General features: G+C 53.1%; 5 protein-coding genes and 1 pseudogene across 7 annotated transcripts; 2 read left to right on the forward strand and 4 right to left on the reverse strand.

The window, feature by feature from the left end:
* The first annotated feature begins 455 nt into the window (after window positions 1-455).
* On the forward strand, window positions 456-60,462 carry PBX4 (PBX homeobox 4). 3 transcript variants are annotated; one of them, XM_021669207.2, is made up of 8 exons: window positions 456-583; window positions 26,218-26,291; window positions 51,109-51,362; window positions 51,649-51,839; window positions 52,383-52,518; window positions 56,977-57,133; window positions 58,508-58,614; window positions 60,104-60,462. In XM_021669207.2, the coding sequence occupies exons 1-8, from the start codon at window positions 456-458 to the stop codon at window positions 60,194-60,196; spliced, it is 1,140 nt and encodes a 379-aa protein (XP_021524882.2). In that variant the 3' UTR covers window positions 60,197-60,462. The 3 variants fall into 3 exon arrangements, with proteins under 3 accessions (XP_021524882.2, XP_021524883.1, XP_064237660.1); XM_021669208.2 differs by lacking the exons at window positions 456-583; window positions 26,218-26,291; window positions 60,104-60,462 and having other exon boundaries at window positions 51,180-51,261; window positions 51,531-51,839; window positions 58,508-59,088; XM_064381590.1 differs by lacking the exons at window positions 456-583; window positions 26,218-26,291; window positions 60,104-60,462 and having other exon boundaries at window positions 51,183-51,261; window positions 58,508-59,088.
* Window positions 37,990-39,004, reverse strand: LOC135276772 (Y-box-binding protein 1-like; annotated as a pseudogene).
* A 10,887-nt stretch (window positions 60,463-71,349) lies between the features above and the next one.
* CILP2 (cartilage intermediate layer protein 2) lies at window positions 71,350-79,953 on the reverse strand. Its single transcript, XM_012443502.2, has 8 exons — window positions 79,805-79,953; window positions 78,434-78,532; window positions 77,740-78,012; window positions 76,964-77,119; window positions 75,579-75,854; window positions 75,091-75,199; window positions 74,623-74,780; window positions 71,350-74,347 (listed from the first exon to the last, which is right to left on the reverse strand). The coding sequence occupies exons 1-8, from the start codon at window positions 79,866-79,868 to the stop codon at window positions 72,012-72,014; spliced, it is 3,471 nt and encodes a 1,156-aa protein (XP_012298925.2). The 5' UTR covers window positions 79,869-79,953; the 3' UTR covers window positions 71,350-72,011.
* A 678-nt stretch (window positions 79,954-80,631) lies between these two features.
* YJEFN3 (YjeF N-terminal domain containing 3) lies at window positions 80,632-89,850 on the reverse strand. Its single transcript, XM_064382131.1, has 7 exons — window positions 89,766-89,850; window positions 89,454-89,649; window positions 85,817-86,234; window positions 83,748-83,858; window positions 83,407-83,520; window positions 83,178-83,328; window positions 80,632-80,894 (listed from the first exon to the last, which is right to left on the reverse strand). The coding sequence occupies exons 1-7, from the start codon at window positions 89,848-89,850 to the stop codon at window positions 80,689-80,691; spliced, it is 1,281 nt and encodes a 426-aa protein (XP_064238201.1). The 3' UTR covers window positions 80,632-80,688.
* Window positions 89,851-90,247: 397 nt separating this feature from the next.
* Window positions 90,248-102,634, reverse strand: NDUFA13 (NADH:ubiquinone oxidoreductase subunit A13). Its single transcript, XM_012443474.2, has 5 exons — window positions 102,520-102,634; window positions 92,104-92,182; window positions 91,037-91,108; window positions 90,686-90,755; window positions 90,248-90,439 (listed from the first exon to the last, which is right to left on the reverse strand). Exons 1-5 carry the CDS (start codon window positions 102,611-102,613, stop codon window positions 90,320-90,322), a joined length of 435 nt encoding a protein of 144 aa, XP_012298897.2. The 5' UTR covers window positions 102,614-102,634; the 3' UTR covers window positions 90,248-90,319.
* An 802-nt stretch (window positions 102,635-103,436) lies between these two features.
* On the forward strand, window positions 103,437-104,624 carry TSSK6 (testis specific serine kinase 6). The gene is given in 3 exon segments (XM_012443533.3): window positions 103,437-104,169; window positions 104,172-104,476; window positions 104,478-104,624. Coding segments are annotated over 3 exon segments (1,185 nt in total).
* The last annotated feature ends 2,730 nt before the right edge of the window (window positions 104,625-107,354 follow it).

Consider the following 107,354-nt stretch of genomic DNA (forward strand, 5'->3'; position numbering starts at 1 on the left):
CGAGGGCTTTGAGGAGGAACAGGGGGTCTCTGAGGAGGAGCAAGAACTCTGAGGAGATGCGAGTGGCGCTGAATGAGGCGTGCACCGCGGGAGATGTGAGGGATGGGGGCCTCTGGCTGGAGCTGAGCCAGCGCTGCTTTCTCTCTGGCAGGAGGAGGGCGCGGGTGAGAAGTGCCGTTGCCTTGGCAACCCCTACCCGAGTCCATGCCCGTGGAGGGGAGAAGTTCGGGGCGTGTCCCGGGGCGGGTACATGGCCCCAGTTGGCTGACGGCGATAGAGGGGCGTGTCTTTAGGCTGTTCGGGACACAGATTGGCTGGCGGTAGCGGCGGTGGGCGTGACCTAGGTGCGAGAGTGAGTAAGCGCGCGCGGCGCTCAGATGGCAGCAGTTGGTTGCGGCACGCGCGCGCTACGTCCCCGACAGCTTCTCTTCAGCGCCCGCCTGGCCCCGCCGCTCATGGCCGCCCCGCCGCGCCCCGCGCCATCGCCCCCCGCCCCGCGCCGCCCGCCGCGCCCAGACACGAGCGACGTCCTGCAGCAGATCATGGCCATCACCGACCAGAGCCTGGACGAGGCGCAGGCCAGGTGCTGCCCGCGGGCTTGGCCGGGGGCCACGCGGGGTCGCGGCAGTGAGCGGGGCGGGCGCAGGGGACGGGGCGGGGAGGCCAGGCTGACGAGGGGCGCTTGAGGAGGGCTGGAGGGGGTCCCGAGGACTAAGGGATGTATGGGGTTTACACGGAGCGCGTTGGACGGCATTATGCGGCCGACCAGTGGCGTGAAGGGTTTTCAGCAGCTCATCTTGGGGCGAGAAGGTTGGGTTTAGGGGTTTAGGGAGTAGGGCCGAGAAATGGGCACGCGCGGGACTTCGGACGGGTGAAAGACTAAATGGGTAAGTTCATGGGACTTCTGCGGGTGGGAAGTTTTTTTTTTTTTTTTTTTTGAGACGGAGTTTTGCTCTTGTTACCCAGGCTGGAGTGCAATGGCACTATCTCGGCTCACCGCAACCTCCGCCTCCTGGGTTCAGGCAATTCTCCTGCCTCAACCTCCTGAGTAGCTGGGATTACAGGCGCGCACCACTATGCCCAGCTAATTTTTTGTAGTTTTAGTAGAGACGGGGTTTCACCGTGTTGACCAGGATGGTCTCGATCTCTTGACCTCGTGATCCACCCGCCTCAGCCTCCCAAAGTGTTGGGATTACAGGCGTGAGCCACCGCGCCCGGCAGGGGTGGGAAGTTTTTTTGTCGTTGTTTGACACAGGGTCTCTTTCTGTGGCCCAGGCCAGAGTGCAGTGGTGTGATCGTGGCTCACTGCAGCCGCTACCTCCTGGGCCCAATTGATCCTCCTGCCTCAGCCTCCCGAGTAGCTGGGACCACAGGGCCACGCCACCATACCCAGCTAATATTTTTGTATATTTTGTAGAGTCGGGGTCTCGCTATGTTGCCCAGGCTGGTCTCGAACTCCTGGACTCAAGCAATCATTCTGTCTCCACCACTCAAAGTGCTGGCTTACAGGCGCCAGTCACCGCACCCGGCCTGTGGGTGGGAAGTTTTGAGGGCAGATGATGGAGGGTGAGTGGTGGGGAATGGGACTCGGGAATGTCTTTGCAGGAGATTGAAGAACTGGGGTAACTTGGTGTGGGAACCATTGGGAACTTTTTGGGAAAGGGTTAGTAGAGGAGTGGGTGGAGATGGAAGATCTATTTTCTTTTTAATGAATTCAACAACTTTTTTGTTGTCGTTGAATCCTTACAATAACTGGATAGGGAACCTGGTGCCGACACAGTCCCTGCTTTCAAGTTCATGATTTAGGGGAGGGAAAGTAAGTAGCAAAAAATAAGGACTGTGTGGAATGGCTCCTGTCTGTAATCGCAGCACTTCAGAAGGCTGAGGCAAGAGGATTGCTTGAGCTCAGGAGTTTGAGACCGACCTGGGCAATGTAGTGAGACCTCGTCTCTACTAAAAATAAAAATTAAAAAGTTAGGTGTGGTGGCGCAAGCCTATAGTCCCAGCGACTTAGGAGGCTGAGGCTGCAGTGAGCCCAATCAAGCCACTGCATTCCAGCCTGTGTGACAGAGATACACCCTATCTCAAATAAAAGCAAAAAAAGTATAAGCCAGGCATGGTAGCATGAGTAGGTAATCCCAGCTGCCTACCAGCGGGAGGATCACTTGAGTCCAGGTTTGAGACCAGCCTGGGCAACATAGTGAGACCTCCCTGTACCAATCTGAGAAAAGAAAAAAAAAAAGCATAAATGGCAGAAAAAGCTGTAGGGATAGGGGTTGCATGCTGTAGGAAGGTAGGTGGAGAAGAGCATCTGTGGAGAGGACAGCACCTTCAGAGGCCCTGAGCTGGGAAAGAGGATGTAAAAAGCAGAACCTGGCTGGGAAAAGGAAGTTCCTAGCCAGAGACGGAAAGAGTTGAGTTTAAAGGGAGGCTGGGGCCAGGCATGGTCGCTCACACCTGTAATCCTAGCACTTTGGGAGGCCGAAGCGGGTGGATCACAAGGTCAGGAGTTCAAGACCAGCCTGGCCAACATGGTGAAACCACGTGTCTACTAAAAATACAAAAATTAGGTGGGCATGGTAGTGCGCACCTGTAATCTCAGCTACTTGGGAGGCTGAGGCAAGAGAATCACTGGAACCTGGGAGGCAGAGGCTGCAGTAAACTGAGATCACGTCACTGCACTCCAGCCTGGGCAACAGAGCAAGACTCTGAACAAAAAATAATAATAATAAAGGGAGGCTAGATCCCAATTACATGGAGCCTACAAGTCTCAGTAAAGAGTTTTGTTTTGGCCAGGTGCAGTGGCACATGCCTGTAATTCCAGCATTTTGGAAGACCGAGGCAGGTGGATCACCCAAAGTCAGGAGTTCATGACCAGCCTGACTAACATGGTGAAACCCTGTCTCTACTAAATACAGAAAAGTTAGCCAGGCATGGTGGCTCATGCCTGTAATCCAAGCTACTTGGGAGGCTAAGAAAGGAGAATCACTTGTACCTGGGAGTCGGAGGTTGTGGTAAGCTGAGATTGTGCCATTGCACTCCAGCCTGGGCAACAAGAACAAAACTCTGTCTCAAAAAAAAAAAAAAAAAAAAAAAAGGCATAGTGGCTCACACCTGTAATCCCAGCACTTTGGGAAGCCGAGGCAGGCGTATCACCTGAGGTCAGGAGTTCAAGACCAGCCTGGCCAACATGGTGAAACCCCGTGTCTACTAAAAATACAAAAATTAGGTGGGCGTGGTAGCACACACCTGTAATCCCAGCTCCTTGGGAGCCTCAGGCAGGTGAATCACTGGAACCTGGAAGGTGGAGGCTGCAGTGAGCTGAGATCACGTCACTGCACTCCAACCTGGGGGACAGAACAAGACTCCATCTGAACAACAAATAATAATAAAGGAAGACTGGAACCCAATTACATGGGGCCTATGAGTCTCAGTAAAGAGTTTTGTTTTTTCGACGAGGCACAGTGGCTGACACCTGTAATCCCAGCACTTTGGGAGGCCAAGGCAGGCGGATCACCTGAGGTCAAGAGTTCGAGACCAACCTGGCCAACATGGTGAAATCTCTACTAAAAATACGAAAATTAGCTGGGCGGGGTGGTGCATGTCTGTTGTCCCAGCTACTTGGGAGGCTGAAGCAGAAGAATCACTTCAACCCAGGAGGTGCCTGGGTTCAAGCATCACTGCACTCTAGCCTGGGCGACAGAGCAAGATTCTGTCTCCAAAAAAAAAGAGATTTGTTTTTGTCATCTGGGTAGCAATCAGCAAGGAGTTTTGACTCTATTACAGCTGTAATGGGGAAAAATAAAGGAGTTTTAAGACCCCTGTCCCGTTTACCTCCACTTATCACTTGTCAGCCAGCCAGGATCCACAGACGCTGTTTCACAAGGCAGCCCACTGTGTTTGGGGCCTGCTGCGATTATTAGAGAAAAGGAAAGGACTAAAGTCCTTTTGGGGGATGAGGCCTTGTTGAATGGGGACTGCTGTAAGGTGAAGGATGGTCTCTGGGTGTGGGACTAGGGTCTGGTGGTGTGGACTGTGTAGCTGCTAGAGTGCTGTAGTGAGGAGGGTTACAAAGCCAGGCAAACAGCAGTCCTAGAAGGAAGAGGCAGAGAAAAAGGTGGAAGAGGCAGAGAAAAAGGTGGATAATGCATGCATTTGTTCTTCAGTGAGCGTGTGTGTGTGTGTGAGACAGACTGTCACTCTGTTGCCCAGGCTGGAGTGCAGTGGCATGATCTCGGCTCACTGCAACTTCAGCCTTCTGGGTTCAAGCGATTCTTCTACCTCAGCTTCCTGAGTAGCTGGGATTACAGACGCGCACCCCCATGCCTGGCTAGTTTTGTATTTATAGCAGAGACAGGGTTTCACCATGTTGGCCAGGCTGGTCACGAACTCCTGACCTCAGGTGATCCACCTGCCTCAGCCTCCCAAAGTGCTGGGATTACAGGCGTGAACCACTGTGCCTGGCCTGTTCTTCAGTGAGTTTTTAACAAATTTAGCCAATATTTATCGGACCTTTATAATACCTGGGCACTCAACTGGGTGCTGACATACCTCTCAAGTTCTCCTTGTTTTCAAGTTCATGGTTTGGGGAGAGAAAGTACATTTGTTCTTCAAACTTTCGACCCTTTGCTTCTCAGGGAATGTTGACTCTTTGTAGTTTTGGATGCTCTATTTGAGAAGTTAGAGTCCTTGCCACCATCCAACTATTTCTTTGGGTTTTTTGTTTGTTTGTTTGTTTTTTCTGATACAAGGTCACGCTCTGTCATCCAGGCTAGAGTGCAGTGGTGTGATCATGGCTCACTGCAGCCTCAACCTCCTGGGCCCAAGCAATCTTCATACCTCAGCCTCTTTGAGTAGCTGGGACCACAGGCCTGTGCCACCATGCCTGACTATTCTATTTTATTTATTTTTTGAGACAGGGTCTCACTCTGTCACCCAGACTGGAGTGCAGTGGCACACTCTCAGTTCACTGCAACCTCCACCTCCCAGGCTCAAGTGATTCTCCTACCTCAGCCTCCGGAGTAGCTGGGATTACAGGCGTGCGCCAGTACCACCTGGCTAATTTGTTTGGTATTTTTAGTAGAGATGGGGTTTCACCATGTTGTCCAGGCTGGTCTTGAACTTCTGACTCAAGTGATCCACCCACCTCTGCCTCCCAAAGTGCTGGGATGACAGACGTGATCCAGTATTTTTATTCTTTTTTAGAGCATTGTACCAGGTGCTGGAGAAACCAAGATGGCTGAGATGTTCTCTGCCTTCTTGGAGCTCATTGAGAAGTAGGATGTGTGAGAGACCAATTTGTAAGTAATTGTCATAACGGGAATGTGCTGTGAAGAGGTAATTCCTAGCACAGAAGAGCTGTGCCAGGAGAGGGTGCCCTTCTGTGATGCCCTGTGTGTTAGGCTAGTCGGAGAGCAGAGGCTTTATCATCCTTTGTGTTCCCAGGGCCGGGATCAGTGCTTAGCACCTTGCATTTAGTACAGTTGCATGGCATTGAGGAGATTCCAGAGGGATTAGTAGGAGTTGGGAAAGGGGAAAAAGGGGTTTCACCCCTGTGTGGTGACACACCCAGGAATGTCACCACAGTGGCAGAGCTTTAGGTGTGTCCTGGGAGCTACCTTTGTACTTTCCAGACAAGGATAATGCTGCTTAAGGGGTGAGCTCTGCTCAGATGTGGCCCTCCTCAGCCATCTGCGGCCCAGCACAGCCCCAAGGCTGCTGCGTTTTCCTGCAGCAATCCCCTAAGATTCCGGTTTCCCTAGATAGGCTTTAGATTTAGAATGGAATGCAGCCAGTTACTTCTTTACCATTTTCAAAGACAGCTCCTTTTGTTTTAAGACTAAGTAATTAGGCTGGCACAGTGGCTCACACCTGTAATCCTAGTACTTTGGGAGGCCGAGGCAGGTGGATCACCTGAGCTCAGGAGTTCGAGACCAGCCTGGGCAACATGGAGAAACCCCCGTCTCTACAAAAAATACAAAAATTAGCTGGGCGTGTATATGCCAGCTACTCGGGAGACTGAGGCAGGAGAGTGGTTTGAACCCAGGAAGTGGAGGTTGCAGTGAGCCGAGATCACACCACGGCACTTCAGCCTGAGCAACAGAGAAAAAAAAAAAGAAAGAAATTAAATGGTGTGGCAGGGGCCATTATTCATGTTTGATAACACAGTTGTTAGGTAGCTGGTTGCTGGTTTCTGGCCTCTTTCTGAGTTGGGATGACCCGTGGGGCTTTTATTTTGAGACTTCTGAAGCTTCAAATCTCCCTCACTTCTTTGGACTTAGGCTTTACATGAACTCAAAGCCTTAAAGTTCACTCAAGTCCAGACAAGTTCACTAAAGTCTTCCATCCAAAAATGGGCCGCTTCTACCACTCTGGAGGAAATACAGCTCCTCACAGTAAACCCTGCAGCCGGGTAGGTTACCAGCCTGGGCTGCGAAGTAGGTTGTCTCTTCTGATCAACTGATCCAGTGAGGCTTTGCAAATCTTTCTGACCCTGCCCTGTCTCAATGTGCCAGCCATCCCTTTCATCACCCCTGCAGTCAGTTGAACTCAACTGTTTACAAGAAGGAATTTTTCATCTCAGACGTGAGGCCCTCTCAACCTGTTTTGTTGCCATAAATGTGTTTAAAGAAGGAAAATAGGCCAGGCACAGTGGCTCATGCCTGTAATCTCAGCACTTTGGGAGGCCGAGGCGGGCTGATCACCTGAGGTCAGGAGTTCGAGACCAGCCTGGCCAACATGGTGAAACCCCATCTCTACTAAAAATATACAAAAATTAGCCGGACGTGGTGGCAGGTGTCTGTAATTTCAGCTACTTGGGAGTCTGAGGCAGGAGAATCACTTATACCCGGGAGGCAGAGGTTACAGTGAGCCGAGATCGCGCCACTGCACTAGGCGACAGAGCAAGACTCCAACTTAAAAAAAAAAAAAAAAGGAGGAAAATATAGCTCTCTCTTCAAACCTCAGTTTGTTTGTTTTTTTCTTGAGACAGAGTCTCACACTGTTGCCCAGGCTGGAGTGCAGTGTTGCAATCTGGGCTCACTGCAACCTTCGCCTCCTGGGTTCAAGCTATTCTCCTGCCTCAGCCTCCTGAGTAGCTGGGATTACAGGCATGTACAGGTATGCACCACCATGCCTAGCTAATTTTTGTATTTTTAGTAGAGACAGGGTTTCACCATGTTGGCCAGGCTGGTATAGAACTCCTGGCCTCAGGTGATCTGCCTGCCTCGGCCTCCCAAAGTGCTGGGATTACAGGCATAAGCCACTGTGCCTGGCCTTAACAATTTTTGTAGATACAGAGTCTCACTATGTTGCCCAGGCTGGTCTTGAACTCCTGGGCTCAAGCTATCCTCCTGCCTCAGCCTCCCAAAATGCTGGGACTACGGCCATGAGCCATCACACCCATTCTGAATGCTCACTGTTACACGTTTTAGGAGCAAGAAATGTGGCATATGAGATGGTATACCTAAAACGAAATATGTATTTAGAAGTTGGTTTTTGGGAAACCCAACAGACCCTGTATAGCTTTTCTTAGGAAGAAAATATTTCTGTGAATTTTCCTCTTTTTTTATTTTTTCAGACAGAATATCACCCTGTCACCCAGGTTGGAGTGCAATGGCGCAATCTCAGCTCACTGCAACCTCCACCTCCCAGGTTCAAGTGATTCTCCTGCCTCAGCCTCCTGAGTAGCTGGGATTACAGGCGCCTACCACCACGCTGGGCTGATTTTTTGTATCTTTAGTAGAGACAGGGTTTCACCATGTTGGCCAGGCTAGTCTTGAACTCCTGACCTTGTGATCTACCCGCCTCAGCCTTCCAAAGTGCTGGGATTACAGGCGTGAGCCACCGTTCCTGGCCTTCTCCTTTTAATTTGATTTTTACTAATGTGACTTCAACTAGTAGAGATTTACACAACTTTCTTAGGCTTTCCAGTATTTCTGCAGATTGACTTTGCCTAAATATGGATTAAATTCCTATTATGTAGGGGAGATCGTGAAGCCATTTTGACTATCCTTTAAACTTACTGAAGAGGCAAGGCATGGACTAACACCTGAAATGTGTTCCCCTAGGCTTGGAACCTTTGGAATAGTGACTATAAGGTCAGAACACACATACTGATAAAATATGTATACTTATGTATGTTCTGATCTTATTATATTCATACATACTTATGAAGCATGTCAGTAGCATTCAGCCTTCAGCTTTCCTGAAGCACATCCATTCAAAGAATTGAAGGGCTCTAGGGGGAATTTATGATGTGGAATTTCCCAGAGCCAGATAGCGTTAGCATGAGAGGATCTATCAGCCCAAACTTGGGAAGTTGGATTTCATATTTGAAATTTTCTTTTTCATTATCCCTAAGGAGATTAATTAGATGCCAGTTGACTTTGTGCTTTGTAGTCTTTCTTGTTTTATTTTTGAGACAGAGTCTCGCTCTGTCTCCCAAGATGGAGTACAGTGGTACGATCTCAGCTCACTGCAAAACCTCCGCCTCCTGGGTTCAGGCAATTCTCCTGCCTCAGCCTCCTGAGTAGCTGGGATTACAGGCGTGCACCACCATGCCCAGCTAATTTTTGTATTTTCAGTAGAGACAGGGTTTCACCATGTTGGTCAGGCTGGTTTCAAACTCCTGATCTCGTGATCCGCCCACCTCAGCCTCCAAAGTGCTGGGATTACAGGTGTGAGCCACCCCGCCCGGCCTGTAGTCTTTCTCCTTAGCTTGCTTGCAGGCTTTAGTTATGCTCTTAGATTAACATACTTAGCTTGACTTGGTCTAGCGCCAGAGGAGTCTTGCTGTTTTTGGTGTACTTTTCCTAAGTGTTGAATTGTGTTGGGTTTGGTTGTTTTTGGCATGGAGTCTCGCTCTATCACCCAGGCTGGAGTGCAGCGGTGCAATCTTGGCTCACTGCAACCTCCGCCTCCCAAGTTCAAGCGATTCTTGTGCCTCAGCCTCCTGATTAGCTGGGATTACAAGTGTGTGCCACCACACCCAGGTAGTTTTTGTATTTTTAGTTAAGATGGGGTTTCACCATCTCGTGCAGGCTGGTCTTGAACTCCTGACCTCAAATGATCCTCCTGCCTCAGATCCCCAGAGTGCTGAGATGACAGGTGTGAACCACTGTGCCTGGCCTGAATTGTGTTGGTTTAAAAGCAATTTCCTGAAGCTATCTAAAAGGCTCTCAGCAAAATCCTCTTTGAAGTAGCTTTATTAATGAAAAGTAAAGCCACATGTAGAATGTAACAAGTGAGCAAGTACCATTCATTCATTTAAGTGACAGTTACCAAGTGCCTTTATCAGAACACAGTGTTTGATGATGATGACAATAAGAATTTCCCTCATATACACCTCCCCAGAACCCAAGGAAGTGCGTGGTTTTTCACTGTGTTTCCTTTTGTTTTCTTGAGACGGAGTTCCGCTCCTGTTGCTCTTGTTGCCCAGGCTGGAGTGAGCCACTGCGCTGGCCCTTCGCTTGTTTCTAGATAAGGAACCACGTGGCCGGGCGCGGTGGCACGTGCCTGTAGTCCCAGCTACTCGGGAGGCTGAGGCTGGAGGATCGCTTGAGCCCAGGAGTTCTGGGCTGCAGTGCGCTATGGTGATCGGGTATCCGCACTAAGTTCGGCATCAATATGGTGACCACCCGGGAGCAGGGGACCACCAGGTTGCCTAAGAAGGGGTGAACCGGCCCAGGTCGGAATCGGAGCAGGTCAAAAACTCCCGTGCTGATCAGTAGTGGGATCGTGCCTGTGAATAGCCACTGCACTCCAGCTTGGGCAACATAGCGAGACCCTGTCTCTAAAAAAAAAAAGGAACCAAGTGGCTAGATAACTGGAGTGTAGTTGGATGGAGATTTGGGCATGCTCTGTGGAACTCTGAGGCTGTACTGCCTCCTGTCTCTGCTTTTCCCAGAGATCCTACAAAACTCACTGAAATCTGACATCGCTTCCTGCTCCGAGGAGCCCAGCTGATTGGGTGCCGTGGGAGATCAGCCAGGCAGGCTCGGGCTTTACAGGACACTTTTATTTTATTATTATTATTTATTTTATTTTATTTTATTTATTTATTTATTTATTTATTTTGAGACGGAGTTTCGCTCTTGTTACCCAGGCTGGAGTGCAATGGCGCGATCTCGGCTCACCGCAACCTCTGCCTCCTGGGTTCAGGCAATTCTCCTGCCTCAGCCTCCTGAGTAGCTGGGATCATAGGCAGTGCCACCATGCCCAGCTAATTGTTTTTTGTATTTTTAGTAGAGACGGGATTTCACCATGTTGACCAGGATGGTCTCGATCTCTTGACCTCGTGATCCACCCGCCTCGGCCTCCCAAAGTGCTGGGATTACAGGCGTGAGCCACCGCGCCTGGCCCTATTATTATTATTTTTTAAAGATGGGGTTTCACCATGATGGCCAGGCTGGTCTTGAACTCCTGACCTCAGGTGATCCACCCACCTCAGCCTCCCAAAGTGCTAGGATTACGGGCGTGAGCCACCGCGCCCGGCTCCACAGGACACTTTTAAATGTACATTCTCGCAAATTAAATCTCATCTATTCAGTAAACATGTATTTTGTGCCAGGTCTGGTGCTAGGTGTGGGGATGCAGCGGTGAGTCCTGAAAGGAGATTCGTTTTTTGGAGAGGCAGACATCGGAGAGTGCAGTGACAGGAAGAGTTAGTCCTTCAGCAAGACTAGAGCTTGTGGAGTGTAGGGGGTCGGAGTGCATGACTCTGGAGTCTAGCTGAAGTCAGGCAGGGGACAAGAAGGAGCCTTGAGGAGACGGCCACGATCTGGACTTGAGGCTTTGCCTAGGCAGAGAAAGTAGGTGCGCTATCCTAGGCTTGGTGCAAGTGTGCATGGAAGGCAGGCGTGAGGCATGAAGACATGCAGCGAGGTTCCACTGGGCATGAGTGGTGGGTGTGACCTTGGAAGGGAGACTCGGGGGCAATTGCCTGATTCAGCTGCTGTCCGACTAAGCGTGACCTTGAACTCCATGTGGTTTGTTTCAGACTTGTACAGTATAAGCACTTCTCGAGGGATTCTGACCTTTCTTTTTATTTTTTTATTTTTTTTCTACCGCTCCCTCCGTATTCTGACCTTTCTTAGGTATTTGTCCTGATTTGTTTTGTTTTGTTTTGTTTTTGAGATAGAGTCTCGCTCTGTTGCCCGGGCTGGAGTTCAGTTTTCTTTCTTTCTTTTTTTTAAGACAGGGTCTTATATGCCCAGACTGGAATACAGTGGCACGATCTCAGCTCACCACAACCTCTGCCTCCCAGGCTCCAGGGATTCTCCTGCCTCAGCCTCCTGAGTAGCTGGGATTACAGGTGTGTGCCACCACAGCCCAGCTAATTTTTATATTTTTAGTAGAGACAGGGTTTCACCATATTGGTCAAACTGGTCTCAATCTCCTGACCTCAAGTGATCTGACTGCCTCAGCCTCCCAAAGTGCTGGGATTACAGGTGTGAGCCACCACTCCCAGCCACAGTTTTATTTCTTAAGAGCAGGGAAAAGGTCTTCTGAATTTTTGTTTGTACCTAGATCTGTCTCCAGGAGATACATAACATTGCTGAGCACTTTTGTCACCTAAAATAACCCTTCTAGAACTAAGTATAACCAAGGATAATCTAGTTTATCTTTGGTTAAGGTGTTAGAATCATTGTTGCTTTCAGGAAGACTTTTTCAAGTAGTATTCTATTCCATAGGGACTGAAATCTCTGAATTTATCCTTAAATCAAATTCCCAAGTAATTGAAAATGATACCTTGCTGAGGAAAGTAGATTGTTCTGTAATTTGGGAAAGTAAATTATAGCTAAATTTAGCAGCTGAAACATACTGTTGGTAGATACCAGAACGTGGGCTATGTTTTATTCATTTTCATGTTCCTTACCCCTAATACAAGGACCAGCATAAATAATAACTGTTTGTCTCATAAATATTGAATAATGAGGTTCAAGGGAGATAAAGCTCTATGCTTTCACTTTCTGGCATTTTCTGTATGACTCTCAATTGTTTTGCTACAGATTTTGAATATCGGTTTAAAAATGATATTCCGAATTTTGGTTTGGGGCTTTTTTTGTTTTTGTTTAGGTTAGAAGACTCCTTGGAAGTCGATTTAAAGGATTTACTGTTCCTCCTTTTTTGGGTATTTTATTTCATAAACATTAGCATTTTAAGAAACTCAGATATGTGGCCGGGGTAGTGACTGACGCCTGTAATTCCAGTACTTTGGGAGGCCGAGGTGGGTGGATCACTTGAGGTCAGGAGTTCTAGACCAGTGTGGCCAACATGATGAAACCCTACCTCTACTAAAAATACAAAAATTAGCCAGGAGTGGTGGCATGTACCTGTAATCCCAGCTACTTGGGAGACTGAGGCACGAGAATCACTTGAACATGGGAGGCGGAATTTGCAGTGAGCCGAGATGTTGCCACTGAACTCCAGCCTGGGCGACAGAGCAAGACTCCGTCTCAAAAACAAACAAAAAAATTCAGATATGTGGATTTGGTAGAATATGTCATATACTTGTGTTTTTGTGTTAATTGTTCATTTTGAGACAGATTCTTGCTGTGTCACCCAGGCTGGAGTTCAGTGGCGTGATCTCTGCTCAATGCAACCTCCACCTCCCGGTTTCAAGCGATTGTCATGCCTCAGCCTCCCAGGTAGCTGGGATTACAGGCGTGTGCCACCATGCCCGGCTAATTTTTATATTTTTAGTAGAGACGGGGTTTCACCATGATGGCTAGACTGTTGGCCAGGCTGGTCTTGAACTCCTGACTTCAAGTGATCGGCCCCCCTCGGCCTCCCACAGTGCGGAGAGTATAGCTGTGAGCCACTGCTCCCAGCCACAACATGCATGTACTTGTTAGGAATACCAGCACCAACCCCACTTTTCTCCCCACAGTTCCCGTTCCCTGGCTTCCAGCCTATCTCATTATCTGCTCTCTATTGCTGTATAACAAATCACCGCAAGCCTAGCAGCTTACAAGAGCAGATATTTATTATCTCACAGTTGCCTTGGGTCAGGGTTCGGCGCAGCTTAGCTGGGTCCACCGTTCAGAGTGTCACAGGGCTGCAGTCAAGGTGTCGGCTGGGTTATGTTCCTATCCAGAGCTTGGGATTCTCTCCCAATGCTGCTTGGTTGATGGAAGAATTCACTTCCTGCAGTTGAAGTACAAAGTGCCTGCTTTCTTCTTGGCTGTCAGTTGAGGCTACTCTCAGCTCTAGAGGCCGCCTGCAGTTCCTGCCACCAGCCCTCATGACATGATGGCAACTGGTGCCAGTGGGTGACTCTCTAGTCGGCTAAGGTGGAGTCTTAGATAACAACGTAACCATGGCAGTGATGATGCCATCACCTTTGGCACATTGCGAGTCACAGGTACTTCCTGAACTCAAGGAAAAAGGATTATACAAGGACATGACTCACTGGGGGTTCCCTTAGGGTGTGTCTGCCAAGTAAGTGATTTCACCTCCTTTGGGAGGGTCTCACTGGTCAGTCCCCTTTCCCTTGTCATTGATTTGCAGCAGCCACTTGATCGTTGCTAGCCCAAGAACATGCTCAAAACTTGGGAACTTGTTGTCTTTTCATCCTATGCCACAGAAACACTATGAAATTACTTTGTATACATTAGAAAGTCCTTTAGACTGTATCTAAAGTAAAATATTTTATAAGGAGAAAACTGGTGAAAAAAATCCTAGGGCCTTTCAGAAGCAGAAGAGCCAACTTTGTTCTCTTCCCTCTTGTTGTTAAAATTGTTAAAACAATTTTAACAACAAGAGGGAAGGCCAGACACAGTGGCTCACGCCTGGAATCCCAACACTTTGTGAGGCCAAAGTGGGAGGATTGCTTGAGCCCAAGAGTTTGAGATCAGCCTGGACAACATAGGGAGAACCCCTCTCTGTTTTATTTATTTATTTATTTATGAGACAGGGTCTCTCTCTCTCTTTTTTTTAATAGAAATGGAGTGTCACCATGTTGGCCAGGCTGGTCTTGAACTCCTGACCTCAGGTGATCCACCCATCTCGGCCTCCCAAAGTGCTGAGATTACAGGCGTGAGCCACCTCACGAGACGGTGTCTCACTCTGTCACCCTGGCTGGAGTACAGTGGTGTGATCACAGCTCACTGCAGCCTTGACCTCCTGAGTTCAAGTGATCCTCCCACCTCAGCCTGCCTAGTAGCTGGGACTACAGGCACATGCCACTGCACCAGATAATTTTTTGTGTTTCTTTTTATTTTTTTTTTCTTTTTTGAGACAAAGTGTCACTCTTGTCCCCCAGGCTGGAGCGCAATGGCGCGATCTCCGCTCACTGCACCCTCCGCCTCCCGGGTTCAAGCGATTCTCCTGCCTCAGACACCCAATTAGCTGGGATTACAGGCACGCGCCACCATGCCCGGCTAATTTTTGTATTTTTACTAGAGACGGGGTTTCACCATGTTAGCCAGGCTGGTCTCAGACTCCTGATCTCAGGTGATCCCCGTGCCTTGGCCTCCCAAAGTGTGGGGATTACAGGCGTGAGCCACCACACCCAGCCAGTTTTTTGTATTTCTTATAGAGATAGGTGTTACCATGTTGCCCAGGCTTCTATTTTTATATTAAAATATACATTTTTGGCTGGGTGCGGTGACTCACGCCTGTAATCCCAGCACTTTGGGAGGCCAAGGCGGAGAGATCACGAGGTCAGGAGTTCGAGACCAGCCTGACCAACATAGTGAAAGCCCGTCTCTACTAAAAATACAAAAAATTAGCCAGGCGTGGCAGTGAGCACCTATAATTCCAGCTACTCAGTAGGCTGAGGTAGGAGAATCGCTTGAACCCGGGAATGGAGGTTGCAGTGAGCCACGATCGCGGCATTGCACTCCAGCCTGGGCGACAGTGTAAAACTCTGTCTGAAAATACAGATAGATAGGTAGATAGATTATCTATCTATATAAATAGATAGATAGATAGATATAGATAGATATACATTTTTTAAGAGAAAAAATTAAATGTCTAGAGATGAGCTATAACGAGTCCATTTTAATTAATGTTAATACTGCTTCTGTGGAAACAAAATAATATTTTAAATTGAATATGTCATGTAATCAATGACTATATAACTTATAATAAGGGCTGACATTCAAGTTTAGATTTTCAGAAGTTCATATCTCATCTCATCTCCCACAAACATTTTTTTTTTTTTTTTTTTTTTTTTTTAAAGAGAAAGAGAGAGAGAATAGGAAGGAGGAAAAAGGAAGAGAAAGAGAGAGAGAGAATGGGGAGGAGGGAGAAGGAAAAGAAAGAGGGAGAGAGAATGGAAGTATTGCTTTCTTGCCCAGGCTAGAATGCAATTTAGTAATGGGTATTGAAAACCTCTTTTATACTGATAATTATACTTAATGATGTAGTCAGGAAGGAATAAGGGAAGAAGATAACAAACAAACAGCCAACCAATATTTAATTTAAACCTATGAAATGCTATGTGATTACTGAGGAGTGATTTACTTCCAATTATATAGTCACCTTTGGAATAGGTGTGAGGTGGTAATGTATGTTTTGTGTATTTGAAGTGGAGAGTTCTATAAATGTTTATTAAGTTTACTTGTTCCGGGTCCGAGTTCAAGTTCTGAATATCCTTGTTAATTTTCTATCTCGTTGATCTATAGAATCGTTAGCTCTTCTTGTTGCATTGATCCTTTTGCCATATGTAATGTCATTCCTCGCCTCTTTTGATCTTTGTTGCTTTAAAGTCTACTTTATCAGAGGTGAGAATTGCATCTCCTGCTTTTTCTTTATTAGTTTATTTTTACTCTCTGTTTGATTGGTAAATCTTCCTCCTTCTCTCTGAGTCTTTGTGTATTGTTGCATGTAAGATGGGCCTGGATGCAGCATACAGATGGGTTTTGGCTTTTTATCCAATTAAAATATATATAAGTTTAATACCGGCGTTTGATGCTAGCTGGCTGTTTTGCCCATTAGTTGATGTAAATTTTTTATTGTGTTAAAGTTCTTTGCTTTTTGATATATTTTTGGAAAGGCTGATATTGGTTGTTCCTTTATATGTATAGTGCTTCTTTCAGAAGCTCTTGTAAAGCAGGCCTGGTGGTGGTGAACTCTCTAAGTACTTGTTTGTTCGCAAAAGATTTAATTTTTCCTTCGCTCATAAAGCTTAGTTTGGCTGGATAGGAAATTCTGGGTTGAAAGTTCTTTTCTTTGAGGATGTTAAATATTGGTCCCCACTCTTTTCTGGCTTGTAGGGTTTCTGCTGAGAGATCTGCTGTAAGTCTGATAGGTTTCCCTTTATGGGTAACCTGACCTTTCTCTCTGGCTGCCCTTAGTATTTTCTCCTTCATTTCAACCCTAATAAATCTGGCGATTATGTGCCTTGGGGTTGGTCTTCTTGAAGAATATCTTTGTGGTGTTCTCTGTATTACCTGGAGTTGAATATTACCCTGCCTTGCCAGGTTGGGAAAATTTTCCTGAATGATATCCTGAAGAGTATTTTCCAACTTGGATTCATTCTCTTCATCACATTCAGGTACACCTATCAAACGTAAATTAGGTCTTTTCACATAGTCCCATATTTCCTGGAGACTTTGCTCATTCCTTTTCATCCTTTTTTCTGCATTCTTGTCTTCTCGCTTCATTTCACTGAGCTGGTCCTCGACTTCTGATATCCTTCCTTCTGCTTGATCAATTCGACTGTTTAAACTTGTGCATGCTTCGCGAAGTTCTCGTGTTGTGTTTTTCAGCTCCATCAATTCACTTATATTCTTCTCTAAATTGTCCATTCTCATTAACATTTCGTCAAACCTTTTTTCAAGGTTCTTAGTTTCTTTGCATTGGGTTAGAATAAGTTCTTTTAATTCACAGAAGTTTCTTTTTTTTTTTTTTTTTTTTGAGGCGGAGTTTCGCTCTTGTTACCCAGGCTGGAGTGCAATGGCGCGATCTCAGCTCACCGCAACCTCCGCCTCCTGGGTTCAGGCAATTCTCCTGCCTCAGCCTCCTGAGTAGCTGGGATTACAGGCACGCGCCACCATGCCCAGCTAATTTTTTGTATTAGCAGAGACGGGGTTTCACCATGTTGACCAGGATGGTCTCGATCTCTTGACCTTGTGATCCACCCGCCTCGGCCTCCCAAAGTGCTGGGATTACAGGCTTGAGCCACCGTGCCCGGCCAGTTCACAGAAGTTTCTTATCACCCACGTTTGGAAACCTGCTTCTGTTATTGGAACACCCGTGTAATCTATTAAGCCTTGTTCCGTTACTGATGAGGAATTGCAATCCCCTGTAGAGGGAGAGGCATTCTGATTTTGAGTATTCTCTACCTTTTTACGCTGGTTTCTTCCCTTCATTATATATTTGTCCATCTGTCGTCTTTATAATTACCGACTTTCTAACTGGGTCTCTGACGTCCAACTTGTTGATTCCCTGCGCCGAAATGGGAGCAATCCACTGCGCCGGCCAAAACAGTGGTGTTAAGATTGATGGTGCTTTTCTGCCCGGGGAATCTCCGGACTCTGCACCAAGAACTGGCGTGCTAAGGCACCAGCAAAACCGCCACGCCGGCCACAAGAGTCGCCCTGGCGACCCGTGGTGCTCCTCCACTGGGAATCTCCTGGTCCATGAGCAACTAATATTCGTCTGAAAGTGTGGCGTCCTCTCGTTCTTTGCGCTTTCACTGGGAGGTACGTGCCTGAGCTGCTAATCATCAGCCATCTTGGATCTCTCCTCCGAATTCCAAACATTTTATATTTGAGGTTCAGAAACAAAGATTAGTTCTGCCCCCAGTTGTATTCCTTCTGTTTTTTTGAGATGGAATCTCACTCTGCTGCCCAGGCTGGAGTGCAGTGATACAATCTCAGCTCACTGCAGCCTCCACCTCCTGGGTTTAAGGGATTCTTCTGCCTCAGTGAGTAGCTGAGATTATAGGTGTACACCACCATGCCTGTCTAATGTTTTGCATTTTTAGAAGAGACAGGGTTTCTCCATGTTGGCCACCCTGGTCTCAAATTCCTAACCTCAAGTGATCCGCACGTCTCAGCCTCCCAAAGTGCTGGGATTACAGTCATGAGCCACCATGCCTGGCCTCTCATGATGTTAATCAAATCTGATTTCTTTTTTTGAGATGGAGTTTCGCTCTTGTTACCTAGGCTGGAGTGCAATGGCACGAAGCCGCAACTTCCACCTCCTGGGTTCAAGCAATTCTCCTGCCTCAGCCTCCCGAGTAGCTGGGACTATAGGCGCATGCCACCATGCCCAGCTAATTTTTGTATTTTTAGTAGAGACAGGGTTTCACCTTGTTGACCAGGATGGTCTCGATCTCTTGACCTCGTCTCGGCCTCCCAAAGTGCTGAGATTATAGGCGTGAGCCACCGCGCCTGGTCCCTCAAATCTGATTTCTATTGTGAAGTTATTGATTTGCAGATACGTTATTCAGCCGTGGCAGCATCTTTTAATAATGGATACTTGGATGACAGAGTTACAGGATTTAAAATCATCATAATAAATGTTAAAATAATAACATAGTACTCATCAAAGTTGTTCACAGAAGTTGTGCTACCTGTACATAACCATTGCAATTTCAGTTACCCTATCCTTGTTTTTTTTTTTTTTGAGACAGAGTCTTGCTGTGTCACCCTGGCTGGGGTGCATGATCTTGGCTCACTGCAACCTCCGCCTCCCAGGTTCAAGCAATTCTCCTGCCTCAGCCTCCCGAGTAGCTGGGATTACAGGCACACGCCACCATGCCCAGCTAATTTTTATATTTTTAGTAGAGATGGGGACTCACCATGTTGGCCAGGCTGGTCTCGAACTCCAGACTTAGGTGATCCGCACACGTCAGCCTCCCAAAGTGCTGGGAATACGTGCGTGAGCCACTGCGCCTGGCCAGTACCCTATCCTTGCATTATCAAATTCTCTCTCTCCAGACTGGCTTTTTGGCATATAAATATGTGCTAGAACCTCTTTAAGAAAAGTCAAAGAAAGACAACAGGCTAGGTGCGGTGGCTCACGCCTATAATCCCAGCACTTTGGGAGGCTGAGGCCGGTGGATCACTTGAAGCCAGGAATTTGAGACAAGCCTGGCCACCATAGCAAAACCCTGTCTCTACTAAACATACAAAAATTAGCTGGGCGTGGTGGCACATGCCTGTAATTCCATCTACTCTGGAAGCTGAGGCAGGAGAATCACATGAACCCAGGAGGTAGAGGTTGCAGTGAGCTATGATTGCACCACTGCACTCCAGCCTGGGCAACAGAGTGAGACCCTGTCTCAAAAAAAAAAAAAAAGAAAAAGAAAAAGAAAAAGAAAAATGAGGCCGGGCATGGTGGCTCACGCCTGTAACCCCAACACTTTGAGAGGCCAAGGAAGGTGGATCATCTGAAGTCAGGAGTTCAAGACCAGCCTGGCCAACACGGTGGAACCTCATCTCTACTAAAAATACCAAAATTAGCTGGGTGTGATGGCAGGCACCTGTGACCCCATCTACTCTGGAGGCTGAGACAGGAGAATCACTTGAACCCGGGAGGTGGAAGCTGCAGTGAACTGAGCTTGTGTCACTGCACTCCAGCCTGGGCAAGACAGAGCAAGGCTCTGTCTCAAAAAAAAGGGCTGGGTGTGGTGGCTCATGGCTATAATTCCAGCACTTTAGGAGGCCAAGACTGGGGGATCACGAGGTCAGGAGTTCGAGACCAGCCTGGCCTAACATGACAAAACCCCGTCTTTACTAAAAATACAAAAAATCAGTGGGCGTGGTGGCAGGCACCTGTAATCCCAGCTACTCGGGAGGCTGAGGCAGGAGAATCACTTGAACCTGGGAGGCGGAGGTTGCAGTGAGCTGAGATGGTGCCTCTGCACTCCAGCCTGAGCGACAAGAGGGAGACTCCACCTCAAAAAAAAAAAAAAAAAAGACAAAAAACCTCTGTTGACTTACCCCTTGGCCTTGATTTGTACCCGGGTTTTGTTTTGATCAGGTATGATAAGATGACAAACGTGGAGACAACTGCTTTGTTGGAAGTTTATTATTTACAGTTCCAGAGGAGGGGGCACACCGTGCCATGTAGGGCCACATGGGGAAGCACCTGGGTCAGGGAGTGACAGTGGAGGGAGGGAAAGCACCACCCAGAACTTTTATAGTGATTTCCTCAGGAAGGAATGGGCACGGTGTGGCAGGCAAGTTTGAGCAAGCTTAGGTTAGATAGTTTAAATAATTTTGGCGGGATCTGCACTAGAGGAGTGGTCTACTTGGTCAGTACCTGGCCCTGGGGTGATTTAGGGCTGGGGAAATATTAGCGTTGAGTTTGAGCATTAAATTAAGAAGATGATTGGGAATTGGGAATAGGGGCTTTTGGTTGGTTGAGTTGCATATGAATGGCATGTTCTTTGGCTAGTTGTTTGCCGCCTGTAGTAATAAGCTAACCCCGGGAAGGGCAGTCTCTCCAAGCCCCAGAATGTCAAAGCAAGATAAAAAACATGGTTAATAGGCCAGGCTCATGCCTATAATCCCAACACTTTTGGGGGCCAAGGCGGGAGGATCCCTTGAGTCTAGGAGTTCAAAACCAGCCTGGGCGATGCAGTGAGACTTCAGCTCTACAAAAACATTTTTTAAAAATTACCCAGTTGTGGTAGCACCGCCTGTAGTCCCAGCTACTCAGGAGATTGCTATAAGTAAAATTTCGATGCCGCAAAAGAAATGGCACTTGAAGATAAATCCTCTCAGCAAGGCAGTTTACTTCTACGGAAGGGTGTGGCTCACGGATGGAGCAATGATGGCTGCACACTTGGACAAGGGGGGAAGGGGTACCTGTACCTGATGGGGGTCGTCCCTACTGCTGTGTCGTTCCCCTATTGGTTAGGGCTAGACTGCACAAGCTAGACTAATCCTGATTGGCTATTTTAAAGAGAGCAGGGGTCCAAGCTGGAGTGGCAGGGTGGGTGTTTTGGTGGGAAGGATGGTTACAGGCAGGTCAGAGCAGGTAACCAGGGGTGACCTAGGTCAAAGAAAGTGACCAGAGCAGGTAACTGGGATGAGTCAGGATGGAGCCCAAGGAACAGATGTGAACTACTGATTAGAACTGGTGGAAAAGGTTGTTTACTAAAATTACAAGGAAGTTAAACTTTAAAATAGGGAATTAAAGAATAAGAGAGCTGAACATACTGGCATACTGATTCTTTGAAGAGGAACTTGGGTTTACTATAACAAGGCTGAGGCGGGAGGATCACTTGAGTCCAGGTACAGCACGGCCACTGTATTCCGGCCTGGGCAACAGAGAGAGACCTTGTCTCAAAAACAAAGAGAAAAAACAACATGATTACCACACACCCTTTCTTTTAGTACCTGTTATGTTTGTTTGATCTCCCTTATGATAAACATCAAAGACTTTGTGATTGCTGCTTCCGCTTCCTCTTCGCCTCCAAATTCTCTACCAGTCTTGTTCCCCCTCTGCTGAGTCACCTTCGTGTTGCTAAATCCAAATTCTCTTCATTCATTTATTTATCTGTTAGAGACAGGTTCTTGCTATGTTGTCCAGACTGGTCTTGAACTCCTGAGCTCAAGTGATCCTCCCACTTCAGCCTCCCAAAGTGCTGGGATTACAGGTGTGAGCCACCACGCCCAGCCTCAGATTCTCTTCTGGGTTCTTATTCTGCTTGATCTCTCAGCAGCATTTCTCACAGATTACTCTTCTCTCCATGAAACTCTTCTCTTGGCTGGGCGCAGTGGCTCACACCTGTAATCCCAGCACTTTGGGATGCTGAGGTGGGAGGATCACTTGAGGTCGGGAGTTCAAGACCAGCCTGGGCAACATAATGAGACCCCGTCTCTACAACAAATAAAAAAATTAGCCAGGTGTAGTGGCATATGCCTCTCATCCTAGCTACTCAGGAGGCTAAAGTGGGAGGATTGCTTGAGCCCAGGAGGTTGAAGCTGCAGGGAGCTGTGTTCACACCACTGTACTCCAGCCTGGGCGACAGAACGAGACCCTGTCTCAAAAATAAAAATAGCTTGAGTGCAGTGGCTCACGCCTGTAATCTCAGCATTTTGGGATGCTGAGGCAGGTGTATCATCTGAGTTCAGGAGTTTGAGACCAGCCTGGCCAATATGGTAAAACCCTGTCTCTATTAAAAACACAAAAATTAGCTGAGCGTGGTGTCATGCACCTGTAATCCCAGCTACTCAGGAGGCTGAGGCAGGAGAATAGCTTGAACTTGGGAGGTGGAGGTTGCAGTGAGCCGAGATTGCACCACTGCACTCCAGCCTGGGCAACACAGCGAGACTCTGTCTCAATAAACAAAACAAAACAAACAATTAAAAAAGAGAGAGAGAATCCACAGAATGGGGGGAAAGATTTGTAAATCATGTGTCTGGTAAATCTATTATCTATAATATATAAAGAATTCTTGGGCCGGGCGCGGTGGCTCATGCCTGTAATCCCAGCACTTTGGGAGGCTAAGGCGGGTGGATCACGAGGTCAAGAGATCGAGACCATCCTGGTCAACATGGTGAAACCCCGTCTCTACTAAAAATACAAAAAATTAGCTGGGCATGGTGGTGTGTGCCTGTAATCCCAGCTACTCTGGAGGCTCAGGGCAGGAGAATCATTGAACCTGGGAGGCAGAGGTTGCAGTGAGTTGAGATCACACCACTGCACTCCAGCCTGGGTGACAGAGTGAGACTCCCTCTCAAAAAAAAAAAAAAAAAGAAAAGAAAACATGCTATGTGAAAGACGTCTGACCCAAGAAGTCATATATTGCATGATTCTATTTGTGTGAAATGTCCAGAAGAGAGAAATCTATACACACAGAAAGATGAGTGGTTGTTGCAGGTGGAGGGAGGGGAGAATGTGGAGTGATCCCTCATGGATACAGAGTTTCTTTTGGGGGTGATGAAATCAGTGTTCTGGAATTAGTGGTGATGGTTGCACATTGTGAAGGTACCACAAGCCACTGAACTTTACATCTTAAAAGGGTGGATTGTATGCTATTTAACTACATCTCAATAAATCAGTGCTAAAAATTTCAATTCAGGCCATGTGACAGCCATTCTGCAAAGTCCTTCAATGCTCCCTGTATTCATTTTCTATTGCTACTGTAAAAAATTACCAGAGGCTTCATTACTTAAAAAACACAAATTTATGGCCGGGCGCGGTGGTTCACACCTGTAATCCCAGCACTTTGCAAGGCCGAGTCGGGCAAATCAGGAGGTTAAGAGATCGAGACCATTCTGGCCAACATATAGAACCTCCCATCTCTGCTAAAAAAATACAAAAATTAAGATTACCTCGGCGTGGTGTCATGTGCCTGTAGTCCCAGCTACTTGGGAGGCTGAGGCAGGAGAATCGCTTGAATCAGGGAGCTGGAGGTTGCAGTGAGCCGGAGGTTGCAGTGAGCCGAGATTGTACTACTGCACTCCAGCCTGGCGACAGAATGAGACTCCATCTCAAAAACAAAAACAAAAAAACCCCACAAATTTATTATTATTATTTTTTCTGAGACAGACTCTTGTTCTGTCACACAGGCTGGAGTGCAGTGGCATGATTTTGGCTCACTGCAACCTCTGCCTCCCAGGTTCAAGCAATTCTCCTACCTCAGCCTCCTGAGCAGCTGGGACTAGAGGCATGCGCCACCATGCCCGGCTACATTTTTTGTTTGTTTGTTTTGTTTTGTTTTGCAACAGACTGTTGCCCAGGCTGGAGTACAGCGGCATGATCTCCGCTCACTGCAACCTCCACCTCCCGGGTTAAAGCAATCCTCCTGCCTCAGCCCCCCAGGAGCTGGGATTATAGGCACACGCCACCACGCCTGGCTAATTTTTGTATTTTTAGTAGAGACGGGGTTTCACCATGTTGGTCAGGCTGGTCTCAAATTCCTGACTTCAGGTGATCCACCCACCTCAGCCTCCCAGAGTGCTGGGATTACAGGCGTGAGCCACCATGCCAAGCCAAAATCTCTCTCTTTTTTTTTTTTCTTTCTTGAGACGGAGTCTCGCTCTGTTGCCCAGGCTGGAGTTCAGTGGCATGATCTCAGCTCACTGCAGCCTCTGCCTCCCGGGTTCAAGCAATTCTCCTGCCTCAGCCTCCTGAGTAGCTAGGATTACAGGTGGGTACCACCATGCTTAATTTTTATATTTTTGGTACAGACAGGGTTTCACCATGTTGGCCAGGCTGGTCTCGAACTTCTCACCTCAGGCGATCCACCTGCCTTGGCTTCCCAAAGTGCTAGGATTACAGGCGTGAGACATCGCCTCCAGCCTTTTTTTAAAAAATGACAAGGTCCCTGTTGTGCTGGCTGGAGTACAGTGGCGTGTTCATAGCTCACTACAACCTCTAACTCATGGACTCAAGCCATCCTCCTGTCTCAGCCTCCCGAGGGATTGGGACTACAGGAGTACTACCACACCCAGCTAATTAAAAAATTTTATTAATGGATGAGAGGCTTTTTTTTTTTTGAAATGAAGTTTCGCTCTTGTTACCCAGGCTGGAGTGCAATGGCGCGATCTCGGCTCACCGCAACCTCCGCCTCCTGGGTTCAGGCAATTCTCCTGCCTCAGCCTCCTGAGTAGCTGGGATTACAGGCATGCGCCACCATGCCCAGCAAATTTTTTGTATTTTTAGTAGAGATGGGGTTTCACCATGTTGACCAGGATGGTCTCGATCTCTTGACCTTGTGATCCACCCGCCTCGGCCTCCCAAAGTGCTGGGATTATAGGCGTGAGCCACTGCGCCCGGCTTTTCTTTTTTTTTGAGACAGAGTTTTGCTCTTGTTGCCCAGGCTAGAGTGCAATGGAATGATCTCAGCTCACTGCAATCTCTGCCTCCCGGGTTCAAGCGATTCTCCTGTCTTAGGCTCCTGAGTAGCTGGGATTACAGGCATCCGCCACCACTCCCAGCGAATTTTGTATTTTTTTATGGAGTTTCTCCATGATGGTCAGGCTGGTCTCGAACTCCTGACCTCAGGTGATCGCCTGCCTCAGCCTCCCAAAGTGCTGGGATTATAGGTATGAGCTACTGTGCCCATCCAGATGAAAGGTTTTTTATGTGTTGCCCAGGCTGGCCTCGAACACCTGACCACGCCTCCTCCTGCACCAGGACAATTGGCTTGAGCCACCCTGGCTCCCAATTTTTAAATTTTTGTAGAGAGTGGGTCTCGCCATATTGCCCAGGCCAATCTTAACTTCTGGGTTCAAGTGATCCTCCTACCTTGGCTTCCCAAAGTGTTGGGATTACAGACATGAGCCACTAATGCCTTGCCATAGTTTTTGATGAGTTATTTGCATTGTTTAAACTTTTATATATAATGGAAAATGTTTTGAATATTTACATATTCAATTATTAATAATATATTAATTTTTTTTTTGAGACAGAGGTTCACTCTGTTGCCCAGGGTGGAGTGCAATGGCACAATCTTGACTCACTGCAACCTCTCTCTCCCGGGATTAAGCAATTCTCCTGCCTCAGCCACCTGAGTAGCTGGGATTACAGACATATGTCACCATGCCCGGCTAATATTTTTTTTGAGACAGAGTCTCGCTCTGTAACCCAGGTTGGAGTGCAGTGGTGTGATCTTGGCTCGCTGCAACCTCAGCCTCCCAAGTTCAAGCGAGTCTCGTGCCTCAGCCTCCTGAGTAGCTGGGATTACAGGTGCGTACCACCATGCCTAATTTTTGTATTTTTAGTAGAGATGGGGTTTCACCATGTTGGCCAGGCTGGTCTTGAACTCCTGATCTCAGGTAATCCATCTGCCTCGGCCTCCTAAAGTGCTGGGATTACAGGCATGAACCACCGTGCCTAGCCTCAATTTTGTATTTTAATAGAGACAGGGTTTCACCATGTTGGCCAGGCTGGTCTTGAACTCCTAATCTCAGGTGATCCACCTGCCTCGGCCTCCTAAAGTGCTGGGATTACAGGCATGAGCCACCATGCCTGGCCTCAATTTTGTATTTTAATAGAGACAGGGTTTCACCATGTTGGCCAGGCTGGTCTCAAACTCCTGACCTTAAGTGATCTGCCCACCTCAGCCTCCCAAAGTGCTGGGATTACAGGCATGAGCCACCACGCATGGCCTTTATATTGACTTTGTGCAAATCAAATTCACACGAAATGTGATTATACTGCATTTTCATGAGGCGGCTTATCTATAGTCAGAGTGGCAGACCTGGTTTGGTTTGATTTATCAATATGGAAGATCTTTACTATTGGGGACAAGATATGACCGTTCACTTCTCATACTCTCCTCTGTCACCTCCCTTTCAGAAAGCATGCTCTGAATTGCCATCGGATGAAGCCTGCTCTCTTCAGCGTGCTCTGTGAGATCAAGGAAAAGACAGGTAGGCTGTTTAGAAGACATATCCTGGCTGGGCACGGTGGCTCACGCCTGTAATCTCAGCACTTTGGGAGGCCGAGGCGGGCAGATCACCTGAGGTTGGGAGTTTCAGACTAGCCTGATCAGCATGGAGAAACCCCGTCTCCATTAAAAATACAAAAATTAGTCGGATGTAGGGGCACATGCCTGTAATCCCAGCTACTCGGGAGGCTGAGGCAGGAGAATCGATTGAATGGGAGGTGGAGGTTGTGGTGAGCCGAGATCGTGCCATTGCACTCCAGCCTGGGCAACAAGAGTGAAACTCCATCTCAAAAACAAAAAGAAGACACTTCCTGTGTGTGTCCATGGTTGCAGCAGCCACGTGCACCTCTGCTCTTGGCTCAGCCCTCATGTGCTGGTGGGCCATTTTTCTCATCCCCTCTCTCTTGCAGAGGACCACTGGGATGTTTTCTTTCTGCCTTATCACTGCCCTGGTTTCTGGTATGCACACTGATTTATTTTGTAGTTTATAACTGAAAAATATTGTTGCAAATCAGTAACTAGCAGCTGCATTCTAGGTTGATCTAAGAGATGCTTAGCATTCAGTCGTATAGAAAAAGGAAGAATGGCTGGGTGAGGTGGCTCACGCCTGTAATCCCAGCACTTTGGGAGGCTGAGATGGGCGGATCATGAGGTCAGGGGTTTGAGACCAGCCTCACCAACGTGGAGAAACCCCGTCTCCACTAAAAATACAAAAATTAGCTGAGTGTGGTGGCACGCACCTGTAGTCCCAGCTACTCAGGAGGCTGAGGCAAGAGAATCGCTTGAACCTGGGAGGCAGAGGTTACAGTGGGCCTAGACTGTGCCATTGCACTCCAACCTGGGCAACAGAGCAAGACTCCATCTGAAAAAAAAAAAAGAAGAAGAAAAAGGAAAAATGATAGACTTAGTAAAGTTGAATGAGAACAATTTTGTTGGCTGGGCATGGGGGCTCACGCTCTTAATTTCAGCACCTTGGGAGGCCAAGGTGGGTGGATCACAAAGGCCAGGAGTTTGAGACTAGGCTGGCCAAGATAGTGAAACCCCCTCACTACTAAAAATACAAGAAAATTAGCCGAGTGTGGTGGCGTGCACCTGTAGTCCCAGCTACTCGGGAGGCTGAGGTAGGAGAATCGCTTGAACCCGGGAGGTGGAGGTCAGTAAGCCGAGATCAGGCCATTGCACTCCAGCCTGGGTGACAGAGTGAGACTCCATCTCAAAAATAAAAAAAAAGTTAGCCAGGTGTGTTGGCAGTCACCTGTAATCCCAGCTACTCGGGAGGCTGAGGCAGAAAAATCACTTGAACCCAAGCAGCAGAGGTTGCAGTGAGCCAAGATCCTGCCACTGCATTCCAGCCACAGTGATAGAGTGAGACTCCTTCTCAAAAAAAAAACAAACAAACAATTTTGTCTGTGTAAGCATCCAAAGTAATCTCCAGGGAAGCCTTCTCCCACTGCAAATCCTTTTTATTTTATTTTTTACAGTTTTATTTTATTTTATTTTTTACAGTTTTATTTTATTTTATTTTTGGAGACAGTCTCATTCTGTCACCCAGGCTGGAGTGCATGGTGCCATCTTGGCTCACTGCAACCTCTGCCTTCCAGGTTCAAGTGATTCTCCCACCTCAGCCTCCCAGGTAGCTGGGATTACAGGCGTGTGCCTCCATACCCAGCTGATTTTTGTATTTTTTGTAGAGATGGGGTTTCACCATGTTTGCCCAGGCTGGTCTCAAACTCCTGAGCTCAAGTGATCTGCCCACCTCAGCCTCCCAAAGTGCTGGAATTACAGGCATGAGCCCCTATGCCCAGACAATTCTTTTGTTAAAAAAACCACAACACTTTTCTTTTTTTTGAGAAAAGTTGAAAAAATAGTACAGCGAGTACTCATACCTCCTCCTCCTGGCTTCCTGTCTCATCATCACCTTCAGAGCAATAGTACAAATATCAAAACCAGGAAATTACCCTGAGTACAATGCTCTTTTCTTTTTTTTTGAGACAGTCTTGCTCTGTCACCCAGGCTGGAGTGCAGTAGCGCGATCTCGCCTCATCGCAACCTCCACCCTCAGGTTCAAGCAATTCTCCTGCCTCAGCCTCACGAGTAGCTGGGATTACAGGCGTGTTCTACCACGCCCGGCTAATTTTTGTATTTTTAGTAGAGATGGGGTTTCACCACATTGGCCAGACTGGTCTCAAACTCCTGACCTCAAGTGGTGATCCGCCTGCCTCAGCCTCCCAAAGTGCTGGGATTACAGGCGTGAGGCGCCGCACCCAGCTGAGTACAACGCTCTTTAACTGAACTACAGACCTCATTTGGAGTTCCCCAGTTTTTGCCCTAATGCCCTTTTCTGCCCCAAATCTCACACTGTATTTAGTCATCATGTCTCTTTGGTCTCCTCTTATCTGTGACCTTGTCATCCATGACGCTGACCATTTTAAGGAGAAGCGCTCAGTCATTTTGTAGAACAAGCCTCAGGTTAGTCGGCTGTTTCCTCGAGATTGGACTGAAGTTGTGCGTTTGTGGCCAAAGTCTCACAGAGGCGATGTGTGTGTCCTCACCACGTTGTGTCAGGGAATACGTGCTGTCAATATGTCCTGTCACTGCTAATGTTGACCTTGATCATGAAGGTTAATAACAATTTGAAAATACTTTACAAGTGAGGCCACCAAATAAGGCGAAGATATTTAAAACAAGGGTCGTCTGCACAATGGTTGTCACTTGATTTCATAGAGTGAGTTGGTCTTTGAGGTCAGTTATTTGAATTTTGTGTGTCACTTCAGAGCCTAGCACTTCACAGATGCTGAGGCTTGTGGAAAAAGTGTGTTGTTGTACAAAGATGTGTTTCTTTCTGAACACTGTTTTGGTGCAAGATTGATGTGTACTTGACATATACAGTGGTTGAGAATGGTAAGAGGGTCTGAATTCTGCCTCCACCTCTGGCTGCATGAAACTGGTCCTTGACTGAATCTTTCTCTGTTCCTGGTCCTCCTCTGATTTGGGGGCAATAATAATACTTAGCTCATGGTTACTGAGAGCTGTTGAGGGCGGGTGAGTTCATACATGTAAGGCAGTGGGTATGGTACCCAGCCATCAGTTGGGATCTGGTGACTAAAGAAGAAATTCAAGTTTAAATCTACATTTGCTGGGCGCGGTGGCTCACGCCTGTAATCCCAGCACTTTGGGAAGCGGAGGCAGGCGGATCACAAGGTCAGGAGTTCGAGACCAGCCTGGCCCACATGGTGAAACTCCGTCTCCAAAACAAAAAAAATCTACATTTAAGTTTCACCTAAATGCTATAAGAACATGATGTCTTTAACCCTAACCAGTGTGAATTTTTTTTTTTTTTGAGACAGTCTCACCATGTCACCCAGGCTAGAGGGCAGTGACATGATCTCGGCTCACTTCAGCCTCCTGAGTGGATGATCCTTCCACCCCAGCCTCCCAAGTTGCAAGCCACCTTGCCCAGCTAATTTTTTTTTTCTTTTTTTCTTTTTTGAGACAGAGTTTCACTCTTGTTACCCAGGCTGCAGTGCAATGGTGTGATCTTGGCTCACCGCAACCTCTGCCTCCTGGGTTCAAGCCATTCTTCTGCCTCAGCCTCCCAAGTAGCTGGGATTATAGGCATGTGCCACCATGCCCAGCTAATTTTTAATATTTTTAGTAGAGACGAGGTTTCTCCATGTTGGTCAGGCTGGTCTCGAACTCCCGACCTCAAGTGATCCACCCACTTTGGCCTCCCAAAGTGCTGGGATTATAGGCGTGAGCCACCACGCCCGGCCTAATTTTTGTATTTCTTGTAGAGACAGGGTTTTGTCATGTTGCCCAGGCTGGTCTGAAACTCCTGGCCTCCCAAAATGCTAAGATTACATGTGTGAGCCACTGTGCCCAACCAGGCTTATATTCTGTTCTGCCTCTGCCTTCTTTAGCCCGTTCTCTAAGGAGCCCTGATTTCTTTCAGAGCAAATCTTGACCTTTGATGTACTTATTGCTGTTGGGGTGTTGCTGCTCTTGGACATTCTTAGGACACAGAGCTAAGGAATATTTGTGGGTTATTACAAATGCGTTTGTACACACACACGCAGGCGCGTGTGCATTCACATCTGTTTCCTATGTCTGTATATATTAAAAACCATGCGTTTATTACGATATCTTTATTTTTGTTCTTTTATCATTGTTATTATTTTTGAGACAGAATCTCACTCTGTTGCCCAGGCTGGAGTGCAGTGGTGCGATCTTGGCCTCCCAGGTTCAAGCAGTTCTCCTGCCTCAGCCTCCCGAGTAGCTGGAATTAAAGTGTGCACCACTATGCCTTGCTAATTTTGTACTTTTAGTAGAGACAGGGTTTCACCATGTTGGCCAGACTGGTCTCAAACTCCTAACCTCAAGTGATCTGCCCACCTCAGCTTTCCAAAGTGCTGGGATTACAGATGTGAGCCACCGTGCCCAGCTTATTTTTATTTTTGAGACAGGGTCTCACTCTGTCACCAGACTGGAATGCAGTGGCGAAGTCACACCTCATTGCAGCCTCAACCTCCTGTGCTCAAGCAATCCTCCCATCTTGGCCTCCCAAAGTGCTGAGACTACATGTGTGAGCCACTGTGCCTGGCCCATTCCAGTATCTTTAATTCTAGTCCACCACAGGGTTCCCACTATTTTTTCCCTCTCTCCAGCTTTGTGACTCCTTTTTTTTTTTTTTTTTTTTTGAGATGGAGTTTCGCTGTTGTTACCCAGGCTGGAGTGCAATGGTGCGATCTTGGCTCACCGCAACCTCCGCCTCCTGGGTTCAGGCAATTCTCCTGCCTCAGCCTCCTGAGTAGCTGGGATTACAGGCATGCGCCACCATGCCCAGCTAATTTTTGTATTTTTAGTAGAGACGGGGTTTCACCATGTTGGCCAGGATGGTCTCGATCTCTTGACCTCATGATCCGCCCGCCTCGGCCTCCCAAAGTGCTGGGATTACAGGCGTGAGCCACCGCACCTGGCCTTGTGACTCCTTTCTCTAACAGTGAGAGCCTGCTCTTGTCCTCAGAACTTTCGCGTGTGTAATCAATCTCCCACCTCCCTCACCCCCAAGTATACTTAATCCCCCGGCCAAGCAGACTCCTCTTTGTCCCCATCCCCCAGCAGACCGCTGCTGCTGATAGCCCCCACGTGATGCACCCCCTGTTGGTCTCCAACACCCAGTGCCAGGTCGTCCTCCCCCATGGGGCTCGGTGCTGGGCTGTGATGCCCTGGCTCCCTGCCCACCTCAGATGCCTCTCATGGGCGTGTGAATATCTGATGACCTGTCTTAGCTGTTCCTTATTTAAATTGTGGAGAGCAGATGCTATGGAAATGGAAACACAAAGGTTAGGCTTTCTTGGGGAACCAGACACACGAGTCTCTTGTTAGCAGTGAACTGGTTTTAAGCAAATTTGTCCTCAACCCCCTGGCAGCACTCCCTGCTGGTGCTTCAGCATTCGCATGGGTGAGCTGGACAGGCGGGGGCTCTGCACCCGAATGAGCCCTGAGTTCTATGGGCTGAGGGAAACTGCTCTCCAACAACACAGGCAGTGTGTATCCACCCGCTGGAGACACTGGCTATGGTCACATGTTCCTTAGTATTGTGGGATTGTGGAATGTTTGTCTATTTCACTCTTCACCTAATAAAAATAAGCCAGTGTCAGCAGCACCCGCTGAGGCAAGTGTACCACCAGGCACAGGAGGCCCAAGCTGTCCCCTGCTCAACCCTGCCCACCTCTGCCCCTGCCCCCAGGAAGCAACCTTTGGGGGCTTCCCACTGCCCACAGCAGGTGTTTAGCAATGCAACATCTGGAATTAAGCAATAATAAAAAGCTATTTTAAAAAGTACTTTAAGATGGGGCGCAGTGGCTCATGCCTGTAATCCTAGCACTTGGGAGGCCAAGGCGGTGGGGTCACCTGAGGTCAGGGGTTCAAGACCAACCTGGCCAACATGGTGAAACCCCCGTCCCTACTAAAAATACCAAAAGGTAGCTGGACATGGTGGCAGGCGCCTGTAATCCCAGCTACTAGGGAGGCTGAAACAGGAGAATCATTTGAACCTGGGAGGCGGAGGCTGTGGTGAGCAGAGATCTCACCACTGCACTCCAGCCTGGGCAACAAGAGCGAAACTCTGTTTCAAAAAAAAAAAAGTACTTTAAGGCTGGGCGCTGTGGCTCATGCCTGTAATCCCAGAACTTTGGGAGGCTGAGGTGGGTGGACCACCTGAGGTCAGGAGTTCGAGACTAGCCTGGCCAACATGGTGAAACCCCGTCTCTACTAAAAATGCAAAAATTAGCTGGGCGTGGTGGCACACACCTGTAATCCCAGTTACTCAGAAGGCTGAGGCAGGAGAATCGCTTGAACCTGGGAGACGGAGATTAGTGAGATGACATTGTGCCACTGTACTCCAGCTGGGGCGACACAGTGAGACCCTGTCTCAAAAAAGAAAGTACTTTAATCAGCTGTAGTCTCAGGAAGCTGTCATTCTCGACCTTCTTCCTACCAGTGAGCTGCTGGGGCTGAACAAGAAACCAGTTCTCCAGAGTGTGGGTGTTCCACCTGGGCACACCTCTTTGTAGCTCCGTCTGCTCCTGTGTGGATGTTACTGCATGAGTCTGTCAGTCTCAAACTCAGCAGTTTCAGGAGGGAAAACAAGAGTTGATACCAACTGCTGCCAGTGCAGCTGTCTGTCCATTTCAGCCCCTGGCACGTCCCCGCCCCGTCCTCCTAGGCTTCAAGGTCCATGCTCCAGACAGTTTTTATTTACTTATTTTTTTTAGACACAGAGCCTCACTGTGTTGCCCAGACTGACCTCAAACTCCTGGGCTCAAGTGATCCTCCCACCTCAGCTTCCCCAGTGGTTGGAGTGCAGTGGTTCGATCTTGGCTCACTGCAACCTCCGCCTACTGGGTTCAAACAACTCTCCTGCCTCAGCCTCCTGAGTACCTGGGATTACAGATGCCTGCCACCATGCCCAGCTAATTTTTGTGTTTTTAGTAGAGACGGAGTTTCACCATGTTGGTCAGATTGGTCTCAAACTCCTGACCTCATGATCCACCCACCTCAGCCTCCCGAAGTGCTGGGATTACAGGTGTGAGCCACTGTGCCTGTCCTGACTTTTTTTTTCCTTTTTGATATGGGGTCTTAATATGTTGCCCAGGTCAGTCTTGAACTCCTGAGCTCAAGTGATCCTCCTGCCCTAGGCTCCCAAGGTGCAGGGTTATAGGCATGCCCTACTCCACCCGGCCACTCAGGACTTTTGACTCCTCCAAGCCGAGTCCCAAGGCCGCTGCAGGGCTCAGAGCATAAGCCACCTGGGCATTTCCTTGGAAAGTAATGCTTTCTTCCCACTGACTGGTTCAAACGTCTGGGTACAGGGTATGTTTTGGGGTGCAATGGGGCAGGGATGAGACAACTGCTCCTCCCCAAAACACATAAGCCATCCACAGTTGCCCAGAACCGGGGGCTATCTGTTCCTGAGTGTCACCTACAGTGTCCAGGTGTCTCTTCACATCAGGAAGTGCAGTCACTGACTGCTGTGGGTCCTACCTGTGGGCCACCAGCCTTGATGTGAGGAACAGTTCAGCCTTCTAGTCCCAGAGACAAGCCAGCCAGTGGCAGGAAAGCAAACAAGATCTCGATCCTGCTCCATCTGTCCCCATCCCGTGACCAGGAATGGCCAAGTCTCAGCCCAGAGGAAACTGTTCACCATCCTGATCCTGCACCCTCTGGTACCCATGGGCTGCCTCTCAAAGGGCAATCCCATAAGCCGGGGTCCTGGCATGCTTCTCGATTTAACCCACAGTTCTCACATTGCCCTCTGGCTGAAGTCTGCAGCAGCCTTTATAGTAAAGACCAAACTTCCACAGAGCATTTAAAGCCTGCTGTGGCAGGATGTGGTGGCTCACACCTGTAATCCCAGTGCTTTGGAAGACTGAGGTGGGAGAATCACTTGAACCCAGGAGTATGAGATCAGCCTGGGCAACATAGTAAGACCCCATCTCTACAGAAAAAAAAAAAAAGATTAAGTCTGGTGGGTGTTGACGGAGTCTGGGCAGGCAGCTCAGGGCTTCCTCGAGTTGTTCCCTAGAGCCCTGCACAGCCTCGGGCAGACCCTGTTTCTCCTGTTTTGCAGATGGGCAGTGGGAAGTTCTAAGAGACAGGGGCCTGCCCAGGGCACACCTGTTACCCATAGCGAGGAAACATGCTGCCCCTCACTCATGAAAGGGACCCAGGGCCTGTCCCTCCTGGCCTGCATTCATGGACCCCACACACCCACCTGTGTCATCTGAACAATGACCGTTCCTGGCCAGCGCAGGGTCTAGGATGCGCTGTGCTCTCAGGGTCTGTCCTGGTGCCTTTCTGTTTTTGTTGAATGAAAAACTGTTTCTGGTGACTGATACATATTAACTGAAATCCCTTTCATCCAGTTCATCTTACGAGATTCAGAAGATTGAGTGTTGGGGGCCTGACTTAGAACACAGGGCTTATCACTCACAGCAGCCTGAAAAGAAAGCAGTCCTCTGTGTAAACCCGGCATCACCAGCTGCACTGCCAGCGCTCCCTGGTGAATCCGAGGAACGGCCTGTTGGAGGGATGCAGGCAGGTCCCTCAAATCTTGTCTCCTGGGGTCAGCTCCACCACACCACAGTGCCCGGGCATTCCTGCCCCGAGGTGGTCTCTGAAGGCCAAAGACGCCCTCAGCGTGTGCATTTCCTCCCAAACCCTCCTTCCCAGAAACAGCTGTCCTCCTTGGTGTCTGGAGGAGCTATTCTGAGGAGAACAAAATAAACCCTTGTTAGTTGCAGAGCATTGAATTTAGCTGGGAGGACCAGATGCTGGCCACTGTCCCTTTGCTGAGACCCTGGGACTAGGTATGTTGCAGAATTCAAAAGTGTTGGATTTAAGGTTTATCATGTTGGCTAGGTGCAGTGGCTCACACCTGTAATTCCAACACTTTGGGAGGTTGAGGCAGGCAGATGACCTGAGGTTAGGAGTTCAAGACTAGCCTGGCGAATATGGTGAACCACCCCCCCACCACCACCTGTCTCTACTAAAAATACAAAAATTAGCCAGGCATGGTGGCTGGTACCTGTAATCCCAGCTACACAGGAAACAGGAGAATCACTTGAACCCAGGTTGTGGAGGTTGCAGTGAGCAGAGATCACACCACTGCACTCCAGTCTGGGCAGCAGAGTGAGACTCTGCCTCTAAAAAAATGAAAATAAAAAATAAGGTTTGTCACGTTGATGTTCCCAGTGAGGACTTAGGCGTGACCTGAATTCACACAGTGGTGTTTGGCACCAGAGCAGGGACAGCCTGGCACATTGGAACGGGTCAGGCTTTGCCTCCACATGAGCGTGAGTGCCAGCTTGTATGAAAAACTTCGGATCTTAGGTCTTGAGTGCGTAGGCAGCTCCGAGACGGCATGCTGAGCCCAGAGGCCCCTTGCAGACCCACCCGGCCATCTTGTCCTGGGCAGTTCTCCAGAAGGGGCCTGCTTTGCCTTCTCCACCCTGTGACTCTGTCTCTGGGGAATGAAGTTTCTCAGCCAGAGTGCACAGAGCCCCATTGAGAGGAGTGAATGTAAATAATGCATAACATCAGGGAATGCCTTTTTCTCTTCCTGACTGATGATTGGCCTTGCTAGTAGTTGGCAGGCATAAGCTATCCCTATTCTTTCCCTTCCTCGTCAGCTGGTTGAGTCTGTTGCAATCACAGAATCGGTTCTGTAGGTTCAGCCAGGAAGCTGGGGTATCACAGTGCTCACGGGGGTTTCCTGAGTCCCAACAGTCACCCTGAGGCCTGCAAGTCACCTCTCTGGAACTGAGATTCTTTCTAATTAGCTGTACGGTGGGGCTGAGTCCCATGCACATTTCTTTAGGGTTCTTCTGGGAGTAGACCCCTGGGAGCCAGGGGACTTATTTTCCAGGTTGATTGGAGTGTCTTGTCCTCCCCTCAGTGTCAGGGTAACTCATGAATCCAGCCTCTGAGTCTCATCAGCCATGTGGCTCCAGATACTCACCACAGGGCTGTTTACATTTGATTTAATTAAAACCAAATGCAATTAACCAGTGCATTCCTCAGCCACACCAGCCACATTTCAAGTCTCAGCAGCCACACAGGGCTGGTGCCTCCTGTAATAGACAGGTCTAGAACATTCCATCATTGCCAAAGTGTCTGTCTATTGGACAGACAAGTGGATCCATATATATAAATATACAGATTAAGGAATCTGAAAACAACCTGATGTCCATAACTAGAGAAACAAAATGTGTGTTCAGGCGCCGTGGCTCACGACTATAGTCCTAACACTTGGGGAGGCCGAGGCGGGTGGATCACTCGAGGTCAGGGGTTCGAGACCAGCCTGGCCAACATGGTGAAACCCCCATCTCTACTAAAAATATAAAAATTAGCCGGGCGTGGTAGCAGGTGCCTGTAATCCCAGCTACTCGGGAGGCTGAGGCACGAGAATCGCTTGAATCTGGGAGGCGGAGGCTGCAGGGAGTGGAGATCGTGCTACTGCACTCCAGCCTGGGTGACGGAGCAAGACACTGTCTCAAAAAAAAAGAAAAAGAAAATGTGGCCCATCCATGCAATATTCAGCCGTCAAGAGGAGTGAAGGCTGCATTGTGGGTGCACCTCAAAAACATGCTGGATGAGAGAAATCACAGGTGAAATGTCACTTCACGCGCTGTGTGATTCCATTGATATGAAAAGTCCAGATCACGCAAATCCATAGAGACAGGAAGACTTGTGGTTGTCCGGGGGCTAGGGAGGGGGAGTAGAGAGTTAGCACTCATAGAGACCGGGTTTCTTTTGGGAGGATGAACCACAGAAAGACCACAGAAAGGTTGGTGGTCGCACAGCCTTGGGAATAAACTGAAAACCACTGAATTATTCACTTTAAGCAGGTTAATTCTATGGCATGTGAATTATATCTCAATAAAGCTCACCTCAAGGACTGAGGGGCTTTGGTAGGGGCCGTATCTAAAGGAGTGTGCCTATAGCTTAAGGCCTTTGTGCACCGGCACCTTCTTATGAATTAGCACTTTTTTGCTGCCTCTATTCCCCTGTTTACTTTTCTTCTTAGGGCTTAACCACTGACGGAAACTCAATGTGCCGGGCTGGTTACCTCCCTGTAGGAGACTCAGCCAGAGTCTCACTTGACACTCTTATCTTGTGCGCCTGCACTTTCTGGTTTGTTTTTTTTGACCCCGGACTCCTTTCCTGCAAGACCAGCACCAGGAAAACACAGGGCAGGTCTGTGGTTCGTCTGTCCGGTTGTGGGCTTGGCACACAGTAGGTACTGGGGAACTTCTTTTTTCTTTCTTTCTTTCTTTTTTTTTTATTATTATTTAAGACCTTTATTAACAAGTGTTTGCAGTTTGTTGACTTTTTTGAAAAAATCAAGTTGTAAACTTTTATTACAAATTAAAAATGAAGTTCTTAAAAATCTCAACTTGACCAGATATGAAACAATTTAAAAATCTTTAAAGGCGTATTGAGAAAAACCAGGCTTTTTTAAAAATCATGTTTGTTATTACCAAAAAGAGACATCTTTAGATAAAAATAATAAAAACCCCATGCTGCATAGATAATGCAGATAGTTCTATTTATCTGGTCAACAGGCAAAAAGCAAGTATTTAAGGTCTTCGGCTCCAATCTTTTGTTCATTTCTTATTGCTGGAATTTCTTATTTCTTCTTGTTGGAAGACTAAACCGGATGATGGTAGAGACGGTAAGCCGGCATTTACTCAGCCCCGCCCTGCTCAGCCTCGGGAGCGGACGAATTCTCAGCTGGTGGATCGGCTGCTTTTGTCTCTTTGCCATCTTCTGGTTTAGGGTTTTCTGGGCGTCTGCGTCGGCAATTGAAGTTACCGACGCTGAGGTGGCTGCTGACCTTGGGTCTCATCTCCTTGATTTTCTTTATCCTCTTCATTGCCGTCCTCTCTAGGCTGTCTTTGGCGAGAGGGCCCCTGCGGAATCGTGGTCTATGTCCCCATACATATTCTGCCTCACTGGTCTACCTTGTTCTCCTGCACCCTGGTTGTCAGCACCCTCCATCACTTCTCCCTGCACAGGAGGGTTGGAATATTGTGGTCGACGCCCATAGGGTCTCCGCATGTAGTAAGGTGGGAGCCTTCGCCTGCGGTAGGGCCGGCGTTGTTGGGCCTGGCCTTCGGGAGCACTCTCTGATCCCTCGTTCTTTCCCCCACTCTCACTATTCTGGTAATTTTGCTGGTAATTGCGTGGAGGACCCCTACGACGTGGATAGCGTCTATAATGGTTACGGTCTGCTGCATATTTACTGCCTTGAACTGGAACGCCACCAGGACCTGTAACATTTGCTGTCTCCGCAGCGTTTTCTCCTTCAACATCAAACTCCACGGTCTCTCCATCTCCTACACTGCGAAGGTACTTCCTGGGGTTATTCTTTATGGCAGTCTGGTGTACAAATACATCTGCTTTGGTGTCATTCCTGTTGATGAAACCATATCCGTTCCTTACATTGAACCATTTTACTGTTCCCAAAACCTTCGTTGCGATGATCTTCTTGTCCCCGCTGGCAGGCGCCGTTGATGTGAGGCTGCCCGGGCCACCGCTCCCTGCGCCGCTGCACATAGTGCCGGGCTTGGTGTCGGCGGCGCTGAGGGCGGGGGCGGCGGGCGGCTGCTGGGTCTCGGCGTCGTTGCTCATGGTTGCGGTGATGGTGACTGGGGCCGGCAGTGGCAGCTACGGCTCCTCCCGGGATGTGATGGTAACTAGGCTGGTGGCGGTGGTGGGGCTGCTCAGGGCTCTCTGGGATCCGCTCTCCACCCCCACTACCGATCAAACTCTTCTTTCTTTTTTTGAGACAAGATCTCTCTCTGTCACCCAGGCAGGAGGCACTGGCTCGATCATAAGTCACTGCATCCTTGAATTCCCAGGCTCAAGCAATCATCCTGCCTCAGCCTGTGGAGTAACCGGGACTACAGGTGGGCACCACCATGCCTGGATATTTTTTTGTGGAGATGGGATCTTGCTGTGTTGCCCAAGCTGGTCTTAAACTCCTGTCTTCAAGCAATCCTCCCTTCTCAGCCTTCAAAAGTGCTGGGATTACAACCAGCACTTTTGGAGGCTGAGACCCGCCCAGCCCCAGTGAACTTATTGATACATCAGTTCCTTGGGAAATTCCTTTTAGAGTAGTTAGGGTGTTGGATGGCCTAAAACTCTTTGATCCGCAGGGTGGGAATTGGTTGGTCGTGGTTAGTGTGCATGTTGCTAGGCTGGTGACCTCCCGAAGAGGACCACACCTCATGGTGATTGTAGCCCAGCTCCTGAAGCTTCTAGGCCTTTCCCCATGGCTCTCATTAGTTGTTGTTTGAAATTGGAGCATTTCTTTGGATGAAAAATAAAATTGGGCCACGTAGTGGCTCACGCCTGTAATCCCAGCACTTTTGGAGGCCTAGGCGGGTGGATCACTTGAGGTCAGGAGGTCGAGACCAACCTGGCCAACGTGGTGAAACCCCATCTCTACTAAAAATACAAAAATTAGCCGGGTGTGGTGGCGGGATCCCAGCTACTCGGAAGGCTGAGGCAGGAGTCTAGCTTGAACTCAGGAGGCAGAGGTTGCAGTGAGCCGAGACTATGCCACTGCACTCCAGCCTGGACAACAGAATGAGACTCCATCTCAAAAAAATTAAAAAGAAAAAGAAAATTGCTTATGGTAGACAGACGCCATCAGTGAGTGCTGTTTTTCTTAGCTGTGGCTCTTAAATGTTTGCAAATCCTCATAGGAGCTTGTTTTTCCAGATGCGCTGCCTGGCACATCTGGAAAAATACATATTACAGCACTATATATATTACAGTGTTTTGCTGTCTTCTTTTGCCCTGTTGCCACATGCAAGGACAGTCACACAAACACAAGCCTAAACTGCATCTTATTTTTACTTGGCATCAGCAGTTTATATAATTGTTTGTTTGTTTATTTTTTGAGACAGGGTCTTGCTCTGTCACCCAGTCTGGAGTACAGTGGCGTAATCATGGCTCCATTGCAGCCTTGACTTCCCAGGCTCAGGTGATCCTCCCACCTCAGCCACTTGAGTAGATACAATAGATCCACCCGCCTAGGCCTCCAAAAGTGCTGGGATTACAGGCATGAGCCACTACGTGGCCCAATTTTATTTTTCAACCAAAGAATGCTCCAATTTCAAACAACAATTACAATACTATAGATACAAGCCATGATGCCCAGCTAACTTTGGTACTTTTTGTAGAGAGGGAGGTCTTGCTGTGTTGCTCAGGCTGGTCTTGAACTCCTGAGCTTAAGTGATCCGTCTCAGCCCCTCAAAGTGCTAGGGTTATAGGCATGAGCCACCATACACTCGGCCTATTTATTTTTTAAATATACAGAACAGTAGGAACTTTTTAAAAAATCACCTGGTAGTTTTTTCAGAACTGCAGGGCTTTAATTAACAAACATGTAAACATGTGGAAATGAAATCTGCATATTTCATTGTGATTCCAGCATCTTCAGTTATGACTGGTTGTCATGTATTTTAATTAGAGATGATGGAAATTTGCCTAATGTGATAATCCCTCAGGTGAGTGAATATCTAGTGTGTGGCAGCTACTATTTCAGAAACTGATGAGTGTTTGTTAAGGGTTATTCTTTTTGGCAGGGCGTGGTGGCTCACGCCTGTAATCCAAGCACTTTGGAGGCTAAGGCGGGCGAATCACCTGAGGTCGGGAGTTCAAGACCAGCCTGACCAACATGGTGAAACCCTGTCTTAAAAAATAAAAATAAAAATAAAAAATAAAAAATAAAAAGGTTATTCTTTTTAAAGTCCTATGTTACTTTTTTTTTTTTTTTTTTTTTTTTTTTTGAGATGGAGTCTCTCTCTGTCGCCCAGGCTGGAGTGCATTGGCTCTATCTTGGCTCACCGAAACCTCTGCCTCCTGGGTTCAAGTGATTCTCCTGCCTCAGCCTCCTGAGTAGCTGGGATTACAGGCATGTACCACCACGCCCAGCTAATTTTGTATTTTTAGTAGAGACAGAGTTTCGCCATGTTGGCCAGGCTGGTCTGCCTCAGAGAACAGAACAAGGCCTGTTCTAGTGCCTGTCCTAGAATGTTACTTAAATGAACTAACCTGTGGGATGTGGCCTCAAAGGTAAAGGCAGGTAGTTCTCAATACAAACAGGTTGGGTTCCAGAAGTCTCCTTGTTTACAGTTAAGGAGTGACCTTGGTGCCCATGATGCCCAAGAAACAATAATATGAAACAGCTGTTGGGCCAGGCGGTGGCTCACGCCTGTAATCCCAGCACTTTAGGAGGCTGAGGCAGACAGATCACGAGGTCAGGAGTTCAAGACCAGCCTGGCCAACATAGTGAACCCCTGTCTCTACTAAAAATACAAAAAATAGCCAGGTATGGTGGCTCATGCCTATAGTCCCAGCTGCTCGGGAGGCTGAGGCAGGAGAATCGCTTGAACTCAGGAGGTGGAGGTTTCAGCGATCTGAGATCGTGCCACTGCACTCCAGCTTGGGCAACAGAATAAGACTTCATCTCAAAAAAAAAAAAAAAAAAAAAAGTAGGGGTGGGCAGGGGAACAGCCCTTGGCTGTGTTGGTTGTGTCAGACCATACCTTGAGGTCTGCTGGGGGCAGTGTGGAGGGGCGGGAAGTTGCCTGTTATATCCATGACTCTCTTGGGTTCAGCTGCACGGACACCCTTCAGCCTGTGAGTGGGTCACATCTCCTTCATCCTGCCTTGCTGCCTACTGGTCTGCCCCTCTCCCAAGTTTCTGGTCTCCTTGACCAGACCCTGCAGAACTGAGCCGAGGAGGGACCTCCCTGCCCTTCCTGTGTCTGATTTGAAGCAGTGGCTCTAAAATGGCTCCAGAAAACCTGAGATTTGCTGTGGGGTTTGAGGACATGTCCATTATCAGGTTAAGGAAGGTTCTTTCTATTCTTTGGTTTACCTAAGGGTTTTATTTTTTTTCTTTTTTTAGTCAGAATCTCACTCTGTCACCCAGGCCGGAGTGCAGTGGCGCGATCTTGGCTCACTGCAACCTCCGCCTCTTGGGTGCAAGTGATTCTCGAGCCACTGCCTCCCAAGTAGCTGGGATTACAGGTGTGCGCCACCACGCCCAGCTAATTTTTGTGTTTTTAGTAGGGATGGGGTTTCACTATGTTGGCCAGGCTGGTCTAGAACTCCTGACCTCAGGTAATCCACCCGCACCATCCTCCTAAAGTGATGGGATCAGGGCAATGGCCACCGTGCCTGGCCAGGTTTGCCCAAGCGTTTGAATTGGTTTTGCTAATTTTCCATATGTTTTTTTTTTTGGAGAGGAGGGGGGTCTTGCTCTGTCGAACTGGTTGGAGTGCAGTGGCACAGTCACAGCTCACTGCAGCCTCGAACTCCGGGGCTCAAGCTGTCTTCCTGTCGCAGCTTCCTGAGTAGCTGGGATTACAGGTGTGTCCCACCTGACTCATTTTTTTTTTGTTTTGTTTTTCTCTTTTTTTTTTTTTTTAATTTTTACTTTTCCAACTCATTTTTTAAAAAATTTTATAGAGATGGGGGTCTTGCTATGTTGCTCAGGCTGGTCTCAAACTCCTGGGCTGAAGTGATCCTCCCACTTCGGCCTCCCAAAGTGCTGAGATTATAGGTGTGAGCCATGGTGCCCGGCCTTTCTGCATCTTTTTTTTTTTTTTTTTTTGAGACAGAGTCTCGCCCTGTTGCCCAGGCTACAGTGCAATGATGCGATCTCAGTTCACTGCAACCTCTGCCTCCTGGGTTCAAGTGATTCTTCTGCCACAGCCTCTGAGTAACTGGGATTACAGAGACCCACCACCATGCTCGGCTAATTTTTCTATTTTTAGTAGAGATCGGGTTTCACAATGTTGGCCAGGCTGGTCTTGAACTCCTAACCTTGTGATCCTCCCACCTCAGTCTCCCAAAGTGCTGGGATTACAGGCATTAGCCACCACGCCCGGCCTTCTGTATTTGTTCTTTCTTTCTTTTTATTTTGAAATGGAGTTTCGGTTTTATCGCCCAGGCAAGAGTGCAATGGTGCAATCTCGGCTCATTGCGACCTCCGCCTCCCGGGTTCAATTGATTCTCCTGCCTCACTCCCGAGTAGCTGGGATTATAGGCACATGCCACCACGCCCAGCTAATTTTGTATTTTTAGTAGAGATGAGATTTCTCCATGTTGGTCAGGCTGGTCTCAAACTCCCGACCTCAGGTGGTCCACCCGCCTCGGCCTCCCAAAGTCCTGGGATTACAGGTGTGAGCCACCGTGCCCAGCCTTCTGTATCTTTTAAGCTGTGGCTTTCTCCTTTCAGTGACTGCAGTGATTTACATTGATTTTCATGTGCATTCCTTTGCATTCATTTTCATTTACATTGATGGGGTACACTGGTAGACTTTGAAAGCACCTGTGTGCAGAGATAATTCCTCGTGGTTGTGATTTATTTATATACACACAGATGCTGCCAACTTCAGTTTGAGCATCGATTTAGCCATTTCAGTCATGACCGAGACTGGACTATGATTTTCTCCAACTCTGTCTTAAGTTGGTAGCAAAGTTCTCCACTCAATGATTGGGTGGTTTTTCCTAGTTCTGCTCTCAAGCCAGTTTGTTGGAGAAAGGGATCCTCCCTTCTTTGAGAGCCTGGTAGCACCTGTTTATAAAATGGCCCAGTGTCCTTCATATGTGGGCAGGGAAAGCTTTCTTAGCACAAGCTCCTGTTTTCTGAGCATGATTCTGTGAGGCCGGGCATGGGATGTTTCCAGGTGAGCAGGGCAGTTCCAGACTCAGGGGGCAGAGATAGCCACGCACCCTCGGGGCCATAGGTTAGAGAGATGGGGCCAACAGGAGGGAGGGACAGCTCCTGGGGACATGTGTGTGCTGATCTGAGACAGCAGGGAGGGCGTGAGGTGAGTGTCCGCTGGGTCCCACACCCTGGTGGGCTCTGGGCCAGCCCTGGATTCTATGTAATTCCATCCAGTCAGGTGCCCGGGGCAGCCCCATTTACAATTGGGGCCTGCAGCCAGTGGAGTGACCATTGACACCCACAGGATCAGAAAGTGGCAGACCCAAGGGGCCAGTTGGGGCACCTGACTTAATCCGTGGCTGAGGCTTCTCGGGGCCGGGGTCCCAGAGATGGCTCCCACCCATTGCGGGAAGGAAGCAGGAGCACAGCCCGCTGCCAAGTGAGGGCACTAATGAGAGGGAGAGGGGCAGGTAGCAGCTCGGGGAAGTCAGGGCGAAGGAGGGTCCCCTCTGAGCCTTCTGCTTTTCCCACATCTTTGTTCCTGAGGAGAAAAACCAAAGCGACTTGGGGTTCCATTCCTGCTTAGCCTACTCAGGCCACCCTAACAAAATGCCACAGACTGGGTGGTTTAAAAAATAGAAAGTTATTTCTCACAGTTCTGGGGCCTAGAAAGTCCCAGACAAAGGTGCTGGCCAGGTACAGTTCACTGTCAGGCCTTTTCTCTTGGCCGGTAGGCGGCCGCCATCTTGCTGTCAGCTCACATGACCTCTTAGGGAAAGCGAGCTCCCTGGGGTCTCTGCCCCGCAGGACATTAATCCCGCCAGATCAGGGCCACAGCCTTATGACCTCATTTAACCTTAATTACCTCCTAAAAGCCCCACCTCCAAATAGTCAGTCACCTTGGGAGTTAGGGTTTCAACATGTGAATTTGGAGGTGACACAAATGTTCGGCTCACAGCATTGCCGTGTTGTGTCTTTAAAAAAACATACTCCCAATTTTATTTTATGTCATTGTTTGATTTACTGGGGTTTCTATCATGCCCAGTAAGTTAGGAACAGAAGGAAACCTGGCAGTTTGAGGAGGGGGGCTGCCTTTGTTTCAGATCCGTCTCCCCGTGTGAGTGCCTCTGACAGATGGTGTCCCTGAACTGAGCTTCTGGTCGCCCTGGGCTCCCTGCCTGCCAGTCAAGGGCCCTGGGGGAGCTGAGGAGCACGGCTGAGGAGCTCTGGAACAGTCGCTGGAACTGAGCTTGCTGTAATTGATGGTAACGCATGTCTAATAACCGTAATTAGGCCAGCAGCAGTGTACTGGGAGCACAAAGGCCCAGTGCTGAGGGAGCTGCAGGTGCCACCCAAGTGGCAGCTGGCAGGGCAGACGTCCCCAGCATGGACTGATGGTGGTGATCAAGGCACAGTGGTTCTCCTGGGTAACTTCGCTTTTTAAGTTTTGCTTTTGCTCATAATATATTGCAAATATGCGTGATTTTTTTTTTTTTTTTTTTTTTTTTTTTTTTTTTTGGCGGGGTCGGGGACGGAGCCTTGCTCTGTTCCCCAGGCTGGAGTGCAGTGGCATGATCTTGGCCTACTGCAACCTCCACCTCCTGGGTTCAGGCAATTCTCCTGCCCCAGCCTCCAGAGCAGCTAGGATTACAGGCACGCGCCATCACACCCAGCTAATATTTTTGGATTTTTAGTAGAGCTGGGTTTTCGCCATGTTGGCCAGGCTAGTCTCGAACTCCTGGCCTCAAGTGATCCACCTGCCTCGGCCTTCCACAGTGCTGGGATTATTGGTATGAGCCACTGTGGCCGGCCTCAAAAATGTGTAATCTTGAAGAAATAAGGCTTATGGCATCTGATTGCCTCATAATGGCACTGTCAAGAGACACAGGTGACACCACAGGACCCGAGGGTGACAGGTATGCTGTCTGTGCCCAAATTCATGCACATCTGGGCCCTTCCAGTCACCCACGATTATAAACGCTGTGTCTCCCGTAAATACATCTTTGTTCGTAGGTGTCAATACTCCTGTAGGATAAATTATAGGCCAAAACGGGAATTTAGAAATCAAAGATTATACACTTTTTCAAGGTTAACCAGTATCTCAAAACTCTTCTTCAGAAAAGCTATACAATACATACTCCATGAAGAGTTTTTATTTTTTTGGTTTGTTTGTTTTTTTTTTGAGACGGAGTTTCGCTCTTGTTACCCAGGCTGGAGTGCAATGGCGCGATCTCGGCTCACTGCAACCTCCGCCTCCTGGGTTCAGGCAATTCTCCTGCCTCAGCCTCCTGAGTAGCTGGGATTACAGGCACGCACCACCATGCCCAGCTAATTTTTTGTATTTTTAGTAGAGATGGAGTTTCACCACGTTGACCAGGATGGTCTCAATCTCTTGACCTCGTGATCCACCCTCCTCGGCCTCCCAAAGTGCTGGGATTACAGGCGTGAGCCACCGCGCCTGGCCGTTTTTTTTTTTTTTTTTAATGGAGTCTTGCTCTGTCACCCAGGTTGGAGTGCAGTAGCATGATCTCGCCTCACTGCAACCTCTGCCTCCCATGTTCAGGTCATTCTCCTGCCTCAGCCTCCTGAGTAGCTGAGATTACAGACATGCACCACCACATCCAGCTAATATTTGTGTTTTTAGTAGAGACAGGGTTTCACCATGTTGGACAGGCTGGTCTTGAACTTCTGACCTCAGGTGATCTGCCTGACTCAGCCTCTCCCTGTAATTTGAGAGTTTTAATTAGAGAACAGTAAGTCCTGTGGGTTTTGGTATATTTTTTTTAAATCCTTGGGCCAGGTGTGGTGGCTCACAGCTATAATCCCAGCACTTTCGGAGGCCAAGGTGTAGGATCACTTGAGGTCAGGAGTTTGAGACCAGCCTAGGCAATATAGTAAGACCCCATCTATACAAAAATTAAAAATTAGCCTGGTGTGGTGGCATGTGTATAGTCCCAGCTACTCAGGAGGCTGAGGCAGGAGGATTGCTTGACTCCAGGAGGTCGAGGTTACAGTAAGCTGTGATGATGCTACTGTATTCCACCCTAGGCAACAAAGACCCCATTTCAAAAATAATGAATACAATAAAAATCCTCAACACTTAGTGTGGTACCTGGCTTGTGATGGGCTCTCAGATGTTTGCTGTTGGATAAGTACATGATTTGTTTTTTTTAAGAGACAGGGTTTCGCCATGTTGGCCAGGTTGGTCTCGAATTGCTGACGTCAGGTGATCCGCTTGCCTCGGCCTCCCAAAGTGCTGAGATTACAAGCATGAGCCACCACGCCCGGCCAAGTAAATGATGAAAAAAAAAATTTTTTTTTTAGAGACAGGATCTCACCATGTTGCCCAGGCTGGTCTCGAACTCCTGAGCTCAAGCACTCCTATCACCTCAGCCTCCCAAAGTGCTGGGATTATAGACATGAGCCACTTTGCCCGGCCCCTAAATACATAAATGAATGAATGAAAGAACGCCACATGTTCTGCGGCAGCCCTGCATCTCACACCCACAGGAACCCGTACTCTCATTAAGCGCTGACCATGCTCCTTTCCATAATTCAGTTGGGCCTGTAATGGAAGGCATGGAGGTGTGGCTTTCCTCGCCCCAGTGTCTGGGCATGCTGGGGCCCTGTTCAGAGGGACTGGGTCCTGTGTATCCTCCGTCCACTCATGACGCCTGGCTGGGACCACGGGTGCTCAGGGAGGAGCTGCTGAACAAGATACAGGAGCACACGGGACAGCTCCTGTGCTTGTCAGAGGCTGTGCAAGGCTCCGAGAGGGTCCAGTTCACAAAGGCAGGTCCAGAGGATGTTAGAGGCTGGGCTTCTTTTGAACAAAAGAACGGCATGATGTGTTTGAAGAGAGTGTGCGTGAGGGATGGGAGGGGAGAGAGGACTTTCCTCCGAAGGTAACAAAGGGCAGGAGAGGGTTAACACAGTAGGGGCCTAGGGTGGGGTAAGCGGAAAGTTGATTACCGAGGTGGAATCAATAGGATTTGAAAACAGAGGGACCACGGAGAGGACAGCCATTGTCCACTTTGAGCCAGGAGAGATTAGGAGGAGAGGGACAGGTCATTACAAGGACTAGGTGAACACAGGTTAATTCTGGGAGCCGCCTTTACCTGGCTGTCTGAGGGTGCCTACCTGCTGTGACTGCCACCTAGATAGGTAAGGCCCAGGTTGTGGGTGCAGCACTGCATGAGAATATTCCAAGTGGGCTGTCCTCACTCATGGGTGCTGGCAGTGGGAGGAACTAAAACAGACAGCTGGAGCTTCTTGAAGACAAAGTAAGATTGTTAGAAAATTGGATCTCCAAACTGGAAGACTGGCTGCCAGCCAATAAAAGGACACTTTTCCTTCAGCTGTTTCAGAAAAAGCCTTGGTTTAGCCCAGTGGGACTGAGTGAGCCAGTGGGGAGGGCCCCGAGTGGGAGGTGGCAGGAACCCGCAGCTCAGCCTGGCGCTCGGGGAGAGGGGCGTCTTCTGAAGCTCTGAGGTCAAGGGCCACAGTAGCCACAGGCTGCAGGGAGCTGCCTCCAAGAGTTGCCCAAAGTATCTGCTGAAATAGGTACTCGGAGGCAGAAGAGGGCGTCTGTGAAGAGACAGGGCCAAGCCTGAGTGATATTCACAAAGGCGGTTTGAGGCATATCCACTCCGATATACTTCAACCTCCCAAGGGGATGTATCCTAATGCCCTCATTCCTGGTGATGATTTTCATAGACATGGTGATAGAAATTTTAGAAGCAGGCCAGATGAGGTGGCTCACACTTGTAATCCCAGCACTTTGGGAGGCTGAGGTAGGTAGATCACTTGAGCTCAGGAGTTTGAGGCTAACCTAGGCAACGTGGTGAAACCCCGTCTCTACTAAAAATACAAAAACTATCTGGGTGCGAGGCCAGACACAGGGCCTTACACCTATAACCTCAGCACTTTGGGAGGCTGAGGCAAGCAGATCACTTCAGGTCAGGAGTTCGAGACCAGCCTGGCCAATATGGTGAAACTCCGTCTCTATGGGGCATGGTAGCAGGTGCCTGTAATCCCAGCTACAGTGGAGGCGGAGGCAGGAGAATCGCTTGAACCTGGGAGGTGGAGATTGCAGTGAGCCAAGGTCACACCATTGCACTCCAGCCTGGGCGACAAGACCAAAACTCCATCTCAAAAAGAAAAGAAAAGAAAAGAAAAGAGGCTGGATGTGGTAGCTCACACCTGTAATCCCAGCACTTTGGGAGGCCAAGGCAGGTGGATCACTTGAGGTCAGAAGTTCGAGATCCGCCTGGCCAATTTGGTGAAACCTGTTTCTACTAAAAATATAAAAATTAGCTGGGCCTGGTGGTAATCCCAGCTACCTGGGAGGCTAAGGCAGAAGAATTGCTTGAACCCAGGAGGCAGAGGTTACAGTGAGCTGAGATCCTGCCATTGCACTCCAGCCTGGGTGACAGAGCAAGACTCCTTCTCAGAAAAGAAAAAAAAAAAAGAAAGAAAGAAAGAAAAGAAAATAGACTTGCTGGCGGCTTTATTTTATGGATCTATTATAATTTACTTAACCAGTCTCACATGTTCGCTATTTTGGCTGTTTCTATTATAGTTTGTTCTTTTATCAGATTAGCAAATTTATGTCTAATTTGCGTGGCTGATTTGTGGCGTGGACATTCACCGCCTGGGTACTTGTAGTCTCTGCATGTCTAACTTCGTGCCTCCATCTATTCTGCCTTGAAAGTTTAACGGATCGTGTGGATTCTTCTTGCAATCTTCCCATTTTTCTCACACTGCTTTTTCCCATTTTAATTGAGTAAGAGACAGTTTTGGAATAGGTGGGACACTGTCGTGTGTGTGTGTGTGTGTGTGTGTGTGTGTGTGTGTGTGTATATATATATTTTTTTTTTTTGAGACAGTTTCACTCTGTCCCCAGGCTGGAATGCAGTGGCACGCTCTCGGCTCGCTGCAACCTCCACCTCCTGGGTTCAGGTAGTTCTCATGCCTCAGCCTCCCGAGTAGCTGGGACTACAGGCACATGCCACCACACCCAGCTAATTTTTGTATTTTTAGTAGAGATGGGGTGTTACCATGTTGGCCAGGATGGTCTCGACCAACGTGATCCGCCCGTCGTGGCCTCCCAAAGTGCTGGGATTACAGGCGTGAGCCACTGCGCCCGGCCTTGAAGCCACCTCTTCACCCAGCCCCACCTGCACAAGCTGCAGCTCCAGGCTTTTCACTTGGGAGAATTCGGCGTCATTGGCTCTGCTGCCCACGGCGGAATCTGGGAATGATACTGGACTCTTCCCTTTTCTGACACCCACGTCCGGGGGCACGAATCCTGGTGGTTCTCTGACTGCCCTGTAGCTCACCTGCAGACCCCACAGCTGTGTATACCCTGACAGTGGCTGCCCTTCGACTGCCTCCCTGCAGTCCAGCCCTGCCCCCGTGCAGGTGCCCACTCTGCAGAGCTGGGATGGCTTTTCCAAATTGGAGGGCCCATTATCCTGTTTCTCTGCTTAAAATCTTTCAGTGGGTTATTTAATCTTTCTGGCCTTTCCTCTTCAGCTTTATAACAACACCCACACCCTGACACACACACCCCCACCCTCCAGCCACAACAGGCCCACAGCTGCACAGTCCTGGGCCCGGGCCAGCCACGCTGCTGATGCCAGCCTGCCACTTGCCCCCATCAGTGTGCAGCATCTGGGGTGCCTTCTCTTCCCCAGCACCTCTGGAGACTCGGTTCAGGGGTTCAGATGCCCCCAGCAGTGGGCGCCTGCTTGGCCCTGCTGCGTGCACACAGCTGTGGACAAGGTTTGCCCTCATGGGCTGCACCAAACTGCAACCTGTCTCTCCCCATTCCTCCCCAGACTGCACTCGAGGATGATACTTGCACCCATGTCTCAATGGGGTACTCAGTGTCCATCATCCAGTTTGGTGATAAAGTGGAGCCTTCCTTTCTCCTGAAGGGTTCCATGCCAAATGTTCAGACAATGCCAGTGCTCGCGTTTTCTCATGGTTTGGTTTCTCTCCTGAAAATGAATTGTGATTTGTCCCCGTCTCTCTTATCTAGTGGTAAGCATCCGTGGCATTCGGGACGACGATCCCCCTGACGCCCAGCTCCTTAGGCTGGATAACATGCTGCTGGCCGAGGGCGTGTGGAGGCCCGAGCCCGAGAAGACAGGAAGAGGAGGAGAGGTGGCCGGGGCCGGCACAGCAACACCAGGTGGCTGTCCAAATGACAATAGCATTGAGCACTCTGACTACAGGGCCAAGCTGTCCCAGATACGACAGATTTACCACTCTGAGCTAGAGAAATATGAACAGGTGATCTTTCTGCATGGAAGAGTTTCTATCATGTGAATGCGCATTTGTCAAAGCGAAACAGAGAACGCTAACTACCTTTTTTTCGTGGCACAGAACAGGGAGTCCATGCAGTTGGTCACTGCAGACGTGGCTGATTTTCACTGAAAGCCCTTTCTGTTTACTTAACAGTCACCCACCGGTGTGTGAGCCACAAGGGGTGGCAGGCAGCTGCCCCGCTGTGGAACCTGCTGCCCCATGCCACCCTGCCGCCTAGTCACAGGCCGGCGTGTCTGTGCTCCCACCCCAGGCCTGCCGTGAGTTCACCATGCACGTCACCAACCTCCTCCAGGAGCAGAGCAAGATGAGGCCCGTCTCCCCAGAGGAGATCGAGCGCATGGTCGGCACCATCCACAGCAAGTTCAGCGCCATCCAGATGCAACTGAAGCAGAGCACCTGCGAGGCCGTGATGACGCTGCGCTCGCGGCTGCTCGATGCCAGGTCAGGGCCCACGCGCCTGAGACCCCGAGGGCCGGCTCTGAGGGTGCTGGAGGGAAGCAGTGCTGGCTGAAGCTGAAAACAGCCCCGGAGGCTGTGTCCGCGGTCGTGGGTGGGAGGCCTCACACAGCCTCTTGGGAAGAAGACCCAGAGTATTGATTGCTGTTTTCACTTTTATTTATTTTTATCTTTCTATTTTATTCTTATTTATTAATTTATTTGAGACTGAGTCTCACTCTAGTGCCCAGGCTGGAGTGCAGTGGTGCGATCTCGGCTCGCCACAACCTCTGCCTCCCAGGTTCAAGCAATTCTCCTCCTCAGCCTCCCAAGTCGCTGGAATTACAGCCACCCGCCACCACACCTGGTGGATTTTTGTATTTTTAGTAGAGACAGCGTTTCACTATGTCGGCCAGGCTGGTCTCGAACTCCTGACCTCAAGTGATTGATTGCTGTTTTCAGAACTGCTGGAAAATCACTCAACTGGAGGTGGGGGTGGTCCTGGAGTCCCAGCATTTTAACGCCAACGGAGCCTGGCTGTTTCTGCAGGCGCAAGCGGCGGAATTTCAGCAAGCAGGCGACGGAAGTGCTGAATGAGTATTTTTATTCCCATTTGAGCAACCCTTACCCCAGCAAAGAAGCCAAAGAAGAGCTGGCCAGGAAGGGCGGCATCACCGTCTCACAGGTGACTCCTGCCACGCCTCCCCACGCCTGGGAGGGGTGGATGGTTAAGTCCCATCAGGGATACCCAGGGAAGTTCATTCAATGTGTGCAGAGGCCAGGCATGGCTGCTGAAATCCTAGCGCTTTGGAGGATGAGTCAGGAGGGTCACTTGAAGCCAGGAGTTCGGGACCAGCCCAGGCAACATAGTGAGACACTATCTCTACAAAAAATAAAAAAAAATTAGGCAGGCTTGGTGGTGGGCACCTGTGGTCTCAGCTCCTTGGGATGCTGAGGTGGGAGGATCACTTGAGCCCAGGAGGTTGAGGCTGCAGTGAGCTATAATGGCACCATTGCACTCCAGCCTGGTGAGAAAGTGAGATGCTGTCTCCGAAAAACAAACGAAGTGTGGAACAGAAGCCAAGTCTCCAGTCTCTGAGTCAGCTGGACTGGCTCAGATCCAGGCTCTGAACTAGGAATGTGGGTCTCCAGTGCTCTCCCTGCTCATCTGTGAGGTAGAAGTGCAAGTGTACCCGTTAAGAGACCTGGGGACTTCCTGAGGGATGTGGATGGAATATGAGGTCCTACAGGTGATGCTATGGAGTGTGAGCTCCCTGAGGGATACAGGTGGAGCGTGAGCTCCCCGAGGAATACAGATGGAGCGTGAGCTCCCCGAGGGATACAGGTGGAGTGTGAGCTCCCCGAGGGATACAGGTGGAATGTGAGCTCCCCGAGGGATACAGGTGGAGTGTGAGCTCCCCGAGGGATACAGGTGGAGTGTGAGCTCCCTGAGGGATACAGATGGAGTGTGAGGTCCCTGAGTTGATTGAGGTGGAGTGTGAGCTCCCTGAGGGATACAGGTGGAGTGTGAGCTCCCTGAGGGATATAGGTTGAGTGTGAGCTCCCTGAGTTGATTGAGGTGGAGTGTGAGCTCCCTGAGGGACACAGGTAGAGTGTGAGCTCCCTGAGGGATACAGGTGGAGTGTGAGCTCCCTGAGTTGATTGAGGTGGAGTGTGAGCTCCCCGGGGGATGCTGTGGAGAGTGAGCTCCCTAAGGTGACATAGTAGGGAGTGTGATCTCCCTGACTCTATAGCCTAGTAGGCAGCCACCAGTGTCCTCTGTGGAACTGGGGGTGAAGTAGGGAGGCACTAAGACCAAGAGGCTAAGAAACATTTCCGAAGGTTTTAACGTGGGAACAAGTCCAGGCAGCCTACAGCAGCAAGCCAGTCCGGGCCATACCCACGGGGCAGCGTGAGTGTGCAGAACAGGGCCTGGGTGCTTCCCTCCCCCCTGTAGGCACAGCCCCACAGCCTCTGTGGCAGCAGTAATGGCAGGTGCTGACCTACACCATGGCTTGCTGCATGTCACCATATCCCTCCCTACTTTGCAGTTGGAGGGGCTGAGTTTCTAGCCCTTCACCATCACACTCTGCCCCAACCCAGGCTAAGTCCAGTGGAGTCTCTGTGATACAGAGCAATTGGAACCCCTCAGGGTCATGCAGGCAGCAAAACATCCTGGGGTCATAGTCACATCTCACTCTGTTCACCGGGTTCTGCTGTGGTGTCATCAGAAACAAGGCCAGAGCTGGAACAAGGGCTCGCACCTCTGGGTCTTCAAGGCCCCTGGAGAAGCGTGAGGCATTTGGCCTCCAAGGAACAACTATCTGAAGGACAACCAGGGCCAGGGCCGCTCCAACCAGAATGGGGCCTCCGGGGCCTCCCATGTGGATCAAGAGAAGGCTGCTCACACCCCGGGGGCAGGCAGACATTATTTTAGGAACAGAGCACACAGACAGGGATCTTTCTTTTTGTAGTTACCACTGCAAGGATAACGTAAGTACACCAAAGAAAAAAATGTTGGCCAGACACAGTGGCTCATGCCTGTAATCCCAGCATTTTGGGAGGCTCAGGTGGGTGAATCACCTGAGATCAGGAGTTCAAGACCAGCCTGACCAACATGGTGAAACACCATGTCTACTGAAAATACAAAAATTAACCAGGCTTGATGGTGTGTGCCTGTAATCCCAGCTACTGGGGAGGCTGAGGCAGGAGAATCGCTTGAACCCGGGAGGCGGAGGTTGCAGTGAGCTGAGATTGCACCACTGCATCCAGCCTGGGCCACAGAACCAGACTTCGTATCAAAAAAAAAAAAGAAAAAAGTGTTTGAAAGAGCAAAGGTGATCCACAATCCTCCCCTGTCCCTCAGCTGTTTCATTTCTGTTTGTTATTACACTATGTGTTTATTTCACTTGCTTTGGGATACTAAGATGTGGCCTTGGGTGGGCATCTGAGGATGTCATCATGCCTGTAGCAAGGCGCTGGCCCCAGGGTGCTCACCCATGTGAATCTGCCCCAGGGGACATTTTGTTGTCACAACTGGAGGAGGGGAGTGTTCCTGGCACCCAGAGGGTGGAGGCCAGGGATGCTGCTCAGCACCCTGCAGTGCACAGGACGGCCCCCACAGAGCAGATGGAACCAGAGCATCAGCAGTGCCACCAAAGGTGACAAGCCCCTCCCTGGGGGACTCCAGTGCCGGTTTGCAGTCAGAGCTGCGCTGATTCTACCCTGGCCGTGGACCAGCTCCTTTTTCTCCTGCCTCTGCTTTCTTTTTTTTCTTTTTTTTTCTTTTGAGATGGGGTCTCGCTATGTTGCCCAGGCTGGAGTGCAGTGGCTATTCATAGGCACGATCCCACTACTGATCAGCACGGGAGTTTTGACCTGCTCCATTTCCTACCTGGGCCGGTTCACCCCTCATTAGGTTACCTGGTGGTCCCCATCTCCCAGGAGGTCACCATATTGATACCGAACTTAGTGCGGACACCCGATTGGCATAGCGCACTGCAGCCCAGAACTCCTGGGCTCAAGCGATCCTCCCACCTCAGCCTCCCGAATAGCTGGGACTACAGGCACGCGCCACCATGCCCGGCACCTCTGCTTTCTTAGAGCAGGGGCGATAACAGCCACCTCCCAGGTCCTCATGAGGATGAGGCAGAATGATATATGAGGCTGGGCCTGGAATCCCAGCACTTTGGGAGGCCAGGGCAGGAGGATCTCTTGAACCCAGGAGTTTGAGACCAGCCTGGGCAACATTGCGAAGCCCCATCTCTACTAAAAATGCAAAAATTAGCTGGATGTGATGGCACATGCCTGTAGTCCCAGCTACTTGGAGGCTGAGGCAGGAGAATCGCTTGAACTCCTGGATCTCCCAATTTGTAGAGAAGGGGAGGCCCGGGGAGGTTTTGAGAATTGCCCAACACCCCTGGTATATGACAGAGCAGAGATTCGAACCCAGGTCTCTTGCCTGCCTGCCCGCCCCCCAGTGGTCTAAGGCAAGAGGCCTCTGAGGAGCCTTTCAGAGAGGTGGAGGGCATATATATACATATATATTTTTTTGAGACAGAGTCGCTCTGTTGCCCAGGCTGGAGTGCAGTAGCGCGATCTCGGCTCACGGTGCCTCCCAGGTTCGGATTATAGGCGTGCATCTCCACGTCCAGCTAATATTTGTATTGTTAGTAGAGATGAGGTTTCTCTATGTTGTCCAGGCTGGTCTCAAACTCCTGACCTCAGGTGATCCACCCACCTTGGCCTCCCAAAGTGCTGGGATTACAACCGTGAGCCACCATGCTCAGCCAAATAAGTTTTTTTAATTAAAATTAAGAAAAATATATGACTATGTGAGGAGTGCTTAGCCCAGCACCTGGTACATTCCAACTTCTCCTTCAGAGTTCACTTTGTTTTCTTTTTTTCTCTTTGAGACAGAGTTTCGCTCTTGTTGCCCAGGCTGCAGTGCAATGGTGCAATCTCAGCTCACTGCAACCTCCGCCTCTCAGGTTCAAGCGAATCTCCTGCCTCGGCCTCCTGAGTAGCTTGGATTACAGGCACGCGCCACAATGCCCTGCTAATTTTTTGTATTTTTAGTAGAGACGGGGTTTCTCCATGTTGGTCAGGCTGGTCTTGAGCTCCCCACCTCACGTGGTCTGCCCGCCTCGGCCTCCCAAAGTGCTGGGATTACAGGCGTGAGCCACCGTGCCCAGTCAGAGTTCACCTTGTTTTCATTTGATAAGTTTGGGATTTGATTGCAGTTACTGGGTCCCCAGGTCTCCCTGGCTCTCACTTTTCCTGAAGAGAACACGGAATGTAACCTGCTGGACAGCCAGAGGCACTGTCCCTCCGGGCCCATCTCAGGCGCTCTTGTTTTCCTTCCAGCCCCTTCCCAGGTGTAGGTTCCAGCAGCGCCCGGGCTTTAGGCAGCAGGGTTCTAAGGCACACTGGCTCCAGGGTGTCCTCAGTCCACGTGGACATCTCCCTGAGTCCGTGGTCCAGAGGGCACCACCTTCTCAGTCCCGGTCTCTTAACAGCCCCAGGGTGCAGTGTTGTCTTCCCGGGCAGTGGGAGCAGCGGACACCCCAGGGGAACCCACGGACTGCATCGTGTCTCAGAAGTCGTCGGGTCAGCTCCTCCCATGACTCCTGTGTGTACACAGGTCTCTAACTGGTTCGGCAACAAAAGAATCCGGTATAAAAAGAACATGGGGAAGTTTCAGGAAGAGGCTACCATTTACACGGGTAAAACAGCTGTAGATACCACCGAAGTTGGGGTCTCGGGGAACCACACCAGCTGCCTGTCAACGCCCAGCTCCGGTGAGTGAGGCTGACCCAGGGACAGTCGTCTGTACTCGTGTGGACAGCCACTGAGCTGCATCTGGGGAGGTTGCGGTGGGACTGTATCGCCCTTCCCCCGATGGTCAACTCTGTGTAACTCTTTCCTGTTTCTTTTCTTTTTTTTTTTCTGAGATGGAGTTTTGCTCTTGTTGCCCAGGTTGGAGTACAGTGGCTCGATCTCAGCTCACCACAAGCTCTGCCTCCCAGGTTGAAGCGATTCTCCTGCCTCAGCCTCCCGAGTAGCTGGGACTGCAGGTGCCCACCACCACACCTGGATAATTTTTGTATTTTTAGTAGAGACGGGGTTTCACTATGTTGGCCAGGCTGGTTTTGAACTCCTGACCTTGTGATCTGCCCGCCTCGGCCTCCCAAAGTGCTGGGATTAGAGGCGTGAGCCACCGCGCCCACCAACTCTTTCCTGTTTCAACTGTGAAAGTTCTGTTCCTCTTGGCCATGATCCCAACCAATAGATACCCGCAGGTGGTACCTGTGCTTTGGAGGCATAATGGCGATACCCGTAAGAAAAGGCATGAAAGGGCCGGGCGCGGTGGCTCATGCCTGGAATCCCAGCACTTTGGGAGGCCGAGGTGAGTGGATCACTGGAGGTCAGGAGTTTGAGACCAGCCTGGCCAACATGGTGAAACCCCGTCTCTACTGAAAATACAAAAAAAATTACCCAGGTTGGCCGGGCACAGTGGCTCATGCCTGTAATCCCAACACTTTGGGAGGCCGAGACGGGTGGATCACGAGGTCAAGAGATCGAGACCATCCTGGTCAACATGGTGAAACCCCGTCTCTACTAAAAATACAAAAATTAGCTGGGCATGGTGGCGCACGCCTGTAGTCCCAGCTACTTGGGAGGCTGAGGCAGGAGAATTGCTTGAACCCAGGAGGTGGAGGTTGCGGTGAGCTGAGATCGCACCATTGCACTCCAGCCTGGGTAACAAGAGCGAAACTCCGTCTCAAAAAAAAAAAAAAAAAAAAATTACCCAGGCATGGTGGCAGGTACTTGTAGTCCCAACTACTTGGGGGGCTGAGGCAGGAGAATCACTTGAACCCAGGAGACAGAGGTGGCAGTGAGCAGAGATCACACCACTGCACTCCAGCCTGGGCGACAGAGCGAGATGCTATCTCAAAAAAAAAAAAAAAAAAAAGCAAGACATGAAAGGACATTAGTGGTGTGGTAGGGAGGGCCCCGCTGGCCTCCCTGGGGTGCGGGGCTGAGGAGCAGAGGCCAGATGCTGAGGAGGAGCGGGGAGCCACATTCGAAGCCTCCTGCAGGCCGAGGAGCTGGGCAGGTCCCACCCGAGGAAGCGCCATGAGTCTGCCCACCCCGGCTCCCACCTCTTCCAGGCTCGTCTGGACCCTTCCCGCTGCCCAGCGCTGGAGGTGCTTTCCTCACCCTGAAGACGCTGGCCTCTCTCCAGCCTCCTCCTGGGGGAGGCTGCCTGCAGTCCCAGGTGAGTCTGGGCACCGTCCCGCAGCACCCAGGTGGGTGGCAGGTCCTCAGAAAAGGCCATCTTGTCAGCCACCCCTCAGCAGCCACACAGGCCATGCTGCGCACCCGCCTCCACCTGTCACCACGACAGCTGCTGGGAACAGTCAGTGGGCGGGAGCCTCAAGGTGACTTGGGCTGTGGAGGGGAAGGGCACCTCCTGGGGAAGTGTGGGAGGAAATGTGTCCTTCCCTCGAGAGGGAGGGGCAGGCAGCGAGCAGAGGAGGCCAGAGGAGAGACGGGGGCCTTCCCTTGGGTTCAGACCTGGCGCCCTCAGTGCCGCCTCCTGGCCAGGAAGGCGGGTCTTGCGCCAGCACCTCCTCTCCTGCTGCTCTGATGTGGAGCTGAGGGTGCCCTGGTTGGCCACAGCAAGGATTCATTTTGGTGCCCGAGAAGGAAGGGAGCCAGGGGTCTGGGGCAGCTGACACCCCCACCCTCACCCCCACCCCAGGCCCTACGGGCTCCCCCTCTCGCTTGGTGGTCACAGGGGAGGCTGTGAGTGGGGACCGTCGTGAAGACACTGCGGAGGCCCCGGTGTGACGTGCCCAGCACAGGAGCGAGGCTGTGCAGCATGTGCCAGGACCCTGCAGAGCCAGGTGCCCACTCCTGACTCACCACTGTCTCCCAGGGCTCAGAGAATGGATGCCCCCTGTGCCATCTGTGGGGCCCCACCTGGTCATGGGAAGTGCACATCCCACGCTGCCCTGCTGTGGCAGCTACCCCCCATCACCATGCAGCCCCCAGCCAGGGACACAGGTGAGGGGCCTCACCTTGCCCTTCACACCCCTGGGACCTGACTGCACCAGCAGCTGTGCGTCCACCCCAGGGCAGAGTGCCCCCGGGCTGCACACCCGTCTGAGCTGCTCGCATGCTCACGGGCAGAGCAGTCCCAGCCACTTCCTTAGCCTGTACCGTGCCCACCATATGGGGGTGGGTCCTGTGGACAAATGTCTTAGAGCCCTTGGGCCTGACACCATCTCTGCACCAGACAGAGCCCCCACCCCTCAAGACAAGTGGATGCCTCCTGCCCTCCTTGCCGCGCAGCTGGGCCAGTGTTGGGCCAGGTTCCAGAGCCCTTTCCTCCCACCGAGTCTCCATGATGCTCTGGGCATTGCCATGGGCTCCAGGCCTGACCTTGCCTTCCTGCCCCTTGCTGAGCAGAAGCCCCTGCTGCACCCACTGCTGGTTAGTCCTTTGCCAAAGCCCCAGGGAAGCCGCTGGAGGCCAGTTTTCCTGCCGGGGAAGCTGGTCCATGTCCCATGTCAGGTGGCGAGCCCATCTGTGATCCAGGGCTGACTCCTCCGTCCCTCCCCTCCTCACCTGACTTGGAGGTCATCTGTGGACCTGTTCCAAGCCTTCCCAGGGACCCCTGGAGCCTCCGCCTGCGGCACATGGGCTGGAAAGTCGCCAGTCTCATGGCCACCCCCTCTGATGCTCGGTCTCTGTCGTTTCAGGCCCAGGGTGGCTGGCAGGGGGCCACCCCGCTACCTACAACTTTGCCACTTGCTGGAGACCCTGGCGGCATCAACTCCAATGCGGCTAATTAAGTTTTGGGGATAAGCAGGAAAGAGCGCCGCCCACGTAAGCTACTGCGTGTTGCCGGCCCTCGCGTTGTAATGACCTCAGAAAACGCAGATGGGTGGCGGTTTCCAGGAGCCCCTGCTCCTCAGCTGGCCCGTGGCACCGGCACTTGTGTCTGCTGGGACTCATTCTCCCACCTCAGTTCGTTTTTTTGATAGTAATTTTATGGTAATGGTATGAATTGTCTGTTCTAGGACTTGGCACAGATTTTCTCATTAAAATTTTTGACTTCTTTTCATTCCGATGTCTGTTCACCAGATTTGTTTTGGGTGGTAATTGACACCGGTCACAGCTGTGGTGTCATGTGTGCTGTGATTCTGCAACTCATCTGCGCTGCTCAGGCACCAACTCCTGACACCATCTTCTGTGGGATCATCTCATTCCGTTCTGGTTTTAAAATGTCCTGGCCGGGCACAGTGGCTCACGCCTGTAATCTCAGCACTTTGGGAGGCTGAGGCGGGAGGATTGCTTGAGCCCAGGCGTTCAAGACCAGTCTGGGAAACATAGTGAGACCTTGTCTCTACAAAAAAAATTCCGCTCTCAGAATTTTTTTTTTTTTTTGAGTCAGAAGTCAAAGTCTGACTCTGTTACTCAGGCTGGAGTACAGTGGCATGATCTCGGCTCACTGCAACCTCCATCTCCTGAGTTCAAGCGATTCTCCTGCCTCAGCCTCCCGAGTAGTGGAGACTACAGGCGCCTGCCACCGTGCCCAGCTAATTTTCTCTTTTTAGTAGAGATGGGGTTTCACCGTGTTAGCCAGGATGATCTCCATCTCCTGATCTCGTGATCCGCCCACCTTGGCCTATCAAAGTGCTGGGATTACAGGCGTGAGCCACCAAGCCCAGCCACAGAATTTTTTTTTTTTTTTTTTTTTTTTTTGAGAGAGAGTCTCGCTCTGTCACCCATGCACAATCTCAGCTCACCACAACCTCCGCCTCCCGGGTTCAAGCAATTCTCCCACCTCAGCCTCCCGAGTAGCTGGGATTACAGGCATCTGCCACCCTACCCAGCTAATTTTTTGTATTTTTGGTAGAGACAGAGTTTTGCCATGTTAGCCAGGCTGGTCTCGAACTCCTGAGCTCAAGTGATCTGCTCAAGTGATCCACCTGCCTCGGCCTCCCAAAGTGCTGAGATTATAGGGATGAGCCCCCATACCCAGCCCCACCAAAATTTTTTTTAATTAGCTGAGGATGGTGGCACATGCCTGTAGTCCTAGCTACTCAAGAGGCTGAGGCGGGAAATTCGCTTGAACCTGGGATGTTGAGGCTGCAGTGAGCTGCGATTGCACCACTGCACTCCAGCCTGGGTGACAGAGTGAGACTGTCTCAAATATATATATTTACTTATATGTTTGGAGCGCAGAGTTTTACTGGGAATTAGTTTTGCACTTTTTTGGGGTTTTGCTCTTTTTGCTGTTTTGCTGTTGGTTTCTGTTTTCAGTTGGAAGGTCATTAAAGACGTTAAACTTCCCAAATGCTTTTCCTGCACGCTGTGCATGGCTTGCAGCTTGGCATCCCCCAATTCCTGTTTGGGTGCTGGGTCCCCAGAGAACCAGGACCCTGGGCTCTGTTCAGCCTGGGGCATTGCGGGGCCCAAGGTGACTGGGTGAGAGGAGCATCCAGGGAGTAGAGACGTGGAGTGGGGAGTGGTGGCCCCCCTGCCTGACCCCTGCCCATAACCAAGACAACCCTGGCATGGGGTTCCCTCCCCATAGTGGCGTAGCTGGGCTTTTTTTTTTTTTTCTTTTGAGGCAGAGTCTCGCTGTCTCCCAGGCTGAAGTGCAGTGGCGCAATCTCTGCTCACTGCAACCCCCACCTCCTGGGTTCTAGCGATTCTCCTGCCTCAGCCTCCGGAGCAGCTGGGATTACAGGCACGCAGCACCATGCCTGGCTAATTTTTTTTTTATATTTTTAGTAGAGATGAGGTTTCACCGTGTTGGTCATGCTGATCTCGAACTCCTGACCTCGTGATCTGTCTGCCTAGGCCTCCCAAAGTGCTGGGATTACAGGCGTGAACCACTGTGCCCAGCCTGTTGCTGGGCTTTATCATCTGCAGCCAGGAGATGAAAGCAACTCCTGTCCCCACCCTAAGTTCTGTTGTCACATCCAGTCTGCCTGCCTCATGGCCCCCTGCAGCCCAGGGCTCACAGACGGAGGACATGGCCCTGCTCTCGTGAGCTACATCCCCGACAGAAGTTATCAGAAACACATGCAAAAATAGGGCGGTGGATTTAGGGCCAGTTTCCAAGAGAGGCCTTTTTTTTCTTTTTTCTTTTAAATTGTGGCAAAATATACGTAACTTAAAACTTGCCCTTTAAAAAAAAATTTTTTTTTTTTGAGATGGAGTTTCACTCTTGTTGCCCAGGCTGTAGTGCAGTAGCGCAATCTCCACTCACTGCAACCTCAACTGTAACGGGGGACGGGGCTGGGCCATGTGGCCTGAGGGATGGGGCTGCGGCCCATGGGGGTTTTTTTGGACAGAAGCGGGTCCCGGGGAGGGGTGAGGCATGAGGAGAGGCGTGGTGTGTGTGGGGAGGGGGTCTCTGGCCTCAGTCACCCCACGTGGGTCCCAGGTCGAAGTTAGCCGCAGCGTCCGGTTTACTTTTGCGATCTCTCCTGGGAGAAAGGAAGAACCTGACGACCACTGTGCGGGCACGCGGCCTCGGTCCACCAGGAATCCACCCTTCACTGTCCCCGCCTTCCGTGACACCTCGGCCTGTCCCTTTGATTCTAGACCCTGACTCTGGCCCCGCCCCGCATACGGCCACACCCTACTGGAGTTCTGGCCCCGCCCCCTACCGCCCCCCACCCCCTACCGCCCCCCACCCCCTCCACTCTAACCCCCTGCTCTGGCTCTGAGCCTTCTCCACCTCAAGGGAAGCCATCAGGGTCACCTGGGACAGCGGGAGAGTCAGAAACTGGGGTTCTGGCCCTGGGGGCAGGATTGGCTGCTATCCCTGATCCCTAGACCCTCCTCCCCAGGCCCTGGGCCAGTGAGGCTTAGGTCCAAAACCCTTTCAGGTTCCCCTGTAACCTCAAAAAATGGGCACAACCACACACCCTCCCAGGGCCGCCAAGAAGTGTAGGACCGTGAAAATAGGAGTTCAGGGCTGGGCGCGGTGGCTCACACCTGTAATCCCAGCACTTTGGGAGGTCAAGGCAGGAGGATCACTTGAGGTCAGGAGTTCGAGACCAGCCTAGCCAACATGGTGAAACCTCATCTTTACTAACAATACAAAAATTAGCTAGGCATGGTGTTTGGCACCTGTAATCCCAGCTACTCGGGAGACTGAGATAGGAGAATCGCTTGAACCCGGGAGGTGGAGGTTGCAGAGCTGAGATCGCACCACTGCTCTCCAGCCTGGTTGATATAGCAAAACCCTGTTTCAAAAAAAAAAAAGAGAAAGAAAAGAAAAGAGGAGTTCCGGCCGGGCACGGTGGCTCACGCCTGTAATCCTAGCACTTTGGGAGGCCGAGGTGGGTGGATCACCTGAGTTCAGGAGTTCAAGACCAGCCTGGCCATGATGGTGAAACCCCATCTTTAAAAAAAAGAAAAGAAAAGAGGAGTTCCGAGAAACTCCTCCACATGGGAATTCAGACTGTCCATACCCAAACCCAAGTAGACATTTCCAGATCCCCTGGACCATGCATGGGGAGACTTAGAGGGCCCCAAACCCAGGTCGGTCACAGAGGTGTGCCAGGTGAGGTGCGCAGTGGCAGCTTCCAGGCCCCCATATGCAGTTGCAATGTCCCCTACATAGGGTTTCAAGGCCTTCCTCATATCATTTATATATATATATATAATTTTTTTATTTCCCAAAAGATTTAGAATTGACTCATATAGTTTCAAGATGGAAGTTTTGGCAGGGCAAGGTGGCTCACACCTGTAATCCTAGCACTTTAGGAGGCCAAGGTGGGCAAATCGATTGAGATCAGGAGTTCGAGACCAGCCTGGCCATCTTGGTGAAACCCCTGACTCTACTAAAAATACAGAAAAATAGCTGGGCGTGGTGGTTCTCGTCTGTAATCCCAGCTACTCAAGAGGCTGAGGCGGGAGAATCACTTGAACCTGGCAGGTGGAGGTTGCAATGAGCCAAGATTGCACCATTGCACTCCAGCCTGTCGCAGAAAACAGAAAAAAAAAAAAAAAAATTGAAGTTTCAAGGGCGCCTTCCTCAGTGCTTGGCAAGGCCCTATACCCACTCCCTAGCAAACATTTCTGTTCTCGTAGACTTCAGTGGGCATTTCAAGATCCCCACACACTAGGACCCTCAAGAAAGTTTGGAGGCCCCCACACTCTGGGGAGGACATTGAGACCCTGACTTGGATGCGTTGTCCCGAGGGAACGGGTAGCAATTGCTGAGGGAGGGGGACTGAGGCTGCCTGGGACACTCCAGCTCAAGTCCCTGCCCCTCTCCTGTGTGTTACTGAGGGCCTTGCAGTCACCAATTCCTGAGGAGCAGAGGCCATTCGGTTTAGTCTCCAGCTGGGGAAACTGAGGCTATGAGGTTGAGTCAGGACAGGGCTTAGGTCTGACCCAAGAGGCTGGGTTTTGCAGTCAGAAGTCTCTGTAATGACCCAGGAGGGGCTCATGTAGCACCCCTGTGCCCACTGAGGAGACTACGAGAGCCATGGAGGGTGTGTGAGCAGGGGAGGAACCCAGCCAACCTTAAGCCAGGGACATCGAGGCCGGCCCACTCCCGCCGTGGCCCAGGCTGCAACTCTCCCTTTGGCCACCAGGTGTCGTCCCAGCCTGACAAACGATGTTTCTCAGGCCCTTGTCCTGGAGCCAGCGGGAAACTGGCTTCTACTTCAATTTACCACATCTTACCCCCAGGCTTCCGTTTCCCCCCCTGCAAAGTAGGGCACTAATGGGACCAGCCTCACCGGGAGAGGTCAGTGAGGAGATGCAAGTGAGGTGCTTCAGCATCCAGTAGGCGCTCAATGGATGCGTGGGCCACCTGCCCCGCCTACAGCTTAGGCAGACAGACGGATAACCCTGAGACATGGCTACAGGGTAAGGAACACGTTCTGGGGTGAGATACTTGGGTCCATTTAGGACATGCTGAATCCTAGGGGCCTGACGGGACATCCAGAGATCCAGGAAGACGTGGGAACCCAGAGAAAGGAGGGAGTGCCCAGGCTGCACTGACCGCTCTTTGTGGCCAAGGAAGCCAGAACTTCGCACAGGAAATCAGCCTAGTTATAGGCTTCCAGCTGCCTGGCATGACAGCTGGAAGGGAGTTAGCTTCAGGGGGGTGTGTAAACTGACAAGGGGTCTTCAGCAGCTGGGTGGTGCCATCTCAGTCCCCTCTTCAGCAGCAGCTGGCCAGGGGCTGGTCCAGAGGGCCACGCCAAGAGGCCTGATTCTTCAAGGACACAGCAGGAGGTAAGTCACACCCTAACCAGAGGGGACTGAGATGGCTCCTCCCAGCGGCTGGATTCCCGGTCAGAAAACTTCCAAAGGGTTAGAGAACGGACATTCCTCGGCTCTGGGCGCTGGGCAGGCCACTCCTGCCTGGTGAAACGTAAGCTGGGCCTGGCCCCGTGGACTGCGTGTTTTTCCATGGGCTTCTTCAGCCGTGGCCCGACCACAACCCAGATTCCTTTGGGTCGGCCATGTCCAAGTGTTTGTGTTCAGCTGGGCCAGATGGCAGGCAGGGCCGAGGCCAGGGACCCAGGCCTCCCAGAAGGCCTGGCAAAGCACCCCCAGGCCCTTATTCTGACATCCCTCTGCCCAGAAGCCCCTACCCCGTGAAAACCACTCAGCAGCCAGAAAACAAGGGACAGGGGACGATCTCACTGAAAAGTCCCGGTGGGATCTTGTGTGTCCCGGGAGGAGGGGCCTCCCAGCCTGGCCAGGACTCCAGGTGCAAAGATGCAACTTCTGCCAACGCAGACGTCTTTGAGCTGCACCGTTCTGGCCGGCAAACAAACTTTGGAGTCAGCCTGGGACCAGGTTGGCAGCCACAATTGCAGGTCAGCGACCAGGGCTGCGAGTGAACAGCTCTGCCTCCCTATGGGCCTCTGAGCAAGGTATGTCCCTCTCTCAGCCTCAGTTTTCTCAGCTGTAAAATGGGAATCATAATAGAATTTGCCCTATGGGTTGACAGGATCCAACCCAACGCATGACAGGTGTTTCACAAAGCTGAGGTATCTTCTTTTTTTTTTTTTTGAGACGGAGTTTCACTCTTGTTACCCAGGCTGGAGTGCAATGGCGTGATCTCGGCTCACCGCAACCTCCGCCTCCTGGGTTCAGGCAATTCTCCTGCCTCAGCCTCCTGAGTAGCTGGGATTACAGGCACGCGCCACTGTGCCCAGCTAATTTTTTTGTATTTTTAGTAGAGATGGGGTTTCACCATGTTGACCAGGATGGTTTTGATCTCTTGACCTCGTGATCCACCCGCCTCGGCCTCCCAAAGTGCTGGGATTACAGGCGTGAGCCACCGCGCCCGGCAAAGCTGAAGTATCTTCTATCCCTCCTGGCTGAGTTGGCGCTGCCTCCCCCATCTGACTGGAAGCTCCCTGAGGGCAGAGCCTGGGTCCTGAAAAGGAGGTAGTGAAGTGGAGTTTGTCTGTCTCTCTCCCCTGCTCAGCATCCTCACAGACAAAAGGTAAACTCCAAAACCAGCATTCAAGACTTCTAGACATCTGAGTTCGCTTTGGCAAACTCCTACTCACCCTTCAAAGCCCAAGTCAAAATGCTCTCTCTTCCAGAAAGCCTTCCCTGGGTCCTCCTTTGAGTTTTTGCAGCCCCTGGCCTTCAGGCTGGGCCAGCCTTGACCCTGCAGGCTGGGGTATCTGTGGCCAGTGCTGCCTCCCCGCTCCTGACTGGAGTTCTGTGGGGGCCAGTCCTGGGGCGAGTTTCTGCCTGATGACGCACATCTGCATCCACAGGTCTGCATGCAGCCATCACATGGTGTATGTGTGTACCCACTGTGTGTGCATGGGTCCCTGTGCCGGGCCCCAGGACGGGCGGCCAGGCCACATCCCACCAGACAGTGGCGTCTTTGTGAGGCTGCAGTCAGGGTGGTATACTCTGGCTCAGCTGGGAGCTTATTCCTCCACCAACCCTCAACCGGAGGGACTGGAGTGGGAGCAACCAGCCTCAGGCTCCACCATGCTGGCCCCACGCCCTGAGCGCCACGGTTAAAGCTCCAGCTCCATCTGGGGCAAGGGGGGAGGGTTGGGCTCGGGGAAGGACTGAGTCCCGAGCAGGAGCCCCGCCCCCGCCTCAGAGGCCCCTCCAGGCAGCCTTCAAGGACATACCTGAGGTTTGGCAGCGCCTGGCCTAGCCAGCCCCCAGGGCTGAGTCAGCAGGAAGGGATTCAGGACTTCCCTGGAAAAGCGGCTGAGACCTTGAGGCCTCCTGCCAGTCCCCAACCCTGGGGCCGACTCACTCCCCAGGGCCCCGAGAGAGTGGGCGGTACTGACTGTGCTCCTCGGGCCCCCGTGCCTGGCGGGGCTGAACTGTGGAGGGTCACGGGGGGGTTGAGATTGGCCCTGATTCGGGCCGGCCGGGAGTCTGGGGGTCAAGTGTGTCCCGATGTGTGCGGTGATGATGGGTGGGTCAAGGGGGCGCTGGGCACAGGTGCACACAGGTATGCACAGGTGCACACAGCCTCAGGCACCGCTGTCTGAGCCTGAAGCATGGGCCTTTCTCTGTGTTGAGGGTGCATCTGTCTGCCTGTGCGGCTGTGACAAGGGGGGACAGTGTCCAGCAGGCCCCGAGGGTCTGGCGTGTCTGGCCTTGTGATCTTTTCGAGTGCAACTGCCTATGTGGCTGTCCTGAGGGTGACAGTGCCACCGATCAGGTGACAAGAAGATGGCTAGGAAGGATGGGAAGGAAGGAGTCATGCTCCTGACTACAGGGGAAAGGACCGGGCGTGATGAGGGCAGTGTGACCTCGAGACTGATGACAGGCCTGTCTGGTTCTGTGTGACACACTCGCCCTGCCTAGGGTACCATATGTTTCCCTGCGTTCCCCTCCAAACATCAGGGTCTGCTAATTCCCTGCTGGTTGGGGTCTCCTCTCTCCTACCTGCGCAGACCCCCTCCACCCTGCCCTGGGAGGGCCGAGGCACCGGGACATGGCATTCACCTGGTCTGCTCTCACCCTGTGGCACCCTGCCTTTGTTTCCACCATTAAAGCACAAGCGTTTCCCCCACTGACCGAAGCCAGGTCTCCCCGCCAGGCTGGCTCCAGTCTTTGGGGTCTGAGGCTGGGTCAGATCCAACTCCAAGGGCTGATGAGAGAGACAGACGGGGCCGGGGAAGTGGTGGGTGGCCGCGCCAGGTCCACGAGGCCCCGATGGAGGAGCCAGGGATGTTCAGCCAGGACGGGAGGCGGCTGGCGGGGAGAGGGTGCTGGGCTGCAGGGTTTGGACCCTAGAGGGGCCCCCAAGTGGGAAGGAGCAGACCCCAGTTCCTTGAAAGAAGCACGTTTTAAGAAGCTGAGTCCTGCACCAGCTCCAGGGGAGTCTTTGTCACAAGATATTGTGTAACCCTCTCTTGCTCCAGCACCTCCCATAGCTCCCTATTGCCCACCAGAGAACTCAGGCTCCTCACTCAGGATTCAAGGCCCTGCTCACCCCCCACTTTGCATCTCCCTTCTGCTGCTGCCCTCTGTGGGTCTCCCTCCTCCAGCCTTCACATACACCTTTCCAGCTTCCTGGAATGCCCTTCCTACCTTGGCCACCTGGCAAACTCCTACACATCCTTTAAGACCCAGTGCTTAGGTCCCCTTCGCCAGGAAACATTGCCCTTCCCCGAGTCCACAGTGTCCTCATTTGCTGTGTGACCCTGAGAAGATTCCTTCAGCTGTGAAGTAGGGATAAAAATCATCCTCTCTAAAAACATCTTTTGGGGATCCCAAGGCAGTAGATAGACACGAAATGCCCTTGAAGTGAGTTAGGCTTTGCCGGGGTTGGCTCAGAGGCTTCCGTTCAGTCAACGCTCCATGTGTGTGCATTTTTATCCCCTCCTCTTGGATTCTGTGGTTTTAAGACTCTTGTTTTAAACATTTTACTGTTCCAAGATTTTTTCCCCATCATGGTGCTAGGAATTTTAAGAACCCCTGGTTCTAAAATTATAAAAGTCTAAAATGCCGTGGGCGGGACCAAAGGCCTCTTTGTGCCCTGAGCTGACCCAGTGTGGCTGCAGCTGGGGGTCTCTGGGGGGGTCTCCTGCCCCGCCACGCACTGCCCCCAGACTGAAGGGGTGTGGTCTGGCAGACCCAGTTTGGTTGGGGAGGTAGACAATGGATTTACCAGGAAGCGGACGGTAGCCTGGGTTCCAGGAGGGAGGGAGTGGGATTCCTGGCTTGAGGGCTGCCATGGGGGTGACAGGCAGGGTCAAGAGGCACGTGGCCGTTGACTCAGGGTGATGGCTTCCTTCTACTGGAGCCTCAGTTTCCTCATCTGGAAATTGTGGTCAAATGCTGCCCTCTTGCAAAGTTATCATCAGCAGGGGTGGGGGCAGCTGGACTCTAACCTCCGTGCAGTGCCTGGCTTTTGCTCCTGAAATGCCCTTCCTGGCCCAGCCATGGTGACTGGGGAGGGGTCTTCAGGACGATGTCCACCACCCCTGCCCCACCCTAGGGAAGGGGACAGGGCTGGGCCAGCTGCCTGCCCCACGCCTGGCTGGCCGCCCTGGTCTGGCAGCGTCGGAGGCCCCAACACTTTCTCAATGAAAGGTATTTGGCCGTGGACACTGACACCTCATCATCCTCCCCATGGAAGCCGCAGCCAGCTTTGCCCTCTGCAAATGGGAGCGCCCCCATTCCTGTTCGTCCCTAGGACCCCACCAGGCAGCCCTGAGCAAGGGCTCTGGGGCAGGCAGGCCTGGAACCTAGGTTGCCTTGGGTTGGGGGGCCTGCACCTCTGAGCCTGTCCATCAGCTGGAGGTGTAGAGGCAGTATGTTCTGGATAAATGGGTGTTCCTCCCAACCACGACCAGCTCCCTCAGGGACCTTGAAGCACCTCCCCTCTCTTGCTTATCACAGCCTATCGAGGGCGAGGCTGGGGTGCCACCCAAGCCCAAACTCCAGCAGAGCCCTGGGACCCACCTTCTGAGACCGGGGCGATGCCTCGCGTGCTGAGCTTCTCCTGCTGCCTCCAGGCCCCCAAGTGTTTCCCTGAGTGAAGGGGTGAGAGCTGCGGAGGTTCAGAGTTGCCAAGACCTCAGCCAACAAAGGGATGTGGCCGACAGGCAAGAGCCAGGGACCTTGTGGGTGGCGCTCTGGCCCAAGGGCGTGTTGGGGTCCGCACCTGTGAGCCTATGGTTTCCAGTGCAGAGCTGATGCCTCTAAATGCTGGATGGGTGGGCGATGGTATCGAGCGTCTGGGGAGGGGGCCAGTGGATGGGTGGGAGATTGAAGAGGATGTGGATGGGTGGTTGCGCCCTAAGCTAAGGGACGATCCACACCCCCCCTCCCTGGGGTATGTCAGCCAGGGAAGTCTCCCAGCCCAGGTGCCCTGGAGGCCCCTCCAGCCTTGCCCTAGTGATGCCTTCATCCTCAGGCCCTGGGAAATCACACACCTAGAGCTAGAGGGGGCCCCAAGGCTGCTGGGATTCACGCCAGATCCCAGGACTTCAGTTTTTCTGTCTGGACAGTGTGGGTGTGGTCAGATCAGCGCCGGCCCCATGGGGCGCCAGAAGGACACACGTGCACACAGACCGCCAGCTAACCATGATTCTGCCGCCTCCGGACCAAGGATCTTGGCAAGGTCAGAGAGCCCTGGCCTGGGGCAGCCCCATCACGACCGAGGTGTGGCCAGGGCTCAGGTGGGTGTGGCCGGGGCTCAGGTGGGTGGGGCCTGGGGCGGGGCTGCTGTGGACTTGGCTGAGGAGGGTCCAGGGCAGCCTGGCTAGCTGTCGCCTGTTCCAGAGGCTCCCCTGCCAGGGCCTGCCCCACCCGCTGTAGCCCCGGGGCACACGGCCAGGCACAGCTGAGGAGGCCAGGCAGGGGCAGTGACTGCTACTGTGCTCAGCGGTCACGGCCGCCCAGGCTTCTTGCCCCGGTGCCCGCGTGTGCCTCCGCGTGGCTCTGCCTGCAAAGGTGCATCTAGGCCGGGCAGTCCCAGCCTCCACCCTTCCTCCCGGGAACCTGACACCAAGCATTGGAAATAAAGCATTTTTAATTGAGCCCCCGAGGGAGGGAACATCCACCCCAACCCCCCGGCCAGGTCTCTAAGCACCAAACACGAGAGAATTGTTCCCCTCAGCCCCAGAGCCTCCCCCGCATGGGAACCCCAAGAAGTCCCTTCCTCCTTTTCACTGGGCCCAGCGTGGACCCTGCACCTCCACTCACACCCACAACCAGCTCCCCACGATTTGTTTCAATAAATAACCCCAAAAACAAAGCTCGGGGCAGGGGACCCGGTCTAGCGCTGAGTCCAAGCAGGCAGAGGGGGCTTTGTGAGGAACGTCAGAACTCCCAAGGGCAGAAGATTAAAGTCAGGATCAAATTACGCACGAGAAGTCAGAGACGGCTTCTGAGCCGGGAGCGGGTCCCTCCAGGCTGGGGTTGAACGTGGTCCCCAGGGTGCTGATCCCAGGGTCACAGCAAACTCCGTTCCGTGCCACACAGCAACAATCACCTTCCTGGTGTTTCTACCATCGGACGCTCCGGGTTCTTGTCTGACTCTGAGTTCTGGGCAGGGGAGAAGGAAGAGGGGCCAGACACCTGGGGAGGGGGCTGTCTGGAGAAGAAGGAGGAGCAAAACTTCCTGGGAACAGTGGAGTCCAGAGGGAGGCAGGAAAGCGAGGGCCCAGGCCCAGGTCACTGCCGGACCCTGCCCCGGCGGGTGCGGAGGGGACCCGAGGCCCGGGCCTGTGCCTGTGCCACCTCACTCATCTCCCTGCGGATGTCACCAAGTGCTGTCGCCGGGGACTCCAGCAGCCTCTGGAAGAGGCTGGGTCGTCCGGCCGGTGGCTCCCGGCACTGGAAGGTGACAGCTGTGCCGGCGTCAGCCTTCATCTCCCTGGAGAAGCCGTCGGAGGAACCGTCGAAGCAGCGGCCAATGGCGATCTCTTTGGCCAACCGTGGGCTCTGGTCAGTGACCGTGTAGACGCCGTAGTTGTGGCCCAGAGGGTCTAGCGGGGCCAGCATGGAGAAAGCAGCCGGGTCCTCCGCGGGCACCGGTGGGGGGTGCCGCGCCAGGTAATCCCGAAGGAGCCCGTTGATGGCCACGCGCCGGCAGCTGCCCTGGGGCATGATGGTCACCAGCGTCCTGTCCACCTGCCGCTGGTCAAACAGCATCCCGCTGCACTTGAACTCCACGCAGGCCGCCGAGATGCCCGGACGCTCGGGGTCTCGCACGCTCCGGGCATCCCGAAGCCCGTAGAGCTGGCCCCGGGTGCGCGGGTGGCTGCCCCCCGCGTTGTGGGAGCGGACCATGTACTCCTGGGGGCCCTGGATCTTCACCTTGAGGAAGCAGGCCCGGAACTCCTGCGGGTTGGGCCACCAGGACAGGAGATCGCCAGTCCAGGAGGCGGGCGTGCCCTCGCGGAAGGGGACCACGTTGTATTCGTACTTGTCTGCCTCCACCCTGGCGAAGCGGAAGTGGCTGGCGGTCACCGGGGCCCCTTGGCATTCCCGCAGGCTGCGCCACGGGTACACAGGCCCATTGGCCTCGGCGGGGTCGCCCGGCCTGGGCTTGGCGACGTTGACGCGGAAGCCGTTGCGCTTGAAGGCGGGGTCGTCGTGGTCCGTGCGCCGGTACCCCAGTCTGTCCAGGTAGGGCTGGGTGACGCCCACGGTGGCCGGGAGCGGGCGGGGCAGGGAAGGGGCGGGCTCCAACTCCTCGCCGCCCAGGGTGGCGGTGACCAGAGCGGTGTAGGCGTCGGGCCGGTCGGGGTCGCAGAAGGCGGGGAGGCAGGCGCCGTTGGGGCCGGTGACTGCGCTGTCGAAGCGGCCCCAGGCGCGGGGGTTGGCGGCGAAGCCGGGGGCGGGCTCCAGGTTGACCAGCGTGACCACCACGCCCTCCACCTGCTCGCTGGGGGTGAACTTGTCGTTGGCGTAGGCGCGCACCTTCACGAAGCAGCGGCGGCGCTCGGGCACGTCCAGGTTGAACAGGCGCCGCTCCCGGATCTCCACGTTGCCGACCAGGAAGACTCGCTCCTCCCGGCGCACCCGGGGGCCCGAGGACCCCTCGCGCCGGAAGCCGCTCTCCTCCTCCCACAAGCCGGTCTCGGGGTTCAGCGACCACAGTTTGAGGGCCTCCGCATGGCCGGGCATGTGGATCTGGCCGGCGGCCACCCGCACGGCCACCGGCCCCGCCTGCAGCTGCTCCGCGGAGCCGGGCGCGCGGAGATCCACGGAGAACATGCCGTAGGTGCGCAGCAGAGCCAGCTCGCCGTCGCTGTCCACGAAGCGCAGGTCACTGGGGGCGGCCGCCGCGGAGGTGAGGTCTCGGGGGTCCACGAACGTCACCCGGGCCTCCACGGGCCCCGCGTAGGGTTTGCCGTCGGCTCTGCGGAAGGCGCCGGAAGGCAGGACCAGCTCGCCCAGGGGCGCCTCATCTTCCAGCTCGCCCAGGGGGATCGTGTTGCTCCGGCTGGCATCTAAGACGACTGGGGCTTTCTTCCGCATGGCTTTGACCTCGTGGTACACGCCAGCACCTCGAGGGTCAAAAGGCAAGATCCGGACAGCGTCCATGAACTCACCGCTGGGGTCCACAAAAGTCACCACCAGCCGCTGGGTGGAGGGGGGCACCTCTAGGGTGAAGTCGCCCTGGTAGGCGGTGAAGCCGATGGGCTCCTGGCCCAGCAGAATCCTGGCGAAGCGCAGCGGTTCCCCAGAGTCAGCAGCCACAACACGGCCCCGGACCAGCCCCCGGGGGGGCAGACACTTCTGGCAGCCACACTCGGCCACCACCTTCACCGGGAGGACGTAGCCAGAGCAGTGGATCTCCCTTCTCTCCAGGCGGCGCACAGAGCAGCAGCGGGAGCCAGTGTCCCCGCAGCGGGGGCCAGAGCCTGTCAGGCTGGGGCAGCGAGTGTCAGGGCAGAGGCCCACATCCAGGTAGGCAGGGCCACTGCCTGGCTGACCACAGTCCTCAGGGAGTTTGATCAGGTGCTCTCGGGGCCGGGGGTCACAGGCTGGTTGGCCTGGAGCTGGGGACAGAGAAAACACGCAGGTCAGGGCAGGGAGGAGGACTTCATGGAAGCCAAGGCTGGGGGCACCGTCTGAGGTCAAGGACTCAGCCTAAGCAACAGGGTTCTGCCCAGGGAAAGGACTGAAGGTTGGTGCTCAGAATGGTATGGGGGCTCAGTGGAGGCTTAGGGTTGGATCAGTCTGAAGTGGGGGCTTATTTGGGGTTAAGCTTAGCTACAGTCGGGGCTCCATTTGGAGTGAAGGCTTGCTCAGGGATGGGGCCAAGGACACTCACCAAGTACAGTGAGCCATGCAGTGCCAGAGCGCACGGCACCTGCCTCATTCCATGCCTTGCAGTGGTAGATGCCAGCCTGGTCTGGGTGCAGCCCTCGGAGCTCCAGGTGGGCCCCGTACCCATGTGCTCTCCTGTCCAGCAGGGTCCCATTGTGGAACCTGGGTGGTGGGTGGGCAACATCATAGGATTCAGGGGAGGGGCTGCGTCAGCCCCCACTGCAGGCCAGGAGATACAGAGAGGCTTCGCCAAAGTCAGCCTCCTCTCCAGCAAGACTGGCCCTGCTCAGCCTCCTTGGTCGCCCCTCTCCCACGCAATTCATTCCCCAGTAAAGCTTTCCCCACTCTCCAGATGGGAAACTGAGGCTGGAATCTGCTTCCAGACTGTCCTTCAGGCACCACATAACGACATGAAATTGAATCCTACCCCAAAGCTGGAGAAGATGCCCCTGACTCCGGGGTGGGTGCTCACCAGGAGTATTTCTTGGGTATAGGGGTCCCAGAGGCTTTGCAGCAGAAGGTCACATTCTGGCCAGCCTCTCGCACTCGGGACTCAGGGTGCTTCACCAGGTATGGCTTCTCTGGAGTCAAAGATGGCAAAGATCAGAGCTTCTCCCATGGACCCTTCCCAGAAGCAAGGTTCCCATGCTCTCCTTTCCCCCAGAAATGCCACCCTGCACCTTTGCAGATGAGTGTGTGTGTGTGTGTTGTTTTTGTTTTTGTTTTTGTTTTCATTTTTTTAGTAAAGACAGGGTTTCACCAAGTTGGTCAGGCTGGTCTCGAACTCCTGACCATGTGATCCACCCACCTTGGCCTCCCAAAGTGCTGGAATTACAAGCATGAGCCACTGCGCCCAGCCGAGTGTATCACATCTTATTTCTTCCTCCCTTGACTTTGAGTGCTAGAACTTCCTCCCCAGATCCTCAGCCCCCTCGTTCCCTATGTTGCAAGAGCACTTACCCAACTTATCAAGGATGATGGTGACCACAGAGATGGATCCGTTGGCCTGGGCCTGGGCCACACCTGCAGAGAAGCCATCCATCTGGGCCCTGACATTGGCGAGGCTGTCAGCACAGACACCAGGCACCTGGAAGGTTCCTTGTGCATCGCTGGTGGCCACAGTGCCAGGCTGGTCTCGCAGGGAGACCCTGGCTCCTGGCAGCGGTTGTCCAGATGGAGTGACCACTGAGCCCAGGAGGATATGGTCTGGGCACTCGCAAGTATCAAGGCTGCACCCTGGGGGGATATGGAGAGGCAGCAGAGCAGAGGCACCTCCACACTCCCTCCTGAAGAGGGGTTTCCACTCAGCCACTCAACAAACATACCTGGAGCCCCCCCCCCCCCCACCAATAAGGTGCTTCTCAGAGGCCTCAGCATGGCCCTGCTTGGAGCGGTCCCTAGTATGAAGGAGAGATGGGCTGAGTGGTCAGGGGTGGGCCAGGGGGTATGAACTGGGGTCCAGAGATGTACGGAAGTCCTAAAGGAGGGGACAGGAGAGGTGAGTCTCCAAATATACGGCACTGCACTTTCCAGCAGAAAATGTCGACAGGGGCTTGGGGCCCAGCGAGGGGCTGGATCTTGGGCTGAGAACAACTGCTCCCCTTCCCAATCTCGCGGTTTCTCTATAAAATGGAAAATTCCACTGGAAACTTCAGGGCACAGGCGCCGGGAGAGCAGAGCCAGGCGCGATGGGGTGGGGACCCCAACGCCCCATTGGCCACCATGTGCCCCCACCCTGTGACGGGCTCCCCGGAGCAGCCTCCAGGCCGTGTTTGTGGAGCCCAGGAGCTAGCGGAATTTCCAGTCTCCTCCTGGCTTGCTCGGTGTCTGGCTCTGGGAGGGCCTAGGCATCGTGTTTGCCAGGCTGTGAGTGCGTGTCTGTGTGGGCGTGGGGGACGGAGCGGGGGGGGCTGCAAACTCCACGCATGTGTGCACCCTGAGTGCATGAACTGACTTCTGTTCCCCCACGGAGACATCCGTACACTCCGGCATGCACACAGGGGAAGCACCCCTTCCGATCTGCCCATGTCTGCCTGCACACGAGGCCCCTGCCGTCCACCTGTCCAGATGTGCATAGTCACCAGTGCTCCTTGGGACCAGGAGGGAAGGAAGGGCTGGTCTCCACCTGGCTACAGAGTTTGGGTCCTCCAGGCCCCGCCCCTAAGAGCCCCGCCCCGAGGCCCCGCCCCCCAACTAGCTCCTCCCCTCTAGGCATCGCTCACAAGAGGCACCGCCTCTCTACAGCCAGGTCTCGCCTCTAACTTCATCCTCTCCACTAGACTCCGTTCCTAACCTCCCCTCTCCTCTGTGCAGGACCCCTACCCCCAGACCCCGCCCCTTCCTACCTGGACACCGAGGCCGCACGCACTTCTGCGCCTCCAGAGGACGTCCGGGACACGCATCCCCAGCGGGGCTTGGGCAGTGGCGGCGGCGCAAGCGACGCCCTGGCCCACAACTCCCCGAGCAGGGACCCCACGGGCCCCACGCACCCCACGCGGCCTCTGCGGAAGGTAGGGAGGGAGATCAGGCGGCCGCCCTCCCCAGGAAACGCGCCTCCGGGTAACCTGGGACTGAAGGGTCCTTGTTCCCTAACCCCCTCACATACGTGCATCCTAGGGCGGACACTCCAGAGGGCAGACCTGCCATTGCCCCCACCCATGCTCCCCTAAGCGCACCTGTCGAAGACATAGTTCAGGTACTGCCCCACTTCCCCACCCCCGCATAAGGTCCTGGGGGTCAGTCCTGCTCTTCTCCCTGCATCCTGCACACATCTGGGCTCAAGACACGCCACAGAACGGAGCTCTTACACGCCACAGATGCGCAAACGAGGGCAGCGGGAGGGAGATGCGTTCCAGGGAGCCGCACATGGGTCCTGACCCGCCGGGTCTCCTGGAGGTGCACCTGCGCCCCACGCTGTTCCCAGCCCCTCTCCTCAAAAGCCCCGCCCCTCCATGGCCCCGCCCCCTCACGTGGCCCTACGCCTAGGGGTCCTGCAGGCTCTTCCTAGCCACGCCCACATCCACAAGGTCCTGCCCCTCCCAGCCGTACCCACGACCCTCCCGGGCGGTTGCCAGCATCGCCCGTTCCAAGCCCCGCCCCCGACCATCCAGCCCGCCCTCACCTAGTGGGCATCGGAAGCGCACGTGGTAGTTGGAGCAGCGGCGGCCACGCGGTTGCTCGCGGTTGAGGCACCAGAAGCCGCGCATGGGGTTCAAGTGCACGCGCTCGCCGACGGCGGAGGGCAGGGCCCAGTCCGTGGTGCGCGCTTCCAGCGCCAGCGGTCGCGGGCACACGCGAGCTGGCCCGTAGTAGAAGCGGATGGCGGCTAGGCTTTCGAAGTCACCGTCGCCTCCAGGGTGGTCCACGTTGAACCAGGATGTCCACTCGCTGGCCTCTGTGGGCACCGCACGCGCTGGGATCGAGGCGGCGGCCTGTAGGCCCCCATCCGTGCGTGCAAAGGCCTTACCTGCGGTCTCAACCCCCTCCCGCCGTGGGCATGGGCTAGCCGAGCATGCCCACGACCCGAGCCAGCGGCCTGAATCAGGTGCAGGGCAGGTTGCGCTCCCCACGCCCCCAGTTCTGCCGCCCAGGGCCTGACCTGGTCCATTCCTGCGCACTGAGATCTTGCGGCTGTCTGACCGGCCCCTCACTTAGACCTTGAACTCGGAGCATCATCTCTAGGGGCTGTCATGACTGGGGACCAGGACGGCCCCGGGCCCTTCGCCCAGTGTGCGCTCCCTCCTCACACGACGCAGCAGCCCAAGTCCCCGCAACAAACCCGCAGCAGAGAGGGGACTCCAGGCAGGCTGACTCACCTTCCCAGTCCTCCAGGGCGGGTGAGGGCTGCCCGGGGTGCACAGACGTTCTTTCCAGGCCCAATGCAATCGCCGTGGGCTCCTCAGTGGAAGTGGCGTCTGTGGGTGAGGAGTGGGGAGAAGGAAGCACGCTGGTGGGGACCGCTGGGAGCCTCCTTTAAGGCAAGGTGCAGCCATGATCATCCTCCCCCACTTTTTTATTATTATTATTATTTTTTTGAGACACAATCTCCCTCTCGCACAGGCTGGAGTGCAGTGGTACCATCTCGGTTCATTGCAGCCTCTGCCTCCCGGGTTCAAGCGATTCTCCTGCCTCAGCCTCCAGGGTAGCTGGGATTACAGGCACGGGCCTTCACGCCCGGCTAATTTTTGTATTTTTAGTAGAGACGGAGTTTCACCATGTTGGCCAGGCTGGTCTCTAACTCCTGACCTCAGGTCATCCGCCCGCCTCAGCCTCTCAAAGTTTTGGGATTACAGGCGTGAGCCCCCCGGCTGGCCAATCATCCCCATTTTAACAGGAGGGAAAACTGAGTCTCTGAAAGGCCAGAATCCAGCTCTAGCCCCGGGGGCTGCCGCACACTCCCTGCAGCGCACTGCCCACTACAACCACCAGGCTCCCAAAGCCAAATCCCTCTCTCTGACCTAGCCCCAACCCCTGGGCTGGGGAAGTCCGAGTACCGGCCAGTTGCCCTAGGCCAGAGGCTCTGTCCCTCTGTGTTCAGCTGCCATGAGTTTAATCAAATTTAGCCGGCTCTGCCTCTGCCCTCAGGCTGGGCTCCCCCTCATCCACTTGGCCCGCTGGAATTCCCTCTCTTAGTCTACCTTCCATCCCTGTACTAGAGTTCCGAGCTGCCTGTTGGAAGTCCTTGGAATCTAGACTGGCTTCTCCAAGATAGGAGCTGTCCAAGATACTCCCTGCAGAGTGATGAGGTCAGACAAGCCCCTTCCTTCTCGGGGCCTCAGTCTCCTGACCTGAAAAGTGGGTCCGTCCCTCGCCCCATCCGGTGTTCCAGGGGTGGGCATTTATTTCTTTCTCCAGCGGTTGGAGTAAGTGAGTGTGTGGGAGTTAGGTGGGAGGGGCCAGTTCCGACCTCTTTGGTCCAGAGTGGGAGACCTGGCCGGTGATTCAGTCCAAACCCCGGGAGGAACCCTAGGTTCTTATCCACACTCCCGGCTTAGCCGAGGAAGAAAATGGATGAGGCCCGCTCCCCGCCCCAGGTGGTCCCGGGGATCCGACTGGCGAAGGGGACCCAGTCCCTGGGGAAGTGCGTGGGTCCCTGGGTTCTCTTCCTGGGTGCGGCTGCACGCAAGGCCGGCTGCCAGGCCTTCGGGAGCCTTGGGGACTGGGCGCGGGGGCTGGAGGCGTCTCACCTCGGGCCCCCGCCAGGTGCGCGGCGGCGACACAGACACAGAGGAGTGACAGCAACGACGCCATGGCCAGGGCAGAGAGTTCGAGGGAGGGTCCGGGCTCTGCGGCGCGCTCGGGTCCAACTCCGGCAGGTCTGGCGGGCGCTGGGACTGAGGGTGGGGGCGGGAAGAGACCGCAGACCCCGCCCATGCCACGCCCACTCAGACCACGCCCCCTGGCCCTGGGGGACGTGCGCTCGAGCAACCCCTCTGGGGCGCCCCCTCGGTGCGTCCGGCTGTGCCTACGCCCTCAGGCTGGCCTGCGTTCCCGAGGCCAGCTGGAAGTCCCTCCCCGAGCCCACTCCGTCCTCCAAGCTGTATCCCAAGCTGACTGCGGGAAGTGCCACTTGGAATCCATCCTGAAGGTGCTCGGACCTTCACGCTTTAGGCGGCTACAAGTGCTCCCTCGCATCTAACTTCGATTCTATCGGCTTTAGGCCACCCCAAGCTGCCTGGGAGTCCCACCCCGAATCTACCCCCCACTCTTCTGGCTCGAGTTTTCTTCTTTTTAATTTGTAGAGTCGAGGTCTCGCTATCTTGCCCAGGCTGGTATGAAGCTCCTGGCCTTAAGCGATCTTCCAGCCTCGGCCTCCCAAAGTGCCGGGATTACAGGCTGGAACCACCGCCCCCAGCCCTAGCTCGAGTTTTCTAGGAGGCCAGCGGGAAGTCCCACTCCACAGCCGCTCTCCATCCTCCCCGCCTTGGATCACCCAGGGACCGTGGGAAGTCCCTCCTGGAGTGTGTCCACCCCCGCGGCGGGCCGTGCACAAAGGAGGCGGAGGCGAGGCGGTGGTGGTGGGAGGGCTGTTTATTGGCACGGGTCCCAGCGGCGTGGGCGCGGGTGGCTGTCACAGTGCCGCGACGCAGTCGGTGCCCGTGTATCCCGGCAGACGCAGAGCGAACTTTCGGAGCACGTCGTCGGGCACGAACCTGCCGGCCACAAAGTGGTGGCGCCCGGAGAAGCGGCCAGCGCAGCGTTTGGGCGCCGCGAGCGACACCAGCACGTCGGGCCTCAGCCCGTCCTCTGAGTCGCTGCCAGTCTCTGCGTCCCAGCCTGAGGGAGGAGGGTCCGGGGGGATTAGGACCTGGGAGGGTGGCCCGCCCTCAACCTAGAGTCCATCCTGTCCTGCCTCCCCTCCCTTCCAACACTGAGCCTCTGCCCTCAGACCAGAGTCCTGCTGCACACACCCCCTTCTCCTACCCCATCAGACCCAGCCTCTTCTCTCTGGCATGTGAGTCCTGGTCAGACTTGTCTCCCCCGAGAATTCTGCCTCCACCCTCAGACAAGTCTCTCCCGGTCCTTGGAGGTGTTTCCCTCCCAATCCGACCAGAGCTTCCGCACTTGACTTTTCTTCTGCTCCTATCCTAACTACTCCATCCCCCTCCTCCATCTGACCCAGCCTGTCTTCAGACATCATTTCCACTTGCTGCCCTTTCCCACAAGAGCCAGGCCTCTGCCTTCTGACCTGGCACCTGTCCCCACAACTCCCTCCCCATCAGCTTAGAGCTTCTCCACCTTAAAGCCTCTTTCCTCCCAGACCTCCCAGCCAGACCCCAGCTTTCCCCCATGACTAGATCTCCAGCCTCTACTCAGACCACAGACTGGCCTCCAGCCTCAGGCAAGCCTCCACCATCAGACTTGCTCCAGGTTTTTGCCTCTAACAGGACATGCCGTCCTCATCCATCTTCCCCACTTGACTAGAGACTCCTCCATCTGACCAAAGGTCCCTACCCTCACCCCCAGATTAGACATTACCTTTTGGGGTGTGTGTGTGTGTGTGTGTGTGTGTGTGTGTGTGTGTGTGTGTCAGAGTCTTGCTGTATCACCCAGGCTGGAATGCAATGGTGTGATCTCAGCTCACTGCAACCTCCATATCCTGGGTTCAAGGAATTCTCTTTTCTCAGTCTCCCGAGCAGCTGGGACAACAGGTGCATGCTACCATGCCTGGCTAATTTTTATGATTTTAGTAGAGATGGGGTTTCACCATATTGGTCAGGCTGGTCTCAAACTCCTAACTTCAGGTGATCCACCCACCTCAGCCTCCCTAAGTGCTGGGAATACAGGCGTGAGCCACCACGCCCAGCCTGTTTGTTTGTTTTGAGGCAGAGTTTCATTCTTGTTGCCCAGGCTGAAGTGCAATGGCATGACCTCGGCTCACCGCAACCTCCATCTCCCAGGTTCAAGTGGTTCTCCTGCCTCAGCCTCCCGAGTAGCTGAGATTACAGGTGTGCACCACCATGCTCAACTAATTTTGTATTTTTAGTAGAGACGGGGTTTCTCCATGTTGGTTAGGCTGGTCTTAAACTCCCGATCTCAGGTGATCCGCTCGCCTTGGCCTCCCAAAGTGCTGGGATTACAGGCGTGAGCCACCGTGCTGGGCCTGTTTGCTTCTAAGATACAGTTTCCCTCTGTTGCCCAGGCTAAAGTACAATGGTGAGATCTCAGCTCACTGCAACCTCTGCCTCCCGGGTTCAAGCAATTCTCCTGCCTCAGCCTCCCAAGTAGCTGGGACTACAGGCATGCACCACTACACCCAGCAAATTTTTGTATTTTGTAGAGACTGGGTTTCACACTATGTTGGCCAGCTTGGTCTGGAACTCCTGACCTCAGGTGGTCCACCTGCCTCAGTCTCCCAAAGTGCTGGGATGACAGGCATGAGCCCCGCCCGGCCTCCATCACCTCTCAAATGAGTCTCCGCTTTCAGTCTAGGAGCCTTGCCTTCTCTCCTATGTCTGACTTGATTCTGGGGCCACTCACCAGAAGCCACTGGATCCTCCCTTAGACTTTAATCCTTCTCTGACCCTAGCCACCACCCTCAGACTAGAGGTTCCTAACCACCCTCTCTGTCCTAGGCTGAGCCTGCAGCCTCCCTCTCAGATCAGACAGCACACCTCCCTTAGCGCCCCTGTTCTGCAGCACCCTGCTGGGATGTCCCTGGGATCCCAAGAGCCAGGGGACATCCCTCGGAGTCCAGCTACCCCCATGGAGGGTCCAGCTGGCCAGCGGCTGTTTGTTCCATCTGCCCGTTGCCTAATGGTTCCAACAGGCATGGGGCGGCGGCCAGGGCGGGCGCAGCCTTTGCCGAGTGAGCTCACGTCTGCCCAGGCAACTGGGCCAGGGGTGGGCAGAGGGCATGTGGGTTGGGCACTAGGGTGGGGGAAGGAGGGGACCTAGGGTCACCTGGGGTGGCAGGCTCGATCTTCCCTCAGCCAAGTGTGGCTCCATCCCAGCTGGGGAGACTGAGGTTCAGACAGGCAGGGGCCACCAGGAGCTGGGGCACAGGGGCCTTCACCCAAGCCCCCCAGGCCCCGATGTGCCCCCCTCTGTCCAGCATGCCTGAGGGGATGTCCAGGCTCACGAGGGGGATGGATAGCAGCTTGAGCGTGGCCAGCGCACGGGTGCAGGGTCCCCCGACCTCACGCGGCTCCACACCGGGGCCCATCACAGCGTCCACCACCAGCCCGTAGGCTTCGTTAATGAGCTGCACCTGGGGAGGGCAGGCAGGGTGAGGGCGGCCGGGGGCCACCGCCCACCATGTCCCCCTCGCTTGCCGCCTGGCCCTGACCTCGGTGGGCAGGTAGCTGAGGAAGGGGATGTCCATCTTCTCGCACTGGGTGGTCAGGTCCCGATGCAGCAGGTCCAGTGAGCGCGTGGGGTAGAAGATGGTGGGTTCGTACTCCTAGGGTGGGGGAAGAGGGGTTCGTGGGGGAAGAGGGGTTCAGGGCTGGGGGCCCTCCCAGCCTCCCCTGATCTGGTCACTAGCACCAGACCCTGCCGGGGACGAGCACTGGGCATATTGTATAACCTGGCCCTTCGTCGACGTCCCCCTGGGACACTATGAAAAGAAGGAGGTGATTTCTGCAGGGGCAGGGACTTGGGGATGTTGAAGGGGTCCTTGCTACTTACAAACACACGCAGGTGCCGGGCACAGACGAGCCCCACCGCCCCATTCTGCTCTGGGCCGCACACAACCAGCACCGTTCTCTGCTTCCGGGAGAGAGCGGGCAACGGGAACGCCTGGTAGGGGCACAGCAAAGGCACAGGCACGGGCCAGATTCCTCCGTGCTCAAGAGGGGAAACTGAGGCCCAGAGTAGGGCAACAGATGGGGCTTGGGCCTGGAGGCCACGGGATAGCACAGGAGGAGAGGCGTTCTGGATGAGGGGCTGGGCCTCTTAGAGCCTCAGTTTCCCCATCGGAGATGCAGAATCGCGGTCTCGGGCTCTGCCAGGTCTGCAGGAAAAACGTGCGTCCAGCCACCGCCCGTCTCCTGGAGTGCGGTTTGTTTATTCTCCGCCGGAGTTGCAGACATTCTTCCACCTTTCTCACCGCTGGCCCGCCCCCGACATGTTTCCAGACCTCAGCCCCTCCCGGAGGCCCCGGAGTCGGGGAGCCCAACCCCACCCACAATGCCCTGGGGCCTGTCTCTCTCCAGCTGTCTCTGGCTGGCTGTCTTTCTCTCTGTATCTCTGAGACTCAGCATCTCTCCCCATCAAGTCTCCCTGTCTCTGCGTCTCTGGGGCTCCATGTCTCTGGCTGTCTCTGTGGCGTGTATGAGTCTCTAATGCAGGCGTTTCGACCTCAGCCCTGCCCTGACTATGTGTGGCCCCAGCCCCTTCTCTCCCAGCCTCAGTTTGGCCTTTATCAAATGTGATGACAGTGACACCACCTGACAGGCACATTGGGCATCTCCTGAGCCCCAGTTGTACTTTAAGCTCCAACCACACAGATGGGAAATGACTGCTTTTTCGTCTCCTCCCCAAGGGCTCAGCGTGGTCTTGACGCGTCATGAACACGCCTGCGACCCCAGCCACGCCAGGCCCAGAGCCCAAGACCCAAGACTGGGACTGAGGGGCTTTGGGACAGACAAAGGGCTTTCAGTGCAAAATGGGACGGGTGGCCACTGGGCACCAGGCCAGCAGTGTGACTACCTGGGTTTCTTTCTGGGGTTTTGACTTTCCTTCTCCTTTGGGCACCTCACCCGGGATCTATTTCATTTGGAAATACAAACATTTAAGTCCACATGAAGAAAAACAGTGAGTTTTTAAAAAGTATACAGTGGCAATAAGAAAAAGAGGAGGAGGAGGGAGGAGGGGGAGAACCGGGAGGAGGGGGAGAACCGGGAGGAGGGGGAGAACCGGGAGGAGGGGGAGAACCGGGAGGAGGAGAGGAAGGGGAAGGAGAGAGAGCAGGGGGAGGGGGAGGAGGGGGAGGAGGGAGAAAGGAGAGGAGAAAGGGGCAGAGGGGGAGGAGGAGGGAGGGAAATGGGAGAGGAGGAGGGAGGGAAATGGGAGAGGAGGAGAGAGAGAGGAGGGGGCTGGAGGAGGAAGGAGGAGAAAGGCAAGGGGGCTGAGGAGGGCAGGGGAGGAGGGGGGAAGTCACACTGAGCCCTGACTGTATGGGACTCTTTCCTGAAGCGTGTGCGTTTAGGGACTGACTGGTCAGTACCATTTATTATCCCGTTGCAGAGGAGGAACAGTATCATTACTGCTGTCACCCTTGTGTCGTCCTCCTGGTCCCTCGAGGTCCACACAAGACCCACCTGGGTTGCAGCTCTGCTTCCAACCCCCTGTGACCCAGGTCAGGCCCCTCACCACCTCTAAGCTTCAGTTTCCCCACCTGAAGAACGGGGTTGTTTGGGGGTGCTCAGACCGCAGGAGCGGATGTCCCTGGTGCCCAAAACTCAGGAGGTGGCAGAAGCAGGCAGGTCACATGTGCAGGAGGTGTCTGCACTTCCAGGGTCCGCCACGGTCCCTGCAAATAGTCTCTGCCCTGGCCTTCACTGATACCAGCGGTCTCAGGTCCCCATCTGGACTGCACCAGGCATGCTCCTCGCTGGGCCTCAGTTTACGCATCAGGCTGGGGTAGGCCCAAGCAACGAGAGGGCTCTTGAGGCCTGGACCACCCTGGTCACAGGAGTCATGCACCTCGGGAAGGTTGGCCATCTGGTTGGGGTCAGGGTTGGGGAGTCAGGTACCTTGGTCACAGCCACGGCACTGGCATGACCGCACAGCTCCACGAGCTGCTGCCGCCCAAAGCGATAATCCTCCAGCAGCTCCCTCTCCAGGGCGGCTGCCTCCGCGGTGCTGGGGACAGAGTGGGATGGGACACTCAGAGACACAGAGAGACGGAGCCTCAGATGGAGCCAGAAATGTTCCACCAAGCTTCTGAACCCGGTCCCGAAGCCACCTTCCCACCGTACCCCCGAATAGCATCTGCAGCCTTGAGCTGGGGATGCCCTCAGTTTCCCTGGCCGACACGCGGGTTGAACGGAGGCCTGGCGGACCGCGGTGTGGGAGCCGAAGCCCGAGGCTCGGGCGCCCTCTGGTGGCAGAAGATGCACTGGCGGCGCGCGTTGGTTCCACTGCTCCAAAGCGTGGGACACAGAACCGGACCTAGACGTCCCCAGCCCCCAAGGCGGAAGGAATCAGGAAAGGGGAATGGTGCCTAAAGGACTTCGATGGGAGTGATGGGCTGATTTCAGGCAGTGGGAGCCGCTGAACAAGCTTCAGGATGCTGAAAGGGGAGGGCTGGACTGGGGCACCTGGGGGCCACGGGTTTTGAAGGCTGCAGAGTTTGATGGCACACTCAGTGGGGTGGCCTTGGGGCCTGGGGCTATGAGCCCCTTTGGTGATCCCTTTTCAGGGGCAGTGACATTATTAGATTATTTGTGGCCAGGCCGGGCGGGGTGGCTCACACCTGTAATTCCCACACTTTGGGAGGAGGAGGCGAGTGGATCACTTAAGGTTGGGAGTTCAAGACCACCCTGGCCAACATGGTGAAACCCTGTCTCTACTAAAAATACAAAAATTAGCCGGATATGGCAGGGCATGCCTGTAGTCCCAGCTACTTGGGAAGCTGAAGCAGGAGAATCACTTGAACCTAGGAGGCAATGAGCCCAGTTTGCGCCACTGCACTCCAGACGGGGCAATGGAGTGAGATTCTGTCTCAAAAAAAAAAAAAAAAAAAAAAATTTGCAGCCAGAGACATGGGGCCACTTAGTTTGAGATGAAGCTCTGCCATCCACTTCACTGAGTGACTGGGGTCCTTCTCCACTTCTCAGAGCAAAACTGAATATTGGGGCAAACTACACAATTGGGGCTAGGCTGGGTCTGGTGGTGCACACCTGTATGCCCTGGGAGGCTGAGGCAGTAGGATCACTTGAATCTGGGAGGTCGAGGCTGCAGTAAGCTATGATCACGCCACTGCACTCTAGCCTGGGCGACAGAACGAGACCTTGTCTCTAAAGTAAAAAACACAAACATAAATAATAATGAAAAGAGCCAGACCTAGAAAAGTTGGAGAAACAACTAATGACTCAGAGAAGCTGAGTGGCTTGCCTAGGGTCCCACAGGAAGCAAGTCGGGAAACTGGGTCTTTCCCCCTTGGTGTCTCCAGAGCCGCAGGACATAAGCAAAGACATAGAGCCAGACCTACAGATGGTGGAGGTTTGGGGGAATGAATCCTGAGGTTCCAGTTCTTTGAGTGGCAGATGACTGCCCTCTGGCCCATTTTGCACCATGATAAGGCTGGGTGGGCAGAGTGCAGGAGAATGAGGACTGCTATCGGATGGGAGTCAGGAAGGGCTTCCTGGAGGAGGCCTGCTGCATCGTTGGAGGTAATCCAGGGACAGGAACAGCAAAAGCCAAGGCCCTGGGATGGGGAGAGGCCTGGTATGTCCAAAGGGCAGAAGGGAGGCTGAAGCAGAGTGATCAAGGGGACATAGCAGGTGGGGCTTCAAATGCCAGGCTGAGGAACATGGTCAGGAGGACACTCTGGAGGTCCACACAGATGGGGAGACGGAGCCTCAGGGCAGGAAAGTCACATGCCCTGGGACACTCCAGTATACAGAGCCAAATTCAAACCCCAGCCTGTCTGTGGCTGACACAGGATGAAACTGAAGGACCGGGAGGGGAAAAGGAGCTCATGGTGAAGTCAGACAGAGTCCCCCCGGGCAGGCCAGTGCAGCTCCCAGGAAAGCACATAGGAGAAGGTGCATTTGCATTCGTGGTATTCTGGCAGGCTGGGAACATGGCTCATTCCTCCACCTCCAGCTTGTGACAGCTCTGACTGCTGCCCCCGCAGGAGGGTGCGGGAAGGCAGTGGAGGGTGGGAGGGCGATTCATTCCTCTTCTGTCCCAAAGCTTTGGTCTCTGGCAGCCATTTGGAACATTCTCTTCCTGCCTAACTGGTCATTAGAGTGATAATGGGGGCTCTGTGGGCAGAGGGTCATCCAGGTTAGGAATCTGGTGGTGGGATGCAGCAGCAGCTGTGGGGTGAGGGTGGGGGCTGCGTGGGAATGGAGCCTGGTGGAGGAGGGAGGCAGGCAGGGCAGGACCCTTCTGCTGTTGTGGGATTCTGAGGGAGGGGGCTCAATGGTGCCTTTTGTTCTCTCCCCAATCTCAGCCCCCAGTTGGAGGGCAGGAAAAAGAGAAGCTTCAAGGCTTAAGGATTCACCTGTCAGACCTAGAAGGCCTGAGGTGGCCTGGGTCCAAACGGAACTGGGCCTGCCCCTCCCCAGATGCTTCCAGGAGGGGGCTCTCTGGGAGGTGAAACCTCAGGCCAGGGTGCCCATGCCACATTTGCCCTGCTCTCAGTCCTACCTGCTTCTCTCCACCTCATACCTCTGCCCACCTGACCACCCACAGTGGCCTCCTGCCCCCCAAACTCAACACGAGCCTTGGGGGCTTTGAAAACTTGAACACCAGATTGCATTACCGAGTCCCAAACCTGCTGATGGCTCCCGAGGGCTCTGGGAACATTCAGACTCCTCACCGTACCTACAAGGCCCTTCTGTGTCTCCAGCCTCATCAGCAGGTTCCCCACCGTGTTCTGGCTCCTACTTACCCCTTAGAGCCCCCTCACTCCCCTCACTTAGCATCTGAGGCCCCCTACACCAGGTGAGGTCACAGCTCCAGCTCCTAGAACAGTCCCCTAGGCTGAGTCTGGACACTGGCTGATGGGCCACGTGCCCTGCTAGGTGGGCAGTGGGCAGGAGCCACTGGACGGATCTGGTTCACAGTGAGGTCCACGGCCTTGCCTGGGGTCCCATGTCACAAAGCCTGAGGAGGTTGAGGTGGGAGTCACAGCCACCGCACCAGTTCCAGATTCCAAACTCACCAATCCCTGCAAACGGCCCTTGTATTCTAAATCTGCTCTAGCCATGACTGCCTTCCCCAGGCCTGTTTCCTCCTCTGGACAAGGGAGGTGGTAGCATTTGGGCTAAGCTCAGCTCTTCGCTCTAAGGTCCCTGGGAGAGGTGGTGAGTGGAGGTGGGCCAAGTTGGGGTTTGGTGGGGGAGTGCCCAGCGCTGCTGATGAATCATTCATGAGGGGCGGGGCTGTCCCCCGCTGACAGTTTCCCCGGCAACGCAGCTTAGTATCTCCAGCAAGATGCCAGGTGGGCCTCGGATTCCCCGGCCGCCTTGGCCATATCTCTGCCTCCAGTTCCCCACCGCGGTCACGCATCTGCCGCTGAACCTCCATCCCGGCTGTGCCTGTCTCCAGTCCCCGGACCCCATTCCGTCCCAGCTGTGCCCCTGCCTCTGGTCCAAAGGGCCGGTCCTGGCCCCATGCGAGCCATGCCCGTCTCCAGCGTCCCTCTCCCCAGCTGACCTGAGGAAACGCCGCTCCTCGGGCGCCTCCGACGGGTCTGGGCCGGCCGCGCTGCTCATGGCCGAGGTGAGCTGGGGCGCCAGACGCAGCCGCCACCACCGCCTTTTAAGCGCATCCCTGGGGGCAGGGGGCACCTCCTCTTTCCTCCTTCCCGCCCACCATGCGTGCCCCCCAATCAGGAGGCGCCGCGAAGGCGCTGCGTGTCACCATTGGTCGGTGGACTCAGACGGACTTAACCCTTTCGTGCCAGGAACGGAACTGCCAGGATCCCACTGCAGAGCCACACGGCCAATCTTGGTTGCCTTCCCCGACTTAGTTTCTCTGCAGCTATCCCCGCGTCTCTAGGCTTCCTTCTCAGGGAGCGAGGAGATCCTCCGCAGCCAAATACCCTCGCCATGCCTACAATTAGTGGGGCCATGCCGGGTATGGGGGCTCACGCCTGTAATCCCAGTGACCCGGGAGGCTGAGGCGGGAGGATCACTTGCATCCGGGAGGTCAAAGCTCCCCTCATTCCCCAGACCTCTGTGAAAGTCTGACCCAAACCTGACCCAGGGGCCCCCAGCCTGGACGGGTGAGTGGGCTGCTGACAGGCAGGGTTTCAACAGGAGGCAGGAAGAGTCCAGGTATATCTGGGGCGGAGACGAGGCTGGCGGTGGAGCCAGGGGCAGCCCCTGGGTGTGTTTTGAGGTCACCCCGTATCACATCTGCTGCACCCCCATGCTGCATGTGAGCCAGTGGTGCCTGGCTGGGCCATCTCCCCCATCTCTCCCCCAGTCCCCAGGAAAACAGGCAGGCCAGGTCTACAGAGTATTTATTCTGTCTCAGTGGGAAAGGGAAGGGGTCCAGGTGTACAGAGGGCACAGGGCCTATGTGTACATCATGAAGCCGTGGTTGGCAAAGACAGCCTCCTCCAGGGGGCGCAGTCCGTACAACTCCCCGAGCAAGGGGGGCACCCAGCGAGTTGTGTTGAACACAGACTCCCCGACCTGTGGGGACAGTGGGGGATAGGTAGGGGCACAGCCACCCACATATGGCCTGCTGGGGCCCATCCCCCAGGACCACTGGCCACTATGCATGGCTAGGCACTCCAGCCTTCCCCTACTGGGACCCAGCACCCAGCACCCACCACCCCCTTGGTCCCGGACTTTCTATAGAAGGCTGTGAGAGGTCCCCCAGCCCGGGCTCTGTCTCCGCAGCAGCTGGCACCCCTGCCTTCCCATCCAGGGACCCACCTTCCAGCCGGGCACGTCCTTCATGATGATGGCCTCCTCCTCCAGGTTCTCCCGAAGCATCTGCAGGATCCTGCAAGGATGGGGCCAGTGGTGGGGGTGGGGCTTAGTGCCCTCGGGGGCCCTTGCCTAGGGCCCCTGGCAGCACCCCTTCAAGCCTCCCTCTCACCCTGCCTTCTGGTTCGCCACCCCTCGGGTCTCCATTAAGTCTCCACGCCTCTCTGAGGACACAGCGGATGGCACATGGTGATGGCCCCCATGTGCATTCTGGCCACCTTCAGGGATGCAGGTCAGGCCCTGCAGCCTGGGGCCCTCAGTCCAGTGACCACCCGACCTTGGGCCGAGGGGCGCTACCTCCGGTCCGTTTCAGCCTGGAACAGCGGCATCAGTGCGATGCGGGCCTCAAAGTCCTCGATCTGTAGGCGCCTGTGAAAGCCCAAAACCCACACTCAGCTCAGACCAGGCTGGGTGGTGGGAGCATAGGCAGCGTGGACCTCAGCCGGCCAGGGTGCCGCTGGGGGAAGAGGTGGGGAGGGGGGAGTTGGGAGAAGAGGCGGGGTGGTGGGCAGGAGGCAGAGGGCAGGGTGAGGGCCATGGGCAGAGCCCACCAGGAGCCTGAGAGGAGGGCGGGTGCGGGCAGCTGCACGGGTGACTGCCCACAAGACTGTTGGCTTCATCCTTTCTTTTCAATTAAAAACTTTATCCTAAAAATAACTGCCTGATGATCTCGATGAGGGGCGTGACTTCATCACCGGGCTCTGGGCCTCACATCACAAAACCACGTCCCCTGCATCTCAAAATAATCACAGGGTGTGAGGCTGGGGCAGGCGGGGCCGCACATCCTTCCTTTCTTCCCCCTGCTTTCTGGCAGTTTCCAAGTTCCCTGCAATGACCCCCATCTCCCAGCCCTGCCTGGCAGGGGGTGGGAGAGAAGCAGTGCCCAGCCTGTGACACAGGGAGGGGGGGGTGCCTGGCCCTAGTTCCTCTGACCCTGTGTGGCCACTATGGTTTAAGCCTGGTCACCTCTGACAAAATCCTGCTTAGAGGCCCCGAGGCAGGCCCCCACTCACGTCCTGTCCTAACCTGGATCCGTAGGTCCCAGCCCTGCTCACTAGACACACACTTTTTTTTTTTGAGACAGGGTCTCGCTCTGTTGCCCAGGCTGGTCTTACACTCCTGAGCTCAAGCAATGCTCCCACCTTGGCCTCCCAAAGTGCTGGGATTACAAGTGTGGAGACATCTCGAGGACAGCCTAGAAATGGAAGTGCTGGGTATGGACCTGCACTTTCTGGGGCCTGGGATTGCACAGCCAAGTCCAAGAAGCCGGTGCCCCCATCGCCAGCACGGGCAGCAGTGGAATGCTACTGTACCCCGACAACTGGCCCGGGGGACTTTCAGACAACGCCCACCCAGGGCCCTACCTGCGTTCGCGGTTCCACTTAATTATTTTCCAGTACCCGTAGAACAGGGTCCCGATGCCCAGGGCCAGCATGCTGTAGCCTGTGGGGAGAGGCACTGCTCAGCGGGCCAGCCCCACCCCTGGGACACCTACCTTCACAGCTCTGGGAGGCTGTTACTGTCCCTGCTCACTCTGCAGTCAGGGGACACGGGCGGCTGTTTTCTCAGGAGTGAGGTTGCCTGGACTGACACCTCTGCCCCCATGCTGGGGGTTTCTGAAAGGTACAGGCCTGGCAGTGACCTCAGGAGGCCTGAGGGCCTAGATGGTGGTGGCTGGGGGACCCTGGGCAGCAGGCTGGACCCCAAGTGGGAAGGCGGCTCTGACAGTGCCCATGGCTGGGTCCCAGCTCCATGGGGGCTCCCGGCCACCTGGGCCACCATTCTGTGTGCTGCCCTGTGGGTGGTTCACACTGCTGCCAGGGACAGGCAGTGCCCTGTGGGGGCCACCCAGCCACCCCCCTGAGCTCTAGGGGTGGCCGTGCTACCTCTTGGCTTTGCAGGGTCAAGCCCCCTGCCCTGCACCCCAGGGAGGACAGAGGCCATCATGAATATTCACTGAGCACCAGCTGGGCTTTGCTCTAATCCTGACTGACGGCTGGGGCCCACTGGGGTCTTCAGGGAGGCCTGGGCTAGCTGGGGTCTGGCTCCCGGGCTCACCCTGCAGCCCCCAGATCCTTCCAGCCCCAGTCTCTTCTCTGGGCAGGCTTCCTGCTTGCAGGGATGAACGACAAGCTCAGGCAGGCCGGGGTCCATCTACACCCAGGAAATGGCCAGCAGGTGAAGGGCGAGGCCATCTCCAGACCTCCAGGGCACCGGGCCCTGCTCTGCACCTGCGGGCCCTGCTCTGCGCCTGCCCTGTTCTGCCTTCAGCTCTGCTCCTGGATGGAGCTTGTGGGACACCTCTGCTAGACCCAGAGATAAATGACAAACTGGCTGAAGTTCGGACCTTGCTATTGAACCTGTTAGAAGCCCGTCAGGGAGTAAGACGTTTCCATGCTACAGCTAATGAGGGTGTGCTGGGTCCGGGCTCAGAGGCACAACCTCTCTGGAGAGGCCTGGGGTGCTCAGGGCCAGGTCCCAGCTTTCAGCCTCCCATCCAGCACACGGAAGGTTTCATCGGCTGCCTTGTTCTTTCTTTCTTTTTTTTTTTTTTTTGAGACAAGGTCTCACTGTCTTACCCAGGCTAAAGTACAGGGATGCGATCACGGCTCACTGCAGCCTCCAATTCCTGGGCTCAAGTGATCCTCCCACCTCAGCCTCCCAAGCAACTGGAACCCCAGGTGTGTGCCACCATGTCCCGCTAACTAATTTTTGTAGAGATGGGGTCTTGCTATATTGGCCAGGCTGGTCATATTTCGTCCTTTTCAATGGCTACAGAGAACCCAGGGAATAGACCTGGGCTGCCCTCAGCCTTCTGGTGCAGAAAACAGACCCTTGGGGAGATCCTGCACCCTCACACCTGCGCACTCATATGCAGGCCCCTCTGTAAGATAAAGTGCAAAGATGAAATAGTTTTGAGAGCAATGCAGGGCCTCTTGTATTCGCATCCAGCCTGTGCAGGGCGCTTCCTCCTCGCTGACCACAGAGAGGCCAAGGCCCCAGGCCTCAGAGTCTGTGTCTCAGGAGCTGCCAGTCTGGTGGGGAACACATGGTCAGAGGCACACACAAAAGGGTGTGAGGGCCGTTATTTTTGTTTTGGGTTTTGGAGATCAGGTCTCTCTGTTGTCCAGGCTGGAGTGCAGTGGTGGGATCAAATTTTTTTCAGCTGGGCACAGCAGCTCATGCTTGTAATCCCAGCATTTTAGGAGGCTAATGTGAGAGGATCGCTTCACTAGCCTGGGCAACATGGTGAGACATTTACAAAATATATATATGTTTTTTCTTTTTTCTTTTTTTTTTTTTTTGAGATGGAGTTTCGCTCTTGTCGCCCAGACTGGAGTTCAGTGGTGTGATCTTGGCTCACTGCAACCTCTGCCTCCTGGGTTCAAGTGATTCTCATGCCTCAGCCTCCCGAGTAACTAGGATTACAGGTGCCTGTCACCACACCCCGCTAATTTTTTTTATTTTTGGTAGAGCTAATTTTAGCTAATTTTCACCATCTTGGCCAGGCTGGTCTTGAACTCCTGACCTCAGGTGATCTACCCACCTCAGCCTCCCAAAGTGATGGGATTACAAGCGTGAGACACTGCACCCAGTCCAAAATATATATACATATTTTTTTTTGAGATGGAGTCTCGCTCTGTCGCCAGGCTAGAATGTAGTGGCATGACTTCGGCTCACTGCAACCTCCGCCTCCAGGTTCAAGCAATTCTCCTGCCTCAGTCTCCCAAGTAGCTTGGGCACAGGTGCATGCCACCATGCCTAATTTTTGTATTTTTTGTTTTGTTTTTTGAGACAGAATTTCACTCTTGTTGCCTAGGCTGAAGTGCAATGGTGCAACCTTGGCTCACTGCAACCTCCGCCCCCCAGGTTCAAGCAATTCTCCTACCTCAGCCTCCCAAGTAGCTGAGATTTCAGGCATGTACCACCACGCCCATCTAATTTTTGTATTTGTAGTAGAGACAGAGTTTCTCCATGTTGGCCAGGCTGGTCTTAAATTCATGATCTCAGGTGATCCGCCTGCCTCAGCCTCCCAAAGTGCTGGGATTACAGGCATGAAACACCACGCCCAGCCTAATTTTTGTATTTTTAGTAGAGGCAGAGTTTCACCATGTTGGCCAGGATGGTCTCGATCTCTTGATGTCATGATCTGCCCACCTCGGCCTCCCAAAGTGCTGGGATTACAGGCGTGAGCCACCTTGCCAGGCTCAAAATATATATATTTTTAAATTAGCTAGATGTGGTAACACATATCTGTGGTCTGGCCTACTTGGATGGCTGAGGCAGGAGGATAAATTAAGCCCAAGAAGTCAAGGCTGCAGTAAGCTGAGATGGCACCACTGTACTCCCAGCCTAGGTGACAGAGAAAAAAAAAAGGGCTGCCTGCGGTGGCTCATGCCTGTAATCCCAGCACTTTGGGAGGCTGAGGTGGGCGGACTGCCTGAGGTCAGGAGTTCGAGACCAGCCTGGCTAACATGGTGAAACCCTATCTTGACTAAAAATACAAACAAAGCCAGGCATGATGGCTCACGCCTGTAGTCCCAGCTACTCAGGAGCCCGAGACAGAATTGCTTGGACCCAGGAGGTGGAGGTTGCACTGCGCCAAGATCATGTCACTGCACTCCAGCCTGGGTGACAGAGAGAGACTCTGTCTCAAACAAACAAAAAAAATCTATGTTGCCCAGGCTGCTTTTGAACTCCTGGCCTCAAGCGATCCTTCCACCCCAGCCTCCCAAAGTGTTGGGACTACCGGCATGAGCCACTGCGCCCAGCCTTGGCCATTCTTAGAGAAGACCTAAATAAATAAAAACACATCCTGTGTTCAAAGACTGGAGTACCTAGCACTGTGCAAATGGCAACACTCTCCAAACTGATACAGATTCCAAACGCAATCCCCAGCAGAATCCCAACCATTTCTTTTCCTCTTTGCAGAAACTGACAAGCAGGTTGGGAAATTCATATGGAAATGCAAGGGACCAGAATAGCCAAAACAATTTCGAAAAAGAACAAGTTGGAAGACTCACACTTCACCATTTCAAAACTTATCCCACAGCTGTGTGTACAAGACAGGGGGGCACTGGAACAGGACAGAGATGTCCATCATTGGAACAGAACTGAGAGTCCAGAAATAAACCCTCGCATTTATGGTCAGTTGATTTTGGACAAGGGTGCCAAGATAATTCAATGGGGGGAGAAAACAGTCTTTTCAACAAATGGGATAACCAGACAGCCACATGCTAAAGAATGAGGATGCACTCTTCCTTATCTCAACCACAAAAATTTTTTTTCTTTTTATTTTTCCCATCCACAAAAATTAACTCAAAAGGATCAAAGACCTACGTGTAAGAGTTAAAACTATAATACTCTTAGAAAAAAATGTAGGCTGGGTGTGGTGGCTCACACCTGTAATCCCAGCACTTTGGGAGGCCGAGGTGGTGGATCACCTGAGGTTGGGAGTTCAAGACCACCCTGATCAACATGGAGAAACCCTGTCTCTATAAAAAACACAAAAATTAGCCGGGCGTGATGGCACATGCCTGTAATCCCAGCTACTCAGGAGGCTGAGGCAGAAGAATTGCTTGAATCCAGGAGGCGGAGGTTCTGGTGAGTCAAGATTGACTAAAAATACAAACAAAGCTGCTCTCCAGCCTGGGTAACAAGAGCAAAACTCCGTCTCAAAAAAAAAAAAAAAAAAAGAAGAAAATGTAAAAGTCAGTGACCTCAGACTAGGCAATGGTTTCTTAGATATAAAACCAGAAGCACAAGTGACAAAAGGAAAAATACATAAATTGGACTTCACTGAAATTATTATTATTTTGAGATGGAGTCTTGCTCTGCCACCCAGGCTGGAGAGTAGTGATGCAATCTTGGCTCATTGCAGCCTCTGCCTCCCAGGTTCAAGTGATTCTCCTGCCTCAGCCTGAGTAGCTGGGATTACAAGTGTGCGCCCCTATGCCCAGCAATTTTTTTTTATATTTTTAGTAGAGACAGGGTTTCTCTATGTTGGTCAGGCTAGTCTTGAACTCCTGACCTCAAGTGATCTGCCTGCCTCAGCCTCCCAGAGGGCTGGGATTACAGGCATGAGCCATCTCACCCGGCCGAAATTATTATTATTATATATTTTTTTTTTGAGACAGAGTTTCACTTTGTTGCCCAGGCTGGAGTGCAGTGGCATGATTTCGGCTCACTGCAAGCTCTGCCTCCCGGGTTCAAATGATTCTCCTGCCTCAGCCTCCTGAGTAGCTGGGACTACAGGCACATGCCACCATGCCCAGCTAATTTTCAGTAGAGATGGGGTTTCACCGTGTTAGCCAGGATAATCTTGATCTCTTGACCTTGTGATCCACCCGCCTTGGGAATTTTTATATTTTTAGTAGAGACGGGGTTTGGTCATATTGGTCAGGCTGGTCTCCAACTCCTGAGCTCAAGTAGGCTGCTTCCCTTGGCCTTCCAAAGTGCTGGGATTACAGGCAGGAGTCACCGCGCCCGGCCTGGACTTCATTGAAATTAAAAATTTTTGTGCTATAAATGAAACTATCAATTAGCTGAAAAGACAACATATATACTCTTACAACTCAATAATTCAATACTTTTTTTTTTTTTTTGAGATGGAGTCTCGCTCTGTAGCCCAGGCTGGAGTGCAGTGGCTCGATCTCGGCTCATTGCAACCTTCGCCTCCTGGGTCCCAGTTCAAGCAATTCTCCTACCTCAGCCTCCCAAGTAGCTGGGATTACGGGCACGAGCCACCATGCCCAGCTAATTTTTGTATGTTTTAGTAGAGACTGGGTTTCACCATGTTAGCCAGTCTGGTCTTGAACTCCTGACTTCGTGATCCACCCACCTCGGCCTCCCAAAGTGCTGGGATTACAGGCATGAGCCATCGCGCCCGGCCAATAATTCAATACTTTTTTAAAAACCTACTAAAAATACATAAAGGATTTGAATAGACATTTCTCCAAGACAGACATACAAATGGCCAATAAACACAGGAGAAGGTGTGGCTCGCTCCTAGAATCTCAGCACTTTGGGAGGCCAAGGCAGGAGGATGGTTTGAGCGCAGGAGTTCGACACCAGCCTGGGCACCATTGAGAGACCCCATCTCTTGAAAATAAATAAATAAATAAATAAAAATAATAAAACACACGAAAAGATGTTCAACCTCATCAGCCAGCAGTGAAATGCAAATCAACGATCAATGCCCAGAAGACTGAGCAGAAAAAAACCCAAAAGAATAAAAAAATTCCACCATGATGAAATACTGCTTCACATGTGCTAGGATGGCTATGATCAAAAACATGGAAAATAATCAGCGTTGTGGAGATATGGAGAAATAGGAACTCTCACACTGCAGGTGGGAACAGAAAATGGTGCGGCCAAGTTGGAAAACAATTTGGCTGTTCCTCAAAATGGTAAACATGAAGTAACCATACGATCCAGAGGTTTGTCTCTTAGGGGATAGTTCACGTGGCAGAAATGAAAACCTACATCCATACAAACAGTTGTACGGCATGAACGTTCATGGCAGCAGTACTCACAGTATTCACAGCAGCTAAGAAGTAGGTGGACGACCCGAGTGCCCATCAACAAATGAATGAAAACACAACACGCAGTGCAGCCACACAGTGGATATTATCGGTCAGAGACAAAAGGCCACAGAGTCTGTGACTCCACTGATATGAAATGCCCAGAACAGGTAAATCCAGAGAAACAGGAAGCAGATTAGTGCTTGCCAGGGGTGGGATGACTGACAATAGGGAGGATGGGGTTTCTTTTGGGGTGATGAAAGTGGTCTAAATTCTGACCATGGCAATGGCTGCACAACTCTGTGAACATACTAAAAAAAAAAAAAAAAAAAATCAATAAATTGGACACGATTCATTATTATTATTTTTGAGACAGAGTCTCACTCTGTCACCAGGCTGGAGTGCAGTGGCACGATCTTGGCTCACTCCACCTCCCGTGTTCAAGCGATTCTCCTGCCTCAACCTCCCGAGTAGCTGGGATTACAGGTGTGCACCACCAAGCCCGATTAACTTTTGTATTTTAGCACAGACGGGTTTTGCCACGTTGGCCAGGCTGTTCCCAAACTCCTGACCTCACGAGATCCACCCGCTTTGGTCTCAAAGGGCTGAGATTACAGGAAAGACCCACCGCTCCCGGCCAGTAAATCGGACAGATTTTAAATGGGTGAATTGTATGGTATGGTATGGGAATCTCAATAAAGATATTAAAGACACAAGATGAAAAGGAAAGGGTTGCCTGCTAGGCTCAGGAGGGAGTGGGGACAGGAGAACTGGGTGTGGGAGATAGTGGGGGTGGGGGTGGAAGTCATTTCAAGAGAGGCGTGGATTAAAAGCAGCCTGAGTCAGCCCAGCATGTCCTAGGACGCTGGCAGTGAGTGAATGGCTGGGCAAGGCAAAGAGGGGAGCGGGTGCCAGGCTTGGGGCCACCAGGCCTTGAACGGAGCAGAGAAGGTAGGTCTGATGGGGGAGGGCTGCTAAGGACCATGGCTCAGGAGAGGCAGGGGACTAGCCCGGCGTGGTGGCGCACGCCTACAGTCCCAGCTACGCAGGAGGCTGATGTAGGAGAATCGCTTGAACCCAGGAGACGGAGGTTATGGTGAGCCAAGACCGTGCCATTGCACTCCAGCTCGGGCAAGAAGAACGAAACTCCATCAAAAAAAAAAAAAAAAAAGGAGAGGCAGGGGAGGAGGACAGACGGGCCTGTGCACTTGCTCTTCTGTTGCAGAGCAGGCTGCTTCTCAGAGAGGTCCTCCTGGCACATCCTGGCTTAAGTGGGCCCAGGTTACCCCAGGCCTCACCAACAACTAGAAATCCTGGCATGACATGTTGTTATCTCTTCAGCTCAGCTGTGAGCACGTGGGGACAGGGCCTGGCACCATGTGCTCACTCAACAATGAAAGCAGGGCCACAAACAAAGAGCACACCAGCACAGGGGATCCTCCTCGCTCCTCTGCCGGGAAAGGCCGGCGTGGGTATGTACGTGCTGTAACAAAAGTCCACGACATGAGGAGACCCCACCGCAGGCAGTGGTATTTAGGGCACCACGATGCTGTATATTTATACAAAAATGAGATGCTGCGGCCTGGCGCGCTGGCTCACGCCTGTAATCCCAACAATTTGGAAGGCCGACGCAGGCAGATCACCTGTGGTCAGGAGTTCGAGACCAGCCTGGCCAACATCGTGAAATCTCGTCTCTACTAAAAATACAAGAATTAGCCAGGCATGGTGAGGCACGCCTGTTATTCCAGCAACTTGGGAGGCAGAGACAAGAGAATTGCTTGAACCCGGGAGGCAGAACTTGCAATGAGCTAAGATCGCACCACCGCACTCCAGCTTGAGTGACTGAACAAGACTCAGTTTTAAAAAAAAAGAGAGATGCTAGAAGTGGGAAGCTCAGGGAGCCCCCAGGGCTGGGGTCCTCCTGTGGCCTGGTCTGGCTGCAGGTCTCACAGGTGCACATTTGGAGAGAGATCCTGTGCTGCACACCTGAAATAGCTGGGTATACCAGGTTGCGCCTGAGAAAAATGAGACTCGGCCAGGCGCAGTGGCTCATGCCTGTAATCCCAGCACTTTGGGAGGCTGAGGCTGGGGGATCACCTGAGATCAGGAGTTTGAGACCAGCCTGGCCAACATGGTGAAACCCCGTGTCTACTAACATTACACACAAAAAAATTAGCCAGGCGCAGTGGCATGCACCTGTAATCTGTAATCCCAGCTACTAGGGAGGCCGAGGCAGGAGAATTGCTTGAACCTGGGAGGCGGAGGCTGCAGTGAGATGAGATCATGCCACTGCTCTCCAGCCTGGGCAACAGAGCGAGAGTTGGTCTCAAAAAAAAAAAAAAAAAAAAAAAAAAAAAAAGCCTGGGTGCGATGGCTCCCACCTGTAATCCCAGCACTTTGGGAGGCTGAGGCAGGTGGATTACCTGAGGTCAGGAGTTTGAGACTAGCCTGACCAATATGGTGAAACCCCATCTCTACTAAAAATAGAAAAATTAGCCAGGCATGGTAGCAGGCAACTGTAGTCCCAGCTACTCAGAAGGCTGAGACAGGAGAATAGCTTGAACCCAGGAGTTGAAGATTGCAGTGAGCCGAGATTGGGCCACTGCACTCCAGCCTGGGTGACAGTCAGACTCTGTCTCAGAAAAAAAAAAGAAAAATGAGAAAACTCAGAATGCATTATATTCCTCCAATGTGTTCTGGGACAGGACTCGTGGACCAGACCCAGCCTGAAGCCTGTCTTTTTTTTTTTTTTTTAATTTAAATTTTTGGTAGAGGTGGGAGTCTCACTATGTTGCCCAGGCTGGTCACAAACTCCTGGGCTCAAGCCATCCTCCTGCTTCAGTCTCCCAAAGTGTGGGGATTATAGGCATGAGCCATCTGGCTGAGAGGCAGCCTGTTTTTGTATAGCCCTCAGGCTAAGAACACTTTCCATTTGTAAATGGTTGTCTCAGTAACTGAACCGTTCTGGCCAGCCAAACCCAAAATACTTGTCATCTGGCCCTTTATAGAAAAAGTCTGCCAATCTCAGTTCTAGGATACAAGAAAAACAAGAAGGGAAGCTGGCCGCGGTGGCTCATGCCTGTAATTCCAGCACTTTGCGGGGCTGAGGCTGGAGGATCACCTGAGCCCAAGAGTTTGAGACCAGCCTGGTCAACACAGCTGAACCCCTGTCTCTATAAAAAATAAAAGGAAACCAAAAAGGAGCTGAGGAGGACTTTTCACCTCACACTGACTTTTCTCTTGTCTGAATTGTTACATTTTTTAATTACCATGCTCATTTTTTTGTTGTTGCTGTTTTCTAATTGAAGCATAACGTGGATGACATGTAATTTAAATGTAAAGTTTGAGGAGTTAAGAGACATGCATTCCGCAGAGCACGGTGGCCGCGCCTGTAGTCCCATCCGTTTGGGAAGCCAGTGGAGGTGTATCACTTGAGCCCAGGAGTTCAAGCCAGCCTGGGCAAGATGGTGAGACCCCATCTCTACAGAAAATACAAAAAGCCAGGTGCAGGCTTGTACTCCCAGCTACTCGGGAGGCTGAGGTGGGAGGATGGCTTGAGTCCAAGGGGCGGAGGTTGCCGAGATCACTCTAGCCTGGGCAACAGAACGATACCCTGTCTCAAAAAAAAAAGAAAGAAAGAAAGAAAAAGAAATGTATGTATTCACCCTTAAATTATGTTTAAAGGTTTGTATTTGTCTGTTAACCCTGGGGACTGAGTATGGGCACCTTTTAAGTTCTCTTTTTCATTTTTCTGTGTTGAGTCCGATAACAAAATTTAACATGTTAACTAAAACATCTGAAAACTTTAAGAATACGGATTCCTGGGACACCTTACAGGCGGGGGGCTGCCTGCAGGGAACCACCGCATCGAACATCTTGTAAATTACCCCCAAGTTTCAGGTTGCGGCCTCAGCCTTGCCTTGGGGAGTCGCGGCCTCTTTTGGGCCTCAGTTTCCCCATCTGAGAAACCCAAGGGTGGCCGCGGGCCAGGGCGCAGGTTATGCCTCAGTTTAACCTACTGTAAAATGTAAATTATCAAAGGGACCAATCTCCCGGGCTGTTACGAGAAAGAAGCGGAGCTGGGAAAGCGCTCAACAAACTGCAGCAGTTACTGTTATTATAGAAGCTATGGGGGATCTCCGGGCTCTGACACCGGTCACATCACCGGGGAAACTGAGGCCCGCTTGTGTCCCCGCAACCCCGCCCCTGAGCCCCGAATGCCCAGACTCTGAGACCCCGACGCAGAGTGATACTGACCTGACAGTCCTCGACGCGGCAAGTTCCGTTTGTAGTCGATGGGCCCATAGCCCCCCGCCGGGGGCATGTCCTGCTTCACCTTCGACGCCGCCATGCTCACTGGATCCCGTACTTCCGGCCCCGGACGGAAGTGACGTATGCCACCGCCATGATGAGTGTGGCGGAAGCATGTGAGAAGGTCTTACGCAGCGCTGGGAAGCCCCGGGGACTAGTGTAACTACCCGACCGCGCCTGAGAGGTCACATGGCTGACCCTGGGTCCGAATGCGCAGCTAGGCTGCAGCTGAGGAGTCTTTTTTCCGTCTTTCCCCCAGACAGGGCGTGACTCAGTCGCTAGGACCCCCTGGTTCTTGCATTAGAGGCCCTCGCGTTCACTTTGCTTCTGGGGTGTTGCGCAGGCCAGTCAGAAACTCCGACCTCCCGAGAGAGCCAGGTGCCCCAGTTAAGGCCCCTTTTCCCGTTTTCGCCCTCGCTAAGGACTCTACCGGAAGCCCAGGGCTCGACGTAGTCACGGGCTGGGTACATGATGTTGGGGAGCAGCTGCTGCTCGATTTCGGACTCACCCCAATCCCAGGAACAGATTCTGCTCCCTGGTGGTGGTGGGTATCGCTTGCTAGTGGCCTCTCATCGGAAACTGACCATTCAGGGTGATTATGAGTCACAAAGCAGGGAGGCTAGGGTGGCCCCAGGGCGGGGTCCCGGACCTCCACCCCAAGGCGGAGTGACGCCCGAGGTCACTTCACAAGGCAAAAATTGTTACGGGGCAATAAAAGGCGTAACAGCAGCCAAGGAGCGGCAGTGGGCACATGGGGGTGCGGGGGTGCAGGTGCCAAGCGCCATGGGTTAGACCCGAGATTGGAGTCCGGCCGCCCCACGACAGCAGCCGCCTCTTGCTCCGCGTGCGCCCCAAGCGCCACCATGTCGGGTGACAAACTCCTGAGCGAACTCGGTTATAAGCTGGGCCGCACAATTGGAGAGGGCAGCTACTCCAAGGTGAAGATGGCCATGTCCAAGAAGTACAAGGGTACCGTGGCCATCAAGGTGGTGGACCGGCGGCGGGCGCCCCCGGACTTCGTCAACAAGTTCCTGCCGCGAGAGCTGTCCATCCTGCGGGGCGTGCGGCACCCTCACATCGTGCACGTCTTCGAGTTCATTGAGGTATGCAACGGGAAGCTGTACATTGTGATGGAAGCTGCCGCCACCGACCTACTGCAGGTCGTGCAGCGCAACGGGCACATCCCCGGAGTGCAGGCGCGTGACCTCTTCGCGCAGATCGCCGGCGCAGTGCGCTACCTGCACGATCACCACCTGGTACACCGCGACCTCAAGTGCGAAAACGTGCTGCTGAGCCCGGACGAGCGCCGCGTCAAGCTCACCGACTTCGGCTTCGGCCGCCAAGCTCACGGTTACCCAGACCTGAGCACCACCTACTGCGGCTCCGCCGCCTACGCGTCACCCGAAGTGCTCCTGGGTATCCCCTACGACCCCAAGAAGTACGACGTGTGGAGCATGGGCGTCGTGCTCTATGTCATGGTCACCGGGTGCATGCCCTTCGACGACTCGGACATCGCCGGTCTGCCCCGGCGCCAGAAGCGCGGCGTGCTCTACCCCGAAGGCCTGGAGCTCTCCGAGCGCTGCAAGGCCCTGATCGCCGTGCTGCTGCAGTTCAGCCCGTCCGCCAGGCCCTCGGCAGGCCAGGTAGTGCGCAACTGCTGGCTGCGCGCCGGGGACTCAGAAGCCAGGGTTCCCGCAATTCCTGCAGCCGAGGAGGCGCGCTTCGAGGGAACCCACGAAGCTGCCGCGCGTTACTGCGCATGCGCCTTCTTGCTTCCCCTTCCCTCCCCTCCCTCCCACGGCGGAGGCCGCAGTTTACCCTGTTCGGACTCCAAGTCCTCCACGAACCGGAGAGCTGGAGGCGCGTGCGCATCCGTGATTCCCAGCGACAAGGCCCCGTGAGGGACGAGACCAGAGGGGACAGAAGCGTTACGTCTGCGCAGAACGAGCTCGGGCTTTGAGCGGAGGGTGTCCCTTCCCCAACCAGCTGAGGGTGCCAGGTTCCCGATTGGAACCTGCAATAAACTCGCTGTTCCTTGCACCTGGCTCTAACGGTGGCACCCCATTTACGGACCAGTGGGGAAGGAGTTGCTCCGTCCGGGGAAGGCGGGCGCCAGGCGCCGGGCGCGAGTCTCGTAATTTTAGAGTCAGGCATGTTGAGGTTCTTGCTCCAAGACCCAAAAGGGAGTCGGGAGGATTCGAACCTGGACCTTTTGGGCAAACTCGAAGGAGCTTTGTTGTCTTCGGGTCATGATGGTTCTGTGATGTTGGGGCTGGGGAGCAAGTAGACCCCTCCGCCACCCGTCCACATCTTTTCTTTTTTTTTTTTTGAGACACAGTTTTGCTCTTGTTGCCCCGAGCTGGAGTGCAATGGCACGATCTCGGCTCACTTGCGGCCTCCACCCCCCGGGTTCAAGTGATTCTCCTGCCTCAGCCTCCTGAGTAGCTGGGATTACAGGCATGCGCCACCACGCCCAGCTAATTTTGTATTTTTAGTAAAGACAGGTTTCTCTCCATGTTGGTCAGGCTGGTATCAAACTCCTGACTTCAGGTGATCTACCCACCTCGGCCTCCCAAAGTGCTGGGATTACAGGTGTGAGCCACCGCACTGGGCCATTTTGTTTTTTGTTTTGTTTTGTTTTTTTGATACAGGGTCTCTCTCTCTTGCCCAGACTGGAGTGCAGTGGGGCAATCGTGGAGAACTGCAGTCTCCACCTCCCAGGTTCAAGCAATTCTCGTGCCTTTGCCTCCTGAGTATCTGGGACTACAGGCGCAGGCCACCACGCCAGGCTAATTTTTTGTATTTTTAGTAGAGACAGGGGTCACCATGTTGGCCAGGCTGTTCTCGAACTCCTGACCTCAAGTGATCCACCTGCCTCGACCTCCCTAAGTGCTGGAATTACAGGCATGAGCCACTGGACCTGGCTCACAGCTGTGATTTGAACCCAGATCTAGCCACAGTGGGGCTGGGGGTGGGGGTGGGGGTGGAAGCCCTTCCTGCTGTGGGTCCCTTTCCTCTGGAGAAGAGGGGGTTGGGGAAGTTGGGGGAGGGCTGGTCGTGAGTCAGCTGGACCCACTAGCTCATTCCCTCTGTTCATTCATGTAGTCATGCATTTCTTGAGCACCTACTATCTGCCAGGCCCCAGAGTTCATGGCGAAGAGACTTGGGCCCATCCCTACCAGAAACGAGACAATTGAAAAGTCAAGTAAAATAAAAGAATGACACGGAAATAAAATAATTGTAAGTTGTGCTAAATGCCAAATAGAGTTGGGAGGTGTTCAAGGAGGGACTCTGGGTAGGGTGTGGTGGCTCACTCCTGCAATCTCAGAACTTTGGGAAGCTGAGGCAGACGGATTGCTTGAGCCCAGGAGTTAGAGACCAATCTGGGCAACACAGCGAGATCCCCATCTATACAAAAAATTTAAAAATTAGCTGGGCGTGGTGGCGTGTCTCAGCTACTTGGAAAGGTGAGGTGAGAGGATCACTTGGGCCTGGGAGTTCAAGGCTGCAGTGAGCTATTATCATGCCACTGCACTCCAGCATGGACCACAGAGTGAGACCCAGTCTCAGAAAAAAAAATTAAAACAAGGGACTCTGAAGCTGAGGGACACAGTCCAGGTGTTCCCAGGAAGAAGAGAGCTGGCGTGTTTGAATAAGGCCAGTAAGCTTATTTGCCTGGAATAGGGAGAGAGGAAGGGAGAGGAGGAGAAAAAGGTAAGGAGGAAATCAAGAGGGGACCGCATAGGGCCTGGGAGTGGCTGCGATTTGGGAAATATGGGGAAATGGGGTGTATTAGGAAATCCTAATCCTGCCTACCTGCAGATGAGCCCCACATAGCTGGTCTTCTGGTGAGTGTCCCCATGCCCAGTCCTTGCTCAGTCTCAATGGCTTTCTGGTGCCCTGGGGATGCAGTGCCAGCTCTATCTTCACTCCCTCCAAATAGGGTATGGCTCTGTCCCCCTCAGTTTTGCAGATGAGGAAACCGAGGCTAAAAGAGGGGCAGTGCCTAGCCTCCAGTCCTGGCTGGACCATGTCAGAGTGGAAGCGGAAAACCTAGATCCAGGGGCTGGGAGTGGGTGGCTCACACCAGTAATCCCAGCACTTCTGGAGGCGGAGGTGGGCCAATCACTTGAGGTCAGGAGTTTGAGACTGGGCTGGCCAACATAGTAATACCCCACCTGTACTAAAAATACAAAAATTAGCCCAACATGGGTGGCTTGTACCTGCAGTCCTAGCTATTCAGCAGACTGGGTCAGGAGACCACTTGAACCCGAAAAATGGAGGTTGCAGTGAGCCAAGATCGCACCACTGCCCTCCAGCCTAGGCAAGAGAGCAAGACTGTCTCAAAAAACAAACAAACAAACAAAATACAACCTAGCAGCCGGGTGCGGTGGCTCATGCCTGTAATCCCAACACTTTGGGAGGTCGAGGTTGGGGAATCATCTGAGGTCAGGAGTTCAAGACCAGCCTGGCCAACATGGTATAGCTCGGTCTCTACTAATAATACAAAAATTAGCCGGGTGTGGTGGTGCATGCCTGTAATTCCAGCTACTGGGGAGGCTGAGGCGGAAGAATCGCTTGAACCCCGGAGGCAGAGGTTGCAGTGAGCCGAGATCACACTACTGCACTCCAGCCTGGGCAACAAGAGCGAAACTGTCTCCAAAAGAAAGAAACAAAAACAGAAAAGAAAAGAGAAAAAAGAAAACCTAGCTCCTCTGGTTTAGTCGAAGGGTGCCGCTCCTGACTGGGGCCATGCCTCGGGCTCCCCACCTGGAAAATGA

The sequence above is a fragment of the Aotus nancymaae genome, unplaced genomic scaffold (genome assembly GCF_030222135.1).
Source record: "Aotus nancymaae isolate 86718 unplaced genomic scaffold, 86718_ANA_hifiasm-v0.15.2.pri h1tg000028l, whole genome shotgun sequence".
NCBI classification, from domain to species: domain Eukaryota; kingdom Metazoa; phylum Chordata; class Mammalia; order Primates; family Aotidae; genus Aotus; species Aotus nancymaae.

Excerpts from the sequence above, each read along its gene's own strand:
- PBX4 (XM_021669207.2), top strand. The coding sequence starts at position 456 with ATGGCCGCCCCGCCGCGCCCCGCGCCATCGCCCCCCGCCCCGCGCCGC. Across the intron at positions 584-26,217 it reads CTGGACGAGGCGCAGGCCAG|AAAGCATGCTCTGAATTGCC; the intron begins GTGCTGCCCGCG and ends CCTCCCTTTCAG. Across the intron at positions 57,134-58,507 it reads CCTGTCAACGCCCAGCTCCG|GCTCGTCTGGACCCTTCCCG; the intron begins GTGAGTGAGGCT and ends CACCTCTTCCAG.
- CILP2 (XM_012443502.2), bottom strand. The coding sequence starts at position 79,868 with ATGGCGTCGTTGCTGTCACTCCTCTGTGTCTGTGTCGCCGCCGCGCAC. Across the intron at positions 77,120-77,739 it reads GCGCTTCCGATGCCCACTAG|AGGCCGCGTGGGGTGCGTGG; the intron begins GTGAGGGCGGGC and ends TACCTTCCGCAG. Across the intron at positions 75,855-76,963 it reads CGTGCGGCCTCGGTGTCCAG|GGTGCAGCCTTGATACTTGC; the intron begins GTAGGAAGGGGC and ends ATATCCCCCCAG.
- YJEFN3 (XM_064382131.1), bottom strand. The coding sequence starts at position 89,850 with ATGGCGAGGGTATTTGGCTGCGGAGGATCTCCTCGCTCCCTGAGAAGG. Across the intron at positions 83,521-83,747 it reads CCCGGCACCTGCGTGTGTTT|GAGTACGAACCCACCATCTT; the intron begins GTAAGTAGCAAG and ends CCCCCACCCTAG. Across the intron at positions 83,329-83,406 it reads TCAGCTACCTGCCCACCGAG|GTGCAGCTCATTAACGAAGC; the intron begins GTCAGGGCCAGG and ends TGCCCTCCCCAG.
- NDUFA13 (XM_012443474.2), bottom strand. The coding sequence starts at position 102,613 with ATGGCGGCGTCGAAGGTGAAGCAGGACATGCCCCCGGCGGGGGGCTAT. Across the intron at positions 90,756-91,036 it reads CAGGCTGAAACGGACCGGAG|GATCCTGCAGATGCTTCGGG; the intron begins GTAGCGCCCCTC and ends CCATCCTTGCAG. Across the intron at positions 90,440-90,685 it reads AGGACGTGCCCGGCTGGAAG|GTCGGGGAGTCTGTGTTCAA; the intron begins GTGGGTCCCTGG and ends CTGTCCCCACAG.